This window comes from Rousettus aegyptiacus, unplaced genomic scaffold (genome assembly GCF_014176215.1).
Source record: "Rousettus aegyptiacus isolate mRouAeg1 unplaced genomic scaffold, mRouAeg1.p scaffold_m13_p_3, whole genome shotgun sequence".
In the NCBI taxonomy this organism is placed as follows: Eukaryota; Metazoa; Chordata; class Mammalia; order Chiroptera; family Pteropodidae; genus Rousettus; species Rousettus aegyptiacus.
In genome coordinates, this window is record NW_023416306.1 from 28,143,648 (window position 1) to 28,287,447 (window position 143,800).

The following is a 143,800-nucleotide window of genomic DNA, read 5'->3' on the forward strand; positions in this document are numbered from 1 at the left end:
TTACCAGCCTGTGCCCTGGTTACCCCTTACACTGTCAGTCAGGAGGACACCTCTGGAGTCTCCATCCCGAGTGGATAAAGACTGCTGTGCAAAGGGGTGTCCTGAGTGAAGCTGTTGGCAGGGGCCCAGGCCCAGCCAGGGGTGCAGAGACCCCAGTGAGGCTAGGGCAAGAAGGCATTGCTCAACCAGGCTCCGAAGACACCCATCCCTCTCCATCCACGGCTCGGCCCAGCTGGGGACCTAGACACACATCGAGAGCCCAGAGGACAGGACTCTGGTCTGCGGTGGGGCTGACGCATGGTAAAGGCAGCTGGGACGGGGCCTCTGGCTGGAGGGAAAGCAACCTTTTCTCTGTGGGGCTCTGAAAAAGTCACTGCCCCTCTCCGGGCCTCTGTCTCATCTGAAAAGCAGAGGGCGATAACCCTGTGGTGCAGGCCTCACAGGGTGGTGGCCAGGTTCAGGAGAGGAAAGGAATGTGCTGGAGCTTTCTGCCCCAATCTGCCTGCAGGTTTGAGGGGAGAACAATGACGACAGTAATAAGACGTTAAGTCCTGGGAGACCTTGCGAGGTAGGTGGAATTCTCACACTTTCCAGATAAGGAAACAGGCTCAGGGAAGCCAGGCTACAGGCCCAAGGCCACACACTACAGCTGGAATTGTTCTAGAATTAAGAGCACACGGGAGGGTGGAGTAGCATTGGCAGTGACTTAGGGCAGATGTCCAAGGTCAGAGGAGATTAAAAGTTCTGGGGAGAATGGGGTGAGGGGGGTATGGCCTCAGTGACCCTGTCCTGGATCCTGGCAGCAGCAGCCTTCCAAGTGTGTAATCCTGGAGATGATCCCCCAGAGAACCCAGAAGAGGCAGCAGCAGCATCAGAGTGTGCCTGTGGGATCAGAGGGGGGGCGGGGGGGGGGGGTCCTCCCTCCCAGCTGGAGGCCTCCAGATTAAGGGAGAAGGTGTCTTCCTCCTGCAGGCCAGCCTCCCGCCGCCACAGCGCCACAGCGCCTGACATCCTCCCTTAGAAGTGCCCGGGAGGAGGGCCTGAAGAGCTGGGTGCAGGATTGATTTGGGGCTGACTGGTTCCTTCCTGCCTCAGGCCTCCCCATCTGTCATCAGACAGGGTTGGCCTAGCTGATCCCTGAGCCTCAGCTCCCACATTCCCCCAGCTCTGGATCCTGTCTGGCCTAGGTCCCAGTTCTGTTTTCTGCGTGTGCCCTGCCCCCTAGAGGATCCTGTGATAGTGCAACATGAGAAGGGGTGAAGGTGGGGGGACTAGCTGTCCGCTAGAGGGCTCCTTCTGATGGACTTGGCTCTCTGCTTCCCAGGGGAATCAGGTCAACCTCCAGAAAAGGAATAAGGTAAGCAGCTATGGCGCTCACTGCAGGGGACGGTAGGGAAGTGGAATTCAGAGACTTCCTGGGAAAGACACTCCTTGCTCCATCCCTGCTACTTACATTTATTGGAAGAGTTTCGTAACAGAGAAGCAGGAGACCCATTAAATGGCGGGTGGAGGCTGGCATCAAGTACGACCTCTGGGGAGGGGCTCTTTACCCATGTATAAGAACAGTTAGGACCTAGCTGGTCCTACTCTCAGGGATGTCGGGCTCCCAAATGTGCAAAGACCCAGGACCAGCACCCTCTCTCGCTCTTCACCCCCGACAAGGCCCCTGCAGCATCCCCTATCCAGGCCCTGTTGGCAGCCTATCCATCCCTTTGGCCCAGGAACAAAAAGTGATGAGAGATCATGCTGCTCTAGGTGGCTGCAAATTATTACAGCCTCAAGCCTGAGGAGCAATTCAGGGCCTGGTTTCAGGATACAGAGTAGCTCAGTGGGAATGAGAGGTAAGGCTGGGCAGGGGTCGGATGAGGGCAGTTACGGACTTTTTCCCTGGCTCCAGAGTTTGTGGCCAAGGCTCCCTGATCAGCCCCAGACCTTATTGCATGGCCATCTCTAAGGCATCCAGACTCCAGCTACTGGGCAGGCGCTGGTGGGACACCTGAGGCGTGACTCCTGGTAGGTTCACAGGTTCTGTTCTATCCTGTAGCTACAACCTGTCCTGCCAGCTGGAGCCCTGGTCCTAGTCAGCCAGCAGAATATTCAAGGCCAAGAAGAACTGGCCATCATCAAGCTTAGGGGTGAGTAAGAGTCCAGGCTGGCGGTGGCTGAATCCGAAGGACTCAGTAAAGCTTTGGGCCAAGTATGGTCTTGGGCAGTCAGATTCCGTCTCCACTTGACCAATCCTGTGCCTCCTGGGGCAATTCAACTCAGCTTTCTGGGACTCAGTTTCCTCCTCTGTGAAATGAGTGATGCTAAATGACCTCTCACAGGGCAGTAACAAATGGAGTACTGTTGACTGACCAAGCACTCAGCACAGTGCCTGGAGCAGAGTGCAGTGGGGGCAAGGTGGTGAGGGTGGGCCAGGACCCTGGGGGAGGCCTCCCCAAGATAATTCCTCTCTTTTACCCGGAAGAAGGGATGACCCCATCCTAGCTCTCTGACTATTCTTCCCCAAGGGCTATTTACTTATTAGGGAGGGGAAATATTTATTTGTTGAAAATAGTGAATGCTAAATTTGAATATTATTATATTAAAATCCTTTTTTTTTTTTTTTTACAGCCTGAGAGAGTTGAGGTTCTTTCACTTCCTATGCTAATTTAAATGAAATGCAAACTCTCACATTTCTCCTTAAACCAAGAAATCTTACAGGGTTATCAGTTTATTGTATATGGGAGAAGAGAGAGGGGCTAGCCCTTTCGGGGGCTGTGAAGGAGACCCTCAAGTCTCCCTTCCTCAGAGGACACATTTGTTTCATTAACGTGAAATGTGCAAGGAGCAGAGGCAGCTCCTCAGAGCTCCTGGGATTTAGAGGTTGAAGGTACTTTCACAGGCATAGCAACGACCACTGAAATTGGGGCATTTTTAAAAATTAGACTTGCCTGGAACATTTCCTGCCCCAGGTCAATGGCTGTCTTTCTACAGCTTTGAAGGAAGAGGGAACATGTTCTGCTTCTCTTGTTGAGGTTTCTTTTGGCCAAATATTAAGAACTTGTAGTTTTCTGGTTCAATTTCTGGAATTGCATCAGCAGTAAGGGGGAAAAAATGTAGAGATTAAACATTGCACGTGGAAAGGACAAGGCTGGAGGAAGATAATCTGCAAATGGACTAAGGGCAGGCAGGATTTTCCATCTATAGTCCCTCTAAGGGACTATAACTACCTTTACTTAGATTTGAATCTTTCTGGGATCCTTGTCTATGACCTCTGAATCCCTGCTTGTTTCACGTCCAGGAGAAAGACTGGTGATGCACCTTTTAAGGCTACAGCTGGGCCTCATTCCATAAACATTCATGCTACCTATGAACAAAGATTTCCAGCATCCTTGCTCACACAATTCTTTTTAAGACAAATTTCCTAGAGGACCCCAGACTCTTTGTCAGGGGCATCATGGCCACTTCTCCCTGGCTGGGACCTGGTAGATCATGAATGAGTTCTGCTTTGCCAGGAAAAGGGTCCATATACTTGGTCACAGAAAGACCCCCACACTCTCCCTTGCTAACCAAAGTGACTTCTGGGGCCAAGTTTATTAATAGGTTTATAAGTGTAGGTTCTGAGAATCAGCAGTAATTTATAAGAAAACTGTCTCAGGGGAGACCATTACAGGCCCCTTTCTTCATGGAGCTGAGCACAGCGAGAGGGGGGCAGATATGAATCAGATCACCACAAAGTATAACATTACAAATAGCCACGACCGATATTTATTGAGAATTTGGGATATCTTGGGCATGAGTTTCGGAGTGCTTATATGTATTAACTCATTCTATACTAAAATAATTGTGGGTGTTGCAGGTATTACCCCTTTTTATATGTAAGGAAAAGGAAGCACAGAAAGGCAAAGTAATCCAGCCAATGTCACACAGCTAGGAAGTGGTGGCGTGGGGCTCCCAACACTCTGAGTCCCAGTTTTCTCAGTTTCTAAAAGCGGAATGACAAAACTTAGCTGTGGAGATCGAGTTAAAGGAAATGTCCGGCAAACATACCTAGCAATAGGACTGGGTTTCCAGCAGGTGCTCCATAATGATTACTGAAATTCAGTGGCTCTGTAAGGTGGATGGGGACTTCCCTTACCCTGTTGGTGGGTCTTCCTGGCATTTGCACAGGCTTCATGAGTGACTCTGAATGGTCAGACTTTGTATAAGTCCTGGGCCACCAGAGACCTTATGTTTGTGTGTGAAGAATTTGGAAGAAGTAGTGGGCCCTCTGCACAAAGAGAAATGCCCAGTCTCCCAGCCTGGCATCTGGGCCTCCTTGGATGGTCTAACCAGGCCCCAGCACCCTGTACGGCAGACACCTGAGGACTCACCCTCCTCAAGCATGCCTGGGTCCTTCCTTCCCCTGTACCTTTACTCTTATTGTCCCCCACTTAGAATGCCTGCATAGCCTGTCTATGCCTCTTCGGTTTTCCCAGGAGATCCTCCTTTGCCAGAGAGAATTTGTATATCTTCCTTGTTACCAATGCCCAGGTCAGTTCTGATTTGTCCCTCGTCCCAGTGGCCGTGGCAGAGGGAGCTCAGTGTGTGTCTGCTCACCCTACCAGATCAGAGTCTGGATCATGGATTTCCTTCTCTCCCACCACAAGGCCTGGAAAGGAGGAAGCAATGAGGACTTTGTGGAAAAATTGCATCAGAAGGACAAGGACACAAGGCCTTTCTGATATAGAAATCTAACCACCTCTTCCGTGACAGAGTTCTACCTTGCAATCAAACTATGTGCTTCTCAACATGGAACTCCCCAAGGCTGCCCCCTAACTGTGGAGAGCAGACATCATGGTTGGGCAAAGTTTGTTCAATAGACATTCTTTTTAGTTCTTGATCTTTTTTGCCTAAGGAGCAAATTAGACCTGAGACTTCATTGTTCAGGTCAGATGCCATCCCGTGAGTGGCCGGTGCTGTGTGTCATCTACATGGACAGTGGCCGTGCATTCCATGTATTGCAGGGGCAACTGCTGGGTCACCTGGGTCTTCTGTCGGGGGCAGTCATCCTGGAATGGCCTTGGAGCAGTGTTGGAGGTCAGTGTCAGCAGTCTGAGCAAGTCAGCAGAGTCTGGGTAAACTCCCGGGAGCCATGACTTGGTTTTGATTTTCTGAGCACGACCAGTCTGGGGTTGTTGATCAGGGTCTGCAGCAGGAGCCACCTTGTCCTGGACCTGGCTGAGATGCGGTGACCTAGGATAGAATCAGAGCAGCTAGACTGGGGGAAGGGGGCGATTCTCTCTGTCCTTCTCAGAGGCTATAAGAAAAACTTCCCAGGAGGTGTGAAGTGTGGGATAAAAGTGGGAGAAGAAGCTGCACCAAGACTCCTGGGGACACGAAGGTAGCTGGAGGGATGTGTGTTTGTCTGTAGTGTTAGGAATAATGATGAACACAGTCCAGATTGGTGCTGACAGGACATGGCTAACTGGGGGCTTCCCAGCAGAAAGCAGAGCAGAATAATAATCGTGGGAGGGGTGGGAGTAGACAGTGTAAAGCCTTGAGGGGACAGGAGTTGGTGGCCGGGAGAGCTGTGGTATGTACAAATGAGGGCCATCTTGGAGGGCACCTGGGCTGAAGCCTGGGATATGCATGGAGTCTCAAAAACTAGGAAATGGAGGACTCCTCAGAATTAGAGCTCATTTCTGGGAACAAGGGAGGAGTCCAGTTAGAAGCACAGGAACACAAGGCCTCAGGGGTCCCCTTACCAGGCTGACTGGGAGCTAAGGCTCCTTATCTCCTGGGTAGAAGATTCCCCAGGGCATGGAGTGTGGAGGAAGCAGGGGAGGGAAGGGGGAACCTGGACATCTCAGAGGTCCCAGAAAACCCATAGGATACCTGTTTCCTGGTATCCAACCCCAGGATAGGTTCAAACAGGAGACTCACCTGCTGACTGATTTAGGTACTTGTATGTGATGGCCCGCTGCAGACTTCTATCCCTGTGGCCTGTGATCAGGATGTGACAAAAGCTGACGAGCACCGGGTTGGTGTGATAATGGTCCACAAAGAGCATGCCAATCCAAGCCCTGAACCCTGAAATCCAGAAGGCAAGCCGGGCTATGCAGCACATCCCAGGGTGGCCCAGCGTATGCTTTCTATGACTTAAGCGTAGCATCGCTTTGTTCCTAAACTGTTCCCATGTCTTCGCTGAGAATCTAGAAAATTAAGTATAAAGAGCTGAAAGGCTTCTTAAAGATCACATTCTAATCTGTCCATTTTATGGAGAACTCAAAGGAGCTCAAAGGAGCTAGGAGCCACTGTGGCTGGTGTGGAGAAGACATCAGTCCTATAATGAATGAATGCGTGAGTGGGTGGGCACAGGCCAGAAATAGAACAAAAATGATTTTTGCTTTACAGAAATGGCTTTGATTTTGGAGTATTTCAACTAAACAGATTGTTAATGAAGTTTCCAACTAACAACCAATAATTCTGAGATGTGATCTTTCTCAAAATTTTCAGAGTCATGTGTTCATAAATTATCTTCTAACGGTTCAGATCGAATTCTATGATCTCTTACTGCCCACCATTATACCTCAAAGGTCTGTCAAATACACAGGTATTTAATAGCCTGAGTTCCCTCTGACGATTGGGCTAAATGTTTTCTTTGTTCCTACTCAGTGTTCTAGCCTCCCTGGGAAGATCAGCTCTAAGGACCAGTGAAGAGTGAACTCTAGGCCTCTGCTACTCGACCTCCAGGCAGCTTCTACAAAGGAGGCAAGTCCGGCCCTCTGCAGAGGCATAGGCCACTTACCCATGTCTGCTCTCTCATAACCACTCTGCATGATGGTCCTGTCGATGCGGGCGATCAGCCACGTGCCCAGGATGCAGCTGATGAGCAGCCTGGAGAGGCAGGCGCTCAGGCCCAGCAGCACGTTGTAGAAGAACAGAAAGTAGCTGAAGTTGTGGAACACTTTCCTGCAAGTGGAAGCAGGTGGAGGGGCGGCACCCTTTCAGTATGAGAAAGTGGCCAAGCAGGACAGCTCAGGGCGCCCCCAGACCTATGATTGAATCCTACATCTTCCGGCTCCCAGTGGTTTTGATCCTATGTTTTACGTGGGGGCTGACCATTCCCACGTCACAGCACCGGTGTGAAGCCTGGCTGAGACAGAGGGTAGAGGACTCTGAGCACACTGCAGGACGAATGTTGGTGGCAGCAGTAATGCCCGATGGGATCCTTGAGTTTTGAGGATTCTCGTATGATAAGAAATCTCATGTGGCCACCGCTGGTTTTGTGGTTATAACAGAGGTGTGGCTTTCCCACTGTCTGTTGGAATAGTGACCTGTCCCCAGCTGGAACGGCTCCAAGTCCTCCAGATGAAATTTCCCAAATGACCACTCGATCATGTGGTTTCCTATTGCCTATGGGATAAAGCCCAAACTTGCATATTGAATTTCTGGGCCATCTTTAAGAGGGGCTCTTCTGGCATCGTTACCTTGTGCCCCTTCCCTGGACCTCGCCATCTAAGGCCCCTGCATGGCCACCGTATTGGATTCTCACTTTTCTCCCGACACATCCTGCCCTTTCATGGCTTTCCGCCTTCATCTGTGCAGTGCGGGCTGCCAGCCATGCGGGTCCTCAGCTCTTCCTGTAGGAATCCTAACATCCCGCTGACCTCAGCTGAAACATCCCACGTCCAGTGGAGTTAACCACTCCTGCCTCTCCTCCTATTACTCGTGTTTCTCTTGTAATCCTTGCACACCCTCTGGAATCTACTGACCCTGGATATCTGTGTCTGTCAGCTCCCATAGAACATGAGCTTCTCATAGGGGATATCTCTTCATTCTCAGTGCCCGTGTTTTCTCCATGAGTGAATGGCTTTGAATTAATGATTCAGAAAACATTACCACAGGCCAGGTACTATTGTTCTAAGTTCATATTTGAACACATTTTATCCTCAGAATGCCTTTGAGGTATTATTTGTAAAATGAGGAAACCGAGGTTGACAGGTATCTAGTAAGGTCATGCAAGGTCACACAGCTCGGAAGAGCAGAGCCAGAATTTGGGCCCAAGCAGTTTGGCTCCAGACCCCCCTCTGGAACCACCACCCTTCGCCCTCTCAGAGAGCGTAGGGTCCACCAAAGAGCCTGTCAATGATGACGAGAAAGGAACGAGAGACTGCTGAGGCCAAAGTCCGACCATCACCATTCCCTTCTGTGCCCTCACCTGTTGTTGAGCGCCAGTGGCTTCTGCTTGTCAGCTGTGCCCATCTTTGGCTGCAGGAAGAAGCTGGCAGCGACCCATACCTGCAGGATCATGAGACCCAGGACGATGGATATGGTGAGGCTGAAACACAGGGCGAGACCATCCTGAGGTGGCCTTGTCCACTCTTCGCCAGCCCTTCTCGAATGCCCAGTGAAAAAGAGGAGTGAGATGACCCACAGGGCCAACAGGAGCATGAGCTCTGTGCTTTATGCCTACAGAGCATTCGCACGCCCACTGTGCAGATGAGAAAACTGAGGCTCCCAAAGGGGAGATGACTTTCTTAAAGGCACATGGTCAGGTCTTGTGTCTCCAGACCACAACTCTAGATTTAATTATGTCCTTTTGTCCAGGAGTGGCAACTGGGACGAGTGGTTTAACAGCATGGGGATCTAAGGAAGGAATGGGATTTTCAGAAGAGCTCATGAATGCCATGCAAGAGTAGACAGGGCAGGTCCTGCCCCAGACTCACAGGTAGCTCTGGGTGAGTACGGAAGCAAGGAGCTCAGAGCAGGGAGGTCCCCAAAGAGCACCACTGAGTGGCAGGGTGAGGTAGTGGTTAGATGAAGCTTTGCTTTCAGATTGTCCAGCTCTCAGCTATAAAATGGACATATGTATGTACTCCACAGAAACTACTGTGAAGACCCCTTGAACAACGAGAATGGAAATATTTTCTATAAATATTATATTATTTGTGTAAATATTTTGAGATGAATTACTATTTTGGCCCTTTCTTGGATCAGAGCTAAGCGCCTAGGTCCAGGGATTGATGAGAGCCAAGCAGGAAAGGGGCATTTAGAACAGCAGCTATAAGGGCCCACCCGCTCCCAGGCCATGGGCAATGACAGAAAGCCCACCTAGCACTTACATTCCGATGCTCAGTCCTTGCAGCATCTCCCGAGCCCGGTTGTGGATGATGGGCAACACCAGGCTGTACATGATCACCATGCCACACAGGGTCTGTACCACGTGGATAATGAGGTAGCCTATGGGCCAAGGGAGCTGGTTGTCACTCAAAGCCCTTTGTGGTCCAACAAGTCACACTTGTTCCTGCCAGCAGTCCCCACTCTATCTTCCTCCCACCAGAGGTCCTGTCACCTTTGCTAATGCTATTTCTTCTCTTTGGCATGCCTTTCCTTTTCTTCCTGTTGACTGTCTGCTCACTCTGCCTGGTGCAGTTCAAATGTCAACTCACTAGACTGTATCCATGCCTGCCCCAGGTGTGGATGATCACTTCCTCCTCTGAGTATCCACTGCCCTGTGGGCTCAGGACAGATGATGATAATGACCTATATGGGTATGTGATTTTCCTCCTTTCTCAAGGTCCCTCAAGCAAGAGGGACCTTCGTCTCTCCTCCCTATCCACACCAGGACTCCACAGGTGCCCAGGTCATGGATGTTGAATTGAATGGGTCACATGATGGCACTTACCCCATAGAATGTAGGCTATTTGCCAGCCAGAGTACCTTGCAATGGCCGCCTAAAATTTAAAAAGTAAAAGAGGTCTCAGAGGGGAGGAAACCTTGACCACCTCTAACATGTGTCCAGCGTTCCTGTCTCATCTGAGTTCACCCACAAACCCACTGAGGCAAGAGTCATGACTGTCCTCATTTTACAGATGAAACCAACTGATGGCTGCGTGGAGAGAATGACTGTCTTGAGACACCCAGCAGCAGAGTGTACCAGGATTGAGCTCTCTGGATTCCCAGTCTGAGGGTCCTTCTTCCTCAGCATGCTGCCCTGTCCGAGGTACTGGGGAGCAGGTTTTGGTAAATCATTTAGTCTTGCACAGAAAGAGGCCTCTGCAGACTTACCACACTCTCTGACGAGGAAGGATTATGGAACTTCGGAGGGAGAAAGTGTTTATTTCCTGCCCACAACCTCTTCATGTGCTTTCTAGAGAAAAGGTGGAAAATTAGTAATGTTCATAACCAAAGCTCCTCATGCGCGTAGAGCTGAACAGGTTTAAAGGCCTGTGGAGGCAGCTCAGCTCCCTGCGTTGTCCACAGCTCATGGGACAGTTCTGATTAGTCTTAAAGATCTTAAATTTAACATATTTTGTAAAAATAATATATAGTTATCTAGTCTCAATGGTGAATAAATGTGATAATTGAGACTGTGTACGTGGCTTTTATTTTCTTCATTTTGCTCTATTTTCTTATTTTTTTCTACAGTGAATATGAATTACTTCTGTAATAATACCTTAGATAAAAACAGAAAAACATTTTTAATGATAGCCCCAGCCTATAACAACATAAAGGGAAATGATAAAGGGGCCATGACCGCCCACAATCGCAGCATCCCAAGAAATCACTGAATGTTTTCCCCATGTGCTAGTCTGGGCCTAGACTTTTGCATAAAGATTAGGTTGGCGTAGCCATGGTCACAGTCCAAATTCACATCTGGACCCTGCTTTTTTCTTAGCATTCTATCTCCAGCATTTTCCAGGATATTTTGCAATTTTATGACCACCGAATTAGGAAAACTTAGTATGAAGTAAAGAATGTAAATATCTCACTAATAGTTTGCATATTTATTATATGTTGAAATGATGGTAATTGTGTTATGTTGGGTTAAAAAATATATATCATTAAATTGTTTTTGTTTCTCTTCTTTTTAAATATTGTCTACTAGAAAATTCAAAGCTGCATCTCTGGCTTTCACTGTGTTTCTATTTGACGGCACCGGAGTAAAGTGTGCTACCAGGAATACTAACACACACAGATATAGTGGCATAGAAATTTTCTGGAAGGATGCTCAGAAAGTGGATATTGATGTTAACTCTGGGGCAACAAAATAGGGTCTGAATGGAAGACTTCCTTTACGCTAGGCATTTTTGTAACATTTTTTTAAAAAAGAGCTTATGTGTACGTTTGAACAATGCTAAGAAAAATAAAAATACTGGCACAGTGCTAGTGCTTCCCAGTTTGCAGTGTGGGAGGGAAGGGCCAATCTGGACAGAAATGAGGCCTCCCCACAGCAGGTGACTTCTCCGCCTTGTGCCCTCAGCTGCTCTCCCACCATGTCCATGCAGCCCACTCTGCACAGCAATTGTCCCTGGATGTGGTCAAAGGTCTCAGTGAAAATCTCCCAGCCTAATAAAGCAAGGAGCGAGCAGATGTCTCCATGTATCAGACAGGACATGGGATAGTAGCAGTGTCCAGTCCACCCATGGGGTCCAGGGAGAAGAAAGTGAACAGAGGGAGCAAGGTAGGGTGGGGATCAGAGGCTTGGGCCCCTTCATGCCAGGAGAGTCTTCTCTTGGATGCTGATGGCAAGAGACCCACCCCTTGGGCAGCCAGAGAGGAAGGATGTAAAGGCAGTGTGCTCTGGAGGGGTGAGAACTGGCCTTGGGCTTCCTGTGAGTCAGTGGAAAACTATGAGTTAGAGACTGAGACAGAAAAAGATAGAGAAAAAGAGAGAAAAAAGACACTCACACACACACACACACACACACACACACACAGAGAGAGAGAGAGAGAGAGAGAGAGAGCGCGTGCGCGCGCGAGAGAGACAAAGGAGGAGAGAAAAAAGGAAGAAGTAGATGCCTAAAATTCGACTACTGTCTACATACAAATGCTTGCTATGTATTGAAGGTCAGCTCCTCCTCCTGTTCTTGAGACTGAGGCACCTGGCCCCCTTGACCCAATCTCCTTGGATGTCCCCTTGAGCCACATCATCTGCTAGGATCCCAGTGTGATGAGTCCTGGAGAGTGACACCTAATAGATACCGGAATATACAAGAAATGACAAGGAATCTGGGGTCAGAGGACATGGTCGGCTGCTAATTGCTTAAGCAAGAGATTTTGTTGAATCTCAGCTTTCTCAGCTGTAAGCATGGAGATGAAAGTACCTCTCAAGGTTGTGGCGAAAATCAAAAGATTCTAACACAATGTCTAGATTGCAGTAGAAGCTCAAATCAGCCATTTTTATTTTTTATTTTTTTCCTTTTTCCTTATTAACAATAGATGTGGTTGTCCCTGGACCATGTACACACTTCTGTTTCCAGTTTGGGCACTGCTTGCACTGCTTGGGACTTCCTAGAAAATTCTGTCAGATACTTTCCTGGCTGAAGACACACAAATGACTCCCAGTGCTTTCTTACCTGTAACAAGCCAAAATGTGGAACAGGTAGCTTATACATGTGAGGGAGGCAGGCAAAATGGTCGCCACCCAGACTCCTGAAACAGAAAACGTGATAGGAGGAGCCTTAAAGATGAACCACAAACAGTAATTTTCAAAATGCAGAAACCCACCTCAGATCAGAAAGGTCTGGGCAAAAACTATACTTCCTTTAATATGTTTCTTGTGTAACTAAATTTTTGCTTATATTTCTTCTTCATTTTAGCCACACAACCTTGATATATGCTGTTTCCTGTACAATCCACTCCTTTGGTGTTAATATTTTCAATCCCATGAGTAACAGAAAGAGAAAAATTACAGAGTATGTACATCATAGGTAGCACTTGTCCTTGTAAAACATCATTAATAGTTGAATTTCTAATTGCCACTTTTTGAGGGGTGACTCACCCTGAGTTAAACAGTGACCATGTGCAAGGATGGTTTTACCTTTGGTGACATTCATTAGCTCTTTCACCTGCAGGATGACTGGGGCCAGGGTCCCCGTCTGGTTCTTGGAGGTGATGTAGCTCTCCAGCTCACCCTCGAACACATCCAGCTCATCTCTCACATACATGAATATGCAGAACTCAATGATGATGAACTGAGGAAACAGAGCAAATGTTCCAAGGTCTCACCTGAGTTCACCTTAGTGTTTGAATAACATATAGTTCTCTTTGGTTTTTAATTCAAAAGTCTTTGAATTTCAAAACTCATCTGAAATAAGACTCTCTGGACATGCTATATCGAGATGAGTGGGAGTGTGACCTCTTTGGAGACAGGAGTCACCCCAAACTCTATTCTTCACACTACAGTATAGAAGACAAGGCCCCACAAGGACTCAAAAAACATCTTCAGACATTAATTATATCAGAGTGAAATGAATGCTTAACTTGAATGAGGGGCGACCTTGGGGACAATTCCAGCCATATCTCTCCTGCTCCCCTTCTTGCATCTTGGTGATAATCAAATTGGAGAAGGCACTGTTGCCTGTACACATGTCATGCCTGCTCACCCCTATCGTCCTGTCACGATGCCATCCTGCCTCCCATCATGCCATTGCTTTTAGGGTTCCTCCTGCTATTTTATTTCACCAACTGAATTTTGTTTCTCTCTGAACGTGAAGCTCAAATGCTATCATCTTCAGGCAGCTTCTAATCTAGAATAATTCACTAATTATTCACTTCCAGATGCTTTCGCCTTTCCTCTTTCTCTCTTTAGATGGTAGGTACTTCATACCATGTGTTATCTCCTTCTCTTAGAATATAACTTCTCCCAGGCCAAGACTCTCTGAAATCAGCTCCCTTCTATTCCAAATCTTAGCATAGTGCTTAGTATACAGTAGATAACCAACAAAGACTCAGAAAACAAATAATTCCAAATGAATTATTCACTGTTGCAGAGAACTCTAGTTGTCCATTAAAATCCATTCTCTGCCTCTTTTAGCACAAAGCTGCACTACATTTCCTAGCCTCCCTTGAGTTAAATGTGGCCACATGACAAGGTTCTTGCCAATGGAAGATGAGTGGAAGGAATGTGTGCTCCTTCCATGAGGGCCTTTGACTTAGTGTTAAGTCACTAAAATAATAGGGGTTTACGTGGTACTTCAGCATAACCTAACTAATACATTTGCTTAAAACTTAGTCACAGGATTAATTTGCGTAGGTATCTGAGTACATTTAAAATGAGCCGAAGACAATTTGGCCTTGCCATTTTTATCCCCCTATTTTAACCCAGATATTTTACCTCAGATAACTTTGACCACATAATATGTTTTGATTTTGTGCTTAATAAAATATATATCGAAGTCTGATTATGACATTAAATTCTTTTTGTTGTTGAGAAAGAAACTTAGAGCAAAATGAAAAGAGACGTTTTAAGTTTTGATCCTGTTTTTTGAAATATAGTAAGTTTATCCACTTTTATTTTTAATTCATTGAAATTATTTGCCCAGACAATTATTTTATATTTAAGTAACTGGATTTTTACTCACAACATAATTTGCCGACCATAGATTCCGCTTATGTAAGTTTCCTGCAGGTATCATTATTTCTATCAAGTCAACATCCCTGGGTCAAATTTTGCATATTAAAACGTTTTTGAATACATTTTTCTCCCATCAATTTTTCAATAATAAATTATACCATGTGCAGGTTTAACCATGATCAGTATGATTTAGTGTGGGTTTGTTTTTTTTTTACTAAAGGCATTTTTTTTAGAGAAGTTCTAGATTCACAACGGAATCGAACGTACAGAGATGCCCTTTATTCCTAACCTCCCCCACACTTGCGTAGCATCCTTATCGCTGTCCCCCAGCAGCGTGGCATATATGTTACGAGTAATGCGCCAACACTGAAATGCCATTATCACCCAAAGTCCGTGGTTTACGTCAGGGTCCTGTCTTGGTATTGTACATTCTATGGATTTGGACAAATGTCTCATGACATGCATCTACCATCACGAAAAGTATTTTTACTGCCCTAGAAATCTTCTGTGCTCCCCCTATTCGATCCTCCCTTCCTCTTAAACCCTGGCAACCACTGATCTTTTACTGTCTCCATAATTTTAGCCTTTTTCAAAATGTCCTACAGGTGGAATCATATAGTACGTCACCTTTTCAGATTTGCATCTTCACTTAGTAATATAGGTTTAAGTTTCCTCCATATATTTTCATGACTTGATAATTCATTTCTTTTTAACACTGAATCGCATCCATGGTCCTGATATACCACAGATAATTTATCCATTCAATTACAAAATGTTCACTTTCACATTTTGACAATTATGTATAAAGGTGCTATAAACATCTATGTGCAAGTTTCTGTGTGGACATACATACATTTTCAATGCATTTGGGTAAATACCAAGAAGGGTGATTGCTGGATCATATGGTAAAAGCATGTTTACTTTTGTAAGGGCCCAAAGCTGTCTTCCAAAGTGGCTATACCATTTCTATCAGCAATGAATGAGAGTTACTACTGCTCCACATCCTAACCAGCATTTGCTGCTGTCAGTATTCTGAATTTTGGCCATTCAAATAGGTTATTGTAGTATGTCGTTGTTTTAATTTGCATTTACCTTGTGGCATATATTGTGGAGAATCTTTTAATATGTTTAGTTACCATCTGCATAACTTTTTTGGTGAGGTACCTATTAAGGTCTTTGGTCCATTTTTCAATCAGATTGTTTTCTTATTGTTGAATTTTAAGAGTTCTTTGTATATTTGGGGTAACAGTCTTTATCGGATGTGTCTTTTGCAAATATTTTCTCCCATTGTGTGGCCTGTCTTTTCATTCTTTTTAACAGTGTCTTTTGCAGAGCAGGATTTTTATTTTAATGAAGTCCAGCTTATTGATTCTTTCTTTCGTGGATTGTGTTTTTGGTGATCTAAAAAGTCATCACTAAAGCCAAGTTCATTTAGACTTTCTCCTATGTTACCTTCTATGAGTTTTATAATTTTGCATTTGAAAGTTAGGTCTGTGATCCATTTTAAGTTAATATTTATGAAGGGTATCAGGTTTGTGCCTACATTCATTTTTTCATCTGTGTATGTACAGTTGTTCCAGCACTACTTGTTAAAAAGAAAATCTTTGCTCTGTTGTATTGTCTTTGCTCCTCTGTCCAATGTAAGTTAACTGTATTTATGTTGGCCTATTTCTTAGCTCTCTATTTTGCCCCATTGATTCATTTGTCGATTCTTTTGTTAACATCACACTGCCTTGATTAATGTAGCTTTATAGTAAGTCCTGAAATTGAGTAGTGTTAGTCTTCGAACTTCCTTCTTTTCCTTTAATATTGTGTTAGCCATTATGAGTCTTTTGCCTCTCCATATGAAGTTTAGAACTAGTTTGTCAATATCCACAAAATAACCTCATGGGAGTTTGATTGCAATTGCATTGAATCTCAATATAGATCAATCCAAATATATATAGGTCAAGGAGGGAAGAACTGATATTTTAGCAATATTGAGTCTTTCTATCCATGAATATGGAATCATCTCCATTTATTTAGTTCTTCTTTGATCTCTTCCAACAGAGTTTTGTAGTTTTCCTCATATAGATCTCATATATACTTTGTTCGATTCATACCTGACAATTTCTTTTTGGAGGTGCTAATGTAAATGGCATTGTGTTTTTAATTTCAAATTCCACTTGTTCATTGCTGATATACAGAAAAGCAATTGACTTTTATATTAACCTTGTACCCTGTAACCTTGCTATGTAATTGTCTATTAGTTCCAGGAGGGGTGTGTGTGTGTGTGTGTGAATTCTATTGGATTTTTTCATACACAATCATGTCACCTGTGAACAAAAACATTTTTACTTCTTTCTTCCCAATCAGTATGCCTCTTATTTCCTTTTCTTGTCAATTATTTGGTATTTCCAGTAAATGTTGAAAAGGAGTAGTTAAGAGGGAACTCCTTGTCTTTTCCCTGATCTTAGTGAGAAAGCTTCTAATTTCTAACCATAAAGTATGATGTTAGCTGTAGACATTTTGTTGATATTCTTTATCAGATCGAGGAAGTTTCCTTTGATTCCTTTGAATTTGTGTTAGATTTTATCAATTTTTTTTCTGTATCTATTGATATAATCATGTAAAGTTTTCTTCCTTGTGCTGTTGATGTGATTAACCACATTAATTAAATATTTTTTTAATATTGTACCAGCCTTGTATATCTGGAATAAATCCCACTTGGTTGTGGTATATAATTCTTTCTATACATTGTGGAATTTGATTTGCTGATATATTGTTTAGAATTTTTTAGATCTATGTTCATGAGAGATATTGGGTTATAGTTTTCTTGTAATGTCTTTGTCTGATTTTGATATTAGGATGATGTTGGCTTCATAGAATGAGTTAGAAAGTATTCTTTCTGCATTTATCTTTTGAAAAGAATATAGGGAATTGGTACAATTTCTCCCATAAATGTTTTGTAGGACTCACCAGTGAACCTATCTGAGCCTGGTGCTTTCTGTTTTAAAAGTCATTACTTATTGATTCAATTTCTTTAATAGATATAGACCTGTTCAGATTGTCTATTTCTTCTTGTGTGAGTTGTAGTAGATTGTGTCTTTCAAGGAATTGGTCCATTTCATCTAGGTTATCGAATTTGTGGGCATAGACGTGTTCATACTATTTCCTAATTTTTTTTTTTTTTTTTGTCCATGGAATCTGTAGTGATGACTCCTCTTTCATTTCTGACTTAAGTAATTAGTGTCCTCTCCTTTTTTATTAGTCTGGCTAAAGTCTTATTTTTATTGATTGTTCAAAGAACCAGCTTTTTGTTTCATTGATTTCTTTTATTGATTTCTTGTTTTCAATTTCATAGGTTTCTCCCCTAATTTTTATTATATCTATCTTTCTCCTTACTTTGTATTTAATTTGCTCTTCTTTTCTAGTTGCCTGAGGTAGAAACTTAATTATTGATTTTAGATTTTTCTTCATTTCTAACATACACATTCAATGTTATAAATTTCCCTCTAAGCACTGCTTTTGCTGCCTCCCACACATTTTGATAAGTTGTGTTTTCATTTTCATTTAGTTCAAACTATTTTTAACTTCTCTTGAGATTTTTTTCTTTTACCCATATGTTACTTAGAACTGTGCCGTTTAATTTTCATTATTTCAGGATTTTTCTAGTTATCTTTCTGTTATTGATATCTAGTTTAATTCCATTATGGTCTCAAAATGACATTGCATAACGTCTAGTCTTTTAAATTTGTTAAGGTGTATTTTATGGTCCAGGATATGGTCTATGTTGGTGAATTTTCCATGTAATCTTGAGAAGAATGTATCATCTACTGTTGTTGACGAAGTAGTCTGTAGATGTCCAAAATACCCAATTATTGATGGTGTCTACAGTTCAGATTTTCCTGCCCCAGCACTGGTTCCCATGTGATTCCCTATATTTAAAGGTAATGGTTTGCCCTGTGACCTCACTTCTCTTATGGATCTAAGAAGATCTGTTGATTTTTCAGTTTGTTCATATTTTTTACTTGTTAGGGGTGGCACCTTGCAAGCTCTTTACATGTAGAATTGGCAACTGGAAGTCTCCATGGATAATTTGATTATTTATTAGTAATATTCACCACATGCGTATTTAGAGTCAAAATGAAGAGGTCAAAGAATTGTACATCTTTGACTTACAGAGATTAAATTTCGACCCAGCATTTTAAGAACAACCCCTGTCCTAGCCTCATCTCATTTATAAAATAGAAAAGGGTTTTCTCAGTTCTACTTACAAGGTACAGGCAGATGAAAGCCAACACAGTAGTTCCAATCATTCTGCTTGGGAACTGAAAGCAGGGGTCCCACTCATATATCCTGGTTTGGAACCAAGTCTTTTTTTTCTCCCTGTGAATGAATAAGCACCAAGAAAAGACAGGTTGTAGATGGTAAACAAATACCTGATTCTTATGAATATAACCTCATATCTTCCTGTTCATCTTAGAGTTTCATGAAGAGAAAGAGCACTGGTAGATTCCAGTTTTCATCCACTCCTTACTCTGAAGAACAAAGACTCAGTTCTATAATTTGGTGCAGCACTTCACCAAACTAAAAGGCTGTAGTTTCTGACCTCTCTTACAGCTAAGAGGGACCAAGATTAAGTACAGGCCAATTAGATGTGACCCGAAGTATGATGTAGGACTTTGGAGAGGGTGCTTAGAGAGAACCAAGACAGCCAGAAGGGACCCCACTGCTCTTCCTTCTTTTCTCCTGCCTGCCATCTGAAATGCTGATATAGTGGCTGGTCCAGGCTAGAGCACCAGAATCTACCTTGGACAGCCTCCATGATGGAAACCACTAAGGTACTCGAGACGAAAGGCAGATGATTGGTAAACTGCCGAGGTGAGCAGTCCAGGGTCGGAATGAACTGCAGCCTCCAGATATCTTTTACATGAGAAATAAATCTCTCTCTTGTTTATATCATCATTATTTTGTGTTTTCTCCTAAGTGTAGTCAAATGTAGTTCACACAAAAAGTACTACCTTTGCCACTGTGTGACCTTGAACAGACACGTCTCTTCTCTGGGACATGTCCCCTTGTACATAGTGGCAGTGGCAGGGGTAAAGTGACCTGTATGATTACTGAAGACCAGGTGGTTTGACCTAGCTGAGAGCCGTGTCTTCTTTTATTAGTAAACAGCATATGAGTTTTCTCTGGGAACCTTCTCCTCCCCCATCATCATTCCTGGTGGTTAAGTGAGGCTGAACTACTTCCCGAACATGTGACCTAAGCTTAACAATGGCTTTACTCTGATCCCCTAGCCACAGTAATTGGTTCTGGGATGGCATGTGGTCCAATCTGACCTAAAGAAATACATTCATGAAAATTTTGTTCAAATCATTAGGAAAATTTTCTTTCCTGTGAGCTTAAATCAGGAGGATCTAAGCTTAGAGATTCTGGGGGCCGCCATGGGAAAGGGAGCTCATCTAACTAGGAGTTTAACCCAGATAAAAGCAGAGCTAAGGAAAGATGCAGAAAAAAGACCTAGTTCTCATTATATCTGTATCTGAAACTGACTACCTCTAGGCTTTTAAATTACATAAGGCCATAAGTTTCCTTTTTCTCTTTAATCCAGTTTGAGTTTCTGTTATTAGCAAACAAGAGTCCTGATGAATATGGTGCCCCTGCAGTCATCTCAGGGTCTCTCACTGTTAGGGCTCATTCGTACTAATGCAAACACCAATGGTGGGGGAATCAAACCGTGGCTTACTGCAGTGGGGGTTTCCTCAGGAGCTGTTTGACATGCTCTGCCTGGTGAACTTCCAGGAAAGGCTTTTCTTCCTGTGAGCAAGAGAGAGGTATATGCTTTGGCTCACAAATTCTTGTTAGAGTTTTGGTATCTTCGAGGGGTTATTGCCAGAGAGAGCAGGCATTTGGGTAAAATTTGCTCTTTTGGATTCAGCCATTCCTAGACACTGGTAATTTACTGAAGAGAGGGGCGAGGCCCAGTTTCCTGTTGCTTTCGTGAAAGACCAAAGGGATGGCCTTCCTCGACTCTTTTGCTTACAAATTGCACCAGCCATTGTTCTTTTTATTTTTCTCTTTGAGATTTGGTGATTTCCCAACATAGTTCAAAATATTGTTTCAGGAATGAAATAACCAAAATCCTAGCATTTTTACTTCTTATGATTAAGAGTTTCTTTTGTTCATTTCTTATTCTGCAGTGTTTACAGAAATAAACTTTAACAGTATGTTTTAAAATGTTTTCTCAAAGCGTAATGAGCTTTCCACAATGGGCACCCATTTATATGCTTCATAGATTGAATATATAAATTCTACATGCTATGGGATGAAGTCTTATATTTTGCAAATGTTGGGTAGAGTACAAAAGATCTGGCTCAAATCCTGACTGGTGAGTGACGTAAAAAGGATGGAGAAATGGGGGGTTCCAACCCTCATGCACACTCAGATACACCGATTTTGACAACCACCCACAGATGACAGCACTCTTGTGGGAGCCCAAGAGTGCACCAGGAAGGTTCCAGAACCCCAATCAAGCTAAACCTCTGAGAAGAGATGCATTGAAGAGGGTAGGAAGAATAGTTTCACTTTACCCGTTCTCCACAGTGGCACAGTTCAGTAGCTAGAGAGACCTCCTTGGCCTACAAATTCTCCCATGGGGGAAAGTGAAAGTAAAGGTGTAGAGGTTTTCTATGTAATTAAAGTAAGTAGCTATAAACTTAAAAGGGACTGTTATAACTATAAGGTATTTTATGTAAACCTCATGGTAATCAGAAAGAAAAAGCCTATATAAAAAAAAACGATGAAGAAAAAGAAATGAAAACATACCAACATATCACTAAAAAAAAATCATGTCACAAAGAAAGCAAGAAAAGAATAACAAAACAGTCAGAAAATTAACAGAATGACAATTTGAAGTCCTTAGCTATCAATAATTTATCTAAATGTAAATGGACTAAATTTTCCACTCAAAAGACACAGAGTGGCTGAATGGATTTTTTAAAATTCCAAATATTGGTACCTATAAGAGGCTAACTTTAGCTTTGTGGACACGCATAGGCTGAGAGTAAAGGAATAAGAAAAGATATTTCATACAAATGGTTACCAAGATAGAGTAGGGGTGGATATACTTATATGAGACAAAATAGACTGTTAAAAACTGTCACAAGAGACCAAAAAAAAAGTCATTATATAATGATAAAGGGGTAAATTCCTCAGGAGATTATAACAATTGTAAATACATGTGCACCCAACATCAGAGCACCTAAATATATAAAATAAACATTAACAGAACTGAAGGGATAAACAGCAACACAATAAAAGTAGTGAATTTCAACATCACACTTCCAACAATGGGTAGATAATCCAGTTGGAAAACCAATAAGGAAGCTTGAACAATGCTATAGACCAATGGACCAAATAAACCTATATAGAACATTCCATGCAACAGCAGCAAACTATATATTCTTCTTAAGAGCACATGGAATATTCTCCAGGATGGCTCATGTCCTGGAGAATGTTCAGGCCACAAAGCAAGTCTTAACAAATTTAAGTACCAAGTATCTTTTCTGACCATGATGGTAGAAAGATAGAAATCAATAACGGGAAGAAAACTGGAAAATTCGCAAATATGTGTTAAGTTAAACAATACAATTCTAAACAACCAATGGGTCAAAGAACAGATCAGAAGGGAAATAAAAAAAATATCTTAAGTGAAAATACAAATACAACACACCAAAACTTACGGGATGCGGCAAAAACAGTTCTAAGAGGAAAGTTTGTCATGGTAAAGATCTACATTAAGAAAAAGAAAGTTCTCAAATAAACAACCTAACTTTACACCTCCAGGAATTAGAATAAAAAAAGAACGGAGGTTAAGAGAGAGCCCCAACAACAAATTGTCTGGGTTCCTGTTGTGGCTCTGCTACAGACTGTGTACGTGACCTTGGGCAACATAAGTCACCTCTTTGGGTCCACATTTCCTAATACAGAATGGGAGGAGTAATAATAGTACCAACCTCACAGGACTGTTGTGAAGACTAAACCTGTTGGGACACACACAGTGCTCTTACTTCTACTCACCATCTGGAGTTCCCAGCCCAGGCGGACCCTCAGAGACTTGACGAACATGTGCAGGAAGCGGCCCAGCAGGAAGGACAGGCACAGCAGTGAGGGCCAGTAGAATATGACAGCCTCATATCTCCCCAAAAACTGCAACAGAAGCAGACCCCTGGGCACTCACTGGATGTAGGTGGATCAGAGCCAGGGCCCTGGTGAAGCTGTAGACAGGAATCTGCGTGCCTTGGCCCGGTCCCACCATGTCCCACCATCTCAGAGCTTGGCTCTCTGCTCCACCAGCCCCATGTCACTGGAATAATCAGTGGACTTGGAATCCAGTGGCCCTGGATTTGAATCTTAGCACTCTCATTTTATTTTACATAAAGGGCTTTCATGGCTTTTTTTTCTGATTAGGTATTAAATGCTCCTTTTGGAGGGAAAGAGGGAGGGAGAATACGAGAGAGAGAGAGAAGGGGCGGAGGTAGACAGTAGACAGAGGAGGGAAGGATGGAGAGCGGAAAGAGGGAGAGAAAAATAGAAGGAGAGAGGGAGGAGGAAGAGAGAGGAATGGACAGGAAGGGAGATGGAGAGGGAGGAAAGAAGGGAGGGCGGGTGGGCCCATAGCTGCCATCATCTTGGGAGCAAAACAAGCTTCCATAAGTAAAAAGTCTCTCAAGGTTGTACTCACAGTTTTTATGTTATTGGTTTCATTCTGATGAAAAAAAAAAAAGTCTTTTTTCCACTGTTTTAAGACAAATCATATTGTGACACCTTTCACAATTTACTGGTTGTTTTCATATTTCATTACATTTCCCTCCATGGTGTTAGGGTACAAGACAGTGACGTGCTGAGACATGGAGGGCTCATGTCTTCCCTTCATCCTCCTCTCCGACCTACGCTTATAGCTTAGACATATCCACGGTCAATATTTCAGGGTCTCTCATTTGTATCTATATTCAAATATCGACATCTATTATAAACTGAGATTGTACCAAACATATAGGTCTACATACATCATAATCATTTCCCCATGTGGTTACAGCTTATTTGCAAACATCACTTGTAATGCTGTATAACAGTGCATTCTTTAGATGAACCAAGTTTATTTAAGCTTTCCCCTAATATCTGATATTTTAGACTCTTTCTGACGTCTCATTTTTATAAATAATGTTTCCATTAATACATGTGAAAACACAAGACCAAATCTGTATTATTACCTGGATAATATTAGTCTGGACTCCAGTCCCATGATCTGTCATGAGTAAGTGATGTTAGCCCTTGAGCCTCACCTCCTTCTCGGTGGACTGGGGATGGCACTAACACTGCCTTCAAAGCGTCTTGAGGATTCTACAGTTAGTGATTGGGACTGAGCGCAGAACAACTGACATACAATGGTTCTTAAAGTCAGTGACTCTGAGCAAAGTAAGACTCCGCCCTTTCCCCCAGTTAACCATGAACATTCTGAATTTTAAAAGAACCTTTGGAAGACTGAAAATGCTCCCCGACTCCACAGAAACACCTGTGCCCTGGAATCTCACCGTGTGAAGGAGGGCATCTACTTGGGGGAGAGGTCTACCAGAATGCTCTCAATCCCAGGGCAGAGTTGCAGAGGGAAGGCCTAGCTCCCAGGGCTCATTTTCTGGCGCCCCAGACTCTCTTTATAACACACCTTCTAATCCCGTGCAGTTACTGAAGCCCTGGAAAGCCTTTGGCAAGGCTCCGGTGGGCTCCTGGCCCAGGTGGCCTCCTTGTGCTCCCCTACTTTCCCATCTTCCTCCTTTTCTTGGGGTACAGGGCTAAATAGATGAACCAGTTTCTCCAAATTCTGAGAAGGACAATGCATGACAAAGTTGGGAGGGGTTCATCTAATCTGAGTCTCCTTTTCTATAGGCAGAGAAACAGGCAACATAAAAGAGTGGAAAGAAATGAGCTTTGGAATCAGCCAGACCTGGTTGCAACTCCTAGATCTGCTACTTCTTAAGAGTTACCTCATATACTTGGGCCTCGGTTGCCTTACCTGTAAAATGGGTTTGCTGAGAGCTTCCCCACCTTGAGGGGCTGCTGTGAGCACAGACTGAGAGAATATCTGTCTGAGAACAAGCACCTTGCCGAACATAAGATGCTATCAATGAAAGCCTCGTGAACGGCTCCAACCTCCCTTTTGTACACGGGAGGAAGCTGAGGCCCAGAGAGTGGCAGAGGTTTTTCCAAGGCTGCACAGAGGGTTGGCCATGGTGACAGGACTGAAAACCCTGACTGTAGCTCTGAATGTAGCTCAGTAGGGACTCACCTGCCCATGGGGACACTGCGTGATGTGAAAGATGGTAATGGCAAACCTACAAGAGAGAAACAGGCCTTGGGGTACTGGGGTCCCTCCTTTCTCACTGTGAAAACAGCCAGATCTCATCAGCCTGGAGTTATCTCTCCCTCCCATCCTCCCTAGGAGGGTTGGTTCCCAGGCCCCCATGTACATCCCACCCAGATTAGGCACCCGGTCGTGCCAAAATACATGCAACTAAATTCATTGAACATGCCCTCATTCACGACACATTCCCAGAATCTGCAATGGCACAGTGGCCTGAGAGACCTCATCCTCCCTCCCCTCTCACTCAGATGGGGAGACAGAAGCCCAGAGAGGGGAAGTGAATTGTCCAGAGTCACACCCAGAACCAGGACCAAGACCCAGGTCTCCTGATTCTGGCACCGAGGCCCTTTCCACCTGGACATGGCCTTGTCTGTAAACACTGCTCTGAAGAATGAGCCTTAAGGCTTTAGCCCCACTGGACACGCATTCCTGGTCATGTTTAAGCTTCGGTTATACACCCGTGGTACCCAAGCTGCCGAATGATTTCCGCCACCCTTTCCCCTCCTGGTCAAAATGTCTACCAGAGACTGATAAGATTACATTATTCTACACGTAACCCTTAATTCCCTCTCTTTTATATTTTTAAAAGCAAGACACTTACAAACATTGGAGTCACAGCCATTCGTGTGCCAATCGCTTGTGAGCCACCTACAGTGGCTGGCACACTGGGCCTGGGACCCCCGTCCCACAGAAAATGCTGTGGGGGAAGCAGGCCCAGTAAGGGGGGTGCAGGCAAGGAACTGAGCTTCTTGGGTGAAAGAGTGGATTATTCAGTCAGCAAATATTCCCTGGGGCCAGCTCTGTGCCAGTCTGGTGCAAGTACTGAGGGCGCAGAGCTCAACGAAAGGGCCGGGAAGCTCCCACCCGTGGGGGCAACGACCCATGAAAGACGAGCAAATATCTATCATTGGGTCAGGTGGGAGAAGATGATCCGCATGGGAAAGAGCAACATATAGACAAAGTGGCAGAATGCATGGCCCATGAGGGTCTGTCTGGTTTCTGGCATATTCCCTGGCTTGTTGCGGAGATGTCATAGTGTGTTCGCTGACGAATGAAGCAACGTAGGAGTTTTGTATGACTTCTATGTGTGTCAGACACTGGTCGGGGCGGAGAGATGCAGAGAGACCGGAATGGCTCTGGATGCCCAGCTGAGGCACATGTACTTTCCCCTGGGCTCCAGGGAAGACGAAGGGCACGGAGAAGCAGCATCCGCATGGGACTCCTGCTTCAACCAGTGGGACCCTTGGCAGTTTACAGAAATGAGTTTTTTCTATATCTCTGACTACTGGAAATCTTCTCATTGTAAGCAGCTTCATGTGAAGCATACAGAATGCTGACCTGAGCTTCTGAAGCCTCAAGTGCAGACCAAGGAGGGGTTGCACTGGGACCGTGGACCACCCACTCTGGGCCTCAGTTCTGGGCAAACGTGCCCTCCTAAGGGGAGCTCTCAGGACACCTCTAGCCCTTTGTCCAGAGTTTAGCCATAGCCAAAGGAATCTTAGGAGGGCGGGCAGGTAGAGTCCATCTTACCAGACCAGAGAGTAGCTGAAGCCCAGGACAGAACTGACCAGCCGGAACTCCGACGAGAGGCAGGCAAAGAAGGGGAAGTGGGACAGGCCGACTTCAATGCCTCCGATCAGGAGCACAAAGGCTGGGAGAGACAGGGTCAGAGATGCTGTGAGTTCCTCTTCTTACGGGCTCAGGGGAGTCCCAGGAAAGCTGGGAGGTTTCGTGGTGACTTTCATGGACCTCAGGACCCCAGGAGATAAGTGGACAAGCCCCAGCTAAGCACAAGGAGGAATGCAGGAATATCTTTCATCCAGTTACACAACAGACCCTTCCTGGTATCTCTTCCATGCCAGGCACTGAGCTGTCTGTTGAGATGAAGAAGATTTGGTCCCTACCCTTGATTAGTTCACAGTATAATGGGTGGAAACAGATCACTAAATGAACAAACAAAAATTACTGAGAGTAAAGCACTGCAAGTGTACCATAGCAACACAAAGAGTGGTGATACGCAGTGTGCAAAAGCCTCTTGTAAACTATTATATTCTTTACACACAGGCAATGATAATATTATTTCTGTCAGTAACTAGCTCCGACATACACTAATAGCATCCAATAAAATTTAATCATGTAATGTGACCTTTACTAAGAGTCTGCTTCGAGCTGGGTCCTGGACCAGGCACTGAGGACACAGGAAGAATAGACAAGGGTCTTGCTTTGAGCCCCTGGCAGCCCAATAGGGGAGACAGGGAGGAAAGTGAGTGTTGTGATATGTACGGTAACATATCACAAGCTGCTGCACATTCGACTTGCTGTGAGGGTAAGAAGAGAAAGCCACTGACCCCACCTGGGGCCTGTGTATTCAGGGAAGGCTTCCTGGAGCTGGTGACCTTTAGCATGGCCATGAATATAAGCAGGCACATGTAAGACGGAGAGCAGAGAATTAAGGGCAAAGGATAGGAGATGGCTGATTGGGGCCAGTCAGTAATTTGTGAGAATGTGAATGTTGGAGGACTGGCAGGAAAGGACAATATAAAAGAAATAATTGTTGTGAGGATAGAAGCTACAACAGCACTATTTTTAAAATTTACCTGAATTCCCCCTGACATGGAAGTAGACAGAACTAAGATAGCAAAACCAAAACCCGCAGACCTACAACGAATCCGCGTGACAAGACCCATGTGATATCAACACCTGAGTCAGAGGAAGCAGAGGGAAGGCAATAGGATGGCCGACGGCCCAAGAACAGAGGAACCCCAAATCGCCAGCAGATACGCATAGGATTCTGAAGCCGAAATGACAGCTGAAGCGGGGAGAGGTCCTGAAGGCCGTGGTTCGCAGGTTTGAAGAAGCATGTGTTTAGTACGGTCTGAAGATGCTGGAGTTGTCTGGGTCCCACGAACTCTCTATAATTAGTATCTAAGTCCCCACCCAGGCCAGAGCCCCACGTGGAGGACTGCCTGTAGTAAGAATCCAAAATAAGGGTAGAACATTAGGAGCTGGGAAATAGTGAGTCCAGAGAACATGAGAGGGAAGAAGCCAACAGAAAGTATTGAGGATGTAATGAGGGTATGTATTGTTTTTGTCTAGCCAGATGCCAACATCATTAGTTTTAGGGAAATGCAAATCAAGACAACAATTGGATACGACTTCACACTTATTAAGATGGCTATATTTAAAAAAAAAAAAATACAGATAATAACAACTTTTGATTAGGATGTGGAGAAATTGGAACCTCTGCACATTGCAGGTCAATGGAACAGAAGAGTCCAGAAATAGACCCATACATATGTAGCCAACTGCTTTTCCACAAAGGTGCAAAGGCAATTTAGTGGGCAAAGGACAGGTTTTTTGTACCAAATAGTGCTGAAACAAATGGATATCCAAAGACAAAAAAAAAAAAAAAAAGGAAATTCAATCCATATTTCACACTATATGCAAAAAAAATTAACTCAAAATGTATCACAGAGCTAAATGCAAAACATCCTGAAACTATAAAACTTCTGGAAAAAACACAGGAGAAAATCTGTGACCTTAGCTTAAGCAAAAATTTCTTATATGCTTTCTTATAAGCATGATTTCTCATAATCATGCTTCCTTATAAGCATAGTTCATAAAAGAAAAAATGAATAAACTGAATCTCATCAAAATTTTAAATGCCAGCCTTGCAAAAGAAACTGATATTAGAATGAAAATACGAGCCATAGACTGGAGAAAATATTTGTAGTTCATATATCTGATAAAGGACTTATACACAGATTATGTAAAGAACTCTCAAAAATCAATAAGAAGAAAACAAAAAACCCAATTTTTAAAAATAGGCAAATGATTTGAACAGACACTTCACCAAGGAAGGTATAGGGATAGCAAATAAGCACATGAAAATATAAAAATCGATATCATTAGTCATTATGAAAATGTAAATTAAAACCACAGTAAGACACTATCACATGCCTCTTAGAATGGCTACAAATTAAAAAGACTGACCCATCATCGTCAAGGATACAGAGAAACTGGAACTCTCATACACTGATGGTGGTAATTTAAAATGGAGCAATCACTTTGGAAAACAGTTTGATAGTTTCTTAAAAAATATAATCTGCTATATGATCCATATAATTCAGCCATTCCACTTGGGTATTTACCCAAGAAAAATGGAAACATAGGTACACACAAAGACTTGTAATGTTCATAGAGGCTTTATCTATAACAGCCAAAAACTGTAAATAAATCAAATGTCTATCAACAGGTGACTGAATAAGCAAACTGTGTTATTCACATATAGTGGAATACTACTCAGTACTGAAAAATGAATTAATTTCTGATGCATGCTAAACATGTATGAACCTCGACATAGCTATACTGTGTGCAAGATTCCAGACCCACACCCCCCCAAAATGAGTACATTTGTATGTATGTATGATTCCATACATGTAGATTCCACACGTGTATGATTCCATTTATATAATTGCCTGGGGGTGGGGACAGTGACAGGAGAGGGGTGGGAAGAAGAGGTCACAAAGGGGAACAAGCTAACTTCAGTGGTTCATTATCTTGATTGTGGTAATGATTTCATAGATGGAACATTTGTCGTCGAAACTTAAATTATATACTTCTAAGAGGTGTGTGGTGGCATATCATTTTGGTTTTAATTTGCATTTCCTTAAAAACTAATTAGATATTAGTAGGCATCGGCTTATGCAGGCTTAGAGCCCATGTGCTTTAGAAAACTGGCTGGACAAAGAGGTTTGGAAGTTGTCGTACTAGGAATGGTTGAACCTATAGAGTTGCTACTTCAGGGAGAGCATGAGGCATGGGGAATGAAGGGGCCTCAAACACATGGCCAAAGAAGCATCAGTAGGATACTTCTGAGGGCCTAGTGATATCAAGAAGGCAGCCATGGCTTTGACTCAGGAGAGATTTTTAGGGTGGATGGTAGTGAACCTGCTTTCTGAACCTTTGTTCTACTATATCTAAAAGACCTCTGAATCTAACAAAGAGAAAGCCCCCACAAACAAGGTTTGAGACTTTCTGGGCTAGGCAGTGACCTTGGGCAAGTAATAGGCTGGGAAGAACACTGACAGCTCATAAAGCTTACCCCCTAATCCCAGAGAATCCTTGCCATGCTGTATCTGAGAGCGAGAATTTCCATGGCAAAATTCCCAGCAGGTATGAGGCAGCACTGGTACCTTGGGCCCACTGTGGGATCTGCAGAGGCCGGTAGCCTTCTGAAAACAGGAACATGATCTTATTGGCTGTAGCCCCAAAGGCGATTCCATAGGACCATCGGTTACTAAAAGTGCTCACGAAGTCCAGAGGTCTGTGAACAAGAGAAACAGCTCACAAGGCCGGAAGGCGGCTGTGAGACAGTCCCACATTTTGTCTCCAAATTCTCGATCCCACCCTGAGGAGGAATTATTGGGGAGTGAACTATTCATCTCAACTGACGTTTTCTTCGGTCCTCTGCACCAATTCTGGGGCTAGCCATGGATTCGGGGTACTGAAGTGAAGAAGACAAAATTCTTTCCGTTGAGAGCAATGCATTGCAGGCAGGGACCTGGGAGGCAGGACCTGAATCTCATCTTCCTGACCCACGTGGCTCTGGGTTAAAGCTCTTATCACTTAGCTCTGTAACCTTGGGCAAGTCATGTAACCTCTCTGAGCCTGGATATGCTCATCCATCACATGAGAATAACAACCTCCACCATGGCAGGCTGGCAAGAGGGTTCGTCAAAGTAATGTAGGCAAAGCAAATAGTTCAGTGCCTACGTCATAGTCAATGTGTAATAAATGTTAACTGCTTTATTCTTATCAATTATTAAGGGGTGATGAGGCAGAGATATGAACAATTGGCTCTCAAGGAAAAAAATGTGACAAGGGATGCAGAGCTGGAAAGGCCATGAAAGCTCACTGGTCCAGCAGGCTCTCCTGGACCATGACTCATGGCTCCATGCCAATGAGAAGGCTTGCTGCTGCCAGTGACAGGGAACGCTCTCCCTCCTGCTTCCTGAGGTAGCCGCAGCCCTGCACGTGGGAAGGCTTTCCCATAGTGATCTGAGCCCCCTTGAGATGTTTAAAGCACCTCTGGGCTGCCCTAGGTACCCCAGATGCAATGGGTTAGAAGCCAATTCTGAGCTCTCAGAGCTTGGTTTGGGTTGGGGCAGGGAGGGCAGTGCTCTCCATGATGAGGTAGAGGTGGGGGGAGGTAACCGGGAATTATCCTGGACTGACAATTGGTGTCGGCCCCAATCACTGGATACCCCAAGCTGCAGGGATCAACCCTGGCTCAACTCACATGATGATTCCTGAGTGGTTTGCCAGGAGGTAAGAAGTGTCATCTCTCTGTCTACAGTGCTCCCGTCTTTGGAGAAAGGACAAGATCAAAATGATGAAAAGCTGCAGGAAGGGAAGATGAGAGCGTCAATGGGAATATTCGTCCTTGGCATGGCCTTGGTGCCTGCACTGAAAAAGAACGTGTAGACGAGCAGAGTACTCAGAATGTCTACACCCCTGGGACTTCAGAGGCAGGAGCTGGCTGCATGCACCCTTGAGCTTCCTGAATATTTCGTATTGAGCTTTCCTTTGCGTTGCCCTGAACAGACATGAGTTCAAATTTAGTCTCTCCCACATACTGGCTGGGAGGGAGACTCAACTTCTCTGTACCTCAGTTTCTTCATCTGTAAAAAGAGAGTAATAACTGCCAGGTTGCAAATCCTTTGCTTTTTCCCCTGTGAATTCAGTCATTTTGTTTTTTAACATACTTGATGCCTTTTTTTCCTCTCCCCCTTTATAAGAAACCTTGAGATTTATCTGCACTTGCCGTCTCCGTTTCTTCACCTCTCACTTGCTCTTCAACTCCCTACCCTGGCTTCCACCCCTATCAGTCCATGGAAGCAGAAGTAGGTCTGGCCAAAGTCACTAATTACCATCTTCTTGCTCTATCCAATGTAAACTTGAAGCCCAAGTCTGGCTTGACCTCTCGGCAGCGTCCCGCAGTGCTGCCTGCTTTCTCCTCTTAGAAACACTCTTCCCTAAGCCCCCATTGACTCTGCTTTTCTGGTCTTTCTCCATTATTTCTCAGGCTCTTTTGCTGGATCATTCTTTATTCAACCACGAGATTCAGACTTCTCATAGCTCAGTCCAAGGACCACGCACACCTCTTATTATCCGATCCCTCTCTTTCGCGGAAGTATCATCCATGTTCACGCTTTCAATTGTCACCAATACACAGAAAACTCATAAACTTGAATCTTTAGCCCAGACCTTGTCCTTGACCTCCACAACTGTTCACCTGATTACATCCGACATTTCTTTTTGATATGTCGAAAGCTTCTTGTATTCAGAACATCTTAAATGGAACTTCTGATTTTCCTGCCTGCTCTATTCCTTCATCCACCCAAACCTGGTTCTCTTCTAATTTTCCTTAAATAGTGAATGGTGGATACCACCATCCTTCCAGCTGTGCAAGTCAAAAAACGAGTCAACCTCAACCTCTCCCTCACCCTAACCTCTCTAGCCAACCCATTACCGAGTCCTATTGTTTTTACCTCCCAACGGTCTTGAGCTGACCACCATTATCTAGGAAGAGCTAAAATTGCCTTTCACCTGGATCCCTGCAAGCATCTTCTAACTTAGTGGTCCCCAACTTTTTTGGCACCAGAGACTCATGTTCCTATGAGAACCTAATGCCTGATGATCTGAAGTGGATCTGAGGCAGTGATTCTAGCATGGGGGAGAGGCTGCAAATACAGATGAAACTTCGCTTGCTGGTCCACCACTCACCTCCTGCTGTACAGCCCCGTTCCTAACAGGCCACAGACTGGTACCGGTCTGTAGCTGAGGGTTGGAGGCCCCTGTCCTAACTGGTCTTCCTATCTCCTCTCTTGTCCACCCCCAACTGGGTCCCCTACCCTATAACTACAGTGATCATTTCAAAACATAAATCTGATCATACCAACCTCATGCTGGAAACACACCAATTACTTCCCACTATACTTAGAATGAGGACAAAGCTCCTTCACACAGAGCCTCACAGAGCTCCGCCTGGCCTGGCCCTGCTCGCCTCCCCAGACAGCGCCACCTCAATTCTTCCCGCCAACCACATCAGCCTTCCCAGTTCCCCCCTCTCCACTCTCCCTCTTTCCGCAGAGCCCTTGCGTGTGCTCCCTGCTCTGCCTGAAATGCTTTTTACTGCATCTTCCAACAGAACTCAGCTGTCGCTGCTTCCTCAGAAAAGCCTTTTTTGAGTCCCCCAAAAGCCAGTGTCCCTGACTCTGTGACTCTTAACAGCCGTCTTCTGCCTGTGTTTTTGCTGAATATAGAAGAGCAAGTCAAGGAAATTTAGCTGATGTCTCTCTGCTGACCTATTTAGGCCCCTTCGAGAGGGTGTACATGGGGGCAACTCATCTCCCCTTCCTTACCCTCCTCAGCCTTTCCCTGCCTTTACTTACTGATGGAATGAGGGAGTAATGGAGGAAGAGCTCCATGTCCACTGAGCCAACACAGGTGCCATTTAGCTGCCTGGTCCTGAAAAACAGCCAAAAAATACATTCACATCATTAGTCACCGGTGTGGTCATTGACACTTTATCTTTGACCGTCACTGTCAGGAGTTTGGCTTGTCGCCCCCTGCGATCATCTGACCTGCTTTAGCTTTCTCAGAGCCGATCCTGCTCACTTGTGACATGTCTTCCCTAAGTGGACTAATCTTCTTTCAGATTTCTTTTTCCAGCCTGATCATCTATCCACCTGCCCTGCTAACTGGATCTGACTCCTTCCTTTCTTGATGACACAGTCAGGGATAGATTCAGGTTCTGTGGTTTCAATGTTTATATAATTCAGACATCCTTTTCAAAGGAAACTACAAAAATATCTTACTTTTTCATATTTTAAGGAAAACATATCACGATGTAAACACTTAACTAAGGTGTCTCCCATCCTCCTAGAGTCTTCGAAGGGTCCTGTGCAAAGAGAGAAGCACTGAGACTTAAATTTCAGTAACTTCACAGGAAATTGGCCTTGGGCAGTTTTCCATAGCCGGAGTTCAAGAAGCATCGGCTTGCTCCTGATCCACTGCTGAGCTGTTGGAGCAGCAAAGCGGTTATCCAGACTACAGACTGTGGACTTTGTCCTCTCCAGTCTTCATAGTCTGCAGGACAGGGCTGCTGGGGTCTCGTGCCTAAAACATGTGACAGCGATTAGGTGGCTTCTCTTTGAAAGGGACCTCCTCCTTTCCGGCGCTCCCAAAACACTTTGTTTTCGCCACGCTACTTCCGCTACACCACTTCAGGACACTCTCACACCTCCAGATCTTTGCTTACTCCTCCCTACTCCAGCAGCATCATCTAGCCACCTCTGGGCTTCCTTCCCTGGCCTGCTCCTACTTTTCCTCCAGAAGTCTCAGGGAAGAGCACTTGTCTGGGGAGCCATGAACATGGCACATTCCCCCATTCTGAAACACCCTAGAAGTGGTGGGGGGAGGTGTGGGATCTTAAGCTGTCAGAATGGATAGAACTGTAAAAGTCAGACTTCTGCTTTTAGAAAGGTCAATTGAGTACATACATCAGTCTCCCCATCCCATACAAACCCTCAACATTATAAAAAAAAAAAAAAAAGTGTTATTTTTTAATAAGAAAGAAAACATAGCCATAATTGAAAATATAAAGGGAATGTATTAGGGACACGGAAACTACTAGAAGACCCTGAATGATGTAGAGTAATTGAGACCAGATCAAAGAGAAAAAGTATTAGCCAACATGGCTACAGACTGCGTGACCACACAGGAAGTGCTCTACACCTGCAGTGCAAGAGGCTGAATCAGGATGGGGCTACCAACAGACCACAGAGTGACACACGGGGGTCTCACTGAGACCCGAGTGTCCTCTCATTCCCGCTGACTGCCCAGGGACAGAGGGGATTATGTCTCCGGGAATAGTATATTTAGGTCTGAGAGAGAGAGGGAGTGCCCGGATCACAGGTGGCACCTGGGAGGGACCAGGCCCTTTGGCTTCCAGAAAGCCAACTCTTGAGGTGCACTACACCTCCACCCAGCTGCGCTGAAAGCAGGCCTTACTACAGGCCATGGCGGCCGCTGCCATCCTTGCCAAAGCAAATATCCCAGGGGAAAGCTCCATCACAAAGATGAGCACACAACCAGGAAGCATCAAATGTTTGAGGGAAGAGTATACCACGAAAGGAATCCAGAGTTCATCAGATAGAGGAACTTATGCCCGAGGAAATGAAGTTAATACAGAACCTCTCATCAGTAATTCCTAGTGGAAATTCTTGATAAGAAGAAAATATCTAAGAGGAAGTAGAGGGGTACAAAAAAGTAACAATAGGCAAAGAAATTAGAAAAACTAACTGTTAATACTGAACACAGGATTTTAAAAATATATTTATATATAATACATAAATTTATCACACAAATTTATATTTATGTAAATTATGTAATAAATAACATACTTATAATATATGTTTATTTTATATATTTATATTTGTAAATATAAAATACTTACATTTATATTAATATTTAAATATAAACATTATTACTAAAATATTTATATTTAATACATTTACAAAATTATAATATAAATATATGAATCTAAATTTATTATTTATTTTTATAAATATATAAAATATACAAATACATAAATATTACATATGTATTATATACATAAATTTACATATATGTACCATTTTTAAATAATGCAAGAACTCAAAAGACTCTCTCTGAAAGAAATATTGGAGAAAATTCTCAAATAATAAGAAAATGAATCTGGAAGAAGGAGTTAAAAGTAACAACGATGAAAGAAATTAGTAAAATATACTGTTAAATACCTAGCTAAGTCATTACTGTGAAACGAACGTTTGAGATGGCAATGAGGAGCTGAAATACCGGATGATATCCCACGTGGGAGGAGGGAGAGGAGGGAAAGGAGGGGGAGGAGGGGGAGGAGGGGGAGCAGGGGGAGGAGGGGGAGGAGGGGGAGGAGGGGGAGGAGGGGGAGCAGAAGGAGGAGGGGGAAGAGGGGAAGGTGGGGAGGAGGGGGAGCACGGAGAGGAGGGAGAGGAGGGAGAGGAGGGGAGGAGGGGGAGCAGGGGGAGGAGGGGGAGGAGGGGGAGGAGGGGGAGGGGGGAGGAGGGGAAGAGGGGAAGGTGGGGAGGAGGGGGAGCACGGAGAGGAGGGAGAGGAGGGAGAGGAGGGGGAGGAGGGGGAGGAGGGGGAGCAGGGGGGAAACAGGCGTGACGCAGGGCGAGGCAAAACAATGACCACATATTCGTCATGTGGAGCGGGTGATGTAGAAACTTGTTTTCTCTTTCCGGGCTTTGTATAAGAAAAATATAATTCTAGGTAAGTATGTTAAAATCCACAGTTAACTACCAGAAAAAATATAAATAAAACGTATACTAGTATATTTTAAAGGGCGTATGAAAGAAAATTCAATCATTCTAATGAAATACGAGAAGAGATAAATGAAATAAAGATTAAGAAGAAGCTCCACAAGAACAAAATGTCTAATAGTAAGCCATTAACAAAGGAACACAAATATTCAATAAATTCTTAAAATCTCAAGTAGTAATAAAAGCAGAAATTAAGATGAAATGCTGCCTTATACATTAAATTGGGAATTACTGAAAATACTGTCCAGCCTTATTGAAGGTTAAGATAAGGTGGTATGCACTTACTGATAGAGTATAAATTGATATAACCATTCTGAGGGTTAATTTTGCAATATATACAACACCAAGAACCTTTAAACACAGCAATTCCAGTTCTATAAATTCTACTTCTAAAAATATAAACTAAGGAAATAATCAGAGCAGTGCCTGAAGATATGTACCAGAATGCAAAGATTCTCAATCTCTCCCTCATATGTGTGTATAACATTTTAAATGTAATATATGCTATTGTAAAACACTCAAATATTTATGAATGTATAAAGCAGTAAATAAAAGTCCTTTCTTCTCTCATAATTATGTGCTTATAATCTATATAGTTTTAAGCAAAACTGGGATCAGACTAAACTTGATTTCTTCACTTAATCAATAAACGGAAGAAAATACACTTAACAAAAGGAAATTTCTCGTGTCAACTTATACAGACCCACTGGACGTCTTTTGGATGGGTGACCCTGCCTGTACAATATGCCACTGAGCCTGTCTCCTGCTTGGGGGGGCCCAACCAGTTAGCCTGGTAGCAGATGGAAACAGGTAGGCTCAAGGAAGCCGTGGATAATGCAGCTCTCTAAATAAGGGGTCCATAGCTATGGAATTGGTGCCTCTGGGCTATGCTTCTACTCCAGCAGCCACTGCACTCAACGGATGAAGCATGCACTGGAGTCAACCCAAGTTAGAAAGCCATCAAGACCCCCTTCTTAGTCTCTGAGATTCATACTTCTTCCTAGCGGTCCAGGGATGGTGAGGCAGATCTGTTGAAGGGTAGACAACATCTGCAAGGTGGCATCAAAATACCACTCCCAAATATAGAAGGTCTGCTTTCTAGTGGTGACGGCCTGGAAATGTGTTTAGGATGCACCGTTAAGTAAAACCACAACAACAAGAACAACAACAAAAAACAACATGATCCCAAGTTGTGAACAATGTGTACTTCTGTGTGGTGGACCTAGAGGTCATTGTACTTTCTTTTTCCCCTGAAAAAGAGCCTCCGTGCTCAGTGAGTATTGATCTTTACCCATCCCTTCTCTGCTTTTGAACAGCTCTGATCAAAGAAAAGGATCTTTCTTTTGTTGGGCTGAAAGGGGACTCTCATTGGCTGTGTTTCTTGCTCCTTAGACACTAGACCCTGGCTGCTCTTCTGTCTGTGGAGTGTCTGGGGTTAGCCCTTCTCCAGGCTGAGTGTCCCTCCCCAGCCTCAATCCAGTGCATGGCGTGGGCAGCCGGCCTGGCAACCCTGGCCTTCTGCTAAGTGTGGGGGTGTCAGGGATTCCCTGGCCCTGGTGGCCCTCACTACACAGTGGACTGAAGTCCTTCCCTTGGTTGACCAGTAGCCAGAGCAGCTGCCTCCACCTGGCCCCGTGACCAGTCTCCCACTTCCATGCTGCTGGCAGAGTGGCCCAAAGCATGGCACCCTTGCCCAGAATGACCCCCCAAGCCACCATCCTCCTCCGAGACTCTCATGAAAAGAGGCCTGGCCAGGAAAAAACCCTGAGTCCACCCCATTCCTGCCGATAAAGTGCTGTGGCTCCTTACGCTCAGGGGGTCTGTGGGTCTGTTTAGTCACTTGTGAGACAGTTGAACTCCTTGAGACTTGGGCCACTGTCACTGCAGCCAGCCCACTGTTCGGAAATGTCCTCACCAGATGGGGAGCTCCTTGGGGGCATTCATCTCCATGTACCCAGCTTCTAGCCCAACATGTGGCAATAGCAGGTGCTCACTTTTTAATATTTCTTAAATGGATGGATGAAAAGTTAACATTTCTCAAGGGCCTACTGTGTGCCAAGCTATGCTTTAAGTGTTATACTTTTATTAACCAATTTCGTCCTCAGACTAGCCCTGTGAGAGAGGTACTATTATCACCCCATTTCACAGATGAGGAAAGTGAGGCACCTAAAATCAGGAAACATGTCCTAGCTTATTCAGCTAGTAAGTGGGGGAGTCAGGACTGGATCACATAAGTAATTTCCAACTGTCACATCCTATGACTCTTCAATGTAATTTTCTGTTCCTGTAGCCAGGGCAGTCTGAGCTCTCTCCGAACAAAGATACGAGAATCGCAGAAGCCTGTGAAGAGTTGAGAGTGAATTTGTGTACCAGATTATTTGTGCACAGCTTTCAGAATTCCACGGGAGAAAGCAAACTTCCTGTCCAAAATGAAATGCATGATGAAATGACAGGCTGTCTGGATTAGGGGGAGTGAGTAGGGGTGTCGGCAAAACAAGACTGCCATGTGTTGACAACTACGGGAGCTGGCAAATGGGGATGTGGGTGTTCATTATACTAGTCTCTCTTCTTTCGTATAAGTGTGCACGCTGTCATAATAAAAAGCTAGTCTGTGACTATCACAAAACCCACAGAGGCTGCCACCTTGCTGATAGTCTCTCTTCCCAGCTCCTCTTATCGCCCTCAGGCCTGCCTCTGACAGCCTCCCCAGGAAGTACTGTCTCCTTGTCTACCTCTCTCTCTAATTGCCTGGTGGTTTGTCTGTTCTGTCACTTTCTGTGACTCTAAGAACCAGGGGAAAGTTGTACAATGAAAGACACATACACCCCCTGTTTATATTCCATTTTCTCCCAGGGCCTCTCTCTTCTCTGTGTGCCCAAATCTGTTTTCTTCTTTGCCTCAACCTCTACTACCCATTTTGACCTTGCTATACAGCTAGGAAAAGTCGACTCTGGGTCAGCACCTTCCTTCAGAGCGTGCGTACGGGGTGTTTTCATGCTTGTGTGGCTCCTCAGATCTGCCTGGAGAGAAGAGACTGGGATTTGGTCAGAGACCTTGCAACCTTGGGCGAATTATTTCTCCTCCTGAAGCCTTGGTAGCTCCATCTGCGGAATGGGTGTGATATCATCACTTCCCTAGGTCATCGAACAATGGGTAGGAATGGTGCTTTGCTAAGTGAAAAGCACCTTGCACACACGTTCTTGGGCCTGCCTCCGCCCTCCCTACAACTGCCTCCCACAGATGCTGTTCCATGAGGTGGGAGTGAGGACCCCAAGCAGCAGCCTGGCCCCCAGCAGATCCTGAGGGCGCCCTCCTGGGGTGGCACTGGCACTATCAAGAGACACAGGAGCCACTGTACCAAGGTGCTGGACACCCAGGCTGGGCGCCCTGGCTCCACCAGCGAACCGGCTGGTTAACTTCTATGGGCGCTGTGGGAAGTGTTTCACCGTTTATACAATATTCTCATTCCTTAAGCAAGTCCTACCTTAAGCTTTGAGGACCAGAAATGACATACTAATTGGCCTTTCACGTCTGTCCTGTCTTTTCCCTGTTTTCTCCCAGGGGCCCCCTGCTTCCTGCTCTGTGTCCAGATCTCTGTTTATTCTCCTTTGCCTTGACCTTGCCCATTCATTCGGAGCTTACTGTATGGTGAGGCTTGGTCAGCTCCAGGTGGGTAGCCACCTTTAGAGGGCGTTCATGGGGTATAGTCACACATGTCTGAAAAGTTTAGAGAGAGCTACACACACAATAAAAAATGGTGACTGAAGAAGACAAAAGCCCACTTTTCTACTTCCTGCCATGCTTAACTGTCCAACAAAGCAAGACTCATTTTCATTTCTCCTCACATAATAAAATAACAATAATAATAGCTACTATTTACTGAAGGTTTGCCACGTGTCAGACATTGGACTAGTTGTCCGACTAGTCTTTCTAGTTATCCCATTTAATCCTTGCACAATGCAGGCAGCCTAGACTATTATTCTCACTTCGTGGATGAGAAAACTGAGGCTTAGAGAGGTAGAATAAATGCCCAAAGTCACTCAGCAAGAGAGCAGCAGAGCTGAAATGTGAATGCTTGTTATATTTTCTAAACCGGAAACATATTCACACACTAAAATTACGTTAATACGCTGAAAAAAGGTTCTACGTCTGGAGTCCTTGGAGAGGACAATGGCCCCCTACTCTTCACTGGTCAGACAAATCGGAACGACATGCTCAGGCCTGAGCCCTGTCCTGTGAGAAAGGTCCTGACAAGCCGGCCCATGTCCGGGGAGGTGACTGTGATAGAGGGAAGGTCCTTGGAGGGATGCGTGGAGGCTGTGGGAGGCAGAGGCTGACATCAAAAGAATGTCGAGGGCCCAGAGGGTACAAGTGACACCACAGAATGGGCCAAGTTCTTTGGGTCCAGCACAGACTTTTCTTCTGAGTCAAGACCATGGGGTCAATTGCCTGCTTCCTGGTCATCTCCTTTTGGATGTCCCTTGAGCACTCCAGTCCAACATGTCCCAACGGAACACACGCTCCAACCTGCTCCTCCTCTGGGGGTCCTCACCTCAAGAATGGCGCCACCATCCACCCCTCAGTTCGTGCCTCTACCCACCCAGCTGACTCCTTGCTCTCTGTCTACCTGTCCTTCAGGCCGCCCTCTGGACTGTTTCCTGTCACGTGTCCTTTTCCATGCACTGCTATCAGGCTTCCTCCCTCCTGCCCGGTGTCTGAGACACCAGGAATCTCCTTTTCCAAGTGACTCTCATGATGCCAAACCATGCCTTTCTGCCAGTTTCCATAAATCACCAATGTCAGGGAAGACAGCTGCCAGGACACGTGGTTGTCCAGCATAACGCATTTTACACCTTGTCTTAGAACTCACCTCTCGCTTGTGGAAAGCATCTCAGTGACAAAACACTGCCCGGTGAACAGTTTGCTTCTCTAGATTATTCCTTGAGCTTCTCAGCCTCTTGATTATGACGGTCTGATAGTCTGGTGTTCTGCCCAGTTCTCTTCACAACACCCAAAAAAAACCTCACAGAAAAGGCAAACACCCAGTCAAATATTTACCAGATAAATGAAAGCAAGCAGGCGGCCTTCTTCCTTGTTTCAGAGTACTGCTGGCCACTCTGCTCTTCCTCCTCTTCTCACACTGCGAAAGCAAGACCTTCCCTTCTCTTTCCTCTCTCCTGGGCTCATGCTGGTTCTTTTCCGCCCCTGATTAAGCACCGGCCCCTGGGCTCTCAGAGCTTGGCCCAGCAGCTGAGGCCTCTTCCGCTGGCTGTAAAAATTCTTACAGGCAATAAAACAGGACTCTACCCTAAGGCAATAAACCAGGGCTACTGGCTTCAAGATTTTCCTTGGAAACAAAGGCCACCCATTTGCTGGGAGAAGGGGCTGGAGTCAAGTTCAAAAGCAAACCCCACATGTGTGATGGAGAATGTGGTAGGATTTCCCAGTTATCAGAATGGCCCATGGATTCTAAATGGCCACCCTGTTTACAAACGATGTTCTGGAGCCAAATGGGAACTAGACCACAGGTATCCTCATCTGTCAATTCACTGCATCCATCAGCTCCCAGGCCAGTTAATAGAGCCACCACACTTTTATCACCTACAAGTTGTTGGTGATAAAGTTACATTGTTAGCCTCTCTGATCCTCGGTTTTGTCTAAGATAAGTTATACTCACTTATGGACATGTGAAGTTGAAATAACCTAATATACTTAAAACGCTTAGGAGGTGCCTGACACAGGAAGCACTCGATGGACATTAGCTGTTATGGGCACCTGTGCTCTGCTGGGAACTGACTGACATGTGAGTACACAGTCACATCACATTAATTGTGTCCAACTCTCAGCTCCCCTGCCAGATCACAGTGGCTTAAAGCCAGGACTAGATCTGATTCAGCACGATGTCTGGGATGCAGCAAGGCCCCATAAACGCTTGTTCTTAAAATTGAAAATAATGAAAGAATAATGAAAAAAACACAGAGAAATATGAAGATGGGGTACAATATAAGTCTCACTGGATGACGAGAAACAAAGAAATGCTGTAAAGTCTATAGAATCAGGTCCTCTCCTTCCCTGGGCAAAAAGCAGTTCTCGGGGCCTCCATTCAGGGAAAAGACTTGCAAACCCCTCTCCTTCCAGGCTCATGGAGACGCGCTCTCTCCCAGGTGCGCCCGTCTGCCAGGTGCTTCCTGGCCCCACAGGCTTCGAATGGACATTTTAAATTCTTGGGTTATCATGGTGGTTTGTCTCACAATTCTACAATTTCTCTCTTCTTACAATTAAGGAAGAGTCACTCTGAATTGCTACTGACGGCCCTAGTGAGGCTGGGAAGGCAGCCACCTTAAAGTGGGAGAAACGCTTAGAGGCTTTGTTCTAAAATGCTTAAATTCAGCAAAATTTCATCCATAGTAATAAGGACCCATTTCTGAGAGGTTACGATGGTCTAGACATGCTCCTTTCGAACCTGGAGTCAACTCTATGTGATATGTTTCCTTTGCCCTCACTCATACTTTCTCATCTTGGTGTTGAATCCAAATATAGAACTTAACATGTATCTGGAGACCATTTCGACATTCGATTCCCCTCTACCATCCTACCCTATGCAAACATTCTCGAATATTGCTTCTCCTATCCGATGTACATTCATTCCTTTTGGAAGCTTTGGGGCACTCGAATACTTTTGCTGAATTCATCCCGGTTATTAATAAAACGCTGACTAGAACCGAACCTTATGACACTCCACTAGAGAGCTCTTTTCAGGAGCCACGTAATGGTGCTGCAGTCAGCTGGCAGAGAATGAGGAAGAGATGACTGACTACACCAGAGTTCAGGTTGGGAAGGGTTACTGTGCTTCAGCCCCGTACTGAGCAGGGTTCAGAGTTCTGGTGACATGACAGAAAGAAATTCAGTTCATTACAAAGGCCGTGCCTGTCTCCTCAGTGCTGAGAGCTTATCACAGGACAGCCTCTATTTACTATACAGACATATGGCTTAATTATTAAACTCAGAAACAAAAGAACTCAGATATCTGAAAGACCTATTACAACTTCTCCGTTAAGTAATATTGGAGGCTTTCTAGGTGGGTTTGACCCATGACTCAGAACATTCTTCCTCTCTCTGAAGAAAATAACCTATATTCAGATCCTATCCCTTTGTCACAAACCAGGCTGACTCACCCTGCTGGCAGAATAAAGGCAAACTCCTTAGCTGGGCATTCAATGACCTTTGTGATCTGCCCCCAATTTATCTTCCCAGACTGGACTCAATTCTGGATGGGTCCACAGGAGAGCTTGACCATCCTCTCAAGCGCCATCCATCTCCCTGCCCTCACTCATTCGCTCATGTCACAAATAATTTACAAAGCACCTGTGTGCCAGGAAGTATGACAGTCCCTGAGGATAGACCCTCTAGGTACACATCTTGTGCCTTCTTCCCAAGTTGGCCAAGATCCTGGCTTAAGCACAGTGTCCATCTGGGAAGGGTTTTGGTGCTTTTCAATTTATCGCAGATGGACTAGAGAATGAGGGAAGAGCTTACTGCACCAGAAGGCTGGACAAATTGCTGGGATTGGGCTGCACAGGACAGACAGAAGCAGCAGATTGGACTCACGAAAGACATTTCTAGAGCATAAGGAGGGGGTCCTATTTAAACGGAAGACCAACCAAACAGAAGCCTAGGCTATACCTCGGCTGGTACACCCAGAAACCTACCCCAACTCTGTCCTGAAGAGCTGTGTGACTTTGAGTAAGTCCCTTCCTACCCTGTGCTGCAGTAAGCCCCTCTGTAAGGTGAAGATGTCAGAGGTGGTCTCTAAAGATCCCTTTTCCCTGACTCAGCTCAAATGTCACCTATGTGAAGACTTGCCTGACTTCCCTCACCAACCCCATTGCTTCAGGCTGACTCACACTTCTGATCATTCTGTGGTCATCTGTATGCATTTCTCTTCTCTCCTCCTGACCAAGAGTAAGAGTGCCTTATCCCAGCACTTTGGCTCATTTGAATTATTAGAAAATATTTATCAAACTAATATGAAGGAGGAGGGTCATTTCTAGACCTGTAATCCCTGCATTGTCCACAAGGTGGCAATTTGTACCAGTGGCCCCAACACAAACCTTGCATTTTGGTGGAAGCCCTGGGAAAAGATGCTAAAGGGAAGAATGGAGAACCAGGAAGGACTTTCTGGGGACTTATCCTCTGGCTCCCTGGTGGGTATATGCTATCCCCTTCCCCTCCACATTTAAAGTGTCTGCCTGTCAGACAGCAATGTGGGCCTCAGCTACCAGTGTCAACCCTGGATTCCGAGCTTCTCAGCTGGCCAGGCAAGGCCGGTGATCTGGCCCTCACTGATGTCCCCAGCCTCACCTCCTGAGCCTCCACAGCCCAACACAGCACTGCTGCTGGGCTGTGGTTTCTCCTTGCTCCTAACTGTGCCGAGCCCCTGCTGGTCTTCACGGCTTCAGGCACTGTTCCCTCTCTCCACCCTCTTTCCAGACAACACCTACTGTCTCCTCAGGATTGTTGAGGAAGCGCCTTTTCCAAAAAACCTCCTTGACTCTTGCCAGACAATAACAGTCGGGCCCCCAGTTCCTTCCCTGCTGAGAGAATTCATCCCCACTTTTTCCCATAGTGTTAGCTAGCATTCTGGAAACCAGAGTTCACTGGGCTATGGGTTTTCAGGCAGTTTTAAAAAGGAAATGGATGCCAATTACCTTCAAAGCTTTGGAATGTTTTCTCCTCCCAGAAACCACAGGCTCAGGGTTGAAAAAAGTCTTTTTGCTTTAACTCTCAAAGAGGCATGTTTACATGATGCTCTCCCTATTACTTAAAAGGCATGTAGATCATGTGGAAATGTGCCTTTGCAACTGTGTATCCTAACCTTCATAAAGCAGGTGAATTTCATAGTATTGACACTGTTCAGTTACTGCTTCCTCAATGTTTGCATAAAAAGCAGGCGAATCATTCCTGTATATATTTAGTTTCTAATCATGACTGTATTTTATCCAGCCTAGGTCTCAGGGTCAGGCACTGTACCATGGAAATGGTGGCTCAGTTAGAAGGACTTAAAGATCCTCTCAATCTCTGATGCCTTGATCCCACCCATGCTCCTTGCCCAGACTCATCTTTGAACACCCCCACTGACAGGGAGCTCACTACCTGTGCAGCCTATCCATTCTCTCTTTGGACAGCCATGACCATTTGAAAATTTGAACTTACTAGGAAGGATGTCCCTGAAAAATCAGCGTGGGGTTTATTTCTTTTGTTTTCAAGTCCTGCTTTGTTCACTTAACATTATAAATTTCCCCTTCATATCATTATACAATGTTGAATTTCTTCATATATATAACCACATATTTACAAATATGCCATCGCATGATATGCAATTTATAATTGTTATTTCACTAAACAATATATTACAAACATCTTTTTGTTTCAGTTAATCTACATCTCTTTCCTGATTTTCAACGCCCACATAACACATAACACTATTGTTAGATGTACCATCATTTCTTTAATCATTGCCTATCAGTGAGCCTTTAGACTGTTTCCACTGTTTTGCTGTAGTGACCAACTCCAGAATGAAATCTTCACACACAGTGATATTTCCTTAGGAGAGAAGGGCACAGAGGATCAAGGGGTGTGAGCACTTTAAAAGGCCATTCCAGGAAAGACAGCAGCCTCCTGGTTGAAATCAATTGTTAATAAATACTATACCAACATCATTATATTTAGTTTTCATCACCACCTACCTTCACCCCAGGAAGCTTGATCATACCTGTCCTATGTGTCTGCTTGTAAGGGAAGAGCCGGAGCAGGCCAAGCAGCTGGCCCTGCTCTGACCACCACATCAAGTGGCTTCTGCTGGGGTTTCTTTTGCAGATAAGGTCATCCCCTGAAAGACTGCAAACTGGGAAGGACCTAGGCTTGTAAAGCAAAATGGACGCCACCCAAAAATGCTCTAGCTGGTCTTCCGAGACGCCAAGAGACTTTCTCCATCAGAGGAGTTCAGAAAAAGAAAGAAAATAACATATGACAAGTGAGAGCTAGGGGGGTGAAGGCGAGAAAAGCCATCCATAAAGCCTGGTCTGCAAATCCCTCCCTCTGCCCATTGTCTTCACTTGGCCACAAATCAAACTCTAGCAACCAAGACTCCCTTGGGTTTCTTCTCTAGGTCCCCTATCAGGACAGGGTGCACAGAGCCTGGCTCTGACAAGCATGGGGACCACATAAATAAATAAATGACTGCAAGAAGCTGTTCCACTGTGTCTTTCCAACACGAACTCCTCACTAGGTCACAGATAGGCTGACGCTTATATGCCAGGACAACCAAGAAAGCATTACTTATGATAACAAAAGGACCAAAACCAACTGACTCAATAACTGCAATTTTGTGAAATTAAAAGCTGTGGAAAATTTAAAAGTCCGAGGCCAAAATATATTACCATATCTCATTACAACCCAAGTCATCTTGACCATGAGATACACCACGACTTTACGTAGCATTAAGGGGAGGAAGCAAATTAAATAATGCTCCATTGATTGCACAAGAAGCTAGATTTCAGAGATGATAAGAGGTAGGAAAACTATAGGAAATACCATAGGTGGAAAAACCAAGCGCAGAGTGATGTACAGGGAATGCTAGTGTGTGTGTGTATGTGTGTGTGTGTTGTGTGCACGCGCGCGCACCTATATGATCAATCAAACGTGCCTTTATAGGCATACAAAATTACTGGATACACCAAGAAACTAATAACGAGTGCCCTCTAGAGGTTGGGTTGGGGCATTAAGACACAGGGTGAAGGGAATCCCTCTTTTCATTGTTATATCCATCTGTAAACTCTGAAATCTTAAACGATGTAGTCCTTGCTCAAAATAAAACTTTGAAAACTTCTAAAAGCCAAATAAAATGGCGCACCCTTCTGAGAGAATTAAGGCACATAATGACTTCTGGAGCCTGCCTTTTCTCTGGAGACTGTACATAAAATATTGGTTCTACCATAGCGAGCTCGAGCAAGTCCCGCGCCCCGACTGCGTCTCAGTTTCCTTGGAAAGCTGGTCTCCGGGATGTCGCTCCAGCTCGGAACTGGGGCGGCCGGGAGCCCACCCCGGCGCGCCGGTCCCCGGCAGGGCAGCCTTCTTGGGCGCCCCGCCGTGCAAGCCCGGCCAATCAGCGGCCGCGGGGCGGGCGGGGTGGCGGCGCCGCGCGCGCAGAGCGGAGCGCGAAGCAGAGGCGCCGCTGCCGTCCCGAAGCTGACCATGCCACGCTCACCCGTACTCTTCCCGCTGCTGCTTCTGTTGCTGCCGCCGCTGGCCCCGGGCCTCGGGCTCCTCGGCGCCGGCAGCCGGCGCCTGGAGTGCGGTCCGTGCCGGCCGGAGCGCTGTCCAGCTCCCGTACACTGCCCGGCGCCTGGAATTCCAGCGCGCGACGAGTGCGGATGCTGCGCGCGCTGCTTGGGCGCCGAGGGCGCGAGCTGCGGGGGACCGGCTGGCGCGCGCTGTGGCCCCGGGCTGGTGTGCGCGAGTCGCGCCTCTGGGGCAGCGCCCGAGGGCACCGGGCTGTGCGTGTGTGCGCAGCGCGGCGCCGTCTGCGGCTCCGACGGCCGCACCTACCCCAGTGTCTGCGCCCTGCGCCTGCGCGCCCGGTACTCGCTCCGCGCGCACCTCGGCCACCTGCACAAGGCACGCGACGGCCCCTGTGAATTTGGTGAGTCCGGCTTCTGCCCCGCAGTGGAGAGGGTGGGACGGGTGGAAAACGAGGCACCCCAATCCTCTGGGGTATGGGGCGAAGGACTGCCGCTGGACCTCGGTGGACAGTGCTGCCCGGGCCTCAGTTTTCTCTTTGGGAGCAGTTTTCTTATCTGGCAGGGTGCTCAAGGAGACTGGAGCAGGAACTCACATCCTGCACCCTCCCTTACCAGGCTCCTGGAGGCACTAGCCACCAAGCCGGTCGGAATTTGGTGAGCCTACTTAAGTGCTTGCTGATGGAGTTATTTGCAGGCCTGACATGTTTGCCTCCACGAGACTGGCAGTTTGGGAGAGACGGGCCCCACTGAGTTCAAGTCCCTGAGGTCCAGTACCAGGCCTGGTCCGGGGTTGGATTGTTTGAATGGAGAGGGAGCTCCACACCAGGACTCAGGAGTCACTGGCTGAGCACCAGGACTAGGGCCCTCCTGCGGGGTCCTGAGGGAGCTCCCACTTAGGACAGGTAAGACCCTTGGAGCCCTAAGCTCTGAATGGATTATGGTGCTATCAGGGGCAGACCTGGGTTTTGTGGAGCTAAGGCTTATACAATTTGCAGGGTCCCACTTTAAGTAAAGGAATCCAAAATTAATCATTGCTGGAGACCTAGAAACTTAAGCTTTATTAACATCACAGTGAAGTCATCTATGGGTGTTATTGCTGCTTGCTCTCTGTATGTAATTTTTAAAAATCAAACAAAAATAAACCAAAACATTAAGGGTGCCCAGCAAACCCACTAGGTTTTGTAGAACTGCTCCTGTCTGTGCTGCCTGGGGATGGCTGTGGAGAGTCTAGGATGAGTGAGCTAGTGGCTGGGGAGTCCCAAGGAGCCTGTATGGGGGTTCTGGCTCGTGCCTGGGGACCAGTCCAGACCTAAATGCCTAAGTCAGTGTAATGATTCAGCTCCAGGAAGGAAGAATTCGTGGTGGGGGTAGGCCTTAACGAGCATTGGGAACTTTCTAATATTATTTTCCCTCAAGCATTCCAGGTAGATGTAGGTCCAAGAGACCCAATGGGTTGTTAGAGATGGAGAAGGAAGGCTCCTGTCCCTGAAACACAAAAACAGCGTGTGACCCGTCAAGCACAGGAAAAGTCACTGTTGGCTGTTCCTGATAGGGACTCCCATGGAGGAGCGAGCTCTGTGCTTCCCTGAGCAGCCTTGGGCTAACGCCTTCCCCTCTCTGGGCCACATCAGCCCCTGGGGAGCCACTGTTGAGGTCCCTTCCACTTCGAACCTTTGTTTCTGCTCTGTGGCATTTAAGCAGTCTTGTCTCCTTCCTTCTTCTAGTTCCTGTCACTGTTTTTTACAATCTGCTTTCCTCAGCAGTTCATTCACAGGCAGTTCTCTTTGTCTCCAGACAGGTAACACTTTCACTCCACATGCAGGAGGCATAAATGCTGACCAGGTTCCCAGAATCTAAACCGTGTAGATGATCTGATGATTTCTCCCTGGAGTGGTGTTCTCTTCCTAAGAGAGAGATGCCTTAAAGATATTCAGACCAAATCTACTATTGTGTGGAGGAGACTGAGACTCGGGGGGATGGGGCAGGGGACTCAGCCAGGGTGACCAGTAAAGCCTGATCAGCTCCCAGGTTCCCAACACCCTGTTCAGCGCTCTTTCAGGACTTGATAGCTTTAAGTCAGGCAGGTGGTGGTTGCCATGGTTACCCGAGTGAGGCCAGATGGCAGATGGAAACCCCATACCCCTAATTCATTGAAAATTACCGAATGACAAGTAAATGTGACAGCCCCTCCACTCTGATCTATGGGATCTGAGGCCCACCTCGGGCACAGGCCTCAGGCATAAAGACGTCCATGGGACCAAATGGAGGCAATTCAGAAGCTGCTTTTAATGATCCCATTAGTGACAGTCTCCAGGTTTCCCCAGAATGTACTTCTTCTTCCCCACCTGAAATTGTGTCATCCATCACAGACCAGGCACTATTTTCCTATCACTTTTTGTCCTGAAATGTTGCGTGGCCCCTGCCCTAGTATCCCCATGAAGCATGAAGGTATGAGTAAGGGGTTCGTTCCTAGCTAGCAAAGGCAAAGGCAGCACCTCACTGTGCTGCCCTAAAGCCATCCTCTATTCAGAGGATGCAGCAGGAGCACTTTTTAACAATGCCCCTGGGGACCCTAGTGGATGGGAAGCAGACTGAGTCAAAGCAGCAGCTGTTCTGCTTCAATATTGGTAATAAAACCACCCCTCCTCAGCTCCTCACCTACTCCTTCAATATGCGAGCTCCTGACTTTAATAATGAGGCCTCTGTAAACATATATTAGGTTCTGCACAGCGCGAGAGGTGTTCTTGTACATGCCTCTGCGGGGCATTTAGGAACAGTTTCAGGCTTAAACGCTTACCTTTCTTCCTATGTTCTAAAACGCCCCAAAATGCCCAATAATGAGAGTATTCCTCTGATCAACGCACACTTATTAAAGACCTACTATGTTCCCACGTAGGATATTCTTTACTGTTGGGTGGCATTCGCATCCCATCTTCTTACTCGGTTTTTACAACTACCCTGGCCAGGTCTCACTCTCATTTAATAGAAGGGAAAACAGGCTCGCAGAAGGGAATTCCCTGGAGCTACACAGCTACTTCCCAGCTGAGGTGCGGCTCCAGCCTGGCTTTTCCTGGCTCTTTTCAGGTAGAGCCCAACGGCAACCTGGGGAACTTGAGTAGGAAGGTCGCACGAACTGGCTACATTTGAGTCTTGAGGGACCCTCAGTCTAGATCCACCTTCCTATTTTTCCCCCAAGGTATGTTGCTGGTTCCTCTTTTCAGCACTGGGTGATGGCTCCTGAGAGGAACAGGCATACATTCATGGAAGGGGAAGCATCTGAGAGGAGCCTTGAAGGATGGGTAGAAAATTTCTGTTGAAAAGGGGTGAGGATGGAGAGGCACAGCATGAACCCAAGCACGGAGGTAGGAGGTCCTCAGTCAAGTGTGAATCGTGGGCCTGCTGGGCAGCTACCCAGTGGGATGGTCGAGGAAGGGGATGAGGCCCCTGGTAGTTTAGGGCAGGGTCATTGCAAGCCTTGAGTGCCAGGCTGAGGGGCGAAGCTTCATTCTGTACTAAATTATTGGTTCCATTTCTCAGCTGTACGGTGGCATGAAATTACGGTTGTTCTTATGTCGTTATCGCTGTCATTAAAAGGCTGTTGTGCCACATGTGCGCCCTGACCATTTGCGAACATTGGGAGCGAGTGGCATCCTGCACACAGCAGGCTGGTGTCGTGTTCTGAATTAGGTAGGAACAGGGTCCCGTGCCAATGTCCGCTAGGACGCTGAGCCCCTGAAGCTTCGGCTCCTGAGATCCTGAATCTCAGAAAATTCACCTTGGTTGAAATTCGAGCTCCACTTAGAAATCTCAGTCTTTGTGAGGCGTGTGTTACCAGGTAACCAGGAGAGGCAGCGAATGCCACTTTGTTAGAGGGACAAAGAAGGGGGTCTGCGTTCTCAAAAGCCTTTCATGCCGAGGGAGGGGTTTGAGGCGCAGGCTGCGGGGAGCAGGATTAAGCTGTTCCTCATTCCACATGCCAACGTGACTATTAGCATAAATTATCAGGGTTGTTCACTGCTTGATCATGAAATTCTTTGGTTGTGTGCTTTTTCCTCCAGGCAGATGGGGGTCCTGGGGGATGACTTTTGATATTCTTTCTTTTCCTAGCACCATTAACTTTTAAAGAAATCTCAGAGGCATTTGGGGAGATCTTTCATGCCAGCCATCAAGGACATACTTAGTTGGCATGATGGGAGGACAGGTGACCACATGGTATAATAATAATACCAATCCCTTTCGTTTGTATAAATCTGCAGTCACATCCATTCTCTCCCTTCATCCTAGAGGACATGGGCGGAAGTCATCATCTTAAATTGTAGGTGAGGAGGAAATGGTTAGCAAATTGCCCAAGCTCCTGTGTTTGGTGACCAGACCCCTGGGCCTTTGGGTTTCCCTGGGTGCCATTTTACCCACCCACCGTGCTGCCTTTGTTGGGGCTCACCTGGGTGACTATTCTGTGTTATTTGAGGGGTGGATCTGTGCCATCCCAGCATTTCCAGGGCTGCGGCTGGCACGAGGAGAAGGAAACAAGTATTGAGCAAGGAAGGGCTAGAGAGACAAAGCTGGCGTATTCACAGGCTGGACTGACCAGGCACCATCCTCCCTCTTGAAAGCCACATGACTTGTCAGAGGCAATTAGAAAGGAAAGCCCTGGTTCTTCCAGGAGAGAGGCAGCTCTGGCAACAGTAGGGCGAGAGGCTGTGCCCTGGGCTTGCCCGAGGAAGGGCTGTGGGCTGGGGCCTCTGGAGCCTCCGGGTAGGGCCTGCTGGTAGGCCCCCTCATCAGAAGTCAGTAGAGGGTCTCAAGCAAGCAAGGCATCTTTGAGGAAACTACCCTTGGGATAGTACAACCCAACCCGCCGAGTCCTCAGGTTTCTCCACGGAAGCCTTTTACAGCTTGCAGGGAGTCTTGTAACTGTTCCTCACAACAGCCTATGGGAAGGAAAGAGAAGGGAGAATGGATTCCCATACCCATTTTAAAGAAGAGGAAACTGAGGCCAAGTCACAGCACTGAGGTGCGGCAGAGACAGGATTTGAACCTGGGTTCCTCCTGCTTGTGGTAATCATGACGTTGAGCACCCCAGTGCTGCACTCGAATGAGCCTTTGGGGACAGTAGGACTGGGAATGCCCTGTTAGTACTAAAGACACATCAGCCACTTAATGGTATCTTCAAGAGATCTGTTCCCTTGGGGTGATGCGTGGTAGGGGGTGGGGGGCGTCATTCCTGGACTGGAAAGAGTCAGCATAGCAGGGTGTCCTGAGACAGGCCTGCTGGCGGGGTCAGCCATTAGCTGGTGTTTGGGAACTGGGGTTTTGGGAGGTACCCCTGCCATGCCCAGAACTGCTGAGGGTGGCTCACTGCACCTAAATTGTGAGAAGGATAGCTGCACACCTGCTTTCCTTCTGGGAAACTGGAGTTTGGGTGCATAGTGGGCAGAGGGTGCCTCGGTGACTGGCCCCCAGTAAAAACCATCAGGCACGGAATCTCTTAGTGAGTTTCCCTGGTGGATGGCATTTTGCACATGTTGTCACGATTCACTGCTGGGGAATTAAGCACGTCCTGTGTGACTCACTGGGAGAGGCTCTTGGAGGTATGCACCTGGTTTCCCCTGTTTTTGCCCCCTGAGCTTTTTCCCTTTGCTGGTTTGCTTTGTCTCCTTTCACTGTAATAAAACATAGCTGTGAGTAAAACTGAGTCCCGTGGTCCTCCTGGCAAACCATTGCACCTAGGGTTGCCTTGGGGACGCCGAATAAAATACCTAAGGAATTCTTTCTCGAGCTAGAACGGAGCCCATACAGAATAACAAATGCTTCCTTCTAAAAACTCGTGTTAATAGACTTGGGGTGCCTGGGTTTGAGTCCCCGCTCATTTTACCTTTCTGAGCCTTGGTTTTCTCTTTCGTAAAATGGGGATAAATGCAGAGCTGGTGTGAGGATGAAAGAGCGGTGTGTGCGGAAGTGTCGTGTAAGGAGAAGGCAAGGTATGGAGGACAGAGCCCAGAGCCTGGTCCCTGGGCTCACGCATAGCCTCGTCCCACCATTTAGGGCCGGGCGACCCTGGCCAGCTTCCCCTGCAGGCAGCTGGTGAGACCGCCTGAAAAATCAAATGGCTTGATAATCCATTTAAGCCGAAGAGGAGTGCCTGGCACACAGCAGGCTCTTGGTGTCGGCCCGTGGCGTTATTACCGTGATTGCTACTATGATGATGATGACGGATTGTAAAGAGCTGATGTGGATAAAAATATTTTCCATTTAAAATCAGACATGTGAAAATTAAAAACAGATCGCTATGACAAAGAGACACATGAGGGAATTTGTCAAGATAACTGAACTGTTCTCTATCTTGGCTATGGCAGTGGTTTCGTGACTGTATGCATTTGTCAAAACTTAGAACCGTATACGAGAAAGAGTGATGCACATTTAAAAATTAAAAATTCAAATGTCACTTTATCATCAAAAGCAGGGGGCTCTTTTGGTAAAGGAGATGGTATCTTCCTGCCGCAAAGTCAGTGGCAAAGACGGTATTTCCAAGACAGTCTTTCTTAGTTGTAGCTGAGGGAAGACAGGGAGATGGAAATGCGAAGAAAGGTGAAATGTGATTTACTGGTTTATTCATCTAGGCCTGAAAGGGATTGATGAAATCTCATTTAAAATTTATGACTTTACGTGAACGAAAGTAAAACACGTTAATTGAGTGTCCCTCCGGAATCCATCGAAGGCTTCGGATGCCAGAATTCAGATGCTGTTCTGATTGTTCCCACAGTGAGCCAGCATTCGGGCACCGGTTTGGGCTCCAGAGGAGGCAGCGCTGGCAGGAGGATGTGAATAAATCGGACTTTCTTTGTCACCTGTACAGACGGGGCTCCTGCCAGGGAGCAGGGGGGTTGTTGTTCTTTGTGGCAGCCAGGCAGCTAGCTGGCTGGGGCACATAGGGCAGTGTTAGAAGCTTAGGACCTTGGTTCACTGGGGGGACTTGGACTATACTCAGGGATGTGGTAGGGGTTTTGGTGCTTGGAGGGCAGCGAAATGGGCGCAACCAAAGGACTGGGCTGATTAGGCTGAGGGCAAAGAAAGCAGCCTGGTGGGGAGGAAGGCAGTGTCTGTATTCAACTCACTGGAGGCCCTTGGGGCACCAGAGGTCAACCCTGGGATCAATAGGTGGGAGTTACAGGGAGGCAGATTTTAGCTCCAGGTGAAGACAGGCTGGCTGCACAGGTGGTGAGCTCTCTGTCACTGGAGCAATGCCCATGGAGGCTAGATGAGCACATCACAGACAGTCAGACACTGGATCCTGGGGAGTTGTAACCCTCCAGTTTGAGACTCTGTGGCCCTCAGACAATTTTCCAGCGATTTTTTGGCACCGGCTTGACAAGGTCTGCTTCCCAGTCTGTCTGAAGGACTAGAGCAGTTTAATTTCTACACCCTTTCATTCTCTCTTTCCCCTCTTCCTTTGGCCTCCTTTCTCCCTCCTTTAGTTCTCCTTTTCTCCTCCAAGACTGGCCTGAAAGGCTGCCCTTGAGTCACCAGACAAAGCCCCAGCAGTCCACAGACTCAGCAGTTGGATGGCCCGAGAATGGATGTATTTGCTCTTTTATTTGTCTTGTGTTTCTTCATTCAGTCATATGTTTACCAGACCTGCTCCTGACCCCCGCTTGCATGTCATGTTAACTCAAACCATCACTTCTACATTCATCACATGGTTCGATCAGCTCAATAGTCCTATGGAGTAGGGAGTATTATCTGCATCTTACAGACAAGCAAAACCGATCAGAGAGCATTTTCCTCACCAGGGCTCCATGTTGCACCTTGCCCAAGACACTGTAGGGCCAAGCATGCCTTCTTGTGCAGGTGAGACCAGATGGAAGCACCTGGCCTGCAAGACAGGCTGTGATTCAGCAGGTCAAAGAGGTGCAGACCCTCTGGTCCTAGACTAGGCACATTCCCTCTAAGCCCTACAGGATGGGAAGCCATCCACCTATGGAGCTGAGGGACCGGATGGAGGGCCTGAAGGCTGAGGCCAATGGACTTGATTCTTTTAGTCTCAATGTGAACAGAGCAGATGCCAGGCACAGGGAGGAGGGCAGAGTGTGGGGTATCAGCTAAGAATTTCTTACTCAGATTCCTACACGCTTTCTGGTCCCATGTCGCCGGCCCACAGCCTTCTCTCCTTTCTGTAATGTTCTGGCAGCCTAGATCCACTTTGCCTGATTCCCAGTCTCTCCATGGCTTCCAGGTGCAAAGCTTTGCCTCCCACCCCACGGGAAGGTGTGTGGGGAGGGGGAGACCTGAGTATGGACTATGATATGCAAATGGGCATCTTGAACGGACTGCAGGGAGTCTCAGCTCCAGGGCTACGGCAGCTGTCCTACATGGATGGCATTATTCTTCGAAACACCCTCCCTCCCTGTGGAAGGAGAAAAGCCCATCTGCTAGAAGACTCGGCTGTCAGCGAAGTGACACCAGCCCCTCCCGGAGCCTGCCACCCTGTTGTGTAGTTGAGCCGAAAGCAGATGGCAGCCAGGGGCCCTGGAAGGGAGCGTGACGAGACAGGAGCTCTGCCACTGATGTCTTGGGTGACTTTGGGAAGTCGTCTTTCCTCTCCGGACCCCCGTTGTCCTGTTGGTGGAACAAAGGTGGTGGGTGAGGAAACACGCAGGTCGCCTTCCAGGTCTAAGGCAAACTCTCTTCCACGATTCCCTGCCTGAGCGTCCGTTTGTTCTGTGTGGACAGCTTTCGTCTGCCGCGGCTCCCCTCACGTTAGACGGCCCCAGCAGGCTCTGCACCCCAGAAGTGGGGTGCTTGGGACCTGGCAGAGTAAAGTTGTGTTCCCTTGTCTTCTCCCAGCTCCTGTGGTCGTCATTCCACCCCGGGGTGTTCACAACATCACCGGGGCACAGGTGTACCTGTCCTGTGAGGTGAGGGCTGTGCCTCCCCCAGTCATCACGTGGAAGAAGGTATTTATATCCAAGAACTCTATGTGTGTGTGTGTGTGTGTGTGTGTGTGTGTGTGTGTGTGTGAGAGAGAGAGAGAGAGAGAGAGAGAGAGAGAGAGAGAGAGAGAGAGAGAGAGAGAGATGTAAATGTTTTTCTTTTAAGCATTGTTTTTGCGTATATCTTTATATGTGGATCAGAGGATTTCAAAAGGATATCTTATATACCACTTCTGCGCCCCCAGGTTTATGCCTCAAAACTTTTACCCTAAAGCTCTCCCCGGAGAACAGGAGTTGCCATCCTTCCTGTGCCATTTGCTCCCTTGGCCACTTAGCTGTCTAGAAAGTCCTGCTGTTTATCTAGCTTAGACCAGCTAGAGCGAAGTTAGAGCCTGCTTCGTTGGATCAGGGTTTTAGAAAGACAGCTGGTAGAAGGTGACCCAATGATATTCCAAAATTAGATCTTCCTGCAGATTAGTTTTGAGAGACCAGCGTGGGTCACGGCATAGGTCGTCCCTGTGTCTCGACAGCCCCGAGAAGGGCCGTGGAATTCGGAACCGCTTCTGCAAGACGGTGGTGGTGTCCGCATCTTTGCCGTCTGTCCATCAGAGTGTGCTGTCTGTACATACGTTGGGGTTTTTAAATCGACTGATATTTTAGTAAGAATAAGAGATACAGGAGTTTTGGTCTTCGAGTCAGTGGAATAATAAAGACAGCAAGATGTCTGTGAGATGGTTTACATCCAGAAATGCTTTTTCTAAACCACTTCTGTTTTTCCCATCCTCTTTAGGTCGCACGGTCTCCCGAGGGCACCCAGGTACTGGAGGACCTGCCTGGGGACCACGTCAACATAGCTGTCCAGGTGCGAGGGGGCCCTTCCGACCATGAGGCCACAGCCTGGATTTTGGTGAGTATCTCATTTGTTTAGGATTACTGCCTATTATTGACCGGCTCTTATAAAGCACTCTTTTATTTCTATAACACATTACATGTTTCAGAACTGTTCTTAGCCATTTCTCATTGGACGCTACAATAAGTGTGAGGAAAGTAGGGTAGGTAGTATGACTCCTGTGAGTGTAAGTGATTTTCATCGGCAGGCAGAATTATAGCCCTGGAAAGATGTCCAGGACCTAATACCTAGAACCTGCGGGTATGTTCTGTGACATGGCAAGAGGGACCTGGGGTTGCAGATGGAATTAAGGTTGCTAATCCGCTGATTGTAGTAAGGAAGTTACCCTGGATCATCTGTGTGGACCCGATGTAACCACGAGTCCTTTAAATGTGGAAGAGGGAGACAGAAGAAAGAGAGCCAGAGAGATGGCAGTGTGAGGAAGATGTGACCCGTCAGCTGGCTTTGAAGATGGAAGGAAGGGGCCACAAGCCAAGGAACGCAGGCACGCTCTAGACTGGAAAAGGCAAGAAGTGGATTTTCCCCTAGGGCCTCTAGGAAGAAGGCGGCCCTGCTGACACCTCGGTTTTAGCCCACCGAGACCCATTTGGAATTCTGATCTCAAGAACCGTAGATAATAAATGTATATGTTGTTTTAAGCCGTTAAATGTGTGGCAATTTGTTACGGCAGCCATAAGAAACTAATGAATTGCCCAAGACCACACGGCCGATGAGGGGGGAAGATGGCACATTCACGTCCTTTCACGGCTCTTCTGTGCCACTAGCAGCAGTTTTGCGAAGATGAGGGGATGCCACGTGTTTGAAGGAGCAGTGGAGTGATGAGATGGTCCGTGTTGGGCAAGGCACTCTACCGCTCTGCGTTTCAGTGTCCACAGTCGTAAAAAAAAAAGGGGGGGGGCTCTGGACTGGACAGCATCATGACCGTCACAGTCTGTGACTTACCTGCGAGTTTCCTGTAACATGAGAATAACGATGCTCCCCCTTCGCCCACAGTCGGTTTGAGATCCAAACGAGGTGGTGCGTGTACACCCTCGCCAGCTTCTAGAGGGACTCGCAGCTGATAGAGGTCGCTGTAAAAAGAGAAGGCAAGAGACGAGAGAGCAGACATGGGTCTGCTCTGCAGGGGGTGTCCTCCTCACTGCACCCCATCTCTGCGAGGTTTGGTGACTCTTCTGCACCCAGCTCAGAGACTCAGAAAGCAGTCAAGCCCATGGCGTTTTCAACTCTGAGCCTCAATGTCCGCAATTGTAAAAGGAGGGCTTTGGGCTGGACAGTGTTCGAGGGCCCTGTGACCCTAACATTCTCTACTTTATTACAAGAAAATGTGGAGAAAAGGTTATCTCAGGTGTTAATTTATGACGGCCGCCTCCACTGGGAGCACTTGTGCAGTAAATTTTTGTTCATTTGCAGCATTTTCTTTATAATGTATACCTATCACCTTCAATAAGAGCATCGGGTAGCTCACAGTAAAAGGCAAGAATGCAGGGGAAACATTCAAATGAGAGGCATGATGGAGAGGGTACTGAGAAGGAAATTTAATTCTTCCTTGGCAGCCAAGGCAAGAAGAAAAATAAAGTGAACTCTAGCTTATTTTGAAAAAGAATAAGTGTTCAGACATAATAAGACTAAATGAGGATTTGATTTTGCTGTGTCATATAGCACCATATAAACTTGCCTATTTTATTTCTAGATCAACCCTCTGAGAAAGGACGACGAGGGAGTGTACCAGTGCCATTCGACCAACGCGGTTGGGGAGGCCCTGTCCTATGCCACGGTGACAGTTATCGATCTGAGTACACGCAGCTTCCCAGCTGCAGATGACCGCATGTGACAGAGTGAGGACATGTTCTGTCACTTTCCGTATTGATACACACACCTGTGTCACAAGAGATTGAAATGGCTTATAAGATATGTAACAAAAAAAAAAGAAGAAAAATATAAAAATCAAGGAAACTAGAGGAATGCAAAACAAGAGTAGGAATATATTGCAATTAGCAAGTAGAATCTCTAGATTGTTCTACGCGCATATCACTCTGGGCTTCCCAACTAGCGTGCACGTCAAGAGCTGTGAACATTATGGGCATTCATAAGGTGAAAAAGACCAGTCGTTTCTTTCTGTTCCTGCAGATCCTCCTAGAGAGGGCCCTGAGAGGGCAGACATTGTCACTGTGACAGCACCCATGTGAAAACATGCCCGGAAAGGAGATAACGCGAGCTTCATTTGTCTGTGTCCAGGTTCCTCCTTGTCAGCAGCTCTGGCCTCTCCAGGCTGTGCATCCCTGTCCTCAACATTGTGCTTGCTTCGCAGCACATCTGCAAAGAATCTGCGTCACCCTGGGCCAGGTGGCCCTTGTCCTCATAGTCACCTGGGTGGGAGTTGGGGCCGAAGCTGCCCCCCACCGACAGGTGGGCTGTGAACTTAGGAAACGAATCCCTTTATCAGCCAAACTTTGCTACTTAACAACCTTGCTGGTTCATGTCCACCAACATTTATCTCTTGCTCACATTCCATGTCAGAGGCGTACTGTGGGTTGGCTGTGACTGCATTCCATGTGTCTTCTCACATGGAGACCCAGCCGAAGGAGCAGATTCAATGTGGAATATGTCCACTCCTATGGCAGCAGCAGAGAGGATGAGCAAGAGGCCGGGCCCAACACACAATCTCATTTGAATGTTCTGCTTGGATGTGGTGTATGTCACATCTGCTTAAGTCCATTATCCAAAGCAAGTCACATGGCCACATCCAGCATTATTGGGGTTGGGGGATGTCTGCTCCTGTCACAGGAGGCCAAAGTCAGGGAGGCATGATCCTCTTGCAGGATCGGATGAAGGAATGGTCGCAAACAAGCACCACCACCAAGGCCCACTGACAAGTTTTTAATAGAGCAGGAGAAATTAAACAAGTTTAACAGTTTATGAAAAGCAAGATTTTGCTCTGGTTGTAATCCGTATTACTCCATATTTAGCCACCACTCTTGTGCATCTCCTGCGTATAGATAGGCCTTACATCAGATCTGTAGGGAATGCACAGAAAACTGGAAAGTGAGCGTATTAAAGCACAAGGAATGCAATATTAAGGAAATGTGGGGCATATGTGAGTTTGAGGCAAGAGCAGTGACTTAGAACTGGGGGGAAAAAAGGAAGACTTCGCTGTGGTTTCTTAAGGGGTCGATGGATGGGTGGGTGCAAGCAGTAAGAGCTCCCAGAAATGGAGAGGAAAATAGAAGGTGTAAAACCATCAAATAAAAATTCAGTTAGGTGACTTAAAGCTGCCCTCCTGATACTTGACATTTTGTTTGATTGTGTGTGTGTGTGTCGCTATAAATATGTAACAAAAAGTCAGGTATTAGAACTTTTTGTCCTTTACATTTATACATGTGTACATATATATGTGTGTATATGTATGTTTGATGTTTTAATATATATTTCATTTTATATATGTATATTTAAGTGTAAATATGTATGTACTTCTTTTAAAAACAGAAATGACGCTAGGCTATGAATATAGTGTATTATAAATAGTTTTCAAAAGGGAGCCACAAAGAACCATAACATTTTAAGACCATTGCTATAGCCCAGTTCTTTTTTATTTTTATTTTTCAATTAAAGTTAATTTCCATATCATTTTTTATGAGTTTCAGGTATACAGCATAGTGGTTAGACATTTATACAATTTATGAAGTGATTTCCCCCAATTAGTCTAGTGCCCATCTGGCATTATACATAGTTATAACCTTATTATTAACTGTATTCCCTGTGCTGTACTTCACATCCCCGTGACCGCTTTGTATTTTATATTTCTCAGTCCCTTCATCTTTTCACCCAGCCCCCTCCTATCTGGGAAACAGTCGTTTGTTCTCTGTATCTATGAGTCTGTTTCTGTTTCGCTTGTTTATTTGGTTCTAAATTTAGGTTCTACATATAAATGAAATCATATGGCATGTGTCTTTCTCTTTCTAACTTATCTCACTTAGCATAATACCCTCTGCGTCCATCCATGTCATTGCAAATGATAAGGTTTCATTATTAATGGCTGAATAATATCCCATTTTACACATGTACCACATCTTCTTTATTCAATTGTCTATTGATGGGCACTTAGGTTGTTTCCATATCTTGGTTATTGTAAATAGTGCGGCAGTGAACATAGGGGTACACATATCTTTTCAAATTAGTGTTTTGGTTTTCTTTGGATAAATATCCAAAAGTGGAATTGCTGGGTCATAATGTAGTTTTATTTCTAACTTTTTGAGGAAACTCCAAACTGTTTTCCATAGTGGCTGTACCAATTTGCAATCCTACTAACAGTGCACGAGGGTTCACTTTTTACCACATCTTCGCCAACACTTGTTTTTTGATTCATTGATGATAGCCATTCTGACAGGTATGAGATGATATCTCATTGTGATTTTAATTTGCATTTCTTTGATGATGAGCATCTTTTCATATGTCTATTGGCCATCTGTATATCCGCTTTGGAGAAATGGTCACAGCCCAGTTCTTGAGTCCCCTCTATAATATGCACTATTGGCCAGCTCTTGCTTGCATGCCTCCAGAGATACAGAGCTCACTACCACAAGACAACCATCTTTGGATTTTCCACCTGTTGGAAGTTCTTCCTCATATTAAGCTGGAATCTGCCTTCCTGAAATGTCCACCCACTGGTTATACATGTATTTCTGGGTCCCCACAAGGCTCCTTTGCTTCCCACCCACACTATTCCTTGCTAGGGAGAGATCTAAACTTAAAATCATTTACTTCCCACCCCCCTCCATTTAACACATGGTTGACTGTGACAGAGCAGGCTTCTTTTCTCTAATTCTTTTCTCTTTTCTTCTAGGTCTTAGAAACAGTGATCACAGGAAGACAGAAAAGTCAAGCCATGGATCATTTTGCTTTGTGAAGAATTAGGACAACTGTGTTTGTAGGTTAACCCTTTTGTATGTTTTTAAAAATTAGATGCAAACTAGATTCATACACAGATGTAGTTTTTAGCAGGGAAAACATTGGGAAAACAGACTGCATGTAGTTTTTTTATACTTTTGAAATGAATTGCTCCGTGAGAATTTTAACTACTCTCTCCCAGGGAAGATCACTTTGTGGTATAATCATAATTCTAAAGGGCTGAACGAGGCATGTGTCAGCTGTGACTCTTACCTCATTTGTCTGTGTGTTATAAAAGGATGGCAGGGACGGGGTTCCCTCTGCCTGACTTCTAACTTGCTATGTGACCTAGACGGGTCCCTCCGCTCACTGGGCCTAGGTCTCTTCACCTGTGAATATAGCATTTGGACTGGATGTTACCCATGTCCCTTTGAGCCTTGCCATACTAGAGTAAGATAGCTCTATGGAAAAAAATACAATAAGTGTGGTCTTAGCATTCTCTTTAAAATAAATGTCACTGCTTCATACCAGGGTGTGAACAGCTGGCTATAGCTCTTCTATTCCTGCCATTTTCCCATTTTAAAAAGATTTAGTCCTAAATGGGACACTTTACCAGACTCAGAAGCACCGTTGGCTGGGCATTTGGGGACCAAGACATCCACTTTCTTAACAAGCCCAGGATTCACTAACCAGATGGGCAGCGAAGACCTGGCTTCTGGACATCAAATTGTAAAAACAGGGTCAGATGCTCTCTCTGGGCTGTGTAATTAGACTGTAGTAGAATATGTTTTACTTAGAGATGTTTTGACTTCACCCAGGAATAAGGCTGTCTGTCTTCCTTCCTTCCTTCCTTCCTTCCTTCCTTCCTTCCTTCCTTCCTTCCTTCCTTCCTTCCTTCCTTCTTTCCTTCCTTCCTTTCCTTTTTCTTTCTTTCTTTTTTTAATGAAGAAAGAAGAAAGAGAATATTTAATATCTGGGCTAAAAAACAAATTCCTCGGGTGAGTAAAATTTTTTAAAGTCAGAATTGGGAATTCACATATGACTAGTCTTTAAAGTTCATGAAGTACTTTTCTACCTGTGGTTACTTCCCAACTCTGGGGTGGCAGGCAGGGAAAGTAGTAATGTCCCTTCCCCTTTTACAGATGAAGAAACCAGGATCTGAGAGTACAGTGCTTGCCCAAAGTCTGAAGAAGGACCAGAGCTCTGGGCACCTGGCTCTCTGTGGCACCCTGATCACTCTGTGTGTCACTACTCAGGATAATCTTATAACTTTGTAAAGGAAGATGCTGCCAGTCCCACAGGTTCCAGGGATTATTATCCAGGTCCATGTCAACTTTTAAAGCTCACCCTCATGCTACTTATGGTGGGCATGACATTTTGGGGTCCTTTTTGGAATCGCATTTTCTGCCTTTATGGTTGGCTGTTCCGCATCTGAAGTATTGATGTTCTACATAGCAGGAGGCTGGCCTGGGAATCCAGAAACATGAGGTCCTTTTGGGAATTCACCCCTGGCTTGCTGTGTGACCCTGAGCAAGTCACCTTCACTTTCCGGATCTTAGTTTCCTCATTTGAATTAGAAGGGAATGAAACTAGATGGGTGTTTTTCAAATTTTAAAACATTGGAACCCCCTTTTTTTCCATAAAATTAGAATTGAAACTGATCAAACTGGAAGCTCTCCTTATCTGTTGGAGGCTGGGGCTGCCGGGGGACCTGATCACATCCCCTCAGTACTCAGCACCAACTACCCCTCTCCCACCCGCCCCTACCACAAAGATTTCTGTATCCGAGGTCTGCAGTTAATGCCTCTGTGATTTGCATGGTTGGTAAGACACTTAGTGAAACTGTCAGGAGAAATAGCGATGCTGAGGCCCAACGTCACACATCTGCTAATAAGCACATCTAGTGAAATCAGTTGAACCTCTCACTTTTGCCCAATTGGAATTGAACAGCTGGATCCAGACCCAGAGAGCAGGGTGGATGGAGCCCCATGGTGACGGAGCTGAGCGTTAAGACTGTATGAGGATGGTATAGCATCATAATTGTGTGCAAATAATAATAATAATAATAATAATAATAATAATAATAATAATGGTATACCGTCAGATTTTTGCCAAAACCAAAAAGATAGATGAACGCGATTGTTCTAACCTAATGATTTTTCATTGGTGAGAGCCCCAGGACCTCTGTAGAGGCCGAGAGACTGTGCCATGGCTGTTATCATTGGGAAACATCCCCAGAGCCTGTGTTTCTACCTGATTTCATTGATGTGATGATGTCACATGACCCCCACACCCTGAAAATAAACATTTTGTAAGGATGGTCTCTGTGGTCTCTTTGTCCTTGGAACACTGCTGCAGGTGGTCAGGGTCCCACCGATACATCGCCATCCTCCCTTATACACCTTGCCCCTGTTTTCCTTGGCCACATAGGTTCCTTCAGTTCGAATCCTTACTCACACCTGGGCTGTGGTCACAGCCCTGTCTGGTCACCTTGCTTGCAGTTTTTAACCAGTCCTAATCGTCTACTGGCCTGATCCTTCTCGGTCCCCTTTGAACTTGGGTCTCTGACTGTATAAACATTCTAGTATTTAGTTCACTCACTTAGATCTGCCCTTGGTCACCTCCCACATGCACACGGAGTAGCATTCCTGAGGCCAGAAGGGTGCAGAGGCTGGCATTGTGAAGGTGAGTAAGACCTGGGCCCTGAACTCAGGTGAGAATCGGTCAGGAGGAGTGGGACAAGGTTGTCGTCCCGCCAGACAGCACTGGAAAACCAGGAAAGATTTCCCAGAAGAGGAGAAGAGGAGGCTCCTGAGCTGGGGGTTGGAGTGGGCAGGGGGCATTTCTGGCTAGGGACAGGAGCAGGGGTGGAGAGGTGCAGCACAGTTGTGAGTAGGGAGCAATGGCAGCTGCTGGAAGCTGTAGTGGCGCGTGGAGGGGTGGGGGACCTAGGCTGCACCCCTAAATGACACCAGAGAAGGTCCGACTTGATGCTGTAAGCAGTAGGCAGCCTAAACCTCAGCTTTCTGTTGTCAACGGAGTTATAACCGGGCTCGAGGAAGATAATTCAAAAGCCATTGTTCAATCCCAAATGTACCCCCTTCCCACCTTAAATAAAAAAGTCTGATTTTTAGTCAAAATGGATTTTTTTTTCCTTCAGGTTTTATGGTGAATTTAATCCTATTTCTTTAAAAAGAAACATTGCCTTCCCCTCTCCCTCAGGGATGGGTGATGTAGGAAAAATTAATAAGAACGAGCAAACTGGTCGACAGTGAACAGTCTCCTCTAATGAATTTTCTTACTCCTGGCTTTCGCCAGAGCCTTTTGAACATTAAATCAGAGACTGGTTATTATGTGATATTTTAATTAATTAAAGGAAACTAAAGCACCCTGGTGTCTGCAGCTGCATATTGAATTCAGAACGTGGGAGCTCACCACCCAGGGTAGGATTGGATACCAGTACCTGCCCTTGCTTGGCTCAGTGGGGCTGACTTCTCCTTCCTGGAGTGTGACTCCCCTTCTGTCAGGGCTGCCTCTGAGTTCAGCTTCTACTGCACCCAGTAGCTGAGAAGTACGTGGTACCAGGCAGAGTTACCTGTGTCTCCCCTCACCATGGCTGTCTCTTGCTCATGCCTAAATCTCCCATGGTGTTAGGGAATGGCTGGTTGTCAAGGAAGAGTGAAAATTGTCATTGCTAAAAAGTAAGAGTGGGGTTAGGGGTAGGGGACAGAAGCCTCTCTTACTTTCATTCATAAATCCACCCATCACATATACCTGCAAAGCACCTACTGTGTGCCGGGCTTCTCTCGGTGCTGAGGGGTCCATACTCAATAAAACATGTTGAATAAATGAATAAATAAACTCACCACCTTGTCCTCAAACCCGCTTTCCAGATAGGTTCCCTTTTGCAGTGCTGGTACACCACTCTCTTGATCACCCCAGCCAGGAACACGGGGTCACCCCCTGAGTCCCAGGATCTCCCACCTTGTCAGGTCAGCATCCCTGGCATGGGCAGCAATGTTCTGAGTGGCCTCCAGCTCCAGGTCAACCCCTCCACCTATCCTGCACACTGAAGCAGAGCCAGCGTTAGAAACAAAAATATGATCCTTTCATTTTCCTTTGAAAACCTTCGTGGCTTCCCTTCGCTGGACAAGGTGTGGACTTTCCTGCAGGGCACACAAGCCCTGCCTCCGTGCAGGCCTTTCCTCCCTGCCTCTCCCTGCCTCACGCATTCCTTGCACCCTCCACGTGTTTCACAAGCTCGATGCCCTTCCCTCTCCTGCCTGGTTACCTCCTTCTCATCCAGTAAGATCCTGTGTCCCTCCCACCAGGCCTTTCCCGTGGGCTGAGCTGGGTGCAGTAGAGAGTCAGAAGACCTCATCGTGAGTCCTGGCTCCACTTACTAAACGATCCGGGCCACCGTGTTTATTTATCAGGTGTAAAATGATCATAATAAGTGCCCGAGGGTAATGAGAAGCACTAAATGAGATAATAAATAGTGCGAGTGCCTTATCAACATTGTGGGCAGTTAATATTATTTTTCTTCCTGTGATCTCATGGCCTCTATATTTCCATTTATCACTGTACTGTTCACCTGTCCTGCCCTCATCTTCCTGCCGGACTATGAACTGCAGGGCAGGGACTGCCTCATTCATTTCTCTGTCCCTATAACCTGCCTAGAACCAGAATCTTAGCCTTAAAAAAAAAAAAAAAGTATGATCTGAGCAAATTAATTAACCAGGTGGCCACCAGAGGTCAGCCTCATACCCAGAATAGAGTCAACCCAAATCAAAGTTCTGAAATAGCCTGGTCTCTGGCATCTGATCAAGAGAAACAGTGTGACCCTGATGGATCCAGCAAAAAAGATGGGTGTTTGGGCTCTTTGGGTGTCGAGGTGGGATTAGTCATGCTCTCAGTTCGACCCCTCTCTGGCCTGTAGTGTATGCACGTGGGAAACAGTTCAAATGAGTTGCATGCTAAACCTCTCAACTTTCATTTCATATAAAACAAAGGGTAACCCCACTGCCTACTTCATAGGATTGTTCGAGACTTCAGTGATGTGTAATGGTGCCTGGCAGAGCAGAGCTTGGCGTGTTTGTTGAATGGGTGGGTGCCCCCAAACTGCAATATCATCGAGTGAGGTCCCACAGGAAGGAGTGCCTGCACTAAGTGATGCCCAGCTCAAACCTCCCTGCTCCCTGGCCCTGCGTCCAGAGCAATGGTCATGAGTGCAGAGGGGCTACAGGGGCTAAGCTGGCCAGGAATCAGATCTGATTCCTCAGTCTCAGAATTTCAGCAACGGAAATAAGAGACCTAGATTGTCCTTTCCCATCCCACCAAATGCTGAGACACCTTGTGCCAAATGTTTCTTGGTCTAGAAATATTGCGAAACAAATGAGGAATGGGTTTGTTAAAACATTGGGATGTTGCTTGATAGTCATTAGGGACCCCCACCCACCCATACGCTCACTCTCATTTCATGAGAACTTTTCACTACTGTGCAAAGTGCTAACAGCTTCCAAGAGAAGTAGATGAAAGGTGCACTTCAGGGGTCAGTCAGGGTCACCCAGCCTTACACAAATGGCATAGAAGTGAGGTCCTGGGAAGGGGAAACAAGGGGACCACAGAGCCTGAATCCTTAAGAAGCAGTTTCAGGCCAAGGTCAGATAGTGAATAAAATCACCTTGATGCCTAGGTGGGATAATAGAATGCTAAAGAGATGGCTGGGGGTGTGCATTCATAAGACTGATTAGACCTAAAATCAGGGTGATTTATGGGCAATGTGGTAGAAAGGTAGAAGACAAGGAGAGAGGAAATCAGTCTTCTGTTTCTGTGTTGTGACCTTCTGGCTCGGAGTTACTCCCACCCATCAGGAAATTAAGGCTGGTAGTAAATATACTGAACTCTCAGGTTTGAACCTCCAGAAACCCCAACATGTCAGGATGGCCCTGATGCTAAGATGGGCCTGAAGGGTGGTGTGTTTTGATAGAGCTAGTGGAAGCCTTGAAATGATATCTGACGTGGACTTGTTCTAGGTAGCTAGTCTCTGTGAATTTTAAAGTAGTACTTTGTCACCCAGCCAGGAGAAAACAAAAACAAAACTAGAAATATTGTGGAGGGGGCTTTTGTACCTTACTGGGAGTTGACCAGATGATTACCTGGGTCTCTTCTATCCCCAAGACTCTATAAAAACATTCAGCAGTATGAGAACGTTGATACAAAATCGATCTGCGAACAGAATGTGTTTAATTTTTAATAGAAATCAATTCATGTATCATAAAATTCACCTTCAAAGAAAGCAGTTCAGAGCTTTTTAGTATATCACCTATATGAAGTTGTGTATCTATCACCACTATCCAATTTCAGAATATTTCAAAAACACCCCCCAAAAAAACATCCCATACCCATTAACAGTTACTCCCTGTTCCCTCCATCCCAGGCCCCGGCAACCACAAATCCCCTTTCTGTCTCTGGATTTGCCTATTCTGGATATTTCATATAAATGGAAGAGAATATATGGCCTGGTACCTCCGTCTTCTTTCACTTAGCATGATGTTTTCAAGGTGCATCCACGTAGTACCATGTGCTGGTACTTCGCTCCTTCCTATGGCTGAATAATACAAGGAATATTCCACGGAAACATTTTGTTTATCCACTCATTAGTTAATGGACATTTCAGTTGTTTTAGCTTATTTTAAAGGAATGGTTATGTAAATGCATTCTTTGTCATTCCTTCCCTCAAATTAAAGAAAATCGGTAGCAAAATAGTAAGCAACTGGTGATTAGAAAAGGAAAAGCATCCTTAATTTTTAGGTTAAATCAATGAAGAATGAGGCCAAGAGTTGGCATCCCTCAAAACTCTAATGCCTTCCAATCCCATGTCTGGGGAGAGTCTGCCCACTAGGCCAGCAGGTGAATCTACTGGGAAGTCCTTCCAGATCAGTGGTTTTTCATCTATCTTCCAGAGACTCCTAAGGATTCATGGAAATTACTCGGCCTCCAAGGGGGCCGGGACTGGGACGCAGGTAGATAGGACTCTGAGCCTGGTTGCCACTCCTGCTTTAGAGCAGCTCTGATTTTAATTGTTTCATTTGTTTCAGTCTAAGAATTCATTTGGAACAAATAAAGAGGGCCCATGGCTAAAAACATGTTTGACAACCACTGGTAGGTAGTTGTGGACTGGGCTCGGACTGGGGTTGGGTCTTCATGGTGGACAGTCTTACGAGTTCTTCTGTAGAACCTTGATGGTGACTGTCTTCACCTCCATGTAGGCCTTAAGCCCATCCTCCCCCAGCTCCCTCCCATTGCCAGATTCCTTAAAGCCTCCAAACAGCGTGTGGCAGGTGACAATGTTACAGGTGTTCACCCACACCGTCCCAGCCTGAAGTGCCTGTGTGAAGTACATGGCCTTGTCCAGGTCCCCTGTGAACACAGTGGCAGCCAGGCCATACCTGGCATTTTGGCCCTCTCAATCACCTCCTCAGTCTTCTTGAACTTGAACAGGGGCTGCACAGGCCCAAAGATCTCCTCCTCGGTGTTCCTCATGTCATTCTGCACATCACCAAAAACCATCAGCGCGATAAAGAAACCACACTCCCCAAAACGCTTCCCACCGCAGAGAGGTTTTGCCCCCTCCTTCTGGCCAAGCTGGATGTATCCCAGGATTCGTTCAAACTGCTCCCTGTCCACCTGGAGCCCCTGCTGGGTGTCCAGCTCAAAGGGATTCCCAATTTTCCTCTGCTTAGCTTTCTCTACAGTTCTCTCAAGAAACTCATCATAGATGGATTCCTCAACGAAGGTCCGGGACCCTGCACAGCAGCACTGGCCCATGTTGAAGAAGAGGGCTTCGTGGCACTGCTCCACAGCGTGGCTCATGTCAGTATCAGCCAACACAATGCTAGGCTCTTCCCACCCAGCTCCACGGTGACTCTCTTGAGGTCGGACTCTCCGGCTGCCAGGTGGCCCACCTTGGTAGGGCCAGTGAAGGCAGCTTCGTCGATATTCATGTGGTGGGCGATGGCTGCTCCTGTTGTTGGGCCATAGCTTTTGGTGATGTTCACCATCCCGGGGGGGAAGCCCACCTCCTTATGAGGCTACGTATAGGGCAGGGGCGGGGGATCTGCTCTGCAACCGTCATGACCACTGTATTGCCGGTGGCAAGTGCCGGGGCAAGCTTCCAGCCCTGCATGACCAAGGGGAAATTCCATGGGATTATCTGGCCACAGACACCAACAGGCTCATGCCGACCGAAGTAGAAATGCTCGCCGTCCATGGGGATGGTCTTGCTGTGCCACTTGTCAGCCCGGCCTGCAAAATACCGGTACAGGTCTAAGACATAAGACTCCTGGAAAGGCTTCCCATTGTCCAAGGTTTCCAGTGAGGCCAAGTAGACACGATCCCGCTCCACTATATCAGCCAGGCGGTTCAACAGCCGGCCCCGCTTAGAGGCATCCTTCCGGCGCCATGGAGACCCCAGGCCGAAGGCCTCCCGGGCCGCTTTCACTGCCGGATCCACATCAGCCCGGTCCCCTTCAGCCACGTGGCCGATGACCTCTCCCGTGGCAGGGTTGACAGTTGGGAAGGTCTTCTTGCTGACTGAATCTTGCCACTTGTTAACGAATAGCTGGTTGTAGCAGATGTCTGGGTTCTGGACGGGGCTTGGGAGGGCTGCTGCCACGGAGTACGGGGTCATCCTGCCGTGGAGGCAAAGCAGCCGGGGCGTCAGGAAGCGCAGTATGCTGACTACTCTGGAGATGGACAGAGGAACCAGGACGGACAGGTGAGAGGGAGCCGGGTACCACAAAGGCCCCAAAGGCCTGCCAGCCCCGATGTTCCAAGACACTAGCATAAAGTGATATCTTCTCAAAAACAAACAAACAAACATGGATTGTAAGGTGTACAAAAGCCCTGGAGAACTCTCTGATCCAAGTCCATCACGCCCCATCTACCCTCCGGCTCACTCCCTCACCTTTTCTGGGTCTCTACTCAAATGTCACCTTCTCAGCAAGGCCTTCCCTGACCACCCTTTATAAAATGGTAACTTTCCTCACACCCAGCACTCTCTATCCCCTGTACCATGCTACATTTCCCCCATCTGACATATCAAATAGTATATTTACATACTTATACGTTATTGTCCGCCTCTCCCCAAAAAAACTCCATGACAGCTCCATGACAGCAGGATTTTCCCCCCTATTTTGTTCATTGCTACGTCCCTGCTGCTTAATAGTTATTAAATGCTATATTGAGGACACATCAAAATTTCCACAATGGCTCTTTAATTGACCTAAGAATGGAGTAGAAACAGAAGAGACTCAGAGCTGTTCTCTTAGAGAGGGGCTTACATCACTTCACCTCTGTGCCTCAGTTTCCTCATATGTGAAATGCCTCAGGGAGCTGTGCTGAATGGAGTCAAGCACAAAAAGCTGGCAACGCCCTCAGAAACCAGCCCAGCCCAGCCCCCCAAGCACAGATCACAGCTTCCCAGAAGTGCGGCAAGTCCAGCAGCAACAGGAAAGAAAAGCCTGTTGATTTTTGACTACAGCTCTGAAAATCGTGTAGACGATTAAAACAGCAACTGTAAAACGAAAACAATATAGAAAATATATTCGATGCAATTTAAATGGTGTACAAAGTTCTTAGATTATTTGAAGCAGTCACTCTCCAGCCAGAATGACAACCCCTCTGCCTTTGCTCTCTCACTTGAGTCTTGCCCTACCCAGCATCAAAAAGGAATTGCACCTGTCTATCTCGCCCCACTCCCCGCCCTCTGCCGCTGGGCAGGCAGAGGAGCAAAGAACTCAGCTAGAAAAGCACCCAGCCAGGTCCTCAGCTCCATACAAATCAATGCCATCCAGGAAAGCCCTCCCTTGGGGGGAAGTCTAGCCAGCAGACCTGTCAGGGGTGCACTCGGGTTCTACTCTGCTCAGGGCTCTGCCCCATGCTGGGACAGAAGCAGCCTTGGGCCCAACAGGCCTGGGTCTGAGGAGGGAGTGGTCCACTGGGAGGTAGGGTAAGAAGCAGTCACTAATCCATGGTAGGAGCAGAGGAGCTCAACAGGCAGGATGGGTGGTCACAGACCAAGGATGGGAAACCTTCCATGCCAAGCTAAGACTGTTCCTACTCTTGGGACCTATATGAGGTCTGCCCTGGCACCTCCACTTACATATAGAAAGATCACTGCTTACTGGTGCACCAGGCTTTACAGTTTCCGGGCCACTTCACCACCTAACTCACAAAAACTCCCAGCAGCCCTGGGGCTATCAGAGCAGATGACAGCCCCATTCTGAAAGAAGGATGGGGATCAGAGAGGTTCAGGGGCTCACCGAGGACACACAGCAAGCAAGTACTAGGAGCCTTAGCTGAGTTCCTACAGCCCTAGCTCTGTGTTTCCTCCTGACTAGGGCAATTTCTTCGTTTCCCTATATTAGTGCCCGCTGTGCCAAGGACCAGACCTTCCGAATGATGGAGGGCGGACCACGTGGCACCCACCTCACCCTTTCTGCAGGAGGAAGCGCGCCTCCTGGCCTCTTGGCTATGGTCAGGAGCCCTTTGGCTGGAGTGGGCTGGGTGGGCAAGATAGCTGAGTTAGAGATAACAGGGAAAGTTTGGTGGGAGGGGCGAGGGGAAGAGGCGCGGGGTGGGGTCGGGGACGGGTTTAGGTGTCTGCATCCTCGGGGCCCATCGGGCGCCACCTCAAGACCCCAGGTGCGGGAGGAGGAGTGGAAAGCGTGGAGAGGGTCCTCAAAGGTACCACAGTGCACGCAGGGCAGAAAGGCCGGCCCCCAGGTGGGGGAAGCCGAGGCTTAGAGAGGAAACCTTCGCCTCCATCGCGGAGACCCGAATTGCGGTCTTCCCCGGGGGTCCGAGGGGAGAAGAGCGCTGGTTCGTTACCTGAGACAAGTTCGGGCTCGCGCTCAGGTGCAGGTTCAAGCTCTCCCAGGTCTAATCTCGCCTCTCACCGGGTCGTCGCCGCAGGGCCCGCCTCTCCACGCAGTGCAGAGGCTCAGCTGCCTCTGGAGGAGGCTCCGCCTGAGCCCGGGGTACCGCGGTCTCTGGCCTCAAGGCCAAGGCCACTCCTCCGTCTAGGCGCGGGAGGGTCGGAGTTTCCGGTGAGGGGAGGAGCACCACTCCCTACCCTGGGCATCCTGCGCCACGCAAACGCACTCTCCCTCTCAAAACACCTGTTTGGGAATGCAAAGATCCAGAGGGGCATGCCTTCCCCGGGTCGCGCAGCAGTGGGAGACTGGGCCCCAATTACATTTTGCATGTCTCCCTCTCGCACGTTGCATATCCCTAGGTTGCCATCCAAAGCTTCTCCTTACCCTCTTTTGTGCCTCCCCTGTTTTATTTCTTTGGTTCAAGAATTTCTGTCTGCCACGTTCAGTGCTCTTCTCCAGTTGTTGGAAGATTTTATATTTGTGCACTTTTAAAATGCATTTTTTTTCTGTTTTGTCCTAAGGACAAGAAGATTATATGCACACTGTAGAAAGCTTGGAAAACAAAAGAGAATAAAGAAAGAAAAAAAAAATTATCTTCAATCCTTTTACCCAATAGTTGCCATTTGTCTTTCTGGAATTTTTTTCCTCTGCGTTATTCAATTTTTTTTTTAATTGAAATAAAATCATAGGCTGACCTCTACTTTGCTGCCTGCTTTTTTTATTTTTAACTTAGTGATTTATTATGAACCTTTTCTCATCTCACTAATTAATTAAAAGACAGCATCATCCTCTCCATGGTAGCATAGACTTCCGTGGTCGGGAGGACTATTGAAGGACATTTAGATTGTCTCCATCTTGTTATTGCTGGAAAGGATGCTAAGATGGGCATCCTGGACACGCCTCTCTCACCCACTCCACCTCCACTGCACCCTCCTTCTGGTCAAAGAGGTTGCAAAGATAAGAGGTAAGTCTCCAGCCTTGTTTGCAGCTAGCGTTCTGGATGTGAACTAGGTGCTGTCTGTCTATTACCCCTGTCAGATGTGGAAGGTGGAGGGTACAGTCCTGACCCTTTGGGACCTCACTTAGCATGGTGGCAGAAATGTGAGAATTTTCTGCAATAAGCATTCTTAGTCCCTTCCCCAGCTTCCTCGGTGTGGAGTGGCATCTGGCTGCAGCTCGACTTTGGCTACCTGCTCTCTGAACCATGGCTGCTGGGGTGTGTTTCAAGCTAAATAGCTCCAGAGGTGGCCTCAGAGAGTGACAAGGCTGGTGGGCCACTGTCCATCTTGGTCTGGAAGTCAGTCCTGAAGGACTACCGAAGGCCTGCTTCTCCCTCTGGCCCCTCCAGCAACTCTGTCAGCAACCAATTCTCTGTATTAAATCCCTGCCTCTCCACATATTTAGAGTGTTCACATTTTCCTGCTTGAACCTGACTGCTTCACAGGCTTCTCTCCTTAAGCTATATCTCTGTGGAATCTTTTGTTACTGTGTTACTTTCCACAGTGCCTGACATTTATGGTTTGAAGAGAAGGATGAATGTGCCATGGCCGAGCAGAAAATGCACAAATTATTTTTGCAGAGGAATTGACTGTTTTTTAGGATTGTCTCAGTTCAACTTCTTAATTGGCAAAAAGATCCAGCCCTCTGTAATGGATGATGGGCCTAAGGCCACTGTGCGTGGCCCGACTAACACGGTGGAAGGGGAAATGGTGAGATAACAGAAGCCGTAGCTAGGTCATCGTCAGCAAGGAATGTCACCTGGGGATGTATTTACACTGGCCTGGTGGGAGAAGAGAAGGTATTTCTAGCCTTCAGTGTTTTGGACCCTTATATATCTAGGAAGTGACTGGAGAAGATTCCAAGTTTTGATGTAATGAACGAAATAGACAGATTCTAAACAAGACGACATGTGAGCTGCACTGGGTGTTTATTCTACACAGGGCATAACAGGTGCCTCCATTCTCTGCATTTGAACTGAAGATGGAAGACAGGCTCAAGACAGAGAGAGGTACAGGAAATGGAAATTTCAAAATAAAGATGCTTGTAAAAGCTAATCAAAATATACCATTTACTCACCTTTTCTCTAAATGTACTTCTAAGTAAGTTTATACTCTGTGAACATGACCGAAATCTGAATGTTGTCAAACCAAACCAGACTTGAATATTTTCTACAAACTCTGTTTCCCTTCTGCCTGCCTGGCTTCCTTGCTCTTTCCCCGCCTCTGCATCTCAGTGTATAGATGAGACTGAGACCCAGAAAAGGAAAGGGACTTCCCCAAGGTCACACAGGGGATGAGTGTCTGAGTTCAGACTAGAGCCAAGGCTCTCACACAAGCACACAAACAACACTGGAGCGGAAGCAGAGCATGTGTCAGCGCGTGGGTACCTGCAGTGGAGGATCCGGAGATGGGAAAATTATTCTGGATTATATGGCTATAATCACAAGGGTCTTCATCAAAGAGAGAAAGAAAAGTCAACATCGGAGAAGATGTGATGACAGAAAGAGAGGTCAGAATGATGCAGCCACAAGACAAAGAAGACAAGCAGCTGGAAAAGACAAAGGAACAAATTTCCTCCCAGCACCTCCAGAAGGAATGCATCTCTGCCAACACTTTGATTTTAACCCAGTGAGACACATTTCACATTTCTGAGCCCCCAGAACTTTAAGATAATAAATTAGTGTTGTTTTAAGCCACTAAGTTTGTGATAATTTGTTATAGCTAACAAATGGGAAATAAATACAATTATTAACTCATTGAAAACCCTTCTAGGCATTTGAGTTTATGGCCTCTGGCCCAGCTGGAACGGCCCAGGTGGTCGACAGTATTCCACTGCATAGACATAATTATGGTCGACATCGTGTCTTCTGTTTGTCCAGCATTCCTTTCTTCTGAAAATAGCACCCCCTTGCTCCTTCCTTCACCCTAATACTATTTATGAGTTAGAACTGCCCATCATAGCGTAACATAGGGACCTTGCTAAACCTTGTTAACTTATATTCTGCCTCGTATTCTGTATCTCTATCAAGTTCCCTTGTGATGTGAAGCCTCCTAGTGCCAAGACCACACTTTGAGCAGCAAGGGTGGAGGATGAGATGTGATGGACAAGTCAGAAGCAACTAAATAAAAAGGCAGGTTACAGGTGCCGGCATGAGAAACAGGCATATGCACAGGCCTTGAAGCGGGAGAGGTCACGGTGTATTCAAGGAACTGAGAGAAGGCAAGTAGGGCAGAAGCAGGAAGCTTTTTTTATTGCGCGATAAGTTATTGTAAAATATTTAGATGAGTCTAATAACAATATGTTATCTAGGTACTCACTGAGAAGGATAAATTGAAAAATGTGTGCATTTAACAATATTATACTACATATCCATTTATTCTGAGTAATTTAGGGTAAAAGAAAAAGATTTGACTATATCCCTTTTTATATAATTCCACATTTTTTTCCAGAGACAATCAAGATACAGTTGTAAATTATTATAATTCTAACCTTAATATTACAACCTGCAACATGTAAAAATTCCAGTCATATATATTGTAGGTATTTATCAAATGATAATCAACTATTTGTCGTACAGTGGTTTTAAGTTTGTAAGATAATATTCAAATGCTTTCTACTGCCATGGGTTCTTTTGTTTGATTTTACACATCAGCTCAAATATTTTAGTAAACTATTTTTTTCCCCTGTTTAGTCTCTGTGCTACCATTTCTCGATACAGGATAGAGATGCAGATAAGCAACAAAAAGATGACAAAGAAATCATCTAAAAAGCCTAGAATTCTAAACAAGTCTTCAGGTACAAAATCTAGAGGTGATGCAAGATAGAAAAAAGCTCCCATTAAACAAAGCATTATTCTGATACAGAATATCCAGAAAAGGCCCCCAACTAAAAACAGTTCCCTGAATGCATGTCTCAGTAAAGTGGGTAAATCTATGATTCTTTCCATAATAGATCTGGGCTGCCCTGAGAACCTCTGGTTATAATCATTAATATCTCAATGTAATCGTACAGCATTCTGCACAAGGGGTGAATGGCACTGGAAGAGACTGGAGATGTGGGCAAGGACCAGACCACGCAAAGCTTTGGAGGCCCAGGAAGAACTCTGACTCCTAGGAGAACACCCTGGAGGAGCTCAGAGGACAGCGGATAGACCCAAACAGAATTAATACAATAAACTGCCGTATACTTCTTACAGAAACTCGCACTAAGCTCTGTGGAGCCCTGAGTGCCTCCCTCCTGGGACTTCTCGGGAGATTACCTTTCAGCTGAATCATGTATCAATTAGAATTAGTTCAGACACATTTACTTTCACAGTGCTTCTCAACCGTGGCTACACATTAGCATCACCCGGACAATTTTTTTAAAAATGCCTGAACATTCCAGGCCAGTTGAATTCAAATCTCCTGGTGTTATAACCGGTTGTCTGGTTTCATTGTTTTGTTTTTAATTCCAATAATGTAGCCAGGATTGTGAACTACTAATATAAGAGAAAACCCAAAATAAATGAGAGAAGCGTATTTTTCCCTCACTTAAAAGTAGTCCAGAGAAAGGTTGTCTGGGGTTGGGTGGCGGCTTTGCTCTTTCTTCACATAGCAGAGGATCCTACCAGAGTTTCGAGTAAGGAGGCAAGGTTGATATGGTCCATTTTGCAATTTGAAAAGAATTTTGGTTGTAGTGTGCATGTCCTCTAGTTGCCTAGGTGGAAAGATGATTCCAAGTTATGTAACCAAGAGCACCAGGTATTAATAAGTATTTAAGCTGGCTGCTTATGGGCACAGGGGATTTATTAAATTCTATTTTTGGTATATTTTAAGCTTATTTATAATAAAAAGTTTTAAAAAGTAAGGAAAGATTGTTATCGAGTTAATAGACTATGTCTTCCTGGTTCAAAGGCTCTGTAACAGATCTGTCCCTTCGTGACCCTCACGATTAGGCTGAATGACTTTATTTAAATTCAATTAATGATTGGACAGCAATCACAGAACTGGGCAGGGGTGATACAGAGGGCACAGGGCTGGGTGCCTGATCCAGGGTACTGGTCCCTACTCCAGCCTCTTCGTGTGGCCGTGGGCGACTTCCTCCCCTTCTGCCTTAGCCTTCCCCGCTGTAAAAGGAGGGGAGATGGGATGGACAGAAGGGCCAAAAGAGCATCACGGCCACAGAAAGTTTTCAGTAGAGTTATTAGATACATTTATTGTGAGCAGAGTTTTGGGGCCATAAATTTTCTACCCCAAATGCATGGTCTGTGTGAAACCTAGTCAATTGACTTTCCCATCCTGTTATCAACTCTGGTTACGGGCCATTATGAGACAATGGTTGAAGTACAAAATGTTGGCAGCGGCCAAGTGTGTGGTTACACATTTGCTGACTGAGCGAGCCTAAAATGCTGTCCACCATTAATGACACACAGCGCAGATTTGCCAAGGAACACACTAGGGCCTCTTGGATCCAGCAGTATCTGACTCCTCGGTGACCAGAGTAGGGGAATAGTGGTTCAGAGTGCCCTTGTCTTTCAACTCTGTCTCCAGTCAGTTCTTTTTGTTCAAAGACTATTTCCTACGCATAGTCCTTTGCCAAGGCCCAGCAGTTTCCACATTAGCAAGCATCTGCCATCCATCATTCCTCCCTCCACCCATCTCCTGTTACTGATGACCCGATAGTAGAAGCCCTGGAAGTATAGAGATGAATCGAACACTATCCCTGTCCCCAGGCTGCTCATGGACTGTGGAGGCAGGCAGACATGGAAACTGGTATGTTTCTCTCACACAGTGTGGGAAAACCCCATGGTGCCAAGAGAACAAAGAGGAACAAGAAATGAAACAAAACAAAGCTTGAGAAGGTCAGGGGAGCTTCCTGAAGGAGGTGATGCTTGAGCTGAATCTTGAAAACTGAAAAGGGCTGGAACAGACATGGCATTTTTGGAGGACAGAATTGAATTTACAAAAGGCCAGAAGTAAGAAAAGGCTTGGTGGTTTGGGGAGCTGTGAGTAGCTCCTGCTGGCTGGTGCCTGGGGTATGCTGGGCAAGGTGGGGAGCAGTGAGAAAGCCAAGGCTAGAGCAGTAAGAGGGGAACAGATCATGAAAGGCCTTGCGTGTCATGCTAAGGAGTTTCAGGGTTATCATGAAGAGGGACAGAGGCACTTTAAGGTAGGAGGGTGACTTGGTTCGACGAGAACCATTTAATTTCAGCAGATCCCATGGCAGTAAGGATTAGATTTAGTGCTTACACAGTGGCTTACACAGAACAGGAGCTGATTTCTCTAAATAAGTAAAAGAAGCCCAGAGGTAAGCAGTCCAGGGAGGTGATAAATGATTCTCAAGGATACATATCGCTTCCAATTCACCATTTGGTCATTCTGAGCAGTGGCTTTTATTTCTGTGGTCCAAAATGATAACTACTACATCCATATTTCAAACAGCAGGTTGGAGGAAAGGATGAGATAAAAAGGCAAAATGTTCCTGTTTAGGAAGCGTTCCCAAAGCTGCCCCCAAACATTCCCGCTTGCATTCCATTGGCCAGAATTTAGTCACATGGTATAGCTAGTTGCATGAGAGGCTGGGAAACATAGTCTTTATTTCAGATGATCACCTTGGGGGCTTCCATTTCTGTGGCTCAATGAGAAGACAGTTGCCAGAGGATAAATAGAAGACTACCATAGACCCAACTCTGTTATGAGGACAAGTATTATCAACTTCAGTTGACAGATAAAGACACTGAGGCTAAGAGAAAGAAAATGATTCACTCGTAAGTGGTATATCTGGGATTGCAAAGCTTGGCTTTGAATGCCACACTCTTAAGCACTAGACAAGCAAACCAGAGCTGACTGACTTGGACTGAGTCTCCCCTCTGCAGGTTTGGTTCTGAAGGTCCTGCCTTTGTGGGTCATCCAGGAGGAGCAGCCCCTTCCTGAGAGAATTCCCATGAAGGCTGATCTGGCCCCTGGCCTTACAGAATCAGGACAGATCAAGGAGCATGGGGGCCTGCAGAATTCCTGGTCCAACACTGCCATTATACAGATGGGTGACTGAAGCCCAGAGAGGCAAAAGGAATCCCCAGGTCCTTCAGGGAGTCGGTGGGAGGGCTAGGATGAGCATCCATAAGGAGAAACCATGCATGGCTCAGTCTTATTTATTGTTCACCAAGTATCAGGTGCAGTGTTTAAACAATCTTTTCAGATAGGCTGCATCCTGGTTAGGGCATTAGCTGCAGGTTGGTAAAATTGCCCCAGGGTTGGAATAAGAAAATACTTCCCATTGCACATCTGTTCACATAGATTATGAATCATGGAATATTTCTTTCCAGAACAGAGTGTCTGCATGACAAGAAGGAAGGACCCACAGAGGAGAGAGAACATCAGGTATAATAGGCAGAGCCCAAGGCTGGGAGACCGGGGCCCACGTACCAGGCTGCCTGCCTCACTAGGTAACATCTGGGCCTAACTGCCTCTATAAGAAGGGGATTGGGCTAGATCACAGACCCAAATGAAATCTTACACAGAAGGCTAATATGAAGCCTGGTGAAAGGGAGCTGCTTGCTGGTTCCTCAACTCCTGGTGTTCCCCAAGGCAGTTCCAGGGGTCTCTGGCTCAGTGGTCCTTCCTAGCTCTGGCCCTGGGCTGAGATGTCTGGAAATCTCCATGAGGAACCAAAGAATGTGGCTCACCTGGTCCAGTGAGAATCCTTCATGGAAACTGGAGGACAGCTAGCCACTTCTGCTGTCCTTCTAGATGACCTACTAGAAAGGAGGGTGAGTGAACAGATCAGGGGTCCCCGGCTGGGCAATGGATTCATTCCCAGCAGCAACTCCTAGTTCTTCCACAAGCTGGATCTCTGATGTGTAAGGGGTGAGAGAGGCTCCTAGGAGCAGATATCAAACCCTGGGAAGTGCTTGAGCCTATGGAGGGGCCCAGACCCAGGCCCAAGAGTGCTATTCAAAGCACTGATTAATAAGCCTAGAGCCTGGCTGCAATTCTTCTGTGCCCAGTCCTTGTGTTTTCCTGCTGTGCTAGGCATCCATTACTCCTTTAGATGCTGAGTCATGTGGTCCCAGGGCCAGGCTGTGGGGTAGAGTGGAAGTGGGCTCTTGGAGGCTCAGACACTGGCTGCTTACAAACTGGTAGATGATCATTTCATATTAAAGCCCCTATATGGCAGTACTAGTGATTTTCAGCTAAAAATGAGTCCCGCATTGTCATTTATAACTTGAGACAAAGGGGGTCATCACTGTGGTGGGAAGAATATAAATTAATATCACTGTGCCCCCTGATTGTACAGGACAGCAGCCTGGATCCAAGGAGGGACAAGGACTTGCCCTAGGACAAGCAGAGAGAGCCTGTCAGTGCAGGGCAGGGCAGGGCAGGGCAGGGCATGGCAGGGCGGGGTGGGGTGGGGCGGGGCAGAACTACAGGGAGTAGAACCCCACTACATCTGTGGCCTTGGAGCTACAATTACTGCCTGCTGGGGACAGACAAATCAGCGCCTTTAATAAGGATGGATGTTCCTTTAACAGGCTTCCTGACTCTCAGCACCCAGAGGGAAAGAAAAGATAATTCGATCCCGTTTTTAAGCCAAAAGAAAACCAAAGAAGATGGGCAAGATCGTAGATTGCATTCCACTAAAGCCCATATGGGTGACCGGGACAAAGGAACTGTTGTACTGACTGGGGCTGTTTATTCACCAAATATTTGCAAAGGCTGTTTAATCATTATTTTCTTATAGTATCTTTGCACCTCCCCGCCCCCCACCAAAGACCTGTACCACAAACTTGTGGTTTGAAACAACACACATTTATTGCTCGCTGATCTGAGTTTTGCAATTTTTCTGCAACAGCTGGAGCTGCTTTTCTTGCATTCTTTGGCTCATGGTCCCTTCCTCCATCTTCAAAGCCAGCAGTGTAGTACCTGACTCTTTTATAACGACACTCATGACAGCATTTAGGGCCCGCCTGGGTAATCCAGGATAATCTTCCCATTTTAAGGTCTTTAACTTAATCGCGTCTGCAGAGACTCCCATCTAAAATAATACAGGTTCCAGGGATTAATACCTGAATTTCTTTGGGAACCAAAGGAATTTCAGCCTATACCTCTCTCAGGAAATGGAGAGATACCCTCACTCATGCTTTTGTGCAGGTTCCAAAGCCATTTGTGATCTGGCCTAATGCAAATGGGCTGAAAACATGTTGGTTGATAGATATAAATTTGGTCCAAATGACAATTTGGTTTTAAAAAATGTTATAGCCATCCCCCAAAATGGCCCCCAACAACCTCTGCCTACTGGCATTCGCACCCCGCCCACATGTTGCGGTCCCCTCCAAAATTATACCAGGAGGTTGGTCTGTGTGACCAATGGCAGATGGTAGAAGTGATGGTGGTATGTCACGTTCAAGGTTAGATTATGGAAGACTGGGGCTTCCATCTTGGGCCCTTCTCTCTGATCTCTTGATCTGGGAAGAAAGCTGCCGGGTGAGCTTTGGAGAGGCCCACCTTGGATGAATTTGGACCTTCCAGGCTGCCAACATTCCCACGAGTGTACTTGGAAGTGGCTCTGCCAGCCCCAGGCAAGCCTTCAGTGAGCCATAGCCCTGGCCAGCAGCGTGATAACATCCCCTTGAGAGACTCTGGGCCAGAACCACCTACCTAAACCCTTTACGGGTTCCTGGCCCCTCAGAAACTTGTTTAAGGTGAAATTGAGGGCAATCTGTTATGCAGCAATAGCTAACAAATGCAATGAATAGTTTCAGCCTCTATTTTTTCTCATACAATCATTTTGGCATCCAAGGGGGATTGGTTCCAGGACCCCTGAGGATACCAAAAATCCAAGGGTGCTCAAGTCTCCCATATAACATGGCATAATGTTTGCATATAAACCATATTTGCATATAGGCTATAGCAGAGTATACGTACACGACACTTCATTCACATGGATTTACCATAGTGTCCTGTGTGTGAAGAATTCAAGATTTGCTTTTTAGAACCTCTGGGATTTTTCGTTTGTTTGTTTCAAATATTTTCTATCCATAGTTGGTTGAATCCATGAATGCAATACCTGCAGATACGAAGGATCAACTGCACTGGTAACTCTTAGTTCCTCTAATGGAGCATTTTGCAAACTTTTGGGTACCTTGAAGCACTTTTGCCCATTTTCCAGAAGTTCGCAAAGATTCAGTTTTCTCTTTTATAAGTTTTCAGCTGTTTTTATTCATTGACCTCTGCATTCTCATGTTCTAATGTAAAAAAAAAAAGGCAAAAGAGGATGACTTAAAATGATCTGATGTCTAAAACTTGGGATTGGTTGGGACAAGGAAGAGGGTTCAGTACTGAATCTTCACTGACATTGGGGGTAGAGTTTAGAAGGGACTGCGATCCTCTGGCCCACCGATGCCCAAAGAGCTGCGAGTGACTTGCTTCCTCAAATCTTGCGGCCTTGTTAGAAGACAAAGTCTTTAGGCTCATCCTCAGACACACCCCTCGGAATCTGGGGATGGGAAGCAGATCTGGGAGTCTGCCTTCCCCACAAGTGTCCCTGTGGATTCTCATGAGTACCTAATTCCTAATCTTAACCCCAGCAAAGGCCTGGAGGTGGGAAGGACATGAGGGGAGGAAGGGCTGGGGAATGAGCAAAAGTGGGTGTGAGAGTTCAGAGTGTATGAGGGAGGGTGAAATTTTGGTCCATAGGCTGTGGGCAGCATCTGCAGGTGTTTTTAAGGAGCATACCCCTTATCTGCAGGCCCATGCAGCTCTCATCCAGCCTCTGCCCCAAGACCTACCACGCCATGCCCAGTGTACTCTGCCGCCTCCTCCTGAGAGGCACTGACTGCCCTGGATCCTCTTTGTGTCTCTCCTTTTCTCTCCATCAGTGTTTACCCTTCCTTTGTCCTTGTCTTGTGTTCTCTGTGCTCTTCACTAAGGTCAGGCTGAATGGGAATAATCCAGAGGCTACTCATGGTGTGGGTGTCTGGTCAGAGAGCTGCTATCTGTTAAGGCTTTCTCACCAGGTGTCCTTGGACATGTGCCCTGTCCTCTCCAGGCATCAGTTGTTCATCTGCAAAACCAGGATGTTTAAGTAGGCCAGTGGTTTCCAATCCAAGGTCATTCAGAGTTAAAGCATCCCAGAGGACACTGTCGCCAGGAAATATGTCTTCGCAGATGAGTACTTAATAAACAAGGCTTGAGAGGCAGGTGCAATAAATTCCAGTAAGGAGCCCTAGGGGAGGGTAATGATGGGGGTCTCTGGGCATGAAAAGGCTAAGGACTTCTGACTGGGAAACCTCCAAGGTCATATCCAGCCATGATGGCATGTGAGTCTCTCAGATATCAGGTCAGCTTGAGAAAGCACTATCTAACCAGCAGAACTGTCTCATGATGGAGAAAGCACTGCCTTGGGAGGGAAAGAGCTCATCAGGCTGTGCAAACAGAGGCCAGACAAGCGCCAAGCAGGGATATTGTAGACCAAGAGTTATGAACTGAAATACATCCAGGGCCAGGGAGACGAGGTGACATGAATGAAGCGGGTTTGTATACTAAATATGAAGAGAGCCGCTCTTCTCTTCTTTAAATAAGGATTGTCTCTTATTCTTTCTGGGAGCGCATGGCCCTCTCGACCTTACCCCAACCACACACACACACACACACACACACACACACACACACACACTCCTCTAGTGTAGATAGGCACAGCTGAAGTCAGAAAGAGAGCAAATGGATTGGAGTAATTCACACTAGGGAGGAAACGGCTGATCGCTTCATAACTGCTCCCTGCCATTACTAATATTAGTCTTAAAACCAAAAGCAAACAAATAAGTGAATCATCCTGGTGACATGTGATGTGGACTGGAAAAGAAAAAAACTGTTGGTGAGGAAGATGAGAGAATGGGACCAGAAACCTATTCTCCACAGTCTGAGGCAAAACCTCAGTCTCTAAGATTAGACAGTTGGGCTTTGTGGCCTTGGCAAGTTAGTAACCTCTCTGAGCCTCAGTTTCCATATCTGTAAAAGGGTCTGACTCTGACTTGTCATAAGCTGCCAACAAGCTAGCAGGACGTGTGAGGTTACTTTATTTAACAAAAGTAATAGGTAAAATCAAATAGGCACTTATATTAAGAGAAAAACTGACTAGAAGAAATTTTATCTTAAACGCCTTGTGGTAACCTACTTGCAGCTGCATTTAACTGTGAAGAACACAGCTCATGCACAGGCACCCAGCACCTAGCAGAGCTCCCAGTGTGTGCACAGGTGTTTCCTTCTTTCCCTCTTTCCACTGCTGAATGTAGATCTCCTCCCACCTCTGCAACCAAAATCTGGGTGTGTTGGCCTTTAGCGGGGTGGACTGGGGGAAGAGAGTCAGGTTCCCTGGCCATCCAAGATGGAAGGTGATTGGTGACCTTCCTTCTGAAGTCCCTAGCCCTGGCCCTCACTTCCTGACTGGGTGCAGATTTGGGGAGCTGAGGGTTGGCTGCAGTACAGTCCTGGCTGGGGCGGGAATGGGGTGGGGTGGGTGGGATCTAGGGTGCCAGGCAGGGTAGAGTGGAAAGCAGCTTGCCTCCAGATGAGTTGGCTCAGCTTTATACATTCAACTCCTCACTTCTATTTGAAAACCTGCATCTAATGTGATGACCTGGCTTTGGTGAGGAACCTTGGAAACTGCATCTGGGTCGCGAGTAGGCTTGGCTGTGTGTGGGTGACAGCTCAGTCCTCTCCCTGCCTGGAATCTCACTCACTCCATGCACTCACTCATCCATCACGTATCCACTAAGTGTTTAATATGTCCCAGGCTATGTGCTAAATGCTGGGATCCAACGGTGAGGAAAGCTCACAAGGACCATTTAGGTTGTCATTAGTCCAACGAAGCACACCAGCTGGTGTAAAGGTTTGGGCCAATGAGTGTTCTCAAGGACCAGAATATGCCACCACTGAGGCGGGTGATGGGCCTGAACCAGGAGGAGGAGGTAGTAGATTTCAGTGTTTCTGCTAATCCATTTATCTAACAGTTATGTACATCTGTTATATGCCGGACATGTCCTGAGCCCTCGTTGTAAATGTCACCCTGCCTACAGGAGCTCCCTGGGGGTTGTGTGGAGCTGTGATTATTTTCCTATGGGCCCCCCATGCTAGACCTAGGCTTGATTATACAGTAGGGACTCAGACACCAGGACTGGAATGAAAGGCCATGCAGAAAAGCAGAGTCCTTCCTAGCTGAATAGGGATTTCAGGAAGGAAGGCCCTAGATTATCACTGGTATTGCTATGAATGCTGGGAAAGTAAGACTCGGGTTCCAGCTCTGTTTCTGCTATTCCTGAGCTATGTGACCTCAGGCAAGGCCTTTCCCTCTCTGGTCTTCAGTTCCCCCTACTATACAAGAAAGGGGTTGGAGAAGGTCAACTCCAGGGCCCAATTCACAGAGCCCAGGATGAGGTCCGGGACACAGCAGGAGCCTGGGAATGACTACATCATTTGTGATATAAGGGGCCAGATGCAGTGAGGGTAGGGGACATAAGCAGAGCTTATGATGAATAGCACTAATTAGTGCCACTAACACTCTTATCCTACCTGTTCATAATTAAGGTTATTTCATAATCCGAGAAACACAACACATCATGTTGATAGTCATTCTCAAATCATTTGACAGACAAATTTCCTTTAAAAGCTTGATATTAAATGTATTTTAAAGTAATCATAGTTCATTGAATTATATATATATATATATATAATTATATATATTATATATATATATATATTATGCTGATAGGTTCTGGGACACTTCCGATAGGATTCTAGATCTTATATTTGCTTCCAAGGAATAGAGCATGGAAAAGGAAAAACTGCCTTCCAGATCAGACACCTGGCAAACACCACCTCAACCAAGCGGTCAAAAACCACCTCGCCAGATATGTCGAGTGTCATCTGGTATGATGAGATGAGAAGGGCACTTCACCTCTGTGGTATTCTTTCCATAAACCTACAATCCCAGTCTATCATGAAAAAGACATTAGACAAGCCCAGATTAGAGGACGTTCTATGGGATATCCAGCCAGAGTTCCTCAAGACTGCCAAAGAAATGAAAAATAAGAAAAGACTGAGAAACAACCATAGACCAGAAGAGACCATTGGGAAACATGATGGTGCAATGCATCATGGTCCCCTGCATTGCATCATGGAGCAGAAAGAGGATATTAATGGAAAAACGGGTGAAATTCAAATAGAGTCTGGTGTTTACTTAATCGTAATGTACTAATGTCATATTTCTTTGTTTTGACACATGTATCGTGGTAACGTAAGATGTTAACAAAAGGGGAGGCTGGATGACGAGTATTTGCAAATTCTGTACTATCTATGCAACTTTCCTGTAAATATAAATTTATTCCAAAATAAAATGTTTCTTTCTTTAAAAAAAAAAACAAAAACAGAACCATTTGGTGAAAAAGAAGGGAAGGATGATTAATCAAGTAACTTACTGCTTAGAAAATTCAATTCAATAGAAAAAATTTGTTTTGTCCTAATTAGTGGGTTTAGGATTTTTTTTGATAGATACAAAATTCCTAAGGAAAAATTTTGAAACTTAACCAAACTATGAGGATTTGTGTAAGATGCTGTCTTATAATCTCATGCTTCGTCTTGGTGCTAAAATAGAGGGCCGCACAAGTGCAGTGAAAGCAGAGAAGAAACTACTAACTCTAGAAGAGTTGCGGAAGACTTCCTAGAGGAGGGGGCATTTTGAAGAGGATCTTGAAGGATGTGTAGGAGTTTTCAAGCTAATGAGAAAGAGTATGGATAATACTTACTCCATAATTATGTTTAATAACTATTTATTGGTTACCTACAAAGTGCCAGTCATTAGGCTATGCTCTGGGTATGTAGCTATAAACAAAACCGAGACATCTTTTCTATCCTTAAGGTGTTTTGTTTCCTATTACTTTCTATAACATATATAATTACATAGCTGTAATTATCAGGCGCATGTGTATGCTTAGGTATGTGTATTCTACATATATCAACTACTGGGCCCGATCTGTCACCCACCCTGACTTCTAAGGGACATCACTTCCTGTTCAGCCTCTGCTGCCTAAACTACCATTTTTTACCAGGCTGGTTTTACAGGTATGTAACCTGTGTAGTTGCACAGGGCATTTGGCTTTACGTTCTGCAGTCATTGTCTTGAAATGCTTAATAATTTTACCTTTGAACTTGTGTTTTGTAAGTGAATTCTAATGAGACAACGGAGTGTGCCTGTGAGCAGAGGAAGCATGCTGGTGGCGGGGCGTGCACACGCAGGCTCAGGCCCATGGAGCCAGTGGGCAGTGTGCATACCAAGCCGTCGACCTGGCCACTTCGTGTGTGCACACACACATTATACCTGGGCTGGTACAGGGTGCTGTAGGACCCAAGGGTGCAGGCAAGTCTGGGACCTGAGTCCAGACAGGTGGCACTGCTGCCAGCACAGAGGGGCCTTCAAATCTCAGGCATTTGTTCTTTATTGCATTTATTGAGAGACTACTATGTGTTAGGGCCTGTATTTTATAGGAATTCTAGTTATGCCTCATGAGAGATGGGGGAAACAATGTTTTTCTTAATAGTTTTGTCCCATTAAAAAAAAATACTGTATTGCAAATTTGGAGGATATAGAAAAAGAGGAAAAAGGACTCCATACAAAACAAACAACTTGTATTAACATTTTGGTGTATTTCTTTTTTAGATTTTGCTATGCTTACTTTCACAGCATTTAAATAACATATAGTACATAAGTATTCTATCAAGTGAATATGCCATATTAACTACGTTTGATATTAATGTGGTTTCTAATTTCTTTGTAAGACTTAGCTTTACATCTTTGTGTATAATTGTAGTTTTTAATAAACTGACTCATTTCAAAAAAGTGTAGTTTTTCATGAATTTCAGATTATTTCCTAACCCAGAATTTCTATTCTTTGTTCGTAATGGTTTCCTTAGGTGAGTCATTCACTCACATGTTTGGTTATTTCAGCATCGCCTTTGCCTTAGCTTTACAATAATAAATTTAATAACTCAGATGAAATGGACAAATTCTTTGGAAGACAAACTACCAAAGCTTCATTCAGAAAGAAAGATAACAAGAATAGCCCTGTATCTGTTAAACAAATTGAATTCATAATTGAAAACCTTCCAACAAAGGACACTCCAGACTCAGATGGCTTCTAATACCAAGTTATTTAAGGAAGAAATAATACCAATACTATACAAACTCTTACAGAAAATAGAAGAGGAAGGCACATTTCCCAGTCATTTTTATAGGGCCAACATTTCCCTGATACTGAAAGCTGACAATTCCAAAAAAAACCCCAAACAAACAAACCTAACATTCCTTATGAATATAGCTTCAACAAAATATTAGCCAAGCAAATCCAGCAGAACATACAAAGGACAATTTATAATTGCTACTTTGGGAAATAACCTAAGTGTCTTTCATGGATAAACTATGGTACATTCAGACAATGCAATACTGCTCAGCAATTAAAAGAAATGAACTACTGATACACATGACATGGATAAATTTCAAATGCATCGTGATTAGTGAAAGAAGATATACTCAAAGGCTACATACTGTCTGAATGTTTATAAACATTCTGGAAAAGACAAAATTATAGAAACAGGAAACAGATCGTTGATTGCCAGTGTGGAGGGGACGGGTGACTGCAGAAGCGTAGCGTAGGGGAATTTGGGGGGGTGTGTGATAGAGCAGTTCTGTGTCTTGATTGTGGTGTTTACACAACTGTGTGTGTTCGTCAAAACTCACGGAACTCTGTACCAAAAAGCATATAGTTTATTATATATAAATACCCCAACTTAAAAAAATAAAAAGACCATGCTCCCATTTATGACACTGGAAAAGGCAAAAACTAAAAAGACATAAAATAGAGCAATGATTGTGGGAACTGGGGTGGAAGGTAACGTTTAGGGATCATAGATCTATGCTGTTTCTGATTGCAGTGGTGGTTATAAGACTACATACGTTTGTCAAGATTCATAGAACTGTACACTTAAAATGGGCAAATTTGACTGTATGTAAATTATACCACAATACACCTGACTTAAAAAAATCTTTATGCCCTGGGTTGCCCATGACTTCTTGGTTCATCTATAGCAGCAGTCCTTAAAAGGACATATGTACACATTTTTTTAAGGCAGCGATTTATGTCAAATTACTACCAAGTACCTGGCCTCTAGTTTTCAGTTTTCTCATCTGTAAATTGGAAGTTTGACCCCTGTAGTGTCTATTAATGGTCAAGAACATGGTTTTGAAGTTGAATGATTCTGGCTTCAAAATCTGTCTCCATTTTTCAGCTATGTGACTTCTTGTGGCAAGTTATTTAGCCTTGCTAGGCATCAGTTACAGTTATAATAACAGTGCTTACCTCAGAGAGATGTTGGGAGGATCCAATGAGATGGTCCATAAAGAGTTTGGTGCAGTGTTGGACACAGGGCAAACATTCCATAAATGACAGCTGTGTGCTCAAGTCCTGTCTATCCTGACGTATAGACACCTGTTCAGGGAAATGAAAGATTCTAGGATGGGCATCTGTGATAGGCCAAATAATGGGCCCCCAAAGATGTCAGTGTTCTAGTACTCAGAATCTGTCAATGTCACTCAGCATGGCCAAAGGAATTTAGGGATCTTGAAATGTGGAGGTTATCCTGGATTATCCGGGTGGGCTCAATGCAATCACAAGGATCCAGGAAAGAGGGAGACAGAAGAGTCAAAGACAGAGATGTGATAACAGCAGCAGACATTAGAGTGATGTGGGCCGTGAGCCTAAGGATGCAGGCAGCCTCTAGAAGCAGGGCCAGGCAAGGAAACACGTTCTCCCCTAGTCTGCCCAAGAGGTATAGTCCTGCCCACCCAATTTAGTCTTTGGTCTTCCAGAACCCTAAGATAGTAAATGTGTTGTTCTAAGTCAATGTGACTTAAGTTTGTAGTGATTTGTTACGACAGCAAGAGGAAACTCATACAGCATCTCAAGTGAAGGAATCCTATTTCCAGACCATAGGGACTTGTCATGTACAGGGAGGGCATGGAGCTGAACAGTTATCATTGGGCCTGACTAGGGCAATAGAGAATGCAGACCCCCAGCGATTGTGGAAGTTCTGAGTAAGGTTCTTCCCCACTGTGATCTGATTGTACGCAGGCTGCCTCCCCCTGGTCCACTGACCCGCCAAGTGGAAGCTGATCTTGCCTCAGGGACAGAGAATGAGTCCTTTGACTGCCACACTATAAAGCAGCTGCCAAGGGCTGGACCCTGCAGAGTCCCCCATGAAGTGGGTGCCTGACCCTCTCCTGCCCTCTCAGGGGCCATACTGGAAACTGCCCTGTATGTGGCCACAGACCAGTCTGGAATTGGAGGTGATTCAGATCCTGCTTTTTTTCTTTTTTTTCTTTTTCAGTCTTGGGGTGCTTTCTTCTCAGGTCCACTAGAGGGCACTGTGTGCATGTGTATAGGAGGCTCTGAACACAAATCTGTAGACACCCACAGAAACAAAGACATCCCCATGCATGTGCCTACAGTCAGACACATGGACACACACAGACTCACAAATCATCACACACAGCACCTACTCACACATGGATAGATATGTATATACCCACCGTCACATGTATATGAAAACATATAACCATGAACATAGTCACATGGCCATAAAACACACAAAGACACACAATGCATACATCGGCATACATTCAGATCCACACAGATTCGCTTGTACACACACCTACTAACACACCATCAACCTAGACATACATATAACCAGTTGCACATTGGCAAACGAACACAGTCATGTGTACAGAATCATAAATACATATAGAGACTCACGGACACAAGCATGAAAACACAGACACATGAACATCAACATGTCTGAGCACTAACACACAAGCGCATACATGCACACCTGGCCTGGACCTTTGTTGTCTTATTTATGTAGAAAATGAAGTGTCTCGAGGGATAATTAACATTGTGGTGTTTTTTAAGGAAAATAATGGAAATGTCAACTTCATACTTCTGATGGAACCATTTTATTCCTTAAATGTTAGTGGAAAGACAGTTCAGATAACACACTGAGTTTTTATAGAGAAAAATAGTGACCCTGCCTCAAGAAAGCAGAAAACCCAAGTTACAGAATTTATTGACATGTGGTAGGGTTTGAGATACCCTAAAACAGATATTAGTTTAAAAAGGAATTTTAATAAAAAAATCAAGATAAACCAAAATATTATGTAAAGATAAATAATAAGTCCAAACAAGTCCTTCCTTCTCAGAAAGGGTGATAAAGAAGCATGAAGCCTTTGCCAATAGTTACCAGATAGCCAGGCCTGGAAATTTGCCTTCAAAAGACAAAGGCATTAAAATAAAGGGGGAGGAGGAAGAAGGAGAAAGGGCAGGGCCTATAAAAATAGCTGATTTGATAACAGCATTGTGTAACTGAGAAAAGTCAGCCGTCAGATGCATCCGCTCTGGCAGCCAAGCCTTTGCATGAAACAAGTGGGCATTTTACGGGTGACGGGCAGAAGATCAAGTCAGGGTGTGAGTGCACACATGCACTGTGTCCATTGCTGTGTCTTGCCCACAGAAGCCTTGTGGGCAGAGGAGAGTGTCCTCAGCTTCTGGCCCAGGACACCAAGCTCTGCCCCGGCTCCCTCCATGCTGCGTGACCCTGGCATATCTTGCTCCACCTTGAGCCTCAGTCTCCCCAGGTATACAGGGAGAAAGATGTCTTCTCTCATCTCTAAAATTTCTTCCTTCCCTGACACCTTATCATTACAAGCCCTCGACGACCTCTTTCTGAGACCCCATTGCATTCGACGGCCAGAATCATTGCGAGTAGCTCTGTTTGTGCATTTAACAAAGTGCCCGTTCCAGCCCATCAGCTCAGTCCCAGGGAACAATAGCTCAGGAATAGATAAAAGGCATTCATCAGGCAGCCAGGCCCAATTATCATGTCATACTGAATGAATGTATTTTAAAATCTTTTCTGACAAGAAAATGTTCCAAGTAGGTACCTTCAAATTAGCTGGAAAATCCAGAAAATTTGCTATTAGGCCTTCTTTGAAGACTCTTTATTCCCCCCTACTGTTCCAGAGGAATTCCTTGGCTATTATTAATTCCTTCTAAGAGTCTGACCTTGTGCCCCCCACTGGGACCAAAACACGTTGTCTGTCTGCTCGACTCCCCGGGAGCCATTGCAGAGATGATACACACCACAGCCCTAACAGGGTATCACCTGTCCATCAATCTCAAGTGTCAGATGGGCTCTAGTGGAAATTCAGTTCAATTCAATTCCACCAACATTTACTGAGCTTTTCTGTGTCTGTGAGCCTTGTGATAAGAGCTGAATCTACCCAGCTCTTGTCCTTGAAGGGACACTCTACAAATGGGGACATGCTTATAAACAGATCAGTGGCAGCAAGAAGAAGGTCATGTAGTTCAGTGGAAAACCAGACAGACAATTTTAAAGCCCGATTCAGCTACTGCCTGTGTGACCTTGAGCAGGTGACTTTACTCACTGAGCCTTGCTTTCCTCACCTCTAAAATAGGGGAAATGGCACCTAACTCCTGAGGCTGTTGTGAGAAGGACTATTTTCACAGACCATCCCTCCCTCAGACCCACGTCGTGGACAAAGTCTGGCATTTCAACATCATTTCTGCCTTCCAGGTCTAAGGGATCTTTCTTGGCCTCACTCTCAACACCACGATCTTTCCGCTGCTTTATTTTCAGCTCCATGTTGCTGGTGACCCATCTGGCTGTGGTCTGGGAGAATAGATCTCTGTAGCCTCACGAGAAACTGCATAAATGCCGAGATACCTGGAGCTCGTGACTCTGGTGTGCAGATCCAGACCAGCAAGAGCAAGCATCTGGGGAAGAAGAGATTGATTGATTCAGGGAGCTCATTTCCAAACAAATATGGAACAACCTGCATTGGCTTCTTCATGTCGTGGGTCTATGTAGGAGCACATTGCCAACGAGGGGAGATTTCTCATTGACCCACAGAATTGCAGGGATAGAAGCTGACTTAGAGACCACCTAGTTCTTGTTTAACAAGTCGGGAAACTGAGGCCCAGAGGGGGGAAGAGATTTGACCAAAAGCACACAGTGAACCTGTGACAGATGTCTTATGTCCTTCTATCTCTCCTTTTCTTTCACTTCTCACAGGCGACCACTCAGAGGACTGGGGATGGGCCCGTCTGTCTGGCCCTCCTCCCCTGCTGCTGGAGCCCCTGTCCCTGAAGCCCCCGACTCTGATCTTCCTGTTGCCAGTCATCGGGCATCCAAGGCTCCTGAGTCGGTGCAGGGTGGTCACGCAGAGGCCACCAGTCCTGTGGCCTCCAGGACTTGGGAGGAGTTCCATTGTCATCCTTTCAGTGGGATTACTGCCAACCACTCCAAAGAAGATTTCATCAGCTATCCTGGGGGACAGAACTCAGATCCCACTGGGTACTCAGAGCCTTCTGCTGGGTTTGCTTCACTTCCCAGTCTACAATGCACTTCCATATCCATCAATAGATGGACTCATCCATCCTGTGTTATAGATGGGGAAACTTAGGTGTCTCACCTAAGGCCACTCAGTGACAGAAACGTAGAGTTAAGATTTGACTCTGGGTTGGCCCTCTGTGGAAGGAGGAGCATTGCATCGACAACAGAGAAATTGTTTGTCTTTACTTTTGCAGTCACCCTGGTCACAGAGGCGATTCAGCATCTACACTAGTTATTTACCTGATAGTGTGTGGCCTGATACTCTCTCTAAATATCTCCATGTTCATTTTGCTCTGACCAGGGATATGCAGAGAAAACATTCAGACTTTCAGTCCTGAAGGACTGCCTCAATCCCCAGGGAAATAGAGGATGGACCCAGGAATGTTGCTACAGAGAGATCACTCCTTTGCACAGCCATATTCACCACCAGGAATAGCCAACAGAGGCAGGCTGAAGGATGATCTCTGAATCACTTGTGTTTTCCAGATCTCACAAGATTGCATCTACCTGGTCCATCCAGAAACATAGCCGTATGGGAATGTGGAGGCTATAGAGAACAGAAAGTTTAGATCTACAGCCTTCTCATTAGAAAGAGGGTAGCAAGGTGTTGAGTGAGGTCCTCACTTCAGCAACCTCAAAGCCATGAGCTGGCCAGGGGTGGGGCTGGAACTCAAACTCACGTGGCCTGGGCCCTGAGCTCCTGATCACTCTCTATGTGATCTGCGGGGAATGACGATATGAGATGAATGATTTAAGGAGAAGCTCTTTGACAGATGGAGGACAGGGCATCTTAGCCTGGGCTTTCCAGAAAGCAGAGCCCAAAGCTGCAGAAGGACCGCAGTCCCAGGGAATAGATGTGAAGGACGAGAAAAGGAGGCAGGAGGGAGGGACAGCCAGGCAGGCTCTCTGCCTGACGCCCACTGTTGGGGCAGCGCCTCCAACCTGACCCCTGGTGGGCCACCTGTAGGTCGTCTCTATGCATTGCTCATTATTGGCTTTACCTGAAAGCACTTGCAAGTATGGAAAAGAAAAACACTCAAGAGAGTGGTATCTTTTCTTTCTCCCTCATCATTCCACCAGAGAGAAGAAAATGCTGGTTGAAAGAATCTGGTTTCACAGCCGAACTCACTATCAGGAAAACAGCCATGCCTTCTGTCGGGCTTGCTTTGGAGCCATATAATTCACTTAGAAATGGAAGGAAGAGGGTGCCCATGTATGAAGTCTACTGCAGGGATTCAGAGATTCACTCAAGGTGCCTGGTCACCCCTCCTAGCAAAGCAACCTGCCGAGCTCTGAGAATGTCCAGAGGAACCAGATGCTATCCTCTGCCCTCAGGGTCCTTAAACCCCAAATGACTGTACAAAGTCATTATCATAGTCCACCATGGCAGGTGCTGGGTTCAGCATGGAATGCCTGAGTGTTCGAAGATGAGAGACGAGGCCAGTTAGGTGGACTGTAGTGAAGGGCCTTGACTGTGAGGGCAAGGAGATTAATGTGAACCACGAGGTGGAAAACAGCAGGATTAAGGTTCTGATCTTTCTATAAGATGGATGGAACAAGGCAGAGATGAGACGAAATCCACCCATCGAACAACCACTCAGTAGGTAGCAAGGCATTATCTGATCTCCTGCCGGACTCTGCTGGCCCCCATCATGATGGGAGACCAGAAGGAGGAAATCTGCACCCACAGCTCTCAGCCAGGCTCTTGCTGCCAGCTCTGGATGTCTTCACCTCAGACAGTATCTTTTGAGGCGACACCTTCATAAAGCAGCCTCAGGCCCAAAGCTGCCAGATTCCTCCTTATCTCTCTTGTAAACACAGATGTTTTACTCTCTTGTCAAAGGAACACTCTTACAGCTTGCCTTGGGGAAAACAGACATTTCAACCCCTTCAGCCTCCTGAAAAAATGCCATTGTGAGGTCTTTGGCTCAAATGCAAAATTGTGCAAATCTTTTCTTTGAAAGCAGAGGACTTCCCCCTCTCTCTGGGCCTCTGCTCCTTCATGTGGTAAAGGGAGGAGTTGGCTCAGAAAGCCCCTTATTTATATGTTTACTAGTTTATGTTCCCACTGGACTGAAGCCCCTGAGGGTGAGGGCTGGGTCTTCACACATGCGAGAACCCTTGGCACCTGACAGCAGTGTAGGTTCCCAAGAAATGTTTGTGGAATGAATGAACAAATGAATGAGCAAATATTGAAGGGTGCCTTCTTGCTGTGCTGTCCTAGGATTTCAAGCAGTGCAACACAACTGTGAAACGCTAGTCTGCTTTTGGCAAGCCCTTGACTCCATTAGAGCTAAAATTAGATGGCTGCTCCAGGGTTTAAGGCTCATCTCTTTGCCACAAAGTTTAAGGTTGGACATGGATTTCCCATTAGTCACCTCGAATCAGGGGACAGAGAGGGCTGGGAGTCACTCCCGAGGACACACATTTCTCAAGGACAATTGAGTCACTCAATTCACATGACAGCTGTTGTCTGGTTAAATGCCCACTTTCCATCACATTCTAAATAATTAGCCGGAAGACCCTGTTCCTGGGACCCAACAAAAAATGACTGCCGAGGTCAGAGGGTGGCTTCAACTTGGCCTTTTTATGGCTGCCTCAAAAAGGCAGCTGGGATGTGGGAGAGAGTGAAGTGGAAATTGAGCTAGATGAGTTTTTGTCTCTCCAGCCCCACTACTCAGTTGCTTTGTGATACAGGGGTTCCCTCGACACTGCTGAGCCTCAGTTTCCTCTTCTGTAAGATAGGAGAAATAATGTCTGGGATACCGTGACCTGTTGGCCCAGACTGCAAGATGTGTTCACTTAAGTTGGTTTCTGTCCTTGGAATCCAGCTCCGCATCCAGCCTCTGAGCCACCTCAGCTGAGTTCCCAACTCCTCATCTGTAGAATGGGTATAATAATATCTACCTCACAGAGTTGCGGTGAGGGTGAAATGAGAAAATTTACTTGAAAAGCTTTGTAAACTGAAAAGTGTGGTGTAATGCGATGGGGCTAGTAGTCTGTCTTTAGAGTTTCTTCAAACCAGATGACTATGCATTCTACCAAAAGTGAAGTGCATTGGCCGAGGTGTTGTGCTTTGAGTCCAGCCCTGTGAGTTAGGTCACTTTTTCTTAGCAAGTCAGTGGCTGGAGCGTAGGGTGATAGTAGTGGGTTAAGGGTGTGATGACAGGAGCTGATGCTAGAAAAATGATGAATCTACTGATTTTAGGCTTTATCCAGTAAGCAGTGGGGATCGTAGAAAGCTTTTAAACAGGAGCAAGACAGGATCAGAACTGTAAACTAGAAAGAACATTCTGGTAGTCTGTGTGGAGGATAGCCTCGGACAGGGAAACCGACACACTTTAGTGCTTAGCTAATGAATTGAAAAATATCATGAGAGAATTTTTGCTAAGAGCAAGGCCCACGATAAGAGCATTAACCTTCCCAGAAGGGGTTAAATGTCACAAGCAGGAGGTGAGAATTGGTTGAGCATAGCCTCACTGACCCAGCCTCCCCAATGGCCCCTCTTTAGTTTGGTAACGATTTTTTCGAAGTCATTAAACAGGAAAAAAAGGGAGGGGGAGGGGCATGAACAGATCTGTACTTTGCTATATTTGCTTGAGTGAATGTTTTTATGGAAGGGAACCAAAGTTTTGCCAACCTCAAAACTGTGCCTTTGGGGATATTGACTTTAAGTTGATTATTAAAAAACAAAAGACTCAGAAAGAACCTTTGATCGTTTCCCCCCTTTCCTGCTTGGAGATTCAGAGGGAGGGACCCTTCGCATAATCACCTTAGCATTAGACCGGAAGACTCCAAGCTCGAGCCTGTTTACTAGATCCCCACTGTGTCTTGTTTTTGGGTTGCCTAGAAAAAATTTACCTGCCATGTGTGTTCCTTCCTCGGTTACTTGTAAATCACTCATTCTCAGTTTCGAAATCTGAGATCCCGGACCCTTCCTTTTCTTCTTTGTTAAAATGACATGTTGTCCAGTGCTGTCTCATTGTCTTTGGAAGTTTCATGCTTATGTGAATTCCTCATGTGCATGTATTAAAATTTGATTTTCTCCTTTAATCTGTCTCTGTTAATTTGATCATTAGCCCAGCTAGAAGAATCTAGAAAGTGGGAGGGAAAAAAATTGTTTTTTTCCAGCTCCCATATTATCTAGGTCTCTATTTTCAAGGCCACTTGCTTCAATTTAAGGGGACAACCACCAGGTAATAGAGTGGTACCGTCTGCCATAAAAATCCTGCAGCCCCTTGTATGACTGGCTCTCTCTGCAGGATGGTTTGAGTGCAGGAACAGCAAGATGATGTCCATGGAGGCCAAGACTGACCTCAGCCTCACTTTTGTCAATATATTCCCCCTGGTGTCCTCAGCTCTGGCACTATAACAACTGGAGTCAATATCTGCTCTAATGTGTTTTGGTCTCATTAACATGGACTGGATTAAGCAGCCCGCATGGGCTTTTCAATTAGGAAGTTTCTGACAGTGTTTACAAAGGGATTAGATCCCTGCTTAGTATGTAATAGGCCTTGCCTCTCCCTCCCTCCTTCCTCCTTCCTTCCTTCCCTCTTTCCCTCCTTCTTTCCTTCCTTCCTTCCTTCCTTCCTTCCTTCCTTCCTTCCTTCCTCCTCCCTCCCTCCCTCCTTCCTTCCTTCCTTCCTTCCTTCCTTCCTTCCTTCCTTCCTTCCTTCCTTCTTTCCTTCTCTTCTTCCTTCTTCCCTTTCTCTTTCCCTGTGTTCCATGAACAAACGAGTTTACCCTATTTCTCTTTGGGCGATATTTGGTCAGATGTGCTGGTATGAGTAGGTATGTGACTAATATCATTTAATCATCCCAAGTGACATCTAATCCAGCTGCCTATTGAAGCTTTACTTTACTCCAGCCATTTCTTGCACACCTCCAGCCCCTGGAAACTCACTACCTCAGGAGCCAGCCCTTGTCACTGACAGAAGGCCCTAATCCCAAGAAGGTTCTTCCTGGAGCTGAGCCGCACCCCCAGAGAGTTCACCCTCACACGCAGCTTTGTTTTCCAGGGCCTGTCAAAGGCCGTATGCTGCTATTGCTACTGCTACTGCTGTTCTAGGATGACTGTGACCGAGAGACAGAAATTTCATGCTGCAGGGTAGTCTCTCTTTGTGCGAACACCCCCCACCCTTCTCTCAAGGGCTCCTCCTTTGCACAGAGGCAGTCCTCGCCTCTCACAGGCACAGGTGTATATAGTTTCAATCACGCTGTAAGTAGCCTTTCGTTCTCATTTCTAAATTAAAAATACACCATCAACAGTATTTCGCACGGCAAAGCTATCCTTCAAAGCACTTCGGAGTATTCCACATGGAAGCATCATGGCTTCACCGTATATCCCGCTTTTTGACGTTTTTTTTCACAGCATCTTTGTTCATTTGGCTTTTTACGTCTATAGAATAATCTCCTTGGGAGAAATAGACATTGATGACATTCCTGGATCATTTGTCTTGATTTGACTTCTGGTACACACTGTCAGACGGCATCATGAGAAGTCCAGGCCCGTACAGGTTGCCACGTCAACGCTTGAGGGGTTCGCTTTCACGAAAACTTCACCCGGATCAGCTATTTTCTTTTTTTATATTTTTTTACTAGAATATGGAAATAAAGCCATCTTGAGGTTGTTTCAATTTAATGTCTTTCCCGAAAGATTAAAGAAGAAAAGAAAAAGGGAGAAAAGATGTCTTTTCTCAGGTTTGATCACTATTTGTCTTTCTCCGGTGGCATGGTCTATTTGTACCCTTTTGCTCATTTCCATATTGGGGTATTGATGTTTTTCTTACAAATTCCAGGGAGCTCTTAGATTGTAAAGATATTAACCCTGAGTCTGTTCTCAGTCAGATATTTTCTACAGCACTTTCGCTTTTATTTTAATCATGTTGTTCTCATTTTCTGCCCAAGGGGACTCTGTCGGGGGGGGGGGGGCCCGGGGACAACCCTGGGCACTGACTGCTCAACCTGCACAATTGGCACTTTTGAGGTCCAAAAAAATGATAAAATATTAATAAAGGCTCTGTAGTAGGTGCTCTGAGTGTATCTTGTCTAGTCCTTCAAGCAACCACGGCAGAAATCGTGCCTATTTTACCAATGAGAAATGGGCTCATTCCAGGTCATGCGGCTCATTCCAGGTCACGCAGTGTGCACGCAGGAGGTGGTAGAGGCAGGCATTGTCTGTGGGTCGCCTTGCCCTTTTCCACAATACCAGCAGCCTGTACAGAAGTAAGAAAACATCTGCTGCCAACATCTCCAGGTTTGTGACTTCCAACTCCCCTGGCAGAGGAGAGAATTACCATATTTGGGGGCAATTTACATCAAATTACCATGCACCAGCCAACAGCTGCCGCCTGGAGCGGGAGGCTGGCTGCACAGAGATGATCACATTCGTACACATGATAATGAAAACCCACGCTCGGGCCTCCACATTCTCCCATAAATATGGTCATTATGATCTTGTTGGCATTGCTTGTTGAATTCCATCTTGCAGATCGTTTCCCAGTTGCCTGGGGGGGATGACCCAGACTTTTCCCATTCTCCTTTTCTCTAAGATGTGACAGTGCTCAGGCTCACCCACTCTCCTCAGACTGTCCTCTGCCACAACACGAAGGGTTCTCAGGATGGCTTCGACCCAATCCTGCAAACATTTGTCAGCTGCCTCCTGTTTGTCTATGGCGTGGGGGAGCTGGCAGGACTCTCGGGGCAGGCCCTCTCCTTCGTTGTACAGACGGACAAGTGCTGACAAAGAAGATAAGAAACAGGAGTAGGGGTCAAAGCCCAAGATAAGAAAGGACACTTCATATCCCATGCGCTGGATCCTGGAGGGGTGGCTCGCGCACCTGTCGCCGCACCTGGGTGTGAACAAGCAGGCCGCGGGGCTCGGAGTCCTGGCACATTCCACTGCTAGTAGTTAGGGCTTCCCGACTGTAAATAATAGAAGTCCTCTTTGGCTAGCTGAAGGATAGGGGGTGAGGAGAGAGGAGATTTTGTACAAGGAACTTCATGAATCCAGAGGCTAGATCGGGCCATATCCCAGAAGGACTAGAAATAGGAAGTGGAAAGCTCTGACCATCTCTACCTGCAAATGCACATCCCCTGCTGCTTGCTCTACGTGGTGGAATGTGACATCCAAGGTACACTGTTTATATGTTACAGGTCCAGCCAGCCAAAGGGTGGCTCTCTTTGGTGTTCCAATTCTGAACAGTCCCAGAGAACCCAGGAATGGCTTTAACTGTGGGCAGACCTGAGAGACTCCAGGTAAGGGACAAAATTGGCTTCTACCATACCTTCAGTCTAGCACCTTTTACTGTATGAAATTTTTATTGAAATAATTATAGATTTGCATACAGTTGTAAGAAATAATACAGAGAGAGCTCTTATGCACTTTGCCCGGTTTGCGAAACTATAGTATATAATCACAACCAGGATATTAGCATTAATACAATTGACTGATTTTATTCAGACTTCACCAGTTTTTTCCTTGTACTCAATTGTGTGCCCGCGTGTGTGTGTGCATTTTAAGTTCTATACAATTTTATTTCGTGTATCCAACACCACAAGGATTCTTTGTGTTGCCCCTTGTCGTAGGCTAAATAATGCCACTGCCCTTCTCCCTGAAAGCTGTCCACAGTCTAATCTCTGGAACCTGTGAATGTTACCTTCTACGGCAAAAGGGACTTCACAGATATGATCAAGGATCTTGAGATGAAAAGATTACCCTGGATTGTTTAGGTGGGCCCTTGTCTTGATCACAAGAGTTCTTGTAAGAGAGAAGCAAGAAGGTCAAAGAAAGAAGTAGAAGATGTGATGATGGATACAAAAGGTCTGAGTGATACAAGGAAGAAGTCACATGTCAGAACATGCAGACAGTCTCCAGAAGCTAGAAAAGCCAAAGAGACAGATTGTCCCCTAGAGCCTCTAGAAAGAACATGGCCCTGTCAACATCTTCACTTTAGCCAGTGAAGCTGATTTTGGATTCCCAGTCTCCAGAAATGTGAGAATAAATTTGTATTGCTTTAAGCCGCTAAACTTGTGGTAATTTGTGACAGCAGCAGTAGGAAACTAATATACTTTTTAATAACTACACCCACCTCTGTCCAAGCACCCCAATCCCAGCAACCACTAATCTGGCTTCCATTTCTAAAATTTGTCATTTCAAAAATGTTATATAAATGGAATTATACAGCCTGTAACCTTTTGGAATTGGTTACCCCCAGCTCCAGCCTCCTCTGTTCAGCCTAAGGTGCATCCAAGTTGCTGCATGTATCAGGAAAAAAAATTCATCCTCATTTATTGCTGAGTAGTACTCCATGGTATAGATGTAAGTTTAGCACTTTTTAATGCCCGAATATTTCATCTGTATTACAAGGTCTAATTAGGGATATTTTGGTAATCCTCTCTTGGGGCAGAATGCAGAATGGAAACTTAAAGACCATTCCGTCTTCCTTATCACCTTGTCCGATATCCAAGTCCCCTCTAGAGCCTGCCTGCCAACTGCCCACCAGCCTCCACTTGCATACCTTCTTGACCAGTCACTCACTACCTCCCTAGGTAGCCTGTTACATAGTTGTACAACTCTGCTGGAAGCGCGGTCCGAAGCATCGTGAGGAGCCTCTCTGACTTTAATGTGCTGAGAGGGGAATGGTGTCAGACTCAGAGAGCTCTCTGGAAAGGGACCCAATAGGGAGTCATCTGGGCACTTACCTGGGACCTATTTTCATGTCCTGGGCATCTCCCTATCCAATGCTAGCTCTTTTTCCCCCACAAACCTTGTCCCTCGTGACCTACGGGCGGTCCTGCTCCACAAACCTCTCCTCCTCCCCACTCAACTCCATCCTCCTCTGTCTTTTTCCACTCCTCTCCAGGCATTGTCTTGCCTTCCTGCTAAGCCAGCCCAGAGAGAGAGTAGCCTCTTACTAACCTTAACAACAACACTAGCTAACAATAGTTTTTAGGCCATACTATGCTTCGTGCTATCATCTTGAGCAAATGATCTCATTTTATCCTCTTACAACCTCGAGGCTATAATCATACCATTTTGTAGATGGAGAAAATGAGGCCCCCAGTGACACAGCTTGAAAGTCATAGAGCCGTCACTGAATGTAGGGTGTCTGAAGAGAAGAGTCCCTTCAGGATGTGTGGACTGAGTAAATGGTGGGGTTATTCCCTGAGATGGGAGCTCAGGAAGAGGAATAAGTGTGATGGGGGAGACAAGGGATCATTTGGGACTGTTGAGTTTGAGATGCTGGAGGGAGGACCAAGAAGGGCCTCCGGAGCTCAGGAGAGAGATTGAGCTGGAGATGCAGGCGTGGGAGCTGATGGTGTCCCCATGGCTGCAGAAGCCAAGAGATGAAGAGCAGGAGGCAGGGAGAGGAGAAAGCAGGTAGAGGGTGGGTGAAGAAAGAAGATCCTGGGAAGAAGACAGAGAAGGACTGATTGCAAATAGGGGTCATCACAAAGAAAGACCTGTGGGCGGGTGCCCTGACGGCTGTGACATTGAATAAGGAGGAGGACGCACTCCTGAGCACAACCACCTTATAAGGGACACATCCCACGTCCCTGGCCCCATCAGAGCACTTCCCAGAGAGCATGGTCAGCATCAGTGATGCAGGTACTGTTCCCTCCATTTTAGGTGAGGAAACTGAGTGACAAGGGACCTGCTCAAGGACAGGGCAGGGGTGGGAGTGGACTAGGCTGTCAGTTGACTGTGTGGATTGTGTTAAACGCTTCCGAGTCAGCTGAGCATGGATTGAAGGGATTGGCTCAGACAAGTGGAGGGACTGGGGTGCCCAGGAGAGGAGGGCGTGGGTTCTGAGCCTCGTGCTGGTTGGCAGCATCCCCAGTAAGGAAAGCTCTAGGAAAAGAGGCAGGACCAGGCAAAGTGGGGGAAATTCGGGGAGCTTAGAAGGAGCCAGCCTGGAATGAGAGGCGGGAGACTCAGAGCAGACAGAAGGAGCAGGAGTCAGAACTGCGCCACAGAAGGGTCCCCTCCGCGCTTCGGGCCAGGCACTTTAACTAAAGGGTTCCTTCTAGGCTCCTCCCTTTTTTCCAGTCTTCCCTTGAAGGAGGGGAGCTGGTTGCTCCAGAGGCTGATGCCCCCTCTCTCTGTTGTCCCTATCCCCAGCCCCTTGCCTGACGAGGAGGAGCACCCGGGGATTCTGAACAAAGACATCAGTAACTAGAACAAGAGCGGATGGGTCTTAAACCAATCCTCCGCAGCTGCCAAGTCCTCCTCCCCCGTCCACACACCCCTGGGCTCCCGCAAACACTCCTTGGCTCTGACGCAGCACTGGGCCTTCTGGTGAGAACCCCTCCCGGGAACGCAGCCTTCTGGGCAGCTTTCTTCCGGGACTGAGCTGTCAAGAGCCTCCAAGAGATTTCAAGAAGGCTCCCCTCCCCTAAGAAAGGGCTTTGTCTTTGTCTCCACGGAGTAAGCATGGGGGCCCCCCCGGGCAGGGGGCGGGGGGAGTGTTGGAATAGAGGAGAATAAGGCTGATCTGTGCCCCCAAGGGAGTTGAGGACTGGGGGCAAGGGATGGCTAGACAAGGATGCCTTTTATACCTTTAATACAAAACCTTTGGGAGCTCAGAGGACTGAGAGCTCACTGGGATATCCTGGAAGGATGGTGGGGTAAGATAAGCAGAGATGAAGGAAAGCTTTTTAAGTGGAGGTGGGTAAGCACCGGAGGTACTGGCGAACAAGGGGTGGTCCAAAATGAGTAGCTCTCAAGAGTGGATGGGGATGATGGGGAAATGGGAGAGGAGACCAGAGAAGACCCCGGGGCCAGCCAGCTTGTGGGGCGCTGGACTGGCGGAGGAGCTTGCATGAGCACCGTTTCTCAGGCAGTGGGGAGCCACTGGAAGTTTTTGAGCAAGGGGGTGACTTGATAAGTCATATGAGTGGAGAATAGATGGGTAGGGGGGTGAGGTGGAGGCTGGGAGAGCAACTGCCTGGGAGCCCTTGGTGGCCAGGATGGGTACTGGCCATTGGGGTGGAGAAAGTGGGGTGCATGCAAAAAGTGTTTTCAACAGAAGGTAGAACTTAGGGAAAGAGGGCTGATTGGAGAAAAGTTGAGGAAGAAGAAGCGATCAGGGATGTCTTCTGGGGCACCCAAGAGGCCCTTGGAGGGACAGCTGAGTCAAGTAGAGAGTGGGAGAGGGTGGGGTGGCATCTTCCGAGCACTAATGTCTGTGTCCCTCTGGATATCTGTGGCTTCACATATGGGGGCTGGGAAGGTGGCTTTGCTCTGTGCAAAACTTTGTTGCCTTCTGCTCTCACCCATCCTCTCCCAAACACTTGTGAGAGCCTTAGAGCAGGTGCATGGATGGAGCATGTGGTTTGTGGCTGGGCTGGGGTGCTGTACCCAAGCAGGGCTGACTTAGGAGAGGTGTCTCAGGGAAGGGAGTAGAAGGGGTGGCAGCCACTGGCCATGCACGGAATCGCTAGAGAGAGCGCTATGTTCCTTTCCACTCAAAGGCGATTCTGACTTTGACCTTTTCCAGAATTCCGATGTTGACTGAGTACCTCCTATGTGCCAGGTAATGGTGGGTTCCAGCCCCAGCCCCTCCTCTTAAGGAAGTCCCAATCTAATAGGGGAGGAGGGCATGGATGTAATAGACTCCAATATAAAGGCTCACAGTGCTCGGTGCAATGAGAGAGGGCCAGAGAGTGACAGGTCTTGGGAGGGAGTCCTCAAAGAGGTTTCCTCTCTGGGACATGGGGAGATGGGCAGATCCTGGGAAGGCAATAGCCTGAGCAAAGGCATGGAGGTTGGAGTCCAGTCACGTAGACTGGAGCCTAGAAGGATTTAAGAAGAAAGACAGGAGATGGGAGGACAGCGAAAGCAATTTTAGAAAGGTAGGTTCAAGCAGATGCTGATGACCTGGGCTCTGGCTTTGGGTGGGAGGCTACGGTGCGGGCTGCCAGAAGGGACGGTGGTAGGCGAAGGGGAGGATGATGGAAGAGTTTCATAAAGGCAGAGGCTCCGATGGCGGCTGGGCCTGAGAGGTCACTGAGCCCTGGCTGCCGGCCTCTCTAGGACCTCTCAGTTTACATTACTGTCTGGGTCCTGACTCCTTTATATTACATTTCCAGATCACCCACTCATAAATTCTCATCCTGCCTGCGGCTGGGAGCCCTTGAACAAGAGCAGCTTTGATTTAAAGACAGGAATAGCAGTAAAGGGGGAGCAAAACTATCTAGAGAAGAGCACAGGCTTCCCTGGGGGCAACAATGTAATTAAAGTGGGGCCGGCTCGTTCCCTGGGATGGAGATGTCTGGCCCAGGCTCTGCATGGCCCTGAAAGCCTTCTTAGAGCTCAGATGCAGGAAGATCAACACTTGCTACTTCCGTTCACAGGCCGGCACATTCCCAGGTCCAGGAGGAAAGCCAAACTCAGAGCCACATTCCCCGGCACCATTCCAGACCCCTGCTGTGATAAGCAGATCTCTAAACTTGCCTCTAACAATCCCCATCATGCCCTTGTATAATTCCCATCCCAGTGGTGAGAGTCTGGAGTGGACCTAATGACTTATCTGTGATAGATAGAATGTAGCAAACATGTGAGATGGCAATTCTATGATTAGGTTACAAGACTGTGACCTCCTTCTTGCTGTCAGACTCTATTGCCTTCTTGGCTTGCACACTTTGATAAAGTAAGCTGCTGTGTTGGAAAGGCCCCCATGACAAGGAACAGAGAGTGGTCTCTGATCCACAGCCGGTAAGGAAGGTAGGTCTTCAGTCCAACAAAACACAAAGAATTGAATCCTGCCAGAAATCATGTGAATAAACTTAGAAGCAGAAGAGCTTTCCCCAGATGAGCCATCAGATGAGACCACAGCCCCTGGGCTGACACCTGGATTACAGCCTCATGAGAAACCATGAGGCAGAAGATATAGCTAAATTGTGCCTGGATCCCAAACCCACAGAAACTGTGAGATAATAAATGTGTCCTGTTTTAAGCTGCCAAGTTTTGGAGTTACTTGTTACACAGCAATAAATAATTCATACGCCCCCTGATTTGAGCCAATCAATTCCTTGTTCAAAATTTCAATGTTCCCCTTTGAATAAACAGGACAATAATACTCAGCACAGGGGTTGTCATGAAGATCAGAGACAATGGCAGATGGCAAAGAGCTCTGTAAACTGCAAAATGCTATGTACGTGGGATGCATTTTTGTGAATATGATTATCTCGGTGAGGGCTTAGGAGAACATGGTCTTGCCTCAGCTTCTCAACTTATAGGCCAGGTGACCTTGTTTAAGTCAGTTAATCTCTCTGTCCTCAGTTTCATCATCTAAAATGGGGTCATTGGAAAGAATAGAAGAAAATGCAAGTTAAACACCCAGCCTGTTCCTAGCACACAGCAGGCACTCCAAAACAATTGCAGTTATAATATGTTGTTAATATGTTAATATAATATGTTGATAATACGTTGTTTTTATTATCATCATTGTGATTCTGGATGTGATGGATAAGATGGGCGCTGTGAACACTGGCTCAGCCAACCTCACTCAGAGAGGCCAGCACCTGGCATCTCCAAGAGCTCGAGCCTACCAGCCTGATCTCACCCGATGTAGGGGAACTGAAGGCAGCGGGCAGAGTGAGCCTGCCCTGGGAATCACCCTCAGCAAGGGCTAGTTAAGGCTGCATTACTACAGAGACAGATGGCAGAGAAGCATCTGAGATGCAGGATGCAGAAGTAGAACCTGGGCCCAGGGCCCATTCTGAAGTGGACTAGACCTTGTTTAGTCTGAGTTTCCGAGACCAATCCCAGAGAATTCTGAGGATACCCTTGAAGTCCATGATGGGAAACTCAGGTGTTATGAGCAGTGATCATGAAGTGGCGGAATTGGTCCCAGCAGCAAGTATCCTACCCTGAGGATGTGGAGTGCTACTGGGAAGTAAAGGAGAAGAAGGAGGCACAAAGGGCATCGTGGGGACAATGTGCATGTGGTTAATCAACACCTTTTCTCATCTCTCTTGGATGTTGAGTTCTGACTGGGTGGCTTCTGGCCTTCCTGAGGCCTGCAGGTGATGCACTCTCTATACCCTCCTTGACCAGAGCCAGCAAGGCAGAGTGGAGTGATCAACCCAGAGAGACACAATGACTTACTTGCTCAGGGCCACAAAGCCAGTTGGTGGAGGAGTGGGGAGCAGGAGGTGGATCTGCCTGACTCAAAGCCTGTGGGGGAAAAAAAGTCAGTCTGCAGAAGCTGAAGTTCTAAGGCTGGATTCATTCTTGTTCCTTGAAGAGAGAGGACAAAATTGCAGAGTTTAGCAAATTTTAATCCTGAAGTGTTTGATCCAAAGAATGACCCTCCTATCATGTCAGAGCCTGAGTGTATTCTGTCTTGCATAATGGCAGTCAATGACAGATCCTCTGAAGGGAGACAGGTTCCAAAAGAGAGACCTAATTGGGATGGGTGAGAGGTGTCAGAGAAGGCTTCTTTAAAAAGGGGTGAGATCTAAAGCAAGAATCGGCTGGTGGGAAGGGGGGAGGGAATGAAAAAAGAGAGTCTCGGGAAGAAGAAATAACATGTGCCAAGGCCTTGAGGCACATAGTACGTTCAGGGGATGGAAAGGAGGCCGGATCTTTTGGAAGTCAGTGAACAAAGGGATGGAAGCTTCAGGCCAGGACCTTGAAAACCTTGATAAGAAGTTTGGATTTTATCCTAATTGATTCAATTCTCATTGTGAACAGTCAAGACCTCGGGGTATGTGGGGGAGGGGGAGAGTGGTAGTAAGGGTATCGTTGGAGATGATGCTGTGTCCTAAGACTGGACGAGCAGTGAGTCTGGGAGGCGAATGAAGAGATGACTAGATGAGGGAAACTTGTTGGTCAGCGCCAAATGCTTTTGAACAAGGCAGCCTCAGTTTCCCTAGGCAGCGTGGTGCTGGGGAGCTTGCTCCAGATTTTAAAGTGTTGGGACAGCCAGAAAACATGGCACCCATTCATGAGCTCTCCAAGGTCCTATAGATAATTACCCTGTGATAATTCGTTAAAGGGAAATAAGAAACGAATACAGTCCCCTTTTGCCCCAAGAGCAACCCCAAGGTCTGTGGACACCACCTGTGTAAAAAGACAGCTTGTTCTCAAGGAAATGAAGTCACCTTCCCCAAACCAAGGGTACCGTGGAAAGAGCACTGGAAACCTGGGCTCAGTTACCATGACTTTGCCAACTAGGTTGGAGGCCATAGGTAGGTCCCTTCCCTTCTCTGGCCTCCGTTTGGAATGGGCTAATTACTGTACCTTTGTGTCACCTTGTAGGGGGACAGTGCTCTGCGAACCATAAGGTGGTGCACTTGGGTAAAGGATATTCCTTGTGGTGCAAGGATGAGAGGCAAGGAAAGGAGTTCGCAGTCCTAGAAAACGAGACGTTTAAACAAGGAGAGGAAAGACATGTGCACTAGTGAAGGTAACAAAATAGAAAAGCAACAGGGAGAAGTAACTGGAAGGCACCAAAGCCGAGCCTGGAGTCTGGGCAGCACTGAGTCCAGCGAGTTGCCTGGCTGGACCCCAGCCTAGGGCCGTGTAGGGGAAGAATGGACACGAGGCTGGAGAAACAGGCTAGAGTCTGGCTTTGCAGGGCATCAAATGCCAGGCAGAGCAGTCCAGGTTTTATTCTGAAGACAGACCCTGCAGCGCCCCATCGCGGATCCAGTACCTTACTAGAAGGTCACACAGGGCTGGGGCACAGGACCATGTAGGAGACAGATACAAGAATCTTGGCTCTCTGGGAGGCGAGGCTCCTTGGACATGTGGGCATGCCCGATTTGCTCTTCCTTGCTCATGACTCTGCCCTCACGAGCTGAGAAACCTTGACAAATCACTCACCTGCTAAGATCTCAGTTTTCCCTCCAGTAAAATGGGGCTGGTAATGCTAACCCCATTAAAGTGTCGTTGTATCATCACACAAGAAAACACATAACACACTCGATGTAAACTCCCTATATGCTACCCAAACCACCAGGCTCTCTTCTCACTATCCAGGGACTTCCACCGCATTCAAGTGGACATTTGGCACTCTTTCTTTACACCCCACAAAAGGAACTTCTCTTTTCTGTTTTCCATGTAGCCTTTCCCAGCAAGGGGTTCTGATATCTGCGTGAAGCGGCCTCACATTCTTCAAAAGACGTGTTTGGAAACAAGAAATTGCTAGAGAGATGATTCAGTCTTTGGCCTCAGATTGTGTCTGGACATAAGCAGGCCCATCTGCAGAGCCGGCACTGCCAAATTCTGTCACTCTTGCTCCATATGGTCTGTGCCCCCCCCCCCCCCCGCATCTTTTCTCCCAGAAGCCGCAGTCTGTGCCCGTCTCTCACTCCACATTGGTTGCTACGCAGAAAATTCAGCTAGGGGTGTCTTGGCTCCGGTGGGTGAGGTATATCTGCTCCTCGCCTGCCTTGCCTGGGAGAGCTACAGAGCAGAAAACAAGGGTAGATGCTGGGCTCCTTTGGGCTTTCTTACTTCATGTCCACTTAGAGCCACAGTGTGGAGTCCTTGAACTGAGAGGGGCAGAGGGAGGCTCTCAGCTTCTGCTTTAGAGACAGAGAGAGGTCTCTTGCACAGGAAAGTAACTTCCTAAAATGCATGTTCTGTCATTCACCAGCCCAATCCCCCTGTCCTAAAGCAGAATGATGTCGAAAGGCTTCTTTCAACCACATCCTTGTCTGCAGGCAATTTGACTTGGCGTTGGAATTCATGCCAAGCTGTGTGACCTTGGGTCTTCACATAACCTCTCAGATTCCCCCTTTCCTTGTTTGTGACCCGCAAGTAGTGACTCCTGCCCTGTTCACATCATAGGTTGGTCGTTAGGGTCTAGTAAGGTGATGGACATCAAAGAGCTTTGTAAACTGTAGAGCAGCAGATCTCAAAGTGCAGTCCCTGGGCCATCAGCCAGAGAATCCCCTGGGAACTCGTTGGGAGTGCAAATTCTTGGCCTCACAACAAACCTACTGACTCAGAAGCTTGGAGGTGGATGCAGCAAGGCGGGCTTTCACAAGCTCTCCCCGTAACAAGCTTAAGGATCCATCTGTGGAAAGATGAGCACATGGATAGGACCGTCCCCACCTCATCATTGGTTTGGCTCAGGGTACCGGGGCCTATGCCACGTTGGGCTGTATAGCTCTTTTGTTGCAAACGATCTAAGGGTTAAAGATCTTCATGATTTTTCATCTGGGAAAATCCATTTCAAAAGAAATTCATGATGTTCATGATCAGGTTGAAAAAACAACTTCCCAGGGAGATATGAACCTGGGATGGCAAACTCAAAGCCTGCAGGAGCTAAGCAGGCATCGTGAATAGGGAAGAGGCTGGGCTTTGGTAGAAGGCAAAGCCAGGCTGTGCTGCAGAGTTCAGACCCTACCTAAAGGCATAAAAAAATTAATAATAAACCCCCGTGCTGGCCAAACAAAACACATATGTTAGACAGATCTGGTTCAAGGTCTGCCAGTTTGTAACTGGTGTAAATGTTGGGGGAGGGGGAAAGATTTGATCTTAACCAAATCTTCGGCCATGGCTTAATTGCCCTAGCGGGGGGAAAAATGTGTTTGGCCACAGTTATAATCCCCAGGTCAGCCTGGGCTAAAAAGGCATGGTTTCATTAATTCACTCACTTATTCATTCCACAAATACTCTTTTCTAGGTCCTGTGCTAGATTTTGGGGGACCCAAAGCTGAATCCGAGACTATCTCTATCCTCTAGGGGGCGCTGGACATGGCGTGAAGGCCTCCATGGCATTGTCTTCCAGCATCTGTGGAACACTATTCAATGAGGTAATGAGTGTTCCACGAGAAAAGTGGTTCAGGGTCACAAGCATGGAAAGCACCGAGTTCAACAAGTTAAACGTAGTACTTCGCTGCAGTTCTTCTCAGAGCCTTTACTATGCCAGTGTGTATTACACATTAAATGACCGGGGCCTGTCTGAGGTCTCTGACCTTGGGCCTGGATGGGCCTGGATGTTCCGACCCCGTATTGGCGGCTGGGGAGTGAGCAGATGTGCCCCTCCCAGCATGGCTGGGTCAGGGATTTAGCTGCCTTAGGTGTGTGTGGGGGGGTCTCCTTCCCATGCACATCCTGATGAGGGGTGGGTAGAGAAGGCGCACACTCCCTTCAGGGTTCTGCAGTGGAGTGCTGAAGGGACCATCCTCAAGAGGTAGATTTCACTTTCTACGGCAGCAAGAGGACCTGGAAGGGTTGAATCCAGGGGTCCCTGGTCTCGTTTGCATTTAAGAAATATGACCGTGCTGGGAGAACTGCCTGTGTCTTGTGCACAGCCATGGTGAAGGCTACCCATGTACGTTTCTGGGTTTTATGACCAAGGAAGGGGGAGAAAGTGATTCCATGTGTACAAATGAGGCTTGATCCCTCCTGCAGCGTAGCCACTGCTCTGCCAGCGAGTATGAGGAAGCCTCGGACAGAGCCTGCAGTTACATTGACTGCTGCTTTCAATCAAGGCTGGATCTGACTCCTACAAACAAGATGGTTCAGGACAGATCTGAAAACTAATCTCCTGCTCTCTCTTCTCAACCCTCCCCACTCGCTGTCCGTGGCATCCTCACCCTCCTTCCTTCCTCCCTCTGCAGTATATGAAGTTGATCCAGTTTGGGACTTGAAACCTCTTTGTTCTGGAAATCCCCATAGCAAAGGCAGAATGGATTGCACTTGGTCCAAGATAATCTTTCACAGAATTAGGATGGAAGAATGTTCGTGGAAAAACACAAAATGTAACGACAACGACAAAAGAAAAACCATCTTCTCTGAAAACATAATGCATGGAAATCATCTCTAAGAATCAACTTCACGTTCTAATTAAAACTTACTCTAAAATTTCCTCCAAAGTGTCCCTGGTGACTCCCTTTAGGTTCATTCAATTTCAGGTAAATTCCACTTTCTTGACAAATCAAGTGCTATTTAAGAAAATGGCTGGAAGTGGGGGAGAGTTTACTCTGGAAGAATCAGAAAAAGCTGGAAGCATTAAAAATACATGTAAGTATATATATATGTTATTTAGCATATATATATATGTGTATGTGTATTTATATATTACATATATGTCACCTAACATGTACTCAACACTGCTGGAACCACATTTGCATGTGGTTCTCTCACTTATTGTATAACCAATGTTCTCTGTGGTCCAGGCAATCAAAGGGACTCTCTCAAGGCCGTATGGACAGCAAAAGACAGCTCTAGAGTACAAGTCTATTAGTTTTAAGGCCAATCTATTTTGTGTCTGGCATGGGCCTCAGAAAGCTTGGATACGTGGGGGAGGGGGGCGGCAGGAGAGAAAGGTTTGACTTGAAGGAGCAGCAGGAGGTGCCTGCTGCTGCCTGTCTTTGTGACAGAAGGGAGAGGGATTCTCCCCACAGATGGGCCTCAGGGATTTCTTTCCTTCACTTTGTCCTCAGTTCTTCTTGTTGGCAGCCCCTGGCCTGTCATTCTGTAGGGGATATGCCACCCAGCCATCCAGAGTTGTTCTCCAAGACCAGGAAAAACAGGACAGAACTTTCCTCCCAGACAGTCTGCAGGATGGGTCCCCAGACATCAACAGTCCCATGAGAATCTGCTTGTGTAGATCCGCCATAAGCAGCGACAGCCTGCTCAGCTGTGTGATCTGAGAGCAGGGCTCACATTTCTAGGAGAATGGAGGAGGCTGTAATCCCCTGGGGCTTGGCTTCCATCTAACCAAAACTATGGAGAACATCTCTTTCTTAGATTACAACATCTCTTGCTTTCTTTCTCATCCTGTCTTTGGTCTGTGTGTTGAAGGTAGTTTTGAACCTGTGGGAGCCTCCAACAGGAAGCGCTTCTCTTCTTTGGAGTTTAAAGGATTGCTGATCCCACCAAAAACAGACTCAGAACCGTCCCCAACCTTCCTGTGAAAGAGACAAAGGAAATGGATTCTCTGTAGACATTGAACGTGGGGTCTAAAATGAGGGAGGTCACGGTCCCACCTTAGCCATAGCTAGGATACCACAATCCAGGTACAACCAGCACCAAGCATATACTCCTGCAAATAGCTGGTGGGTGACTGTATAAATAGGAACAATGCTGCTAAAACACCTGTTCACCCAAGTTGTTTCCAAGGCCACAGCCACTACCGCTTTTGTGATTGTCTAACGTTTTTTCCCAAACATGTTTCTCTGTGGGATGTTAATAAGTGTCATGTGGGGAGAAAGGAGGTTTCCGTGGTAAAATAAGGTTGGGCAAAAGCTGAATGAAAGAAAATTAATTAGATTTCTTTAACTGAAAGACTGGAAAGGAAGGACATCACAGAATGAGGTGAAAGGAGCATGAAGTGTGGTCCACGGCCCCCACCGCTGCTGAGAGGTTCCTCACGGCCAGGCGGCCAGACGGGGAGACATTGGGCTACTCTCACAGCGATTGTTCTGTTTCCTGGGATGTTTTCTCCGCAGCCCCCTCTGTAGATTGACGCTCTCCCCTGACTGGAGTTGTGTGTCATTTAGGATTAGATTTGGCTGCAAATAACAAAGAACTCACAATAGTCTATATTTTTCTCTCACATTAAAATATAAAGAGGAGGCAGTTAAAGCCTGGCAGGGCAGAGTCATGGTGGTATCAGGAACCCAGACTCTTGTCTAGTAGTGTTTAGTGTTGCAGAGGAGAAATTTGGTGCCTATTAACTCTATCTGCTCTCTTACAGATATTCTTTTTAATTTTTCTGTCTAGATTATTTATAAAATTTTTCTTATCCATGAAATTTTAAAAAATCACTAAAGTAGGTCTAGATGTGTGTCTCTTTTCATTACTTTTCCCTGGTGGTCAATGAACCTTTTTTATCTAAAGATGCAATTCTTTAGCTCAGGACAATTTTCATCTAGTGTGGCAAGTATCACTGTCAAAATTAAACGTCTTTTTTTCCTCTAATCTAAGAGAAAGGTGGCACAGAGTCACCTTTGTTGCCTTCAGAAGGTTGACTTCTCTTTGAGGCAAGGAAATTCTTTGTGTAAAAGTTCCTATCCCAACGCCACTGAAACAGTATAATCTATCACCTGGATGAGTAGGCACCAGACTTTTCTGTCTAGGGCAGGAAGGTCTTCAGGATTTGAGCATCCCCTTGAGCCCCTCCTGACCCTGGGTTGCAGTCCCAGGTTGTTGGTGGCTATGAAAATAGAAAGTGGAAAGTCATGCGCAGCCTGCTCTGTGCAGTAGCCCGGACAGAGGACACAGTGTATCCACGTCTCAGGATACTCACCAAGTCAGCTGATCCTTGTTTATCACAGCTGGACCCACTGCCTCCAGTGTCATATAGCCATGGGGTGAGTTGGGGACATGAATGGTTCTACACTCCAGAGGTGACACTTGATAATCCCCTCTGGCTACTGTGTGAATTAGAGGTGACTCAGGTGACCCCTGTGTTTTTGATGACCCACCAGAGCCAAGCGACCAAGGTAGTGCTGCCTTCACCCCACTGGTCACTGGGGTACATCGTGATAATATCTCTGGATGATTTAGGAACAAGAACAGAACTCCTCATTCTGGTGATGGACTGGGACACACTAGAGAAGCTTCAGTTGGTGGGGAAAGAGGACCCTGGACACTCCTGTACATGATTATTTCTTTAATTATTTATCTGTTTTTGTCATGGAACAGACCACCCCTAAAACTTTGTGGCTTAAAACTTACTGGTTTAAAACATTCATAATTTATTATTGCTTACAATCTGTGCATTGGCAATCTAAGGCATTCTTTTGCAACACTTTTAATATCTAAAAATAAAATATCTTTCCAAAAACGTTTTTAATCACTCATTTGTGTGTCTGCAATCATCTGACTTAACTGGGGCTAGAGGGTCCAAGATGACTTCACTCACATACCTGGCAGGTTGTGCTGGCTGTAGGCTGGGTGCCTTGCTTGTCTTCCACGTGGCCGTTCAAACTCCAGTAGGCTAAACTGAGCTTCTTAACAACATGGTGGCCTTAGGCTTCCAAGGGTTAAAGTGGGAGCTACAAGGCCTAGGCTTCGAAGTCACAGGATGTCACTTCTGCTGCATTCCGTTGGCAGAAGCAAATCATAAGGTCAGCCTCCATTCAAGAGATGTAGAAACAAACTCCGCCTCTTTCTTAAGAGGAGGAGTGTCAAGGTCACATTTTAGAGAGGCACAGACACAAAGAGGCGTGATTCATTGGGGACCATTTTTAGTAATCTATCACACTGTCCTTTGAGAATTTCTATTACCTCTAGAGGTATAATAGACCTTAGATCTTCCTCCCACAATTCTTTCTACTAAAGCTTAATCTGTCTTTATTTGTGTTCTCTGGGTTCTAGGAGAATGTATCAAAAACATATTATATACAATTTGCTCATTTGATTTTCTACAGTGTCCGATCTGACTTTCATCGACTCTCTTACCTCTTTATTCAGCAATTATGCTTTTTGTTTGAAAACAAGCTTGCGTTATTTCAGACAAATTCTTTTTATAAGTGCAATGTCCTCCTGAATGTAACTGAAAACACAAATTAGAATTTTATCAAAGTTTCCTCCTCTTTCTTTACAATAAATCTAATTCGAGAGTTGTTCTCTCTTAATTCCTCAGATACAGTCTCTCTCTCTCTATTTTGAACTATTGAATCTCTTTTCATAACTAATGATTTTTCTCTATTTGCTCATCCTAACAGATGGGGAAGTAAGATTTGTTCAGAATTGGGAGCGGAGATAGGTTTGATCAAAGATTGTGTGAATATTTAGTTAAATCTTTAAGTTCCGGATAAGCTAAGAAGAAAAAAATTAAATCTGTTGTGTTTTTACCTTTCGAGGATAGGGTTTCCATGGGGTTTGAGAGAAAAGCGCCAAGAGGAGCCACATGGCAACAAACCTTTCCTGATTGGTTATAGCAACCTGAAGCACATCTGCCCTCATTAGAAGCTAGTTGCAGGCCAGCCTCCCTTTGTGTGTTCAGTCCACTGGGCCAATTGTTGGCTGAGAGCGCCGTAGCTCGCCATTCAAAGTCTAGGCACCAGTTTGGCCTCCAGAGGTGTGAGCAGGACTGAGATTTCTACTCCTCTTCTTCCCTATAGCTTTGTCTCCCCTTGAGAGCTCATATTTTAAGTTTTAGGGAGTCAGTGAGACACTTACAGGGCCCTCATTCTTCAGATAAGGTTTTATATTCATACAGTGATTCCCACCCAGTGAGCCCTCCTTCATCGCACTGCATCTCACATAAATGTCTCAAACTTTAGGCAAGTGCCAGCTTCCTCACACAGAGGACGTTCATTCCTCACACAGATTGTTCTCTATTTTACATTCCTTTGGTCAACGAAATAGGGATTTTGAGGATGAGGGAAGGAGTACGAGTTCAACCACAAGCTCAGGTGATCCTATTACTCCACTTGGAGACAGAAAATCAGAGCTAGATCCCAGATGAGGTGAAGAGTTAGAACTATAAGCCCCACCCCCTTCTCATTTGAAAGGACCAAAGGCCTGATGAAAAGTGGACAAGAAAAAAAATCTACTTTCTTGTTTTTCTTGGACCTGTGCTCTTAATTCCCACAGAGAAAGTCCATAGATGAGCTTGCAGTACAAATTCCAAAAGAGAGAAGGATGGAAAGACAGTTAGACAGACTGACAGACTGAGACAGAGAGACAAAGAGAAACAGAGCTTCCTCACCAAGTAAAGAGCTTGGCAGCACAAGACGCAGAATTAGAGCAGCAAGTGCTTCAGACAATGGAAACTCTGATCAAGATCATAAAATTAGCACTTTATAATAAAGATATTTTTAGAACACCGAAGACAAATAAAACGATGGCAGATTTTAAAGATAAGTGAGTCGAACTTTCAGACATTATATTACAATCATTGCAAATTTGAAACCCAGGGGGTGAGCCGTTAGACACAGTGCAGAGAATTAGTAAAAAGGAAGGGGTGGGGGGATGAGGCTACCCCAGCCCCCCGCCCCCGCCCCCGCAGGCAACACTGTGAGCGGCAGACTCTGAAACTGGGAAACGGAGGTTAAGAAAATAAAACGAGTGGGTCCAATATACGTTCGCTAGGTACTTGATAAGGTTGGCATGGAGAGGACTTGGGAGGGGCACTACGAGAAGAAGGGCTGAGAAGATTTGAAAATTGATGAAAGACGTGAAATCTCAAAGTGATGACTGAGAAGATTCCAGAACTGATTGACACTTACAAGAATTTCCAAGTACCAGATGAAAATGTTTTAAGTCTTAACTCTGTCAGAGTAAAACTACACACCAAAGACAAAGAGAAGATCTTTAAATTCAGAGACTTCTTGAAAATGGCAATTACATAGGACATTCGGTTGACATTCAATGGAATGACTTCTCAGCAGCAATAATAAAATTCACAAGACAATGAAAAATATTTATCACCCTAGAATTCTGTAATTCGCTTCTCCACTCAAAAAAAATAAATAAAAATAAAAATAATTAGACATTAAGAGTGGTTGAAATAAAATCATTTTCAGACAAAGGCTGAGCATTTACCACCAATAAGATCCTTTCTAAAAGAAATACACTAGGATATACTTTAGGAAAGAGAGATTCAAGTTCAGAAAGGAGGAATAGAATATAAAAAGCTATATGGAGAAAAGAAATGATAAAGCAGTTAAATCTAAATATGTGTTGAATGTATAAAATACTACTAATAATCCAAAAGATATAAAAATGAGGCGTGACCTAAAATATTGGACAATAATAAGACAGGAGAGACATGATAAAGTCCAGGGTATGTTAAGGTTCTTGAATTTGGGGGGAAGAAGTTCTAGAGAGTAATTAACTTGATGCTTTCCAATATGCCTATCAAAAATCAAAGGTAACCGATAAAAATAGGAACAGTATATCTCTTAATGAGTGGAGGGGAAACATGCAACAAAAGAAGATTCGATCACATTGACAGAAGGCAAAAAAAAAAAAAAAAGCATGGTAAATATAAAGCATTCAATAAAATGGTAGAAATAAATCCAAGAAAACTAATAGTAACAACATTTGTAAATAGAACAAAGTCTCTGATGAAAGAATAGAAATTCTCAGATCAAAATTCTTATCAAAAGCCCTATGCAATGTATTCTAGGCAAATATTGACCCAAAAAATGATGATATAGATATTTGGACAAAATAGACATTTGTGTCAAAAGGTTATTAGGGATAAAGATGGTTGTTACATAATAATAAATGGAACAATTGATAAAAATGTATAAAGTCTCAAATTATATAAAATTTTTATGGCAGCGGCAAGTTTGGTGAATTGAAAGGACAGAAAGATGGCTAGTGTAGCTCTACATTGTTCCATCCAGGGGCATTTTCTCTCATTCTATACCTTCTCCCAATGTCATCTCTCCACTATTTTGACCTCCGTAATCACCTAGAAGCAAAGACTTCTAAGATCTTTTCTTCAAACTTCAGGATGTCTGCTGACCACTTCCATCAGGGTCCCCAGGCACCTCACACCCAACATGCCCCAAAGCATACCCCTTATCCCTACTTTCTCTATAAATATACTCTTCTTCCTGTGGTCCTGTCTTTGTGAGCTTGTCATCATCAACATATCACCCAGACCAGAAAATTAGGAGTCTTTAAGTGGACCACAGCCCAATGTCCACAGGTCTTTGCATGGCAAATAAACACGGCAAACCGGATGTTGTTTGGGAAGAGGTTTGGAGATTAGGAATCAACAAGAAGAGTTAGAGTATATTCTTTTACATTTTTGTAATTAATTTTTCTAATTATAAACAAAAAGAAGTATGTATAACAAGTTTTAAAAGTCACTCGAGATCCCAGTTCTTCAAAGGCAATCACCATAATAGTATACGTCATTTCTGAACATCTAAATGCATATACGGCTATCAATATATGTATATTTATATTTTAGATTTTTGCACAATTGTGAACATATTATATATACTGTGCAATTTCTAGCTTTTATCGCTTAATATATTCTGATGTCTTTTCATATCAGTTCTTTTTTTAACATGTGCATAATATTTCATATTACGACTTTATCTTAATTCATTTAACATATTTCCTAATGGACACATAAAATATTTCACATTTCCCAGAAGCAGCTGCAGTGAACCACTTTGGATGTGTATCTTTGTGCATTTGAGTGAGAAAATCTGCGGAATAAATTGCTAGAAGTTTAATGTCAGGGTCAATGGATAGTCACATTTTAATCTTTGATAAATGCTGCCAGATTGCCTTTGAAAACGTTCCCTCAATTTAACCCCTTCCCAAGTGGGTATATATTTCCCTACCATCTCACTAGTATTAAGCATTATCAATCTTTAAAAGTGTTTTGCTAATCCGATAGATGAAAACATATTTTTGTTGTTTTAATCTGTATCTCTTTGTTACTTTGAGCAGTGTGTTTCTCTATTTCTTTTTAAGTGAATTTCCAGTTCAAGTTTTCTGTACAATTTACTTTGGGTTGTTTTCTTTTTTATTGAGTTGTACAAAGTTCTTTTTACATTAACACGATTAACCATTAGAATGCAGTAAATGTTGAAAATGGTTTTTTCCTCAGTTTGTCATTTGCAGTTTCATTTATGATGTATTTTGCCTCATAGGAATTTTAAATATTTATGTAGTTAAACCTTTTCTTTCATGATTTCTGGCCTGATTTGTATTTCATCACAGTCATTTTTAATGACCTGTTAATGATTTTACTCTCTAGTTAAACATGACTTCCTTGAGGGCAGAGGCTGCCTCTGACGCAAGTCTGCAGATCTCCACGCCAGAAATCACTCACCTCCCCAACCTTGGCTCTGATAAGTGCTCAATAAACAAAAACATTTTAAAAATTTATTGAATTGATAGAGTTCAGTGTGCTATGAAATTAGCAAGCACAGAAAATTTAATTTCAAGACTAAGGACAAGGGAAAAGCTCTAAGGTAAGTTGGCCTACAAACCAAAATGCGCAGTGAGTTAGAAAGTGTAATTTCAACCAATAGGTGGAATAAAGATCAAGAGTAATTCAGCTGGTACTAGAAAATTATTAAAAAGATCACAAGAAATATGTTCTATATTTGTTTCATTTTAAAAGCTGTCTTGTACTGAATTATCTGCTTTCAGAATCAGAGTTTAATATGGAAGAGTCATAGTTTAATATAAAAATAGTCACGGTTTAATATGAAAAGTCAGAATTTAATATAAAAATAACAAAGTGGGGAGTTCAGATGATAATCTGGATGTCACATAAACCACACGCTCGATGGGCCACTTTACCCATGTTAGCTACCTGTGCCTGCCTCTCACAGGTGGCGAGGTGCACACGATGCAGGATACCTGGAGAGAGAAGACGAGCAGAGCCCAGTGCAAGAACTGCACGCTCAAGCTATGAAATGCTCCAGTTGTTTACATTCTTACTGCAGCTACATCAAAACTCGGGAAAGCTCTGTAACTTTGGGGAAATCCCTTGGCCTCGGTTTGGCTACTTTAAAAACAAAGGGGTCACTGGGTGATCTTGGCAGCCACTTCCCAAACAAATGGAGGTCCAGGAGTCTATGAGAATCTTCCTGTGTGGTTTCCAGGGTCCTGCCTTCCTGGGATTCTCCTGAGATTCAGTCGGAGGTATGAAGGCAAGCCCGTCACAGCTGTCACCAGCTGTTCTGGGAGGCTGCTCTGGGAGCCCCCAAGCGTGGCAACACCGATGTCTGTGTGAGTTAAATTAAATTCCAGGGTCTGGTGTGAAGCTGGAATGGGCCTTGATGTTTTTATCTGCTGCTGGGTCTCTGCGGAGCCTATCGCTCCAGCCTATAGCAGGAGGGATGGGAATGGAATGGGTGTAGGGTCCATAATCGTTTTATTATATAAATTATACCCTGGTCATTTCCTAAAAAGACTCAAGATAATCGATTAATTCACTTGAATAACAGGTACTCTATGCCTGCTCTCCGCCAGACGCAATGGTGGGGTCTAGAAGAGATAGAAACACATGGGGAAAAAAAGAATACTGTATTTTTCATGGTATTGTAGAAGCACTGGATGTACAAGGGCTATGAGGACACAGAGGAAGGAGTCAGCAGTTTCGATAGAGGTGAGCCTGGCAGAGAAGAAAGAAGGGAAAAGGAACAATAATTTCTTGAGTGCCTTTTAGAAGGCAATATGTCATAATGATTACGAAGACGAGCTTTGGAGATAGGTAAGACTGGATTAGACCTCTCTCAATCTCAGTTTCCTTTTACACAATATGGGATAATAGAACTTCCTTTATTGTGTTGTTGGAGAGATTGAATGAAGAATGTGTATAAAGCACTGAGTACGATGTCCAGCACACAGCAAGCGTGTAATACACGGTCACTCTTATTATCATTACTGTGTAATCAATCATCAAGATAGGCTTTATCATCAAAGATTGCATTGTGTTCATTTTATAGATGAGGGAAAAAAACGTTCAAAGAGCTTATGTCATTCTCTCAAGGCCACACAGCTTGGGAGGGGGAGAAGCAAAATTCCAACTAACTTCAAAGCCCATTTTCTTTCCACTGCTGTGATGCCTCTGAAGGAAGTTTTCCCAGAAGATCTGATATTTGAATTGAGTGATAAAGAATGAAAAGAAGTTACTTAGTGAAGGTTAAAGGCAAAGAAATGCCAGGCAAAGGGAACAGCGTATGCTAAGTCACAGAGACAAAGATGGAATGAGGTCCAGGGCTGAGGCAGAGAGAGAAGTTTGTAAAGCTCTGAGTTTCTGAAGTTTCCTTCAGTAGAGGAGGATAAGTCAGAGGCCATGAAGGTAGACCAGATGGAGGACTCAGTGATTATCCTATTCTCTGCCTGCCTTGAAGTCGAACCCTCACAACAAATAGGAATTAGAACCACCCCTCTCCCATCTTCTGCGGACATGGTCTGGTGGCCCCGTGAGTTGCTGGTTCCCATTTGACTAATATTACCTTCATTGCTAGAAGCAATCTAGGTCTCTTTTTCCACCGTACGCTACTCCCAGACCCAAGAAATGTTCTGTATATTTGTGGTTATTTTGTTTTTAACCCAACCGAAGGGAAAATCAAGATAGGGAGGGAACTCTCTCACAACCTGGCCTCAGACTACTCACCAGGGCTTGCTTTAGGGGCTGCAGATTAGGTAACACCTGAGTAGGGCTAGATTCTGTTTTGGGAGGCATTCCCAGTCTGGTTGGGGACACCGGTAGCCAAACTCAACATTACTGGCAAGCTGAACTTAAAGTGTGTCAGTGGTAGGACTCAGGGATAGAGAGGAGAGTTTTGGCATCCTCGTCACCTCCACCAGCCTGTTCTTTGGTAGTCTTTCAATTTTTGTAAATTGTGTCCAAATGTTTTTTGTTAGGTAAAACCATGTGTGATAGCCAGAATGCTAAGATGACCCTCACTCTTGTAAAACTCCTCCCTTTTGTATGTCGGGTGGAGCCTATAAATATGATGTCATTTCTGTGATTATGTTATGTTACATGGCAAAGGAGATTTTGCTGGGTGGTCCCGACTTCACCAGGTGATCTCTTTAAAAGCAGAGTATTTTCTCTGGGTGGTCACAGAGGAAGAAACCAGCAAGACATGCTCCTGCTTGGCTAGAAGAAAGCAAATGCTGTGCAGGGAGGTGGCCTCCAGGTGCTGACAGCTGTCCCCAGCTGACAGCTAGAGAAAAAACAGAGATCACCGTTTCACACATTCAAATGGTCTAATTTGGCCAACAACCTGAAAAGTTCAGAAGTGGATTCTTCTCCCAGAACCTCCAGAAAGGAATGCAGCCTGGTTGGCAACTTGATTCCAGCAGACCATGAGCAGAGAATTCAGCCATGCTATGCTGAGACATCTGACCTAAAGAACTATGTGCCAATAAATGGGCCCTGCTTTGAGCTCATATGTTTGTGACAATTCGTTATGCAGCAATAGAAAACAAATACAAAGATTCTCATACAGATATTAAAAGAACATGTGTTTAACTCATTAATTAATACGAGACTCTGTAAGCTGTAACAACCAGATGAAAGGATTCACAGAACTGCAGGTGTAGGCATTCAGGAATGTTGAAAAAGATACAAAAGTAGTCAATATCCGCAGAGCAATAATCATGGCAATTCCAATGGGCAAAATCAATAACATTTCTATGTACAGAATCAACACATTGCTCTGAGTTGTCTGCAATTTATTAAGCTGTAACACAGCTCTAAAACAATGAAAGAATCAGATAACCTGAAAGAAAGGGTTATCTAGAAGGACCAGATAAGAGTTATCTAAAGGTACTAGAAGGACTTCCAGTAATCTTTATTGCCTAGTTTAAAAGACTCACAATTTTCCTCATAAGTGGAAATGAAGCTTCAAGATAGGCCACCACTGCCGCATCCCTCCCCCATGTATTGCCACCACTAAATCCCGCCACACGGAGATTGTGGAGTGGCCACAGGCCGGATTCAGTGAGGCAAAGGGCCGGAGGGGCTCAGCCCAGCCTTGACTGGTTATGAGTCCTTTCACATCTGCTCTCTGGCCCATGATTCTGTCTTCCCACAAGACTCCTGTTGATAAGGCGAAACAGGTAAGTTACCCCACCCTACCCCATCATGTTGCTAAGGAAACTGAGGCACAGCGAGGAGGGGGATCATGTCCAGGGTCACTCAGGGAATCAATGACATGTCAGGCTCTGGATCTCCTCCCTTTCTGTTCAGGTCTTGTCTTCTCCCCCGGACCTCTTTTCCCCAGGTGGGTGAACTTTCTGTCCCCCATCCCTTTGCCTTCTATGTGGTGAGCTGGCCTCGCTGCACACTGCAGGGCTTGGCTCATGACTTGGAGACTGACTGTTGCCTCCGATGCCCCATACGTGTTCGGTCTGCAGACTGAAATCCCGGCCTCCGAGAGCCTGACTGGCCCAACACCACCCGCGGCCCCGCCAGCCGCCCTTTGTGCACTGAGCACACTCGTGCCCGTGTTCCTTTCTTTTGCTCCAGCAGCCTGACAACCGCCAGAACAGTGGCCAGACATGACTTGCCCAAACCTACTGTGCCAGGGCCACCTGCTCTGCCTCCCAGGCTGCCGGCTCTGGCCACCCGCCTCTGTTGGTCTCCCATTAGCATGTGGGCTGGGAAATCATGTGGGAGGCCAGGCGTGCCACACCAGTCCATCAGAGCCTCTTCCCAAACCTTCCTCCTTACCAGTGCCAACTACTAATGCGGGACAAGCCACCAATGCCAGGTCGGGCAGCTGGCTGGCAAACTAGCCACCTGCTCGGCTCACAGAGTGTAAAGTTTTTGTTCTGCTTTGTCTTTTGAATCCTGGAGCTGAGACTCAGAGCTAAGAGGTTTGGAGAGAGGGTAGTCCAGCCCTGCACTGTCCGGACAGAGTCACTGAAGCTCAGAGAAGAGCAGGGCCTTGCGAAGACTGTGCCCATCACCTGGGAGCCTGGAGTTGGCGCTGGATCTGCCACGTCAAATCGAGGTTTAGTACTAAACACCCTAACGCTCTGCTCCTTGGGGACCTCTAGGGGAGGGGGGCGCAGATCGATCGGGGCCTTTGGATTTGCTATAGAGGCAAGAATGGCTGGAAAGCGAGTTGTGGAACCAAGGGTCGGCTCAGTCATGTGGCATCCATGTCTGAGTTTCCTCACTCCCCATACCCTTCCCTGTCCCTGCTCCTCATTCATCAGTCCCGTGGAGTAGCCACACACTATTTCCCAGACATACGACATTCTTCCACACCACTAAGCCCGCCATCCTGGTGCTCCTAGGGCCTGAGCTGCCCTTTCCCGACTCCTGCTTGTTTCAAGATTCGGGCCAAGCTCTGTGCCCTTCCTCCCTGCCTCACTCCTCCTTCCTGCCAGTGGAATCTACCTCCTCTCTCTGCACCCTCTCACACACTTTTCAGCACCTTGGATGCCTGGTTCCTCCCTTTATCCACCTGTCCGTGTACCCTTTGGCACATGAGCTGCTTGGATGTGGCAACCGCGCCCTGTTCACCCCACGCCCGCACGCCTGTGCAAGGTCGGGCACACAATGTTTCCTAAATGCTTGCTAAGCGTGGGCTACACTCAGAAAACAAAAAGGAAGAAATATCTTCAGCGACGCTTAGTAAGGCTTTCGAAAACATCGAATGTCTGTAATTATGGAGAACCATATGGAAATAATACAACTTAATTTAGAAATTGACCTTGGTTAAAAATATTGTAATATAGAAATGATCTTAAAGACTATTTCATGAGTTATGGATCTTAAAATGGAATCTCATTTTAAATATTTTAAACACGTCCTATTTATTGAAATTGTAATAACTTTTTAAAAGGTCCAGATGTCTTGGGCAATTCTTGAGCATGCATATTTTTTAATTTTGTTACACTTTATTTTTCAAAGAGAGACAAAGAAAGAAGGAAAAGAAGGACAGGAGGAAGGAAAGAAGGAAGAAGAGAGGAATGGAGAGAAGGAGAGGGAGGGAGGAAGGAAGGAAAATATTGTCAGGAATAGCTCTTTGATTTCCTTCGCGGGGCTCGTCCTCCTTACGCCATTGGGGCTAAGGACACTACCTCTCTAGCTCTTAGTCCTTCACCAAAAGCTAGAGCTGCGTGCTGTCGTAAGAGAAGAGCTGGGTGTTGGCAAAGGGTCACTGAGTTATCTTTAACCCTGGGCCCAGCAGTGGAGAGAAAGCTTTCCCTTTCAGGAGGAGAGCGAAGTTATTAACAATGAGAGAGACATCTGGGACAAGGAGCACATTGTAGACGAGTTTTTGATGCCAGGTTGGCCTGAAGTCAGGACGCCTTCGGGTACTGACGTGTGAAGCCAAGTTTCTTCCTTCTCTGGGTCTCAGTTTCCAGAATGAGGGAGTTGGACCCGATGAGTCTAAGCTCACTTTCCACTTTCACAATCTGTGAACTCGCCTCTGGCAAGTTGGTTATGAAAAAGCAGAGAGATCACGTCAGGGCTGGAGAATGTTCCAGTGCCCTGGCTTCACCGGAGACATCTTCTTCTTTCTCGCAATTTCCCCAGAGCTAGAGCTAGATAATTCAGCCAGCTCCTGGGGACCTTCAATTACCTCCTCCACATTTTGGATCCCTTCTGTTTTTCGTGCCTGGAAATTCTTCAGCTTACATTTGACCTGTTGGCATGTTCTTCATATCTCAAAACAGCTGTTGGAAAGTGAAGTGATTGGATCGAAGCAACCGGGAAACATCGTTTTAATGCTGGAGACCTAAGAAATGCACACCGCTCCTTTTGTGGGTTATATGAAAATGTCTCCGCCAGTTTTTATTATTCCTAATTATAAAGTGGCTTAATAGTGTCTCTGAAGCAAAGGGTGGGTAGGGAGGGGCCAGAAGTCTTGAATTCATGTTGTCGCACAGCTGGAAAAGACAAGGATGCTTCTGCCTGTGCGTGTAAATGTTCATACAGATGGCCCAAGGAGCCAGGATTTACAGACCCAAGCTCGGAGAAAGATCACGGGTGGTGCCCACGTTTGCTGCATCCACGGTACACGGCTAAGTCACACCCCTTGGTCTTTTTCATGAGTTTCTGCTCACCTATACCTCCCCTATCCTGCGCACTAGGTTTTTGAGAGGCAGTTTGGACTGAGCATGCTAAATGCGACTGTGACAAATAGAGGAACAGTGAAGCTAAGGCCGTGCTAAGGGGAGCTGTCACAAGATCAATGTTTGAAAAAGCTTGGCGTCTAAATATAAGCCGGACTCCTGAGGACTCAGGTGAGTTTTCTCTTCATCTGTTCCCAGGAGGCTGAGACCAAAATACCTCAGAGGCTGGCATTTGAGACCTGTAACGTGTCAGGTGGCAGATGGGGCACTGAGACTTGAGCTGTGACTTGTCTGAGGTCCCACGGCTGGTCAGAGGCAAAATGAGGGTGGCAGGCAGGGGTCTAACCTGGTCTGCTCTTATCTCTGCCCCACCATGCACTTCCTGGGGCTTCTCCAAGCCTCAAGGCAGACCAGGGCTGGCAGGAGCACAGAGCTCCTGAAGCAGAGGCGGTGGGAAGGCCTAGAATCCTGGGCCATTCAGGAGGAACTGAGGAACAAGGAAACTCCTTGGGCCCAGAAATAGACTGAGCAGATACTTGTCCTTGGGGTGGGGGATGGGGGTGCTATATATCTTGATTCAAATGCACATTTGATGTGATCTCTGCAGTCTGTTATTTGGCAAGTGCTGACATTGACAAGGCACACTGGGCTAGGCAGAGGAACAAGCTCTGGCCTGGGGGCCTGATTTGGTTCTTTCTCTGCCCTACAGCCTCTGCCTAGTCAGTGCTGAGCACCTGCTATATGCTGAGCAACTCTCCTATGCTGTGTCTCTTCATAACTTAGTGTCACATGCTCCCTATTCTATCCCCCTATCCTTCTGTGGGTCTGGAGTATGGACATGAACAACAAACTACTCCTAAAAGCCCCTCTAATTATATCTACAAAACAGCCTTGTCAGGGAAGGATTGACTACATACTTTGAGATTGGGCCTCTAAGGCCCAGGGAATATAACCACATACATTCCTTGTTCTGCAGCCAGAGTTCAAAACAGGTCTGTCTGACTCTTGACATATGCCCTTTAACCCCATCACCCTGCCTCTCAAGGAGAAAGCACCAGTAGGCCAGACCTCTTCTTTCTATCCATTCTGTCTCTGAGAGCCCTCAACAACATCTGCAGCTTGGATAACAGAGGCTGGGCAGGGTCAGAGGCTAGCTCAGAGCTGTCCCTGGGGACCGTGGGGGGTATAGTAGGGAGGGAATGGCTGGAGAAACCCTCCAGGGCCCTTCTTATTCTCACGGTGTCCCGTTGAGGGTGCTGAGCGAAGAAAAGCAGGCACGCCTGAGGTCAGGCCATCCTATGTGAATTGCCAACAGCGTCAGCTAGTCAACCCCGCTGTAAGTCAATGTGCTGCCATAATAGCTGTTAAGATAAGAATGCCAAGATGCAAGAAGAAAGAGATTAAGCGCAGGACTATGAGGCGTCAGGAGGAGAAGACAGAGCAACCTTCTGCCCAGCTCATGCCCCGGGCTCCCTCCCTCTGATGACGCAATGTGCCGTCACTGTGGCCACGTGTTGGACCTGTCCTGGAGCCACATCCTATACCAACCTGACCATCCCTCACTCCTACCGGGGTAGAGAGTGGCCAGACTCCTGCTCAGCACCGCAAAGGAGAAGCAACCTCGGTGAAAAGGAGGTAGAGGGGACTGCCTCGGAGTGCAGAGGAGTCCTGGGGGTGCTGCCTCAGAATGGGGGCTGCTGGAGCACACCCCAAAATTTCAGTCTGTCTCTAGGAGCCAGGGACTCTCACACGACACTGATGAGAGGAGGAAGACAGAGAGACATTAGAGGACTCAGAACGAGCCATGGGAGCCCAGGAGCCGCTTCCTCATCTCGAAGTCATCCTTCAGCATCTGAGGTTCTGCAGCCTGGAGATCAGCAAGGCCCCATGTAAGGTTCCCCTGAATAGCCCCAGGCGCCTGCTGGGAGCCTGCCTGCACTTACTATACTGCTACAGGAGTGGGGGTAATGGAAGCCCAGAGAGCAGCCACAACTCACTGGAACCCACGGATTGGTGGAGAAGATCAAAGAAACCCCACGCCGCCAGGACTGGTGCCTGGTGAGCTCTGGGGTGGACACCCTCGGCCAACAAGAGCTGGTTGACAGTGCTCACAGGGAAGCTGGGAAAGCAGGAGAGGAGGGAAGATGGGAGGGGGCAAGAGGGGTGGCAGTTGTGGGGAGGATGATCATTTCTTGGCAGACTTCTGTGACACAGAAGTTGTGATAAACAAGAAGGAGCAGTAATAATGAACTGTCCTTGAGCAGAACAGTTTGGCTGTCTCGGCCCTTCCCCACTCCTCAAGGGCAGAGACGCGGAAGGAGAGCGGGGAGAGGCCAGTGAGGCTCCAGGCGGAGGGCTTAGCACTGCCCATGCCCTATACCCGCCCAGGCTGTGCCGCAGGGTCTTTGGGAGGACTCCTTCGTGTATATCTGTGTCCTGAATCCCACAGAGACAACTAGGGCTGGAGCGGGAGGAAGGGTGGGCCGACAGCAGCAGCAGGGGCTGCGCTCCCTGGCTTGGTTAGCCTCAAGGAGGACCTAGACCACAGATGCTGCAGGGGATCGTATGTTTCCTGACCTTGCTGGCCAGAGGGAGCAGCAAGCATAAGGCAGGAAAACGGGTCTGCCTCACTCTGACTTCCAAAACTCAGACAAGGGCACTGAACGGTTGGCGCCCACTTCACACTCACAACTCCCACCGCAAGACGGTCTGGGAAACAGCATCTTACTTACAATGTCCCGATCTCTCCACCTAGGAGGGCGGAATGGAGGGCGAGGGGGCACATTCCCCAGGATGCTCCAGGGGACCGTCCTGGGGGGACACGGAAAGCTCTGGGAGTTCACACACAGGAAAACCAGGCCACAATGACGAGCGTCCTAAGAGCACACGGCGATCAGAGACAAGGTGAAGAAACCACGGCTCAACAGGCCTGGCCTTCCGAGGTGCAGGGCATGAAAGAGCACAGCTGCTTGGAGAAAGAAAATGTGCTCTGCTCTCCATGTGGAAGGTGGAGAGCATTGGAGGGAGATGGGGAATTTCACTCCAAATGCAGTTGAGATCATATCTTGGCTTTGTTCCCCATGAATGCACAGTTATTTGTATTTCAGCATAAAATTCTAACTCCCGGGACCTGGTTAACAAAGGCAGTGTTCCACACATTCCCCCAGAGGCCAGCCAGATGGAAAGCCCAACGGAATTTCACTTTGAAGTGTTCTGTGTCATCTGACTCATTTGCAAAAGAAATGAGCTTTATGGGATGTTCAAATGTTTCCAGACATAACCAGTTGCCCCTAAGCGAGAATAAAGTTATAATCTCTCCTTCACCTGTACATACACAGGCAGGCACGGATGTACGCAGGCTGTTAGAATCAAAATTTGCCTCCCCACTCCCAGGCGCTGCAGGGGGTGGGCGAGTGGGGGAATCAAAATAAAAACACCTCAGATCAAGAAATGATGGATTTGTTTTTCCCCCACTCTGGTAGTGGAATCAGAACAACTGTATGGCTGGTGTCATGCATCACACACACATTTGTCATTAGGATAATGCAAAATCAGTGACTAGATATGTTCAGTCATACAGCCTCTAAGGCTCTGTGGTGTCAGGGGATAAGCACAGATAGATTTGGGTCCCAGTCTCAGCCCTGCTGATTTCCAGCCGTCCGACCCTAGAGTGTAGCTTCTGCCCTCTGAGCCTCAGTTTCCTTAATGTAACATAAGCATAAAAAACGTTGATCTCACGGTGTGATTCCGAGGAAGGTGTGAAAGGGCTTCAGAAACCACAAAGGACTGTGCGCATACATATCACAGAGCCTTCTCTCACTGGTGGTTACCAGAGGGGAGGGGGAAGTGGGAAAGGAGGAGGCAGGCGGGGGAAAAAATTTATATCATTTCTTCAATTAAAAAAATTCATTAATTAAAAAAATTAATTAATTTTTAAAATTCTCTCAAAAAAAAAAGATCCTTCTCTCGAACCTGGTGATCCTATCACCACCAGCCACCTTGCCTGCCCTGAATACGAGAAGTCATTTTCCCCCCACTGTGCCCTTGCTCATGCTCTGCCCTCTGCTCTGAATGCCTTATCCTGCCTATTTCCCCACATCCCTGACAACATCCACTGTTATCTTTCTTAGGGGGTGGGCATTGCCCACTGCTGACTTGGTAGGTGGAAGGTGATATGGAGGTTTGGTTCTGCTCACTTCTTCTCAGTAACTTAGCACTCCAGGGCACTCAGAATATTAGCCGTGAAGGGGCCTCAGTGATCATCGAGTCCAACTCCTCATTGATGTCACAGGAAAACAGAGGCCTTTGGTAGAGGAGCCCTGTGGCACCCCGGCCACTTGGCGGTGCCCTCATTGGCCAAGTTCTTGGGCCTCTTCCGTTTTCCTCATTGCATTAGGGTTCTCCAGAGAAACAGAACCAGTAGGATGACTATTATGGAGAGTGGCAAGTCCAAACTCTGCAGAGTTTGAGATGTCCCAATTCAAATCCCAAGGCCAGCATGCTGCTGTAGAACCAGGAAGAGCGGGTGTTCCAATTCAGGAGAACTCTCTCTCACTCAGGAAAGGTCAGCTTTTATTCTATTTGGGCCTTCAGCAACATGGATGAGGCCCCACCACATTAGGAAGAGCAATCTGCTTGACTCAATCTTGTGAATTAAACGTTAATCTCATCAAAAAAAAAACACCTTCTCGGAAACACCCAGAATAGTTTTTGACCAAATATCTGAGCACCCTATGGCCCAATCGAGATGCATAAAATTAACCATCATACTCATGAAAGTTGAAAATCTTGCAGGAGTTAAGTAAGCAGGGGTGTGTCTATGAATTGGATATTTAAAACACAAAGGAATTTGGAGAGAGATGGCTTGGACTTTTATTCTTACTTTTATTTAAATATTTCTAAGTGAGATTTTTGGTTTCAAATGGCTCTTGGTTAGTACTTCCCTTATTAGCCCGCCTTTCATATTGTCACCCGTACAATGATGAGGACAGAGCATCACAAGCACATGAAAGACTAAGGTGGACAGAACTTACTCCCCAAAGCTGAGAGAACACTAAGCTCATGATAACTCAAGTAAAGGAGATGGCAAGACCCTTCTCAGGAAACAAAATCACTTAAAACATCCAGGAAGCCCCTTTATTCTTCCTCCACCATCTGACCCTTGAAAAACCTACAGTCACACAAGAACAGTGAGGGCTGCCTTTGGGGGCAGCCACAACTTCAGTGCCCACCCTGCAAATACCACCTTCCTACTAAATTTGTGCCCAGAATCTCAAAGAAAACAGCCTGTATATCTCAGGGGAGATTAAAGCAACAATGATACCATTCGCACCCACCAGATTAGCTGGGAGAACCTGACAATACAATGTACTGGAGAGGTTATTAGCTCCCTAATAACCTTCACATCCTGGAGGCTCGTGGTAAATTCTCTGTCATCGTCCATGAATTAGCCATAGCACTTGCCACAGCTAACTTTCCCTCCTCTTGGAAAGCCTTTCTTCACTTGGCTTCTGGGAAACAAATCTCCAAGTTTCCCCTGCTGGATGATGCTGCTCAGTCTTCTTTGATGGTTCTTCTTTGCCCACTTGGTACCACTGATGTGTCCCAGGGCCCAGTCCTTGGATGTTTTCTTTTCACTCTCCACACTGAGATGATCTCCTTAGTCTCCCAGATTTAATATCATCTAGTTGCTAACAATTCTAAAATTTACATCCACACCCAAACTTTCCCCAGGACCCCATTCTTGGATTTCCAATGGCCAACTCAGCATCTCCACTTGGATATATGAGAATTGTCTCAAATTTCTAATTTCTAAAACTGATGTCCCAATCATTCCCCAAACTGTGCTACATACAGTCCTTCTTCTCATTAAATGGCAACTCCACTTTGCAGTGGCTCAGGCCAGAGACCTTGAACTCGACTTGGACTCCTTGTAGAAATCCTGTTGGCTCTCCTTTCCACGTGTATCCCAGATCTGACTTCTCTCCACCTCATTGCTATCACTCAAGTCCAAGCTACCATCTTCTCTTGCTTGGAATAGTACCACAGCCTATGATCTCGTTTCCTTCCTTCTACTCTAGTCTCCTACATCCTGTTATCCACAGACACTGGAGTTATCCTCCTGAAATATAAATCAGATCATGACACTGTAGCTCAAAACCATCCATGCTTTTCATTCCATTCAGAGTAAAAGTCGGCTTCTTCATAATCACCCACAAGGTCACTGCAATTTGGTTCTGTTACCTCACTAACCTTACCGGCTGCGTCTTTCCCTCACTCACTCCACTATAACCACACCTGGGGATCTGCTGCCCTTTGAACCCTCCAGGCACTCCCATCTCAGGATCTTTACTCCTGCAGATCCCCAGATATCCACGTGGCACACTCCCTTCCTTCCTTCAACATCACCTTCTCAGTGGGTCCCTGACCACCTTAGAGTGGAGATGAGGGGGTAGCATTCCCAGGTTCCCCCAGGTGAGGGAATAGTAAATACCTCCCGCAACTTTCTCAGAGAAATGTTCTCTCCCAGACTCTTCAACATCACCTTCTCAGTGGGTCCCTGACCACCTTACCTCAGCAGCCACTTTCCTTACTCTGCCTTATCTCTCTTCATAGCATTTCTCACTTTCAAATATACTATATAATTTATCATGTTTATTGTCTCTCTCTACCCACTGACACTGTCAGGAAGACTTTCTATCAGAATTGGAAAACAGGCAAGGACAAAGAAGACCAAGCAGCAGCCAGGATTTTGGCCATAAGGCCGGCCTGGTAAAGACCCCACGGCCACCATCATTTAACCTCAGATGTGCCACTTGTGCTATTGGCATTAGGCCACTGCCACTGGCCCTGCTGGCCCTGGAAACTTGGTTTGGACTTTGTTCATGGCCAGAAGTGGATTTTTCAAGGCGCTTACTTCTTTATCCCTGTCCCAGGCAGCTACGCTGACTTGACTGAGCTCAGGCCCCAGCAGCAAGGGAGGCCTGGAAAGCAGGTGTTAGGCACACTCAATGCCAGACGCAGCAAGGGGGTTCAGACACTAAGCAGCCAAAGAAAAACGTTTACCACACTGGGGTATATTACGCCATGGAAGAAGCCCCCCAAATTCCAGAAAGTTGTAATTGTATGCACCATCCTCTCTTAAAATCTAATAAAACAGAGCTGTTTTGTTGAACAGACAAATTCAGTTGGATACAAACAGAAAAGAAGCTCATTCCTTCTCCCTGCTGCCTCTTCAAATTGGTTTTGTGTAGATTATTTCTTTAGTTCTTGGATGAACTCTCAAGTGTATCCCACAACATTTATTGTCATCCTTGGATAAAACAAACAAACCCAAAACACCTCCACCTTCAGTCACAAAGATCGTCTCGTCTTTTTCAGTATTTAAAATGTACCCTATCTTCAGTTAAAGCTTCTCCCTTCCCTTGCTCAGGCCCCTTGGGGCTGGGAAGCCCGCAGTGGGTGCCTCTGTCACACTTCCTCTCCTTACTCTGCTTCTCCTGGCATCCCGGCCTGTGGCTCCTGACCCCTTCAGGTGGGGCCCAAGGGCAGCCAGCGTCAGAGGTAACTGCACAGTCTGATGTGGTTGGTGCTGCTTGGATTGGTACTGGTTTTCTATGGGCTTTTGCGGGTCTCACCGAGATCTCCCTAACTGGGACCCTGCAGTTACACTCTCCAGGACAGGATAAAGCTCCTCTATGGCTGGTAGCTTCCATCTCCAACCAACTCCAACTTACTCGATCCTGAGCCTTGGGCTATCTAGTGGTCCGTTTTCCCCACATTATCTTTGTTGTGCTCATCAGCCCTCTAACAGGACTTCTGGGGCAAAGTTCTTATTCAGATGGCCCCAGGTCACGTGTCCCCCACATGACCCACAGCAGGCCCATGAGAAAATGCATGCCCCCTTCTGTAGGCAGAAGTGTGACTCAGTCCCTGTGCAGTCCCCCCTCTTCTGCCCCTCATAACACAGCCTTGGCCTCATGCATTTGAATCTTCCAGGAATCAGTCATTCTCCATGTGCTGACCCCAAACTCTAGGGTACATATGTGGAAATGAAGGGGTAGCATCCCCAGGCTGCCTCAGGTGAGGGAAGAGTAAAGGCTTCCCACAACTTTCTCAGAGAAATGTTCTCTCCCAGACTCTTCACTCTCAATTCTTGTACACACATGAGGTGGATGATAAACTAAGGCGGCAAAACCTGTTTTCCAGATGCCTCCTTTGCAAGACCTGTGGAGATAGTCTGGTTCCTTACTTCAGAATGGGGGCACTTTATTCCCAGACTCTGGGACTTCAGCCAAACTGAGAGGGAGCCCCTCTTTACAAAGAAATTATTTTAGTAATCAAATGTTACATAGGAAAAAAATGGAAATTAAAATATATTCTATACGAGAAAATACAAAAATAAAAATACTATCTATTAAAACTTAATGTCATCCTTGGAGAACATTTTATAGTATATTTTAAAGGAAACTACAAAAATTAATCACCTAAACATTTAACTTGAGGAGTTAGAAAAACCTCAACAAAATAAATCTGTGGAAAAAGAAGAAAGTAATAAAGATTAAAACAAAAATGAACACATTCAATAACAAAAACCTAGCAGAATGATTAATAAAATCAAGAGCAGTTTCTTCAAAAAGTCCAATAAATTGTACACAATTCAGGAGAAAGTAATCAAAATAAAAAGGAGAAAACAGAAAATATGACATTAAAATTGAGAACGGTGACAGAACCAGATAGTGGTGAGATTTTATGGTTATAAGAAGACACCATGTCTATCTCTATGCTAAATAGCTTTCAAACTGGGGGAAATTGATAACTTGTGAGAAAATATAAATTGGCAAAATTAACTGAAGTAAAAAAATAAGAAACTATGGGGAAAAAACAACACAATTATTGAAGAAACATTACAAAATAAGGCTAAGAGGGTGTGCTGTTTTATGAGGAAATTTCTCTAAACCTTTGAGAAACAAATAATTCCCATGCTACTTAAACAGTTCCAGACCAAAGGAAAATATGGAAATCTTCCCAGCTCCTTCTATAAACCCAGCATTATCCCTGATTACCAAGCCTAAAAGAGATATCACGATGGACTATGCTTGCCTATAGGCTTCTTAAAATCCTAAATAAAGCAATGGAAAATAATATACAGAAGTATATTAAAATAATGTGCCACATCACATAAGGTTTATTTCAGGAAGGCTCGAAGGGTTTGACATAAATCTATTGATGTGATCCAATACAATAACAGGTTAAATGAGAAATACCATATGATTATCTGGAAAATGCAACCAAAGAACATAATTCAACCTTTATTCCAATTTTAAATATTCTTAATAAATTTGGAATAAAAAGATATTTCCTTAACTGGAATGAACATCATGCCACGTGAAATACCCCGCCGCGGACAGGAACAAGAGAGGAATGCCTGCAAACCCCATTCTCACTTAACAGAGGATAGCTGATTATCATAAAACGAAGAGTACGAATAACTCAAAGAAGGAATCAAAGATATTATTTGCAGATGATATAATTTTCTACCTTGAAAATTCAAAGGCATCAACTAAAAAACTATGCTCGAATTAATGAAAACAGTCAGAAAGGTGGTCAGTCACAAAGTAAAAAAAAAAATCAATCACTCTCAATACACTAGCAATAACATAGGGAAAAAATCCAGAGGATATGAAGAGACCATTCACAATAGTAGCAAAAATATAAAGACTCAGAAATTAATATAGTAAGAAATGTACAGGATTTCTATGACAAAACTATAACATTTTACTGAGAGATGTAGAGATACTTGAATAAATGGAAAGATATATCTACGGCTCCCTATCTATAGCCACACAAGCTGAACACTTCAAAACTCCAATATGAACGGTGCCCCTGGAGTTGTGCAATGTGGTGGCCTTGGGCATATCACATTCCTGGTTAGAAAAATTCAGTAATGTGAAGTTATCAATTGTCCCTAAATAATTTGTAAGCTTAATAAAATACAAGTTGATATCCAGCAGGATATTTGAGAACTTGGAAGTTTTATTTTGAAGTTTATAAGTGTGCAATAACCAAGAACATTTTGAAAAGAAATAGTTAATGAAAAGACTTACTTACACTACTAGGCATTAAAACATATTGTACATTTGCAATAAAGAGCACAGGGAGGTACAGGTAAAGAAATTTAATACATTCAGCTCAATGAAACAGGATAGAGAGTCCACAAATAGACACAAATTTAGGTGCAAATTTATTATATGATAAAGGTAACTTTTGGATGAGCAAGTTATAAAGGAAAATGTAACAGTCTTAGAGGGTCATGTAGAACTTTTAAAAACTCAGTTTCGTCGAAGAATAATTTATATACCATAAAATTTAGCCATTTTATTTATATGAGTTTTTGGTTGAAATTTTATTGAGATATTATAGATCCACATGTAGTTGTAAGAAATATCACAGAAAAATTCTGTGTACCTTTTACCCATTTTCCTCCAATGGCAGCATTTGTGACACTACAGTACAAACAGCACAGCCTAGTCACTGACATGGATAACATCCACTGGTCTTATTCAGATTTCCCCCTTTTCACTTACGCGTACTTTGTATGTGCGTATTTAGTCCTATACAATGTTATCCAGTGTGTAGGTTGCTGTATCCACCACCACAGTCAAGATACTGAGCAATTTCGCTACCACAAAGATCCCTCATCTTTCCCTTTTATAACTACACACACATCCACCTCTCCAACATACACAGTTTAGCAAGTTTTGACAAATGTATGCAGTCATGTAATCATCTCAGCAAGTATGATAAAAAATATTTCCATCACCCCAAAAAGTTCCCTCATGCTTCTTAGCAGTAAATTTCCTCCCCTCGTTCTTCACCCTATGCATCCACTCATCTGCTTTTATTGTAGCTTTCCATTTTTAAGAATTTCACATCAATATAATCAACATAATGTTTTTCAATTTATCCATGCTACTGCAAGTATCAGTAGTTCATTCCTTTTCTTGCTAAGCAGTATTCCATTGTATGAATATATCACATTTTGGTTATTCTTTCATCGGTCTAGAGACATTTGTGTTGTTTCCATTTCTTTATTATTTTAAACGAAGCTCTAAATATTCAAATCTTCACGTGAGTATGTTTTCATTTCTCTTGGGTGGATGCCTAAGAGCGTGATTGCTGGATCATATGCTAAGCATCTGTTTCCTTTGGGATAGTTTCTAAAGTTATAGCTTCAATTTCACTGATCTTTCCTTCTTCAAAGTCTAATCGGATTTTAATACCATCCCACACGTTTTTACATTTTGGATATTACATTTTCCATTTTTAGAAATTTCATTTGGATCTGAAATTTTTAAAACTTTCATTTCTCTCCTTACCATGGTCACATTTTCCTCTACCTTCTCAAACATATGGATCATAATAGCCGTATTACTGTTCTTTGCTAAATCCAACATCTCTATCATTTCTTCATTTGCTTCTAGCAAGTAGCTTTCCATCTGGTGATTGGCCATATTTTCCTTCTTTGCCTGCTTTAGAATTTTTGATTGGATGCTGGATATTGTAAATTTTACATTGTTGATTGCTGGATTCTCTTGTATTCCTTTAAAGACCATTGGATCTTAGTCTGGAGTACAAATCAGGTGGATCCTTTCAAGACTTGAAGTGCAGGCTTCAGTCTAGGGTTAATTTGGTCTCTCTATAAGTGCTATACCCTTCTGAGGACCCTACTCAATGCCTTATATGTAAGGCGGGTCTTTCTGCTGTGGTTAAGAGGAACATGAATAATTCCCAGTCTTCTATGAGCTCCAGGGACTATTCTACCTAGTCCTTGGCTGGAAACAGATGACTTTGCTTAGGACTTTAAAGCATAACATTAAAGGCAGAAACTACAAAGGAAAAGAATGATAGATTTGACAACAGGAAAATTTAAAGCCTCTCTCTTTGGTTTCCTCTTGAATTCATGGCAATCGAACTATTATTTCTCATTGATTTGAGTGCCAGTTGGTAGAGGGAGAATATCAGTGGGCCCTGGGACCAGAGCTAGCTCTGCCTCCCACTGTGCAACAAGAGGAGAAATTCCCTCCAGGCCTCAGTCTTCTGATCTGGAAAAAGGGGCCTGGAAGAGTGTCCCTGAGGCACTCCCACCACTAACAAACACATCCTGCCCCTTGGCCAAGTGTTAATGCCAGTTTCTTGCTCATCTCTTTGCCTCTGTGATAACTAACACTCTCAGGATGCCAGCTCTACCTCTAAGCAGGCTTCTGTCCTCATTTTCCTTCTTAAATATAATTTAGTTTTTATTTGATTTATGGACTTGGTCCTAGTCACTGAACTCCATTCGGCTTGGACGGCTTATTGATTTTCAATAACCGTGGAGCAGAAAAATAAAGACATGACAGCAGCACTTGGCTGCAGACCCAGGGCCGGCCGAGAGAGGCAAGAATTAATCATCTTTGGGGCGATCACTCAGGCTGCTAGGACAGTGACCCAGGGAGCTCAGCCAGCCTGGGACAGCCCAGCAAGTCATACAGTGATTGCTTCTGATACCATGAGCTCACCAGGCCTGCCTGGGTTCTAATTCCAGCAATCCCTGATGTAAGTCAATTACCCATCTAGCTTCCTTGCCTCTAAAGAGGGGGCTCTGACACAGTTTCCAACACTACCTAGAGGGAGACTGCACCACTTGAATCAACAGGGAGATTATCATGTGTAAAGGTGCCAACATTAAATAAACGAATGCAGATAGATGATGAAGGGGGAAGGGGATGTGAATGTGCCAGGTGTGCTTGTTGATTTCAGCGTGGCTCCTCTTGGCTCTCTGCAGAAGCAAAAAACAGGGCAGATCTATTCTCACTTCCATAAAGAAATGTATCAAGTTTTCTTTTGCCTCTGGACCTTTGCATATGCTGTTTTCTGTACAATGTGCCAGCTCTCTCTTTGCCTTGCCAACTCTTGCTTTTTCTTCAGGGCTCACGTGGCTTAGTTCCTGCCTCCTCTGGGAAGCCTTTCCTGATTCACCCCCAACCCTGTCCCTGGTTAGGTGCCCACACCTCATGCTCTCCCAGGTTTCTGTGCTGATCGTGGTAGGTCATTCATCATACTGTATTACAACAGTTACATCAATGATGTAAATAGTTTGTTGTTACAGCAATCATCTATTTTCCTAACTGTATTTCCTATCTAACTCCCAGCTCTGTGAGGGCAGGAACTATGCCTGCTTTGTTTGTCCAGTGTCCTGATATATAAGAGAATGCATACTTACTGAATGAATGAAAGATAGCTGAAAAGAATGATTTTCAAAGTTACTCGGTGACTCAAAGAATATTTACTGACAATCGATTGCACACTAACATTGTGGGTAGGTAGCAAAGTACATTAATTCCTTTATTTAATCCTCTCTAGAACCCTTTAAAACACTCAGAAAAGTGAAGTGAACAGTCACATTCACAGAGCAAGGATCTGGCCAGGAACCTGGGTCTTCTAATACCTAACTCATCAAGGAAACTCAACCAGTCCCTTCTCTTCCACAGACTCCACAGTTTTGTCTTCTGCATGATGAGTGGGTTGAACCAGACCAGTGGTTCTTAATCTCTGAGAACTGATGAAAGCTATGAACTGTAACCCCAGGGAAGTGCGCATATGCACTGAAAGAATTACACACAATTTCATGGGTTCACGGACCCCTGTAAAACAGCCCCAGAGCTTACTGATCAAGAAGGCCTTACCAGCTCTCACAAGTCCCAGCACGGTCTATGATTCACCCACTGACATCAATTTTATGAAGTGGCAAAATTCTTCCATTCGTTTTTCAAAGTCTCAACCTCACCTCTCCTCTCCAGTTGGGCTGGCAACCATTCCTCCCTGCCGCGAGACCCCATTAGCCCCCCAACCCCAGGGCCCTGCCAGACTGCAGCTGTCGCACTGAGGCCTGGTCCTGATTTATTCTCCATGGTGTCTCTCTGGATGAGAAGTTGTGCATAACAGCAGGACTCAGCCCCTAATAGAAGAAATGGCCAAGTTCAAGCCTAACAAATAAAACCACTGCTGTTCAGTAATTCCCATGGTTCATGAAAAATGTGATTTTCTTGCTGCAGCAAATGTGGAGAATGGAAGATAAAAAGACGCGCCTACTTTGGTTTATGGAAGAAACCGTAACAATATAAATCAGTGAGATAGATAACCTTCTCCTCTATTCATTATCTGGGCAGGCCAGAGCTAATGTGTTTGTTTTCTAATTCCTCTGTTTTTGGCCACCCTTCCCCCTCAAGGATGGCTGAACTTGTCTGAAATCCACTAGGAACATTGTGGCAAAGAAAAAGAACTTTCAGTTTCTGAAGGCTATACCAATTTCTCCAGGATCTCGAATGCCAGGCCAAGAATTTTACCCTCCAGGCCAGTGAGTCTTACCTAGCAGGGCATCCCGGATGGGGCTGATCCCTGGTGAAGGTGCTGGTGAGGGCGATGGGACAGGAGAATGATGTGAGAAAGATCATTCTGGCTGTAGGTGAGGATTCCTGAGAGGGACTGAGAGAGATGAGGGTGTAGATGGAGCGTTGTGGGAAGAAGCCCGATTCAGGCAGGGAAGAGGTCTCCTTATTCCTTATTCCTCCTCTAGTTCCCACAATGGGGAGAGCAACCTGCCTACTAAACCTATATACAGATAGGACACTCTGCCACCCGCAAAAGGAGTGTCCAGGGTGATGGAAGCCATTGGGTGGAGTTTCCTGGAAGACTCTTCTTGGGGTCTCTTTGCCCTTGTCCATGTATTCTTTCTTCCTGTCTAGAATGCAGATGGGATGGCCGGCATCACAGCTGCCTTCATGCAACCATGAGGGAAAGGCCAAGAGAACACACAGAGGCCTCAGCTCTGAAATGCTTGGGCTGCCGAATCATTACCAGACACTGTTTGCTTCTGGACTCATTGTGCGAGAAAAATCCCCACCAGGGATCAAAGGGGAAATGTACATAGACAGGTGGATGGATAAGTCTGGAGCGTCACAGGCACATACATGGGGTTATGGAAGCCATGAAGGTAGGTGAGATGACTCAGGGAATAAATAGATAGAGAGATGGGGGGGGTGAGAGAGAGAGAGAGTCCTAGAGAACACCAACCTTCAAGGAACAGGAATAAGCCAGGGGAAAGGTGACTACAGAGAGGGAATAGTAAGAGAGAGAAGGGACATCTAGAGAGTGTTGGGTTCTGTGGACCAAGGAAGGACACTAGAAGTGGTAAATAGTCAATAGCACACATGGCAGAGGGCCAGTAGCTCTTCCCAGAGAAGGCGAATTTTTGGTGATCCCAACAAAGGCTGAAAAGACAGCACTGATGACTCTTTCCTGAAATGTCAATGCCCGTCTGCCCAAGGACCCCACTGTGCCCTCCAGACCCTCCTTGTAGGACTGTGGGGACCTCACAGGCTGGCATCAATCAGGAGTCCACATAGAGAACAAGACAATGGGAAAGAAACACTTCCTTCACCAACACCCTGACCAGGAGATATTTGGGGCATGATTACTGCAGACATGCTTTCTCCCCGTTCCCAGCCTGTATTCAGATGCACTTGTCGATTTTGTTAGATTCGATTCGTCTTTACTCAAAGGACATGCGGCTGAGTGTTCAACAGCAGCTCTGCCTCATACTCAGTGGACCTCAGGCAACTCGCTCGACAAGCTAAAGGCAGAACAGAGGCTAGAGCTCAGGCCTTCTGGTTCCAAATCCATCAGGCCTAAAACCCATGTGTGGAGCA

The 143,800-nt window shown here is 45.7% G+C and overlaps 3 protein-coding genes and 1 long non-coding RNA gene across 8 annotated transcripts; 2 read left to right on the forward strand and 2 right to left on the reverse strand.

Annotated features, from left to right (window-relative positions):
- The first annotated feature begins 380 nt into the window (after positions 1 to 380).
- On the forward strand, positions 381 to 6,729 carry LOC118600379. 2 transcript variants are annotated; one of them, XR_004949997.1, is made up of 4 exons: positions 381 to 568; positions 1,325 to 1,357; positions 2,045 to 2,135; positions 6,643 to 6,729. It is a non-coding gene; the product is annotated as an uncharacterized LOC118600379 (long non-coding RNA). The 2 variants fall into 2 exon arrangements; XR_004949996.1 differs by lacking the exon at positions 1,325 to 1,357 and having other exon boundaries at positions 383 to 568.
- Positions 2,129 to 41,125, reverse strand: LOC107511677 (stimulated by retinoic acid gene 6 protein-like). 4 transcript variants are annotated; one of them, XM_016146263.2, is made up of 18 exons: positions 41,013 to 41,125; positions 33,191 to 33,266; positions 31,036 to 31,136; positions 29,930 to 30,060; positions 26,265 to 26,385; positions 24,660 to 24,705; positions 22,394 to 22,522; positions 20,061 to 20,131; positions 18,586 to 18,697; positions 12,794 to 12,947; positions 12,330 to 12,405; positions 10,039 to 10,120; positions 9,656 to 9,704; positions 9,093 to 9,210; positions 8,189 to 8,308; positions 6,776 to 6,939; positions 5,911 to 6,057; positions 2,129 to 5,220 (listed from the first exon to the last, which is right to left on the reverse strand). In XM_016146263.2, exons 1-18 carry the CDS (start codon positions 41,030 to 41,032, stop codon positions 5,072 to 5,074), a joined length of 1,866 nt encoding a protein of 621 aa, XP_016001749.2. In that variant the 5' UTR covers positions 41,033 to 41,125; the 3' UTR covers positions 2,129 to 5,071. The 4 variants fall into 4 exon arrangements, with proteins under 4 accessions (XP_016001749.2, XP_036073753.1, XP_036073754.1 ...); XM_036217860.1 differs by lacking the exon at positions 41,013 to 41,125 and adding an exon at positions 33,383 to 35,062; XM_036217862.1 differs by lacking the exons at positions 2,129 to 5,220; positions 5,911 to 6,057 and adding an exon at positions 6,077 to 6,179.
- A 6,220-nt stretch (positions 41,126 to 47,345) lies between these two features.
- IGFBPL1 (insulin like growth factor binding protein like 1) lies at positions 47,346 to 63,063 on the forward strand. The gene is made up of 5 exons (XM_016146218.2): positions 47,346 to 47,843; positions 56,287 to 56,396; positions 57,163 to 57,279; positions 58,973 to 59,117; positions 62,123 to 63,063. The coding sequence occupies exons 1-4, from the start codon at positions 47,396 to 47,398 to the stop codon at positions 59,111 to 59,113; spliced, it is 816 nt and encodes a 271-aa protein (XP_016001704.2). The 5' UTR covers positions 47,346 to 47,395; the 3' UTR covers positions 59,114 to 59,117; positions 62,123 to 63,063.
- Positions 63,064 to 68,417: 5,354 nt separating this feature from the next.
- Positions 68,418 to 70,995, reverse strand: ALDH1B1 (aldehyde dehydrogenase 1 family member B1). Its single transcript, XM_016146217.2, is given in 4 exon segments — positions 68,418 to 69,627; positions 69,630 to 70,070; positions 70,073 to 70,255; positions 70,258 to 70,995. Coding segments are annotated over 4 exon segments (1,467 nt in total). The 5' UTR covers positions 70,859 to 70,995; the 3' UTR covers positions 68,418 to 69,385.
- Between the last annotated feature and the right edge of the window lie 72,805 nt (positions 70,996 to 143,800).

Coding starts and splice junctions, on each gene's coding strand:
- LOC107511677 (XM_016146263.2), bottom strand. CDS start 41,032: ATGCTTTCCACAAGCGAGAG. Junction 30,061..31,035: donor AACCACTCAGGAATCATCAT/GTGAGTTGAGCC, acceptor TCTTGTTCACAG/ACCTCTGGACTTCGTGAGCA. Junction 6,058..6,775: donor TTATGAGAGAGCAGACATGG/GTAAGTGGCCTA, acceptor TCTGGATTTCAG/GGTTCAGGGCTTGGATTGGC.
- IGFBPL1 (XM_016146218.2), top strand. CDS start 47,396: ATGCCACGCTCACCCGTACTCTTCCCGCTGCTGCTTCTGTTGCTGCCG. Junction 47,844..56,286: donor CGACGGCCCCTGTGAATTTG/GTGAGTCCGGCT, acceptor GTCTTCTCCCAG/CTCCTGTGGTCGTCATTCCA. Junction 56,397..57,162: donor CAGTCATCACGTGGAAGAAG/GTATTTATATCC, acceptor CATCCTCTTTAG/GTCGCACGGTCTCCCGAGGG.